The sequence below is a fragment of the Argopecten irradians genome, chromosome 15 (genome assembly GCF_041381155.1).
Source record: "Argopecten irradians isolate NY chromosome 15, Ai_NY, whole genome shotgun sequence".
Taxonomy (NCBI): Eukaryota; Metazoa; Mollusca; class Bivalvia; order Pectinida; family Pectinidae; genus Argopecten; species Argopecten irradians.
This window is the reverse complement of record NC_091148.1, coordinates 32,155,439-32,285,536: the sequence shown is the minus strand read 5'-3', so window position 1 is coordinate 32,285,536 and position 130,098 is coordinate 32,155,439. Positions and strand designations below refer to the sequence as shown.

Below are 130,098 nucleotides of genomic sequence, written 5' to 3'. Positions count from 1 at the left end.
ATTACCAAGTGTTGGCGCGCTGTTTATGCCTAAAATAGAAATAAATAAAGTGTATGATGCTGAACTCGGGAGACAAATCATGATATAACACGTGAGATAAATGGCAGAAGTTGTAATGAAGGTGATATTAACAAACAGAGCCGAATCCGGATAATCCGGAATTATATATAAACAATAATACTGACGTTACATGTATAAATGAGCTAGGTACCAGCCAGTAACTGATTTATTTACCTATTGCCATCAAATCTTATATCTTCCTTATATTTCAGCATTGGTCCAAATTTGATAAAGTAAGTAAAACAAACCAAGACAAAATTTACATATCGAAAACAGGTAATGGCGTTTTCGTAACCTCATGATTTAAAACAGTATTCATACCTACATTATGAGTATCACAGCTGATCAGTATGTCCCTTGTGTTCGGTTGTCATTCTCATGTCAATATTTAAGATCATGAAACGATATGTCAAACAATGTCATAGATCAACCATTACCCTTTAACCACTCATAAATTCACATATGTCGTTACCAGGGAAACGGGGTCACAGTTCATGCCCAAAGACAAAACTTTCTTCAAAAACAAGTGTGACAAATAGAATAATGAAGGAAATGTTTTACCATTGATAACTGAAGATTCATGTTGGTACAGTGTATTGAAGAAAACTTACCCGTAAAAACGAACATTTTATGTCAACTATTCCATCATTTGTGTTGTAATAATAGACTTACCGGTAAAAATGAAAGTAAGAGTCGATGTGGACAAGTCCACTATTCCATCATTTGTGTTGTAATAATAGATTTACCGGTAAAAATGAAAGCAAGAGTCGATGTGGACAAGTCCACTATTTCATCGTTTGTGCTGTAATAATAGACTAACTGTAAAAATGAAAGTAAGAGTCGATGTGGACAAGTCCACTATTCCATCGTTTGTGCTGTAATAATAGACTAACTGTAAAAATGAAAGTAAGAGTCGATGTGGACAAGTCCACTATTCCATCGTTTGTGCTGTAATAATAGACTAACTGTAAAAATGAAAGTAAGAGTCGATGTGGACAAGTCCACTATTCCATCGTTTGTGTTGTAATAATAGACTTACCGGTAAAAATGAAAGTAAGAGTCGATGTGGACGAGTCCCCTATTCCATCGTTTGTGCTGTAATAATAGACTTACCGGTAAAAATGAAAGTAAGAGTCGATGTGGACAAGTCCTCTATTCCATCGTTTGTGCTGTAATAATAGACTAACTGTAAAAATGAAAGTAAGAGTCGATGTGGACAAGTCCACTATTCCATCGTTTGTGCTGTAATAATAGACTAACTGTAAAAATGAAAGTAAGAGTCGATGTGGACGAGTCCACTAGTACATTGTATATGCTGTAATAATAGACATACCGGTAAAAATGAAAATAGGAGTCGATGTGGTCGAGTCCACTTTTCCATCATTTGTGTTGTTATAAGACTAACCAGTAAGAATTAAAGTGATAGTCGATGCGGACGAGTCCACTATCCCATCGTTTGTGTTGTTATAATAGACTTACCGGTAAAAATGAAAATAGGAGTCAATGTGGACGAGTCCACTATTCAATCATTTGTGTTGTAATAAGACTTACCAGTAAAAATGAAAGTAATAGACGATGCGGACGAGTCCACTATTCCATCGTTTGTGTTGTAATAATAGACTAACCAGTAAAAATGAAAGTAAGAATCGATGTGGACAAGTCCACTATTCAATCATTTGTGTTGTAATAATAGACTTACCGGTAAAAATGAAAGTAAGAGTCGATGTGGACGAGTCCACTAGTGCATTGTATGAGCTGTAATAATAGACTTACCGATAAAAATGACAGTAAGAGTCGATGTGGACGAGTGCACTAGTGCATTGTATGTGCTGTGATAATAGACTTACTGATAAAAATGACAGAAAGTGTCGATAAGGACGAGTCCAATAGTCCATTGTATGTGTTGTTATAATAGACTTACCGGTAAAAATGAAAGTAAGAGTCGATGTGGACGAGTGCACTAGTCCATTGTATGTGCTGTGATAATAGACTTACTGATAAAAATGACAGAAAGTGTCGATAAGGACGAGTCCACTAGTCCATTGTATGTGTTGTTATAATAGACTTACCGGTAAAAATGAAAGTAAGAGTCGATGTGGACGAGTGCACTAGTCCATTGTATGTGCTGTGATAATAGACTTACTGATAAAAATGACAGAAAGTGTCGATAAGGACGAGTCCAATAGTCCATTGTATGAGTTGTTATAATAGACTTACCGGTAAAAATGAAAGTCAGAGTCGATGTGGACGAGTCCACTAGTCCATTGTATGTGCTGTAATAATAGACTTACTGATAAAAATGAAAGTCAGAGTCGATGTGGTCGAGTCCCCTATTCCATCATTTGTGTTGTGATAATAGACTTACCTGTAAAATTGAAAGAAAGAGCCGATGTGGACGAGTCCCCTATTCCATCATTTGTGCTGTGATAATAGACTTACCTGTAAAATTGAAAGAAAGAGCCGATGTGGACGAGTCCCCTATTCCATCATTTTTGCTGTGATAATAGACTTACCTGTAAAATTGAAAGAAAGAGCCGATGTGGACGAGTCCCCTATTCCATCATTTGTGCTGTGATAATAGACTTACCGGTAAAAATGAAAGTCAGAGTCGATGTAGACGAGTCCACTATTCCATCATTTGCTCTGATTCTCACATCATACGTAGTGCTGGTTTTAGTAAGAAGGTACGTGTTCACAACAACTTCTCCGCCTACAGGAGTAAGAAAAACTAATCTTTACTCTCAATGGTTTCCCGCGTATTTTCTCTTTTTCATTCAAATGAAACCTTTTTCATTTGATTGAATTTGCCCTATGTTGCATTTGCTATGAACTTTGTGTTTGTATCAAGTGCAGTAAGTAATTGGCTAAAAAATATTTTGTATTTATTATGGGTCTTTTGATAATTGAAATAATTTTTTTTGAAAAAAAAACTGACTAGTGTGATAAGCTTGTATTGGCGCAAAACATCCGAGTAAAAAATTAACAAAATACTATTTTTTGTGGTGAATGAAAACTGAGTGCAGAAACGCAGGAAACCATCGTTCCAAGTACTGAAACCAAAACTTTAAAATGGTTATTGTCAACAAGTATGTCAACAACTATTTCTATTAGCTAAAGCTGGACTCGCTTACATTTAATTAAAATAATATTTATTTCAGCAAAATAGGTGATTCAATTTAGAAAATAGCAGTCTGAATCCAAATTTTTCGGTTAAAAGTAACTTTCATTCTTTGTTTCACTTTAGATACCTCTACGTCTACCTATCTACACATAAAACATTTGTTTCAGTTACGATTTATTTCATTCATCTGTTTCAAATTCATGTGTAAGGAAAAGGTAAAACAATCATTTATTGACACAATGTCCAAATTAAATCATTTTCAGCTTGAATTCAAAATGTTCACTTTAAAATTAACCTTACTGACTGATTCAATGTCCACTTACTAGATGCAACGGTGAACCAACAGCTGTGGCATCCAACTGACGAATATCCGACACTGCTGCCCTCAGGGTCCACAGCCTGAACGGTGTACACCACAGTACCGCGAGGGGTAGTCAGGGGCAGGGTGACATTCTCTATAAAACAACAGTAAATATCCGACACTGCTGCCCTCAGGGTCCACAGCCTGAACAGTGTACACCACAGTACCGCGAGGGGTAGTCAGGGGCAGGGTGACATTCTCTATAAAACAACAGTAAATATCCGACACTGCTGCCCTCAGGGTCCACAGCCTGAACAGTGTACACCACAGTACCGCGAGGGGTAGTCAGGGGCAGGGTGACATTCTCTATAAAACAACAGTAAATATCCGACACTGCTGCCCTCAGGGTCCACAGCCTGAACGGTGTACACCACAGTACCGCGAGGGGTAGTCAGGGGCAGGGTGACATTCTCTATAAAACAACAGTAAATATCCGACACTGCTGCCCTCAGGGTCCACAGCCTGAACAGTGTACACCACAGTACCGCGAGGGGTGGTCAGGGGCAGGGTGACATTCTCTATAAAACAACAGTAAATATCCGACACTGCTGCCCTCAGGGTCCACAGCCTGAACAGTGTACACCACAGTACCGCGAGGGGTAGTCAGGGGCAGGGTGACATTCTCTATAAAACAACAGTAAATATCCGACACTGCTGCCCTCAGGGTCCACAGCCTGAACAGTGTACACCACAGTACCGCGAGGGGTAGTCAGGGGCAGGGTGACATTCTCTATAAAACAACAGTAAATATCCGACACTGCTGCCCTCAGGGTCCACAGCCTGAACAGTGTACACCACAGTACCGCGAGGGGTAGTCAGGGGCAGGGTGACATTCTCTATAAAACAACAGTAAATATCCGACACTACTGCCCTCAGGGTCCACAGCCTGAACAGTGTACACCACAGTACCGCGAGGGGTGGTCAGGGGCAGGGTGACATTCTCTATAAAACAACAGTAAATATCCGACACTGCTGCCCTCAGGGTCCACAGCCTGAACAGTGTACACCACAGTACCGCGAGGGGTAGTCAGGGGCAGGGTGACATTCTCTATAAAACAACAGTAAATATCCGACACTACTGCCCTCAGGGTCCACAGCCTGAACAGTGTACACCACAGTACCGAGAGGGGTAGTCAGGGGCAGGGTGACATTCTCTATAAAACAACAGTAAATATCCGACACTGCTGCCCTCAGGGTCCACAGCCTGAACAGTGTACACCACAGTACCGCGAGGGGTAGTCAGGGGCAGGGTGACATTCTCTATAAAACAACAGTAAATATCCGACACTGCTGCCCTCAGGGTCCACAGCCTGAACAGTGTACACCACAGTACCGCGAGGGGTAGTCAGGGGCAGGGTGACATTCTCTATAAAACAACAGTAAATATCCGACACTACTGCCCTCAGGGTCCACAGCCTGAACAGTGTACACCACAGTACCGCGAGGGGTAGTCAGGGGCAGGGTGACATTCTCTATAAAACAACAGTAAATATCCGACACTACTGCCCTCAGGGTCCACAGCCTGAACAGTGTACACCACAGTACCGAGAGGGGTAGTCAGGGGCAGGGTGACATTCTCTATAAAACAACAGTAAATATCCGACACTGCTGCCCTCAGGGTCCACAGCCTGAACAGTGTACACCACAGTACCGCGAGGGGTAGTCAGGGGCAGGGTGACATTCTCTATAAAACAACAGTAAATATCCGACACTGCTGCCCTCAGGGTCCACAGCCTGAACAGTGTACACCACAGTACCGCGAGGGGTAGTCAGGGGCAGGGTGACATTCTCTATAAAACAACAGTAAATATCCGACACTGCTGCCCTCAGGGTCCACAGCCTGAACAGTGTACACCACAGTACCGCGAGGGGTAGTCAGGGGCAGGGTGACATTCTCTATAAAACAACAGTAAATATCCGACACTGCTGCCCTCAGGGTCCACAGCCTGAACGGTGTACACCACAGTACCGAGAGGGGTGGTCAGGGGCAGGGTGACATTCTCTATAAAACAACAGTAAATATCCGACACTACTGCCCTCAGGGTCCACAGCCTGAACGGTGTACACCACAGTACCGCGAGGGGTAGTCAGGGGCAGGGTGACATTCTCTATAAAACAACAGTAAATATCCGACACTACTGCCCTCAGGGATCCACAGCCTGAACGGTGTACACCAAAGTACCGAGAGGGGTGGTCAGGGGCAGGGTGACATTCTCTATAAAACAACAGTAAATATCCGACACTACTGCCCTCAGGGTCCACAGCCTGAACGGTGTACACCACAGTACCGAGAGGGGTGGTCAGGGGCAGGGTGACATTCTCTATAAAACAACAGTAAATATCCGACACTACTGCCCTCAGGGTCCACAGCCTGAACGGTGTACACCACAGTACCGAGAGGGGTAGTCAGGGGCAGGGTGACATTCTCTATAAAACAACAGTAAATATCCGACACTACTGCCCTCAGGGTCCACAGCCTGAACAGTGTACACCACAGTACCGAGAGGGGTAGTCAGGGGCAGGGTGACATTCTCTATAAAACAACAGTAAATATCCGACACTACTGCCCTCAGGGTCCACAGCCTGAACAGTGTACACCACAGTACCGAGAGGGGTAGTCAGGGGCAGGGTGACATTCTCTATAAAACAACAGTAAATATCCGACACTGCTGCCCTCAGGGTCCACAGCCTGAACGGTGTACACCACAGTACCGAGAGGGGTGGTCAGGGGCAGGGTGACATTCTCTATAAAACAACAGTAAATATCCGACACTACTGCCCTCAGGGTCCACAGCCTGAACAGTGTACACCACAGTACCGAGAGGGGTGGTCAGGGGCAGGGTGACATTCTCTATAAAACAACAGTAAATATCCGACACTACTGCCCTCAGGGTCCACAGCCTGAACGGTGTACACCACAGTACCGAGAGGGGTGGTCAGGGGCAGGGTGACATTCTCTATAAAACAACAGTAAATATCCGACACTACTGCCCTCAGGGTCCACAGCCTGAACGGTGTACACCACAGTACCGAGAGGGGTGGTCTGGGGCAGGGTGACATTCTCTATAAAACAACAGTAAATATCCGACACTACTGCCCTCATAGTCCAAAGCCTGAACGGTGTACACCACAGTACCGAGAGGGGTGGTCAGGGGCAGGGTGACATTCTCTATAAAACAACAGTAAATATCCGACACTACTGCCCTCAGGGTCCACAGCCTGAACGGTGTACACCACAGTACCGAGCTAGGGTCCAAGCCTACGTGACACGTACGAGGGGTGCAGGGCAGGGTGACATTCTCTATAAAACAACAGTAAATATCCGACACTGCTGCCCTCAGGGTCCACAGCCTGAACGGTGTACACCACAGTACCGAGAGGGGTGGTCAGGGGCAGGGTGACATTCTCTATAAAACAACAGTAAATATCCGACACTACTGCCCTCAGGGTCCACAGCCTGAACGGTGTGTACACCACAGTACCGAGAGGGGTGGTCAGGGGCAGGGTGACATTCTCTATAAAACAACAGTAAATATCCGACACTACTGCCCTCAGGGTCCACAGCCTGAACGGTGTACACCACAGTACCGAGAGGGGTGGTCAGGGGCAGGGTGACATTCTCTATAAAACAACAGTAAATATCCGACACTACTGCCCTCAGGGTCCACAGCCTGAACGGTGTACACCACAGTACCGAGAGGGGTGGTCAGGGGCAGGGTGACATTCTCTATAAAACAACAGTAAATATCCGACACTACTGCCCTCAGGGTCCACAGCCTGAACGGTGTACACCACAGTACCGAGAGGGGTGGTCAGGGGCAGGGTGACATTCTCTATAAAACAACAGTAAATATCCGACACTACTGCCCTCAGGGTCCACAGCCTGAACGGTGTACACCACAGTACCGAGAGGGGTGGTCAGGGGCAGGGTGACATTCTCTATAAAACAACAGTAAATATCCGACACTACTGCCCTCAGGGTCCACAGCCTGAACGGTGTACACCACAGTACCGAGAGGGGTGGGCAGGGGCAGGGTGACATTCTCTATAAAACAACAGTAAATATCCGACACTACTGCCCTCAGGGTCCACAGCCTGAACGGTGTACACCACAGTACCGAGAGGGGTGTCAGGGGCAGGGTGACATTCTCTATAAAACAACAGTAAATATCCGACACTACTGCCCTCAGGGTCCACAGCCTGAACGGTGTACACCACAGTACCGAGAGGGGTGGTCAGGGGCAGGGTGACATTCTCTATAAAACAACAGTAAATATCCGACACTGCTGCCCTCAGGGTCCACAGCCTGAACGGTGTACACCACAGTACCGAGAGGGGTGGTTAGGGGCAGGGTGACATTCTCTATAAAACAACAGTAAATATCCGACACTACTGCCCTCTGGATCCACAGCCTGAACGGTGTACACCAAAGTACCGAGAGGGGTGGTCAGGGGCAGGGTGACATTCTCTATAAAACAACAGTAAATATTCGATACTATTGCCCTAAGGGTCCACAACCTGAACGGTGTACACCACAGTACCGAGTGGGGTGGTCAGGGGCAGGGTGACATTTTCTAAAAAACAGGAGTAAATATCCGACATTACTGCCCTCAGGGTCCACAGCCTGAACGGTGTACACCACAGTACCGAGGGGGTGATCTGGGGCAGGGTGACATTCTCTATAAAACAACAGTAAATATCCGACACTACTGCCCTCATAGTCCACAGCCTGAACGGTGTACACCACAGTACCGAGAGGGGTGGTCAGGGGCAGGGTGACATTCTCTATAAAACAACAGTAAATATCCGACACTACTGCCCTCAGGGTCCACAGCCTGAACGGTGTACACCACAGTACCGAGAGGGGTGGTCAGGGGCAGGGTGACATTCTCTATAAAACAACAGTAAATATCCGACACTACTGCCCTCAGGGTCCACAGCCTGAACGGTGTACACCACAGTACCGAGAGGGGTGGTCAGGGGCAGGGTGACATTCTCTATAAAACAACAGTAAATATCCGACACTACTGCCCTCAGGGTCCACAGCCTGAACGGTGTACACCACAGTACCGAGAGGGGTGGTCAGGGGCAGGGTGACATTCTCTATAAAACAACAGTAAATATCCGACACTACTGCCCTCAGGGTCCACAGCCTGAACGGTGTACACCACAGTACCGAGAGAGGTAGTCAGGGGCAGGGTGACATTCTCTATAAAACAGGAGTAAATATCCGACACTACTGCCCTCAGGGTCCACAGCCTGAACGGTGTACACCACAGTACCGAGGGGGTGGTTAGGGGCAGGGTGACATTCTCTATAAAACAACAGTAAATATCCGACACTGCTGCCCTCAGGGTCCACAGCCTGAACGGTGTACACCACAGTACCGAGAGGGTGGACAGGGGCAGGGTGACATTCTCTATAAAACAACAGTAAATATCCGACACTACTGCCCTCAGGGTCCACAGCCTGAACGGTGTACACCACAGTACCGAGAGGGGTGGACAGGGGCAGGGTGACATTCTCTATAAAACAACAGTAAATATCCGACACTACTGCCCTCAGGGTCCACAGCCTGAACGGTGTACACCACAGTACCGAGAGGGGTGGTCAGGGGCAGGGTGACATTCTCTATAGAACAACAGTAAATATCCGACATTACTGCCCTCAGGGGTCCACAGCCTGAACGGTGTACACCACAGTACCGAGAGGGTGGTCAGGGGCAGGGTGACATTCTCTATAAAACAACAGTAAATATCCGACACTACTGCCCTCAGGGTCCACAGCCTGAACGGTGTACACCACAGTACCGAGAGGGGTGGTTAGGGGCAGGGTGACATTCTCTATAAAACAACAGTAAATATCCGACACTACTGCCCTCAGGGTCCACAGCCTGAACGGTGTACACCACAGTACCGAGAGGGGTGGACAGGGGCAGGGTGAAATTCTCTATAAAACAACAGTAAATATCCGACACTACTGCCCTCAGGGTCCACAGCCTGAACGGTGTACACCACAGTACCGAGAGGGGTGGTCAGGGGCAGGGTGACATTCTCTATAAAACAACAGTAAATATCCGACATTACTCCCCTCAGGGTCCACAGCCTGAACGGTGTACACCACAGTACCGAGAGGGGTTGTTAGGGGAAGGGTGACATTCTCTATAAAACAACAGTAAATATCCGACACTGCTGCCCTCAGGGTCCACAGCCTGAACGGTGTACACCACAGTACCGAGAGGGTCAGTTAGGGGAAGGGTGACATTCTCTATAAAACAACAGTAAATATCCGACACTACTGTCCTCATGGTCCACAGCCTGAACAATGTACACCACAGTACCGAGAGAGGTAGTCAGGGGCAGGGTGACTTTCTCTATAAAACAGGAGTAAATATCCGACACTACTGCTTCAGGGTCCACAGCTTGAACGATGTACACCACAGTACCGAGAGGGGTGGTTAGGGGCAGGGTGACATTCTCTATAAAACAACAGTAAATATCCGACACTGCTGCCCTCAGGGTCCACAGCCTGAACGGTGTACACCACAGTACCGAGGGGGTGGTCAGGGGCAGGGTGACATTCTCTATAAAACAACAGTAAATATCCGACACTACTGCCCTCAGGGTCCACAGCCTGAACGGTGTACACCACAGTACCGAGAGGGGTGGTCAGGGGCAGGGTGACATTCTCTATAAAACAACAGTAAATATCCGACACTATCTGCCCTCAGGGTCCACAGCCTGAACGGTGTACACCACAGTACCGAGAGGGGTGGTCAGGGGCAGGGTGACATTCTCTATAAAACAACAGTAAATATCCGACACTACTGCCCTCAGGGTCCACAGCCTGAACGGTGTACACCACAGTACCGAGAGGGGTGGTCAGGGGCAGGGTGACATTCTCTATAAAACAACAGTAAATATCCGACACTACTGCCCTCAGGGTCCACAGCCTGAACGGTGTACACCACAGTACCGAGAGGGGTGGTCAGGGGCAGGGTGACATTCTCTATAAAACAGGAGTAAATATCCGACACTACTGCCCTCAGGGTCCACAGCCTGAACGGTGTACACCACAGTACCGAAAGGGTCGGTTAGGGAAAGGGTGACATTCTCTATAAAACAACAGTAAATATCCGACACTACTGCCCTCAGGGTCCACAGCCTGAACGGTGTACACCACAGTACCGAGAGGGGTGGTCAGGGGCAGGGTGACATTCTCTATAAAACAACAGTAAATATCCGACACTACTGCCCTCAGGGTCCACAGCCTGAACGGTGTACACCACAGTACCGAGAGGGGTGGTTAGGGGCAGGGTGACATTCTCTATAAAACAACAGTAAATATCCGACACTACTGCCCTCAGGGTCCACAGCCTGAACGGTGTACACCACAGTACCGAGAGGGGTGGACAGGGGCAGGGTGACATTCTCTATAAAACAACAGTAAATATCCGACACTACTGCCCTCAGGGTCCACAGCCTGAACGGTGTACACCACAGTACCGAGAGGGTGGTTAGGGGCAGGGTGACATTCTCTATAAAACAACAGTAAATATCCGACACTACTGCCCTCAGGGTCCACAGCCTGAACGGTGTACACCACAGTACCGAGAGGGGTGGTCAGGGGCAGGGTGACATTCTCTATAAAACAACAGTAAATATCCGACACTACTGCCCTCAGGGTCCACAGCCTGAACGGTGTACACCACAGTACCGAGAGGGTGGTCAGGGGCAGGGTGACATTCTCTATAAAACAACAGTAAATATCCGACACTACTGCCCTCAGGGTCCACAGCCTGAACGGTGTACACCACAGTACCGAGAGGGGTGGTCAGGGGCAGGGTGACATTCTCTATAAAACAACAGTAAATATCCGACACTACTGCCCTCAGGGTCCACAGCCTGAACGGTGTACACCACAGTACCGAGAGAGGTAGTCAGGGACAGGGTGACATTCTCTATAAAACAACAGTAAATATCCGACACTACTGCTTCAGGGTCCACAGCTTGAACGGTGTACACCACAGTACCGAGAGGGGTGGTTAGGGGCAGGGTGACATTCTCTATAAAACAACAGTAAATATCCGACACTACTGCCCTCAGGGTCCACAGCCTGAACGGTGTACACCACAGTACCGAGAGGGGTGGTCAGGGGCAGGGTGACATTCTCTATAAAACAACAGTAAATATCCGACACTACTGCCCTCAGGGTCCACAGCCTGAACGGTGTACACCACAGTACCGAGAGGGGTGGTCAGGGGCAGGGTGACATTCTCTATAAAACAACAGTAAATATCCGACACTACTGCCCTCAGGGTCCACAGCCTGAACGGTGTACACCACAGTACCGAGAGGGTGGTTAGGGGCAGGGTGACATTCTCTATAAAACAACAGTAAATATCCGACACTGCTGCCCTCAGGGTCCACAGCCTGAACGGTGTACACCACAGTACCGAGAGGGGTGGTTAGGGGCAGGGTGACATTCTCTATAAGACAACATTCAATATCCGACACTACTGCCCTCAGGGTCCACAGCCTGAACGGTGTACACCACAGTACCGAGAGGGGTGGTCAGGGGCAGGGTGACATTCTCTATAAAACAACAGTAAATATCCGACACTACTGCCCTCAGGGTCCACAGCCTGAACGGTGTACACCACAGTACCGAGAGGGGGGGTCAGGGGCAGGTGACATTCTCTATAAAACAACAGTAAATATCCGACACTACTGCCCTCAGGGTCCACAGCCTGGGAACGGTGTACACCACAGTACCGAGAGGGGTGGTTAGGGGCAGGGTGACATTCTCTATAAAACAACAGTAAATATCCGACACTACTGCCCTCATGGTCCACAGCCTGAACGGTGTACACCACAGTACCGAGAGGGGTGGTCAGGGGCAGGGTGACATTCTCTATAAAACAACAGTAAATATCCGACACTACTGCCCTCAGGGTCCACAGCCTGAACGGTGTACACCACAGTACCGAGAGGGGTGGTCAGGGGCAGGGTGACATTCTCTATAAAACAGGAGTAAATATCCGACATTACTGCCCTCAGGGTCCACAGCCTGAACGGTGTACACCACAGTACCGAGGGGGTGATCTGGGGCAGGGTGACATTCTCTATAAAACAACAGTAAATATCCGACACTACTGCCCTCATAGTCCACAGCCTGAACGGTGTACACCACAGTACCGAGAGGGGTGGTCAGGGGCAGGGTGACATTCTCTATAAAACAACAGTAAATATCCGACACTACTGCCCTCAGGGTCCACAGCCTGAACGGTGTACACCACAGTACCGAGAGGGGTGGTCAGGGGCAGGGTGACATTCTCTATAAAACAACAGTAAATATCCGACACTACTGCCCTCAGGGTCCACAGCCTGAACGGTGTACACCACAGTACCGAGAGGGGTGGTCAGGGGCAGGGTGACATTCTCTATAAAACAACAGTAAATATCCGACACTACTGCCCTCAGGGTCCACAGCCTGAACGGTGTACACCACAGTACCGAGAGGGGTGGTTAGGGGCAGGGTGACATTCTCTATAAAACAACAGTAAATATCCGACACTACTGCCCCTCAGGGTCCACAGCCTGAACGGTGTACACCACAGTACCGAGAGGGGTGGTCAGGGGCAGGGTGACATTCTCTATAAAACAACAGTAAATATCCGACACTACTGCCCTCAGGGTCCACAGCCTGAACGGTGTACACCACAGTACCGAGAGGGAGGTGGCAGGGGCAGGGTGACATTCTCTATAAAACAACAGTAAATATCCGACACTACTGCCCTCAGGGTCCACAGCCTGAACGGTGTACACCACAGTACCGAGAGGGGTGGTTAGGGGCAGGTGACATTCTCTATAAAACAACAGTAAATATCCGACACTACTGCCCTCAGGGTCCACAGCCTGAACGGTGTACACCACAGTACCGAGGGGGTGGACAGGGGCAGGGTGAAATTCTCTATAAAACAACAGTAAATATCCGACACTACTGCCCTCAGGGTCCACAGCCTGAACGGTGTACACCACAGTACCGAGAGGGGTGGTCAGGGGCAGGGTGACATTCTCTATAGAACAACAGTAAATATCCGACATTACTCCCCTCAGGGTCCACAGCCTGAACGGTGTACACCACAGTACCGAGAGAGGTAGTCAGGGGCAGGGTGACTTTCTCTATAAAACAGGAGTAAATATCCGACACAACTGCTTCAGGGTCCACAGCTTAAACGGTGTACAACACAGTACCGAGAGGGGTGGTTAGGGGCAGGGTGACATTCTCTATAAAACAACAGTAAATATCCGACACTGCTGCCCTCAGGGTCCACAGCCTGAACGGTGTACACCACAGTACCAAGGGGGTGGACAGGGGCAGGGTGAAATTCCCTATAAAACAACAGTAAATATGCGACACTACTGCCCTCAGGGTCCACAGCCTGAACGGTGTACACCACAGTACCGAGAGGGGTGGTCAGGGGCAGGGTGACATTCTCTATAAAACAACAGTAAATATCCGACATTACTCCCCTCAGGGTCCACAGCCTGAACGGTGTACACCACAGTACCGATAGGGGTTGTTAGGGGAAGGGTGACATTCTCTATAAAACAACAGTAAATATCCGACACTGCTGCCCTCAGGGTCCACAGCCTGAACGGTGTACACCACAGTACCGAGAGGGGTGGTCAGGGGCAGGGTGACATTCTCTATAAAACAGGAGTAAATATCCGACACTACTGTCCTCATGGTCCACAGCCTGAACAATGTACACCACAGTACCGAGAGAGGTAGTCAGGGGCAGGGTGACTTTCTCTATAAAACAGGAGTAAATATCCGACACTACTGCTTCAGGGTCCACAGCTTGAACGATGTACACCACAGTACCGAGAGGGGTGGTTAGGGGCAGGGTGACATTCTCTATAAAACAACAGTAAATATCCGACACTGCTGCCCTCAGGGTCCACAGCCTGAACGGTGTACACCACAGTACCGAGGGGGTGGACAGGGGCAGGGTGAAATTCTCTATAAAACAACAGTAAATATCCGACACTACTGCCCTCAGGGTCCACAGCCTGAACGGTGTACACCACAGTACCGAGAGGGGTGGTCAGGGGCAGGGTGACATTCTCTATAGAACAACAGTAAATATCCGACATTACTCCCCTCAGGGTCCACAGCCTGAACGGTGTACACCACAGTACCGAGAGGGGTGGTCAGGGGCAGGGTGACATTCTCTATAAAACAACAGTAAATATCCGACACTACTGCCCTCAGGGTCCACAGCCTGAACGGTGTACACCACAGTACCGAGAGGGGTGGTCAGGGGCAGGGTGACATTCTCTATAAAACAACAGTAAATATCCGACACTACTGCCCTCAGGGTCCACAGCCTGAACGGTGTACACCACAGTACCGAAAGGGTCGGTTAGGGAAAGGGTGACATTCTCTATAAAACAACAGTAAATATCCGACACTACTGCCCTCAGGGTCCACAGCCTGAACGGTGTACACCACAGTACCGAGAGGGGTGGTCAGGGGCAGGGTGACATTCTCTATAAAACAACAGTAAATATCCGACACTACTGCCCTCAGGGTCCACAGCCTGAACGGTGTACACCACAGTACCGAGAGGGGTGGTCAGGGGCAGGGTGACATTCTCTATAAAACAACAGTAGATATCCGACACTACAGCCCTCAGGGTCCACAGCCTGAACGGTGTACACCACAGTACCGAGAGGGATGGACAGGGGCAGGGTGACATTCTCTATAAAACAACAGTAAATATCCGACACTACTGCCCTCAGGGTCCACAGCCTGAACGGTGTACACCACAGTACCGAAAGGGTCGGTTAGGGGAAGGGTGACATTCTCTATAAAACAACAGTAAATATCCGACACTACTGCCCTCATGGTCCACAGCCTGAACGGTGTACACCACAGTACCGAGAGGGGTGGTCAGGGGCAGGGTGACATTCTCTATAAAACAACAGTAAATAACCGACACTACTGTCCTCAGGGTCCACAGCCTGAACGGTGTACACCACAGTACCGAGAGGGGTGGTCAGGGGCAGGGTGACATTCTCTATAAAACAACAGTAAATATCCGACACTACTGCCCTCAGGGTCCACAGTATGAACGGTGTACACCACAGTACCGAGAGGGGTGGTCAGGGGCAGGATGACATTCTCTATAAAACAACAGTAAATATCCGACACTACTGCCCTCAGGGTCCACAGCCTGAACGGTGTACACCACAGTACCGAGAGGGATGGACAGGGGCAGGGTGACATTCTCTATAAAACAACAGTAAATATCCGACACTACTGCCCTCAGGGTCCACAGCCTGAACGGTGTACACCACAGTACCGAGAGGGGTGGTCAGGGGCAGGGTGACATTCTCTATAAAACAACAGTAAATATCCGACACTACTGCCCTCAGGGTCCACAGCCTGAACGGTGTACACCACAGTACCGAGGAGGGGTGGTTAGGGGCAGGGTGACATTCTCTATAAAACAACAGTAAATATCCGACACTACTGCCCTCAGGGTCCACAGCCTGAACGGTGTACACCACAGTACCGAGAGGGGGTGGTCAGGGGCAGGGTGAAATTTCTCTATAAAACAACAGTAAATATCCGACACTACTGCCCTCAGGGTCCACAGCCTGAACGGTGTACACCACAGTACCGAAAGGGTCGGTTAGGGGAAGGGTGACATTCTCTATAAAACAACAGTAAATATCCGACACTACTGCCCTCATGGTCCACAGCCTGAACGGTGTACACCACAGTACCGAGGAGGGTTGGTCAGGGGCCAGGGTGACTTTCTCTATAAAACAACAGTAAATATCCGACACTACTGCCCCTCAGGGTCCACAGCCTGAACGGTGTTACACCACAGTACCGAGAGGGGTGGGTCAGGGGCAGGGTGACATTCTCTATAAAACAACAGTAAATATCCGACAACTGCCCTCAGGGTCCACAGCCTGAACGGTGTACACCACAGTACCGAGAGGGTGGGTCAGGGGCAGGGTGACATTCTCTATAAAACAAACAGTAAATATCCGACACTACTGCCCTCAGGGTCCACAGCCTGAACGGTGTACACCACAGTACCGAGAGGGGTGGTCAGGGGCAGGGTGACATTCTCTATAAAACAACAGTAAATATCCGACACTACTGCCCTCAGGGTCCACAGCCTGAACGGTGTACACCACAGTACCGAGAGGGTGTGGTTAGGGGAAAGGGTGACATTCTCTATAAAACAACAGTAAATATCCGACACTACTGCCATCAGGGTCCACAGCCTGAACGGTGTACACCACAGTACCGAGAGGGTGGTTCAGGGGCAGGGTGACATTTCTCTATAAAACAACAGTAAATATCCGGACACTACTGCCCTCAGGGTCCACAGCCTGAACGGTGTACACCACAGTACCGAGAGGGGTGGTTAGGGGCAGGGTGACATTCTCTATAAAACAACAGTAAATATCCGACACTACTGCCCTCAGGGTCCACAGCCTGAACGGTTGTACACCACAGTACCGAGGGGGGTGGTCAGGGGCAGGGTGACATTCTCTATAAAACAACAGTAAATATCCGACACTACTGATCCCTCAGGGTCCACAGCCCTGAACGGTGTACACCACAGTACCGAGAGGGGTGGTCAGGGGCAGGGTGACATTCTCTATAAAACAACAGTAAATATCCGACACTTACTGCCCTCAGGGTCCCACAGCCTGAAACGGTGTACACCAACAGTACCGAGAGGGGTGGTCAGGGGCAGGGTGACATTCTCTATAAAACAACAGTAAATATCCGACACAACTGCCCTCAGGGTCCACAGCCTGAACGGTGTACACCACAGTACCGAGAGGGTGTGGTCAGGGGCAGGGTGACATTCTCTATAAAACAACAGTAAATATCCGACACTACTGCCCTCAGGGTCCACAGCCTGAACGGTGTACACCACAGTACCGAGAGGGGTGGTCAGGGGCAGGGTGACTTTCTCTATAAAACAACAGTAAATATCCGACACTACTGCCCCTCAGGGTCCACAGCCTGATACGGTGTACACCACAGTACCGAGAGGGGTGGTCAGGGGCAGGGTGACATTCTCTATAAAACAACAGTAAATATCCGACACTTTTACTGCCCTCAGGGTCCACAGCCTGAACGGTGTACACCACAGTACCGAAAGGGGTGGTTAGGGGCAGGGTGACATTCTCTCTATAAAACAACAGTAAATATCCGACACTACTGCCCTCAGGGTCCACAGCCTGAACGGTGTACACCACAGTACCGAGAGGGGTGGTCAGGGGGCAGGGGTGACATTCTCTATAAATACAACAGTAAATATCCGACACTACTCCCCTCAGGGTCCACAGCCTGAACGGTGTACACCACAGTACCGAGAGGGGTGGGTCAGGGGCAGGGTGACATTCTCTATAAAACAACAGTAAATATCCGACACTACTGCCCTCAGGGTCCACAGCCTGAACGTGAACGGTGTACACCACAGTACCGATTGAGGGGTCGGTCAGGGGCAGGGTGACATTCTCTATAAAACAACAGTAAATCTATCCGACACTACTGCTTCAGGGTCCACAGCTTGAACGGTGTACACCACAGTACCGAGAGGGATGGACAGGGGCAGGGTGACATTCTCTATAAAACAACAGTAAATATCCGACACTACTGCCCTCAGGGTCCACAGCCTGAACGGTGTACACTACACTACAGAGAGCGGTGGTTAGGGGCACGGTGACATTCTTTATAAGACAACATTCAATACCCGACACTACTGCCCTCAGGGTCCACAGCCTGAACGGTGTACACCACAGTACCGAGAGGGGTGGTCAGGGGCAGGGTGGACATTCTCTATAAAACAACAGTAAATATCCGACACTACTGCCCTCAGGGTCCACAGCCTGAACGGTGTACACCACAGTACCGAGAGGGGTGGTCAGGGGCAGGGTGACATTCTCTATAAAACAACAGTAAATATCCGACACTACTGCCCTCAGGGTCCACAGCCTGAACGGTGTACACCACACACTGTACCGAGAGGGATGGTCAGGGGCAGGGTGACATTCTCTATAAAAAATACAACAGTAAATATCCGACACTACTGCCCTCAGGGTCCACAGCCTGAAACGGCACGTACACCACAGTACCGAGAGGGGTGGTCAGGGGCAGGGTGACATTCTCTATAAAACAACAGTAAATATCCGACACTACTGCCCTCAGGGTCCACAGCCTGAACGGTGTACACCACAGTGGGGGGTTGTCATAGGGCAGACAAATCTCTAGAACAACAGTAAATATCCGACATTACTTCCCCTCCATGGTCCCACAGCCTGAACGTGTACACCACAGAACCGAAAGGGGTTGTCAGGGGAGGGTACATTCTCTATAAAACAACAGTAAATATCCGACACTACTTCCCCATGGGTCCACAGCTCATGGTCCACAGTACCAGAGGGGTGGTCAGGGGCAGGTGAACGGTGTACACCCTACAGTACTCCCCTCAGGTCCACACCTGAACGGTGTACAGGACAGGGATGGTTAGGGAAGGTGACATTCTCTATAAAACAACAGTAAATAATCCGACACTGACTGCCCTCATGGGTCCACAAACGCCTGAACGGTGTACACCACAGGTAACCGAGAGAGGTGGTCAGGGCAGGGTGACAGGGTCTATAAAACATGAGTAATTACCGACACTCACCAACTTGCCCACCAGGTTCCACATTCTCTGATAAAACAACGAAAGGGTCAGTTAAATAAAACCGACAAATATCTACACTACTGCTTCAGGGTCCCACAGCTTGAACGGTTTGTACACCACAGTACCGAGAGGGGTGGTCAGGGGCAGGGTGACATTCTCTATAAAACAACAGTAAACATATCCGACACTTACTGCCCTCAGGGTAACAAACACAGCCTGAACGGTGTACACCACAGTACCGAGGGGGTGGACAGGGGCATGGTGACATTCTCTATAAAACAACAGTAAATATCCGACACTACTGCCCTCAGGGTCCACAGCCTGAACGGTGTACACCACAGTACCGAGAGGGGGTGGTTAGGGTCAGGGTGACATTCTCTATAAGAACAACAGTAAATATCCGACAGTACTGCTCCCTCTCATGGGTCCACAGCCTGAACGGTGTACACCACACTACAGAAGAGGGGATGGTCAGGGGAAGGTTGACATTCTCTATAAAACAACAGTAACTATCCGACACTACTTGCCCTCAGGGTCCACAGCCTGAACGGTGTACACCACAGTTACCGAGAGGGAGTGGTCAGGGGCATGGTGACATTCTCTATAAAACAACAACAGTAACCGAGACTAGGAGGTCAGGGACAGCCTGATCATTCTGTAAACCACAGTACACAGAGAGGAGGTCAGGGGACTGGGTGACATTCTCTATAAAACAACAGTAAATAGAAGTCCGACAGCCTACTAAAACTACAGTACTCATAGAGGTCCACAGGATGAACGGTCTACACCAACAGTACCGGAGAGGGGAGGTCAGGGGCAGGGTGACATTCTCTATAAAACAACAGTACATAGACGACACTCACTGCCATTCTCAGGGTTCACAGCCAATGAACAGGGCGTGTACACCGACAGTACAAACGACTATTATGAGGGGGTGGACAGGGACAGGGTGACATTCTCTATAAAACAACAGTAAAGGGTAGGTTCAGGGACAGGGTGAAATTCTCTATAAAAACACAGTCCATAGTCCTGAGAGGTCAGGGCATGGTGATATTCTCTATGAAACAGACACAGCGGGTGGTCATGGGCACGTGTGACATTCTCTATAAAACAACAGTGACATAGAGGGGAGGTCAGGGGCTGGTGCCTCTTCAGGGTGAAAACACAACACAAGCCTGGGAGGTCAGCGGCCAGGTTGACAACAAAAACAGTACCGAGAGGGGAGGTCAGGGGGCAGGTTGACATTCTCTATAAAACAAAACAGTACATAGAGGGAGTGTTCAGGGGCAGGGTGAAATTCTCTTGAAAACTACACAGCCGGGAGGTCAGCGGCAGGTTTGACATTCTGTAAACAACAGTACATAGAGGGGATGTTCTGGGGGCGGGCCAGGGAGATATTCTCTATATAAACAAAAGTACAATAGAGGGGAGGGTCAGAGTTCAGGGTGTTATTCTCTGATGATTAGCAATAAGTTTATAGAGGGTATTTTGCAGGGATTTATTACTTTCTCATTGCTTGTAAACAACAACGCCGGAAGGTCAGCGGCAGTTTGAACATTCTCTAAGGATTAATAAATAAAAAAAACATGTAGGTTCAGGGGCAGTTTATATTAATTTAAACACCTGGTAACCGGGAGGTGAGAAAAAGGTTTGGCATATCTCTGAAAAAAGTGACAGTACATAGTGGGTGTTCCTCGGCCGCAGCTCAAATTCTCCGTCCGTACACTGTATCGCAGAGGGTATAGTCAGCGGCAGGTAGTACTTTCTAGTACAAAAACAACATTTACATAGGAGGGTATAGGGTCACTTTTCGCTATAGCAATAGTTTATAAGCGTTATTTTGCAAATTCTATTAGAGACTCATTGGTCGTACTTACAAGTCCTGACTAGGTTTACTTATTGAGGATGTATATCCATTGGCTGACAATGTAAAAGTTATATATGTATAGAAACCTGGTAGTATTATAGTCCTGACTAGGGGGGACTATTCTGAGTCTCGTGACACAGTTGACTGTTTCTGGCGTTGGCTGTTCTGCGCCGTCCGTACACTGTACTCGCCAAGGGTATAGGAGAGAGGTATGTATCTATAGTCCATGAATAGGGGACGTTGCTGTATATCACATAGGCTGATATACATGACAGAAAAGCTATAGAGAAAGTTAGTACTATAGTCCAGACTAGGGGACAGATTGACTGTATATCCCATAGGATGACATTTCACACGACAAAAGTTTATAGAGAGAGGTAGTACTATAGTCCAGACTAGGGGACGATTGGCTGTATATCACATAGGCTGAAAATACACAGACCAAAAGTATAGAGAGAGGTGAGTACTATAGTCAAGACTAGGGGACCGATTGGCTCTGTAATATCTCATAGGCTGGAAATACACGACAAAAGTATAGAGAGTGAGGTTGGTTACTATTAGTCTAGACTAGGGGTACGATTGGGATGTAAATCTCTTAGCTGAAATACACGACAAATTATCAGAGAGGTTGTTACTATAGGTCTAGAGCTAGGGACGATTGGCTGTATATCCCATAGGGCTGAAATACACGACAAAAGTATAGAGAAAGGGTCGTACTATAGTCACCAGACTAGGGGCACGAATTGGCTGTGTAATCACATAGGCCTGATAATACACGACAAAAGTATAGAGAGACGGTGGGGTACTATAGTCCAGACTTAGGAGGACGATTGGGCTTGTATATCACAATAGGCTTGAGAATACACGACAAAAGTATAGAGAAAGGTCCGTACTATAGTCCAGATAGGGGACGATTGGCTGTATATCACATTAGGCTGAACTACACGACAAAAGTATTGAGAGAGGTCGGTAGTATAGTCCAGACTAGGGGCGATTGGCTGTAATACTCCCATAGGCTGAAATAACACGACTATAAGTATAGAGAGGAGGGTGGGTACTATAGTCTCTTCTTAGACGTTTGGCTGTAGTATCCCATAGGATGAAATACACGACATAAAGTATAGAGAAGGATGTACTATAGTCACGACTAGGGGGACGATTGGGCTGTATATCACATAGGCTGAAATTACACGACAAAAAGTATAGAGAGAGGTCGTACTATAGTCCAGACTAGGGGACGATTGGCTGTATATTCACATAGGCTGAAATACACGACAAAAGTATAGAGAGAGATCGGATGTACTATAGTCCAGACTAGGGGACGATTGTGCTGTATATCCCATAGGCTGAAATACACGACTAAAGTATAGAGAGAGGTCGTACTATAGTCCAGGGACTAGGGGACGATTGGCTGTCTAAATCCCATAGGCTGAAATATACGACAAAAAGTATAGAGAAAGGTGGATCGTTGGTACTATATAGTCCCATGACTAGAGGATCGAATATGGCTCTATTAAGTATCAGATAGGCTGTACTATACTCGACAAAAGTATAGAGATTCTCATAGGTCGGAAATATACTATAGTCCAGACTAGGGGACGATATGGACTGTATATCACATAGGCTGAAATACACGACAAAAGTATAGAGACAAGAGGTGGTACTATAGTCCTGACTAGGGGGACGGATTGGCAAAGTATGGAGGACACAGTATCACAGACAAAAGTATGGAGGACACAGTATTACACGACAAAATCACAGACAAAAGTATGGAGGACACAGTATCACAGACAAAAGTATGGAGGACACAGTATCATAGACAAAAGTATGGAGGACACAGTATCACAGACAAAAGTATGGAGGACACAGTATCACAGACAAAAGTATGGAGGACACAGTATCACAGACAAAAGTATGGAGGACACAGTATCACAGACAAAAGTATGGAGGACACAGTATCACAGACAAAAGTATGGAGGACACAGTATCATAGACAAAAGTATGGAGGACACAGTATCACAGACAAAAGTATAGAGGACACAGTATCACAGACAAAAGTATGGAGGACACAGTATCACAGACAAAAGTATGGAGGACACAGTATCACAGACAAAAGTATGGAGGACACAGTATCACAGACAAAAGTATGGAGGACACAGTATCACAGACAAAAGTATGGAGGACACAGTATCATAGACAAAAGTATGGAGGACACAGTATCACAGACAAAAGTATGGAGGACACAGTATCACAGACAAAAGTATGGAGGACACAGTATCATAGACAAAAGTATGGAGGACACAGTATCACAGACAAAAGTATGGAGGACACAGTATCACAGACAAAAGTATGGAGGACACAGTATCACAGACAAAAGTATGGAGGACACAGTATCACAGACAAAAGTATGGAGGACACGGTATCATAGACAAAAGTATGGAGGACACAGTATCACAGACAAAAGTATGGAGGACACAGTATCACAGACAAAAGTATGGAGGACACAGTATCACAGACAAAAGTATGGAGGACACAGTATCACAGACAAAAGTATGGAGGACACAGTATCATAGACAAAAGTATGAAGGACAAAAGTATGGAGGAGACATTATCACAGACAAAAGTATGGAGGACACAGTATCACAGACAAAAGTATGGAGGACACAGTATCACAGACAAAAGTATGGAGGACACAGTATCACAGACAAAAGTATGGAGGACACAGTATCATAGACAAAAGTACAGAGGACAAAAGTATGGAGGACACAGTATCATAGACAAAAGTATGGAGGACACAGTATCACAGACAAAAGTATGGAGGACACGGTATCATAGACAAAAGTACGCAGGACAAAAGTATGGAGGACACAGTATCATAGACAAAAGTATGGAGGACACAGTATCATAGACAAAAGTATGGAGGACACAGTATCACAGACAAAAGTATGGAGGACACAGTATCATAGACAAAAGTATGAAGGACAAAAGTATGGAGGACACAGTATCACAGACAAAAGTATGGAGGACACAGTATCATAGACAAAAGTATGGAGGACACAGTATCACAGACAAAAGTATGGAGGACACAGTATCACAGACAAAAGTATGGAGGACACAGTATCACAGACAAAAGTATGGAGGACACAGTATCACAGACAAAAGTATGGAGGACACAGTATCATAGACAAAAGTATGGAGGACACAGTATCACAGACAAAAGTATGGAGGACACAGTATCACAGACAAAAGTATGGAGGACACAGTATCACAGACAAAAGTATGGAGGACACAGTATCACAGACAAAAGTATGGAGGACACAGTATCAAGACAACAAAAGTATGGAGGACACAGTATCACAGACAAAAGTATGGAGGACACAGTATCACAGACAAAAGTATGGAGGACACAGTATCACAGACAAAAGTATGGAGGACACAGTATCATATCAAGACAAAAGTATGGAGGACACAGTATCATAGACAAAAGTATGGAGGACACAGTATCATAGACAAAAGTATGGAGGACACAGTATCACAGACAAAAGTATGGAGGACACAGTATCACAGACAAAAGTATGGAGGACACAGTATCACAGACAAAAGTATGGAGGACACAGTATCACAGACAAAAGTATGGAGGACACAGTATCACAGACAAAAGTATGGAGGACACAGTATCACAGACAAAAGTATGGAGGACACAGTATCACAGACAAAAAGTATGGAGGACACGGTATCACAAACAAAAGTATGGAGTACACAGTATCACAGACAAAAGTATGGAGGACACAGTATCACAGACAAAAGTATGGAGGACACAGTATCACAGACAAAAGTATGGAGGACACAGTATCACAGACAAAAGTATGGAGGACACAGTATCACAGACAAAAGTATGGAGGACACAGTATCATAGACAAAAGTATGGAGGACTCAGTATCACAGTATCACAGACAAAAGTATGGAGGACACAGTATCACAGACAAAAGTATGGAGGACACAGTATCACAGACAAAAGTATGGAGGACACAGTATCACAGACAAAAAGTATGGAGGACACAGTATCACAGACAAAAGTATGGAGGACACAGTATCACAGACAAAAGTATGGAGGACACAGTATCAAGACAAAAGTATGGAGGACACAGTATCACAGACAAAAGTATGGAGGACACAGTATCATAGACAAAAGTATGGAGGACACAGTATCATAGACAAAAGTATGGAGGACACAGTATCATAGACAAAAGTATGGAGGACACAGTATCACAGACAAAAGTATGGAGGACACAGTATCACAGACAAAATGAGACAGTATCAAGACAAAAGTATGGAGGACACAGTATCACAGACAAAAGTATGGAGGACACAGTATCACAGACAAAAGTATGGAGGACACAGTATCACAGACAAAAGTATGAGGACACAGTATCACAGACAAAAGTATGGAGGACACAGTATCACAGACAAAAGTATGGAGGACACAGTATCACAGACAAAAGTATGGAGGACACAGTATCATAGACAAAAGTATGGAGGACACAGTATCACAGACAAAAGTATGGAGGACACAGTATCACAGACAAAAGTATGGAGGACACAGTATCACAGACAAAAGTATGGAGGACACAGTATCACAGACAAAAGTATGGAGGACACAGTATCACAGACAAAAGTATGGAGGACACAGTATCACAGACAAAAGTATGGAGGACACAGTATCACAGACAAAAGTATGGAGGACACAGTATCACAGACAAAAGTATGGAGGACACAGTATCACAGACAAAAGTATGGAGACACAGTATCACAGACAAAAGTATGGAGGACACAGTATCACAGACAAAAAGTATGGAGGACACAGTATCACAGACAAAAGTATGGAGGAGGACAAAAGTATGGAACACAGTATCACAGACAAAAGTATGGAGGACACAGTATCATAGACAAAAGTATGGAGGACACAGTATCACAGACAAAAGTATGGAGGACACAGTATCATAGACAAAAGTATGGAGGACACAGTATCACAGACAAAAGTATGGAGGACACAGTATCACAGACAAAAGTATGGAGGACACAGTATCACAGACAAAAGTATGGAGGACACAGTATCACAGACAAAAGTATGGAGGACACAGTATCACAGACAAAAGTATGGAGGACACAGTATCACAGACAAAAGTATGGAGGACACAGTATCACAGACAAAAGTATGGAGGACACAGTATCACAGACAAAAGTATGGAGGACAAAAGTATCAGTATCACAGACAAAAGTATGGAGGACACAGTATCACAGACAAAAGTATGGAGGACACAGTATCACAGACAAAAAAGTATGGAGGACACAGTATCACAGACAAAAGTATGGAGGACACAGTATCACAGACAAAAGTATGGAGGACACAGTATCATAGACAAAAGTATGGAGGACACAGTATCACAGACAAAAGTATGGAGGACACAGTATCACAGACAAAAGTATGGAGGACACAGTATCATAGACAAAAGTATGGAGGACACAGTATCATAGACAAAAGTATGGAGGACACAGTATCACAGACAAAAGTATAGAGGACACAGTATCACAGACAAAAGTATGGAGGACACAGTATCATAGACAAAAGTATGGAGGACACAGTATCACAGACAAAAGTATGGAGGACACAGTATCATAGACAAAAGTATGGAGGACACAGTATCACAGACAAAAAGTATGGAGGACACAGTATCACAGACAAAAGTATGGAGGACACAGTATCACAGACAAAAGTATGGAGGACACAGTATCACAGACAAAAGTATGGAGGACACAGTATCACAGACAAAAGTATGGAGGACACAGTATCACAGACAAAAGTATGGAGGACACAGTATCACAGACAAAAGTATGGAGGACACAGTATATCACAGTTCAAGACAAAAGTATGGAGGACACAGTATCACAGACAAAAGTATGGAGGACACAGTATCACAGACAAAAGTATGGAGGACACAGTATCACAGACAAAAGTATGGAGGACACAGTATCACAGACAAAAGTATGGAGGACACAGTATCACAGACAAAAGTATGGAGGACACAGTATCACAGACAAAAGTATGGAGGACACAGTATCACACACAAAAGTATGGAGGACACAGTATCACAGACAAAAGTATGGAGGACACAGTATCACAGACAAAAGTATGGAGGACACAGTATCACAGACAAAAGTATGGAGGACACAGTATCACAGACAAAAGTATGGAGGACACAGTATCACAGACAAAAGTATGGAGGACACAGTATCACAGACAAAAGTATGGAGGACACAGTATCACAGACAAAAGTATGGAGGAGACACAGTATCACAGACAAAAGTATGGAGGACACAGTATCACAGACAAAAGTATGGAGGACACAGTATCATAGACAAAAGTATGGAGGACACAGTATCACAGACAAAAGTATGGAGGACACAGTATCACAGACAAAAGTATGGAGGACACAGTATCACAGACAAAAGTATGGAGGACACAGTATCACAGACAAAAGTATGGAGGACACAGTATCACAGACAAAAGTATGGAGGACACAGTATCACAGACAAAAGTATGGAGGACACAGTATCATAGACAAAAGTATTGAGGACACAGTATCACAGACAAAAGTATGGAGGACAAAAGTATGGAGGACACAGTATCACAGACAAAAGTATGGAGGACACAGTATCACAGACAAAAGTATGGAGGACACAGTATCACAGACAAAAGTATGGAGGACACAGTATCACAGACAAAAGTATGGAGGACACAGTATCATAGACAAAAGTATGGAGGACACAGTATCACAGACAAAAGTATGGAGGACACAGTATCACAGACAAAAGTATGGAGGACACAGTATCACAGACAAAAGTATGGAGGACACAGTATCATAGACAAAAGTATGGAGGACACAGTATCACAGACAAAAGTATGGAGGACACAGTATCACAGAGAAAAGATATGGAGGACACAGTATCACAGACAAAAGTATGGAGGACACAGTATCACAGACAAAAGTATGGAGGACACAGTATCACAGACAAAAGTATGGAGGACACAGTATCATAGACAAAAGTATGGAGGACACAGTATCACAGACAAAAGTATGGAGGACACAGTATCACAGACAAAAGTATGGAGGACACAGTATCACAGACAAAAGTATGGAGGACACAGTATCACAGACAAAAGTATGGAGGACACAGTATCACAGACAAAAGTATGGAGGACACAGTATCACAGACAAAAGTATGGAGGACACAGTATCACAGACAAAAGTATGGAGGACACAGTATCACAGACAAAAGTATGGAGGACACAGTATCACAGACAAAAGTATGGAGGACACAGTATCACAGACAAAAGTATGGAGGACACAGTATCACAGACAAAAGTATGGAGGACACAGTATCACAGACAAAAGTATGGAGGACACAGTATCACAGACAAAAGTATGGAGGACACAGTATCACAGACAAAAGTATGGAGGACACAGTATCACAGACAAAAGTATGGAGGACACAGTATCACAGACAAAAGTATGGAGGACACAGTATCACAGACAAAAGTATGGAGGACACAGTATCACAGACAAAAGTATGGAGGACACAGTATCACAGACAAAAGTATGGAGGACACAGTATCACAGACAAAAGTATGGAGGACACAGTATCACAGACAAAAGTATGGAGGACACAGTATCACAGACAAAAGTATGGAGGACACAGTATCACAGACAAAAGTATGGAGGACACAGTATCATAGACAAAAGTATGGAGGACACAGTATCACAGACAAAAGTATGGAGGACACAGTATCAAGACAAAAGTATGGAGGACACAATCAGTAAAAGTATGGAGGACACAGTATCACAGACAAAAGTATGGAGGACACAGTATCACAGACAAAAAGTATGGAGGACACAGTATCACAGACAAAAGTATGGAGGACACAGTATCACAGACAAAAGTATGGAGGACACAGTATCACAGACAAAAGTATGGAGGACACAGTATCACAGACAAAAGTATGGAGGACACAGTATCACAGACAAAAGTATGGAGGACACAGTATCACAGACAAAAGTATGGAGGACACAGTATCATAGACAAAAGTATGGAGGACACAGTATCACAGACAAAAGTATGGAGGACACAGTATCACAGACAAAAGTATGGAGGACACAGTATCACAGACAAAAGTATGGAGGACACAGTATCATAGACAAAAGTATGAAGGACAAAAGTATGGAGGAGACATTATCACAGACAAAAGTATGGAGGACACAGTATCACAGACAAAAGTATGGAGGACACAGTATCACAGACAAAAGTATGGAGGACACAGTATCATAGACAAAAGTATGGAGGACACAGTATCACAGACAAAAGTATGGAGGACACAGTATCACAGACAAAAGTATGGAGGACACAGTATCACAGACAAAAGTATGGAGGACACAGGACAAAAGTATGGAGGACACAGTATCACAGACAAAAGTATGGAGGACACAGTATCACAAACAAAAGTATGGAGGACACAGTATCACAGACAAAAGTATGGAGGACACAGTATCACAGACAAAAGTATGGAGGACACAGTATCACAGACAAAAGTATGGAGGACACAGTATCACAGACAAAAGTATGGAGGACACAGTATCACAGACAAAAGTATGGAGGACACAGTATCATAGACAAAAGTATGGAGGACACAGTATCACAGACAAAAGTATGGAGGACACAGTATCACAGACAAAAGTATGGAGGACACAGTATCACAGACAAAAGTATGGAGGACACAGTATCAAAGACAAAAGTATGGAGGACACATTATCATAGACAAAAGTATGGAGGACACAGTATCACAGACAAAAGTATGGAGGACACAGTATCACAGACAAAAGTATGGAGGACACAGTATCACAGACAAAAGTATGGAGGACACAGTATCATAGACAAAAGTATGGAGGACACAGTATCATAGACAAAAGTATGGAGGACACAGTATCACAGACAAAAGTATGGAGGACACAGTATCATAGACAAAAGTATGAAGGACAAAAGTATGGAGGAGACATTATCACAGAGAAAAGTATGGAGGACACAGTATCATTGACAAAAGTATGGAGGACACAGTATCACAGACAAAACAAAAGTATGGAGGACACAGTATCACAGACAAAAGTATGGAGGACACAGTATCACAGACAAAAGTATGGAGGACACAGTATCACAGACAAAAGTATGGAGGACACAGTATCACAGACAAAAGTATGGAGGACACAGTATCACAGACAAAAGTATGGAGGACACAGTATCACAGACAAAAGTATGGAGGACACAGTATCACAGACAAAAGTATGGAGGACACAGTATCACAGACAAAAGTATGGAGGACACAGTATCACAGACAAAAGTATGGAGGACACAGTATCACAGACAAAAGTATGGAGGACACAGTATCACAGACAAAAGTATGGAGGACACAGTATCACAGACAAAAGTATGGAGGACACAGTATCACAGACAAAAGTATGGAGGACACAGTATCACAGACAAAAGTATGGAGGACACAGTATCACAGACAAAAGTATGGAGGACACAGTATCATAGACAAAAGTATGGAGGACACAGTATCACAGACAAAAGTATGGAGGACACAGTATCACAGACAAAAGTATGGAGGACACAGTATCATAGACAAAAGTATGGAGGACACAGTATCACAGACAAAAGTATGGAGGACACAGTATCACAGACAAAAGTATGGAGGACACAGTATCACAGACAAAAGTATGGAGGACACAGTATCACAGACAAAAGTATGGAGGACACAGTATCACAGACAAAAGTATGGAGGACACAGTATCACAGACAAAAGTATGGAGGACACAGTATCACAGACAAAAGTATGGAGGACACAGTATCATAGACAAAAGTATGGAGGACACAGTATCACAGACAAAAGTATGGAGGACACAGTATCACAGACAAAAGTATGAAGACAAAAGTATGGAGGACACAGTATCACAGACAAAAGTATGGAGGACACAGTATCATAGACAAAAGTATGGAGGACACAGTATCACAGACAAAAGTATGGAGGACACAGTATCAAGACAAAAGTATGGAGGACACAGTATCACAGACAAAAGTATGGAGGACACAGTATCACAGACAAAAGTATGGAGGAATACACACAGTATCATAGACAAAAGTATGGAGGACACAGTATCACAGACAAAAGTATGGAGGACACAGTATCACAGACAAAAGTATGGAGGACACAGTATCACAGACAAAAGTATGGAGGACACAGTATCACAGACAAAAGTATGGAGGACACAGTATCATAGACAAAAGTATGGAGGACACAGTATCACAGACAAAAGTATGGAGGACACAGTATCATAGACAAAAGTATGGAGGACACAGTATCACAGACAAAAGTATGGAGGACACAGTATCACAGACAAAAGTATGGAGGACACAGTATCATAGACAAAAGTATGGAGGACACAGTATCACAGACAAAAGTATGGAGGACACAGTATCACAGACAAAAGTATGGAGGACACAGTATCACAGACAAAAGTATGGAGGACACAGTATCACAGACAAAAGTATGGAGGACACAGTATCACAGACAAAAGTATGGAGGACACAGTATCATCAGACAAAAAGTATGGAGGACACGTATCAAGACAAAAGTATGGAGGACACAGTATCAAGACAAAAGTATGGAGGACACAGTATCAAGACAAAAGTATGGAGGACACAGTATCACAGACAAAAGTATGGAGGACACAGTATCACAGACAAAAGTATGGAGGACACAGTATCACAGACAAAAGTATGGAGGACACAGTATCATAGACAAAAGTATGGAGGACACAGTATCATAGACAAAAGTATGGAGGACACAGTATCATAGACAAAAGTATGGAGGACACAGTATCACAGACAAAAGTATGGAGGACACAGTATCACAGACAAAAGTATGGAGGACACAGTATCACAGACAAAAGTATGGAGGACACAGTATCACAGACAAAAGTATGGAGGACACAGTATCAAGACAAAATATGAGGACACAGTATCAAGACAAAAGTATGGAGGACACAGTATCACAGACAAAAGTATGGAGGACACAGTATCACAGACAAAAGTATGGAGGACACAGTATCACAGACAAAAGTATGGAGGACACAGTATCACAGACAAAAGTATGGAGGACACAGTATCACAGACAAAAGTATGGAGGACACAGTATCACAGACAAAAGTATGGAGGACACAGTATCACAGACAAAAGTATGGAGGACACAGTATCACAGACAAAAGTATGGAGGACACAGTATCATAGACAAAAGTATGGAGGACACAGTATCACAGACAAAAGTATGGAGGACACAGTATCACAGACAAAAGTATGGAGGACACAGTATCATAGACAAAAGTATGGAGGACACAGTATCACAGACAAAAGTATGGAGGACACAGTATCACAGACAAAAGTATGGAGGACACAGTATCACAGACAAAAGTATGGAGGACACAGTATCACAGACAAAAGTATGGAGGACACAGTATCACAGACAAAAGTATGGAGGACACAGTATCACAGACAAAAGTATGGAGGACACAGTATCACAGACAAAAGTATAGAGGACACAGTATCACAGACAAAAGTATGGAGGACACAGTATCACAGACAAAAGTATAGAGGACACAGTATCACAGACAAAAGTATGGAGGACACAGTATCACAGACAAAAGTATGGAGGACACAGTATCACAGACAAAAGTATGGAGGACACAGTATCATAGACAAAAGTATGGAGGACACAGTATCACAGACAAAAGTATGGAGGACACAGTATCACAGACAAAAGTATAGAGGACATGAAATACAGTATAGAGATCAGGTGGTACTAAAAGTAGTCCAGATCATAGACAAAAGTATGGAGGACACAGTATCACAGACAAAAGTATGAGAAAGGTCGTACTATAGTCCAGACTAGGGGACGATTGGCTGTATATCACATAGGCTGAAATACACGACAAAAGTATAGAGAGAGATCGTACTATAGTCCAGACTAGGGGACGATTGGCTTATATTCCATAGGCTGAAATATATTGGCTTATATCCATAGGCTGAAATACACGACAAAAGTATAGAGAAAGGTCGTACTATAGTCCAGACTAGGGGACGATTGGCTGTATATCACATAGGCTGAAATACACGACAAAAGTATAGAGAAAGGTCGTACTATAGTCCAGACTAGGGGACGATTGGCTGTATATCACATAGGCTGAAATACACGACAAAAGTATAGAGAAAGGTCGTACTATAGTCCAGACTAGGGGACGATTGGCTGTATATTCCATAGGCTGAAATACACGACAAAAGTATAGAGAGAAAGTCCAGTACTATAGTCCAGACTAGGGGACGATTGACTGTATATTCCATAGGCTGAAATACACGACAAAAGTATAGAGAAGGTCGTACTATAGTCCAGACTAGGGGACGATTGGCTGTATATCACCATAGGCTGAAATACACGACAAAAGTATAGAGAAAGGTCGTACTATAGTCCAGACTAGGGGACGATTGACTGTATATTCCATAGGCTGAAATACACGACAAAAGTATAGAGAGAGGTCGTACTATAGTCCAGACTAGGGGACGATTGGCTGTATATCTCATAGGCTGAAATACACGACAAAAGTATAGAGAAGAGGTGGTACTATAGTCCAGACTAGGGACGATTGGCTGTATATCACATAGGCTGAAATACACGACAAAAGTATAGAGAAAGATCGTACTATAGTCCAGACTAGGGGACGATTGGCTGTATATTCACCATAGGCTGAAATACACGACAAAAAGTATAGAGAGAGGTCGTACTATAGTCCAGACTAGGGGACGATTGGCTGTATATCCATAGGCTGAAATACACGACAAAAGTATAGAGAGAGAGGTGGTACTATAGTCCAGACTAGGGGACGATTGGCTGTATATCACCATAGGCTGAAATACACGACAAAAAGTATAGAGAGAGGTGGTACTATAGTCCAGACTAGGGGACGATTGGCTGTATAATCTCATAGGCTGAAATACACGACAAAAGTATAGAGAAAGGTCGTACTATAGTCCAGACTAGGGGACGATTGGCTGTATATCACATAGGCTGAAATACACGACAAAAGTATAGAGAGAGGCCGTACTATAGTCCAGACTAGGGGACGATTGGATGTATATCACATAGGCTGAAATACACGACAAAAGTATAGAGAGAGGTGGTACTATAGTCCCTAGACTAGGGGACGATTGGCTGTATATCACATAGGCTGAAATACACGACAAAAGTATAGAGAGAGGTCGTACTATAGTCCAGACTAGGGGACGATTGGCTGTATATCCCATAGGCTGAAATACACGACAAAAGTATAGAGAGAGGATCGTACTATAGTCCAGACTAGGGGACGATTGGCTGTATATCACATAGGCTGAAATACACGACAAAAGTATAGAGAGAGGTCGTACTATAGTCCAGACTAGGGGACGATTGGCTGTATATCACATAGGCTGAAATACACGACAAAAGTATAGAGAGAAAGGTCGTACTATAGTCCAGACTAGGGGACGATTGGCTGTATATCACATAGGCTGAAATACACGACAAAAGTATAGAGAAAGGTCGTACTATAGTCCAGACTAGGGGACGATTGGCTGTATATCACATAGGCTGAAATACACGACAAAAGTATAGAGAGAGGTGGTACTATAGTCCATGACTAGGGGACGATTGGCTGTATATCACATAGGCTGAAATACACGACAAAAGTATAGAGAGAGGTGGTACTATAGTCCAGACTAGGGGACGATTGGTGTATATCACATAGGCTGAAATACACGACAAAAGTATAGAGAGAGGTGGTACTATAGTCCAGACTAGGGGACGATTGGCTGTATATCACATAGGCTGAAATACACGACAAAAGTATAGAGAAAGGTCGTACTATAGTCCAGACTAGGGGACGATTGACTGTATATTCCATAGGCTGAAATACACGACAAAAGTATAGAGAGAGGTGGTACTATAGTCCAGACTAGGGGACGATTGACTGTATATTCCATAGGCTGAAATACACGACAAAAGTATAGAGAGAGGTGGTACTATAGTCCAGACTAGGGGACGATTGGCTGTATATCACATAGGCTGAAATACACGACAAAAGTATAGAGAAAGGTCGTACTATAGTCCAGACTAGGGGACGATTGACTGTATATTCCATAGGCTGAAATACACGACAAAAAAGTATAGAGAGAGGTCCTACAATAGTCCAGACTAGGGGACGATTGGCTGTATATCCCATAGGCTGAAATACACGACAAAAGTATAGAGAAAGGTGGTACTATAGTCCAGACTAGGGGACGATTGGCTGTATATCCCATAGGCTGAAATACACGACAAAAGTATAGAGAAAGGTCGTACTATAGTCCAGACTAGGGGACGATTGGCTGTATATCACATAGGCTGAAATACACGACAAAAGTATAGAGAGAGGTGGTACTATAGTCCAGACTAGGGGACGATTGGCTGTATATCACATAGGCTGAAATACACGACAAAAGTATAGAGAGAGGCCGTACTATAGTCCAGACTAGGGGACGATTGGCTGTATATCACATAGGCTGAAATACACGACAAAAGTATAGAGAAAGGTCGTACTATAGTCCTGAGAATAGGGGACGATTGGATGTATATCCCATAGGCTGAAATATACTTTAGGCCAGACTAGTGGACGATTGACTGTATATCTCATAGGCTGAAATACACGACAAAAGTATAGAGAGAGGTCGTACTATAGTCCAGACTAGGGGACGATTGGCTGTATATCACATAGGCTGAAATACACGACAAAAGTATAGAGAGAGGTCGTACTATAGTCCAGACTAGGGGACGATTGGCTGTATATCACATAGGCTGAAATACACGACAAAAGTATAGAGAGAGGTCGTACTATAGTCCAGACTAGGGGACGATTGGCTGTATATCACATAGGCTGAAATACACGACAAAAGTATAGAGAGAGGTGGTACTATAGTCCAGACTAGGGGACGATTGGCTGTATATCACATAGGCTGAAATACACGACAAAAGTATAGAGAGAGGTGGTACTATAGTCCAGACTAGGGGACGATTGGCTGTATATCACATAGGCTGAAATACACGACAAAAGTATAGAGAGAGGTCGTACTATAGTCCAGACTAGGGGACGATTGGCTGTATATCACATAGGCTGAAATACACGACAAAAGTATAGAGAGAGGTCGTACTATAGTCCAGACTAGGGGACGATTGGCTGTATATCCCATAGGCTGAAATACACGACAAAAGTATAGAGAGAGGTGGTACTATAGTCCAGACTAGGGGACGATTGGCTGTATATCACATAGGCTGAAATACACGACAAAAGTATAGAGAAAGGTCGTACTATAGTCCAGACTAGGGGACGATTGGCTGTATATCACATAGGCTGAAATACACGACAAAAGTATAGAGAGAGGTGGTACTATAGTCCCTACTTAGGGACGATTGGCTGTATATCACATAGGCTGAAATACACGACAAAAGTATAGAGAGAGGTCGTACTATAGTCCAGACTAGGGGACGATTGGCTGTAAATCTCATAGGCTGAAATACACGACAAAAGTATAGAGAGAGGTCGTATTATAGTCCAGACTAGTGGACGATTGGCTTTATAACACATAGGCTGAAATACACTAAAATTCACTGTTCCGTGGTAAAACTTATAGTATATAGGCATTCATGTAAATTGAAACATTTTGACCTTTCTATCAGAGTTAGTTCCCTTCGTGTCAATCCGTCTGTACTATAGTAACTCTGGTAGATAAGAAATAGGTAGGTGTAGTTAAATTAAGAAGAAGAAAAAATCAATCAATCGAGACAAAATTTTAACAAAAATAAATGAATGAAATAAAACATACATATTTTTTAGTTAGTTCAATTTAACAATATTTAACTGTATTTTCAACAAAGCAGACCAGGCACATTTCTTATTTGTTCATAAAAATGACACACCAAAACCAAACAAAAATATTAGATATTCCTCAACTAGCTATATGAAAAAAATGATCAAATTTAACTTACAAGTCGTTCCGGATATAAATTTTAGAAGAAATGGAGCTCCGGCAGGAGACGTGTTATTAATTGCGCATGTCACTGCATCACCGGAAGCATCCGACACAGTCACTTCGTACAGGAATGTTTCTATGGTGACGATCTCGGAGAGGTCACAAGATGCTGGTAAGTTACCAATGACAGGCGACTAAATAGACAAAGGATATCTTACTGAAGTTTGTAACATATACAGGAAAAGATTAACCGTTTGGTTATAATTTCACTTTCGTATAATTTTGAATACTTGCCTATGTTTAGTTTTGGTTGCCTTTTTGATATGCAGTTACTTTTTGTCTTATAATAATCATTTAGATTGTACCTTTGTTAACTAAACTAATTAATGACATCAATTGATTTGATATTCAATAAATACCCGTATCATGTTATCAATCCTACAACATTATTTGATATTTCACACAATTATATCCACATATACTTTTAGATATGTTCAGATGTTTGAGAGTATCTATCTGTGCCTACTAATAAGAACAATATGACATTCAATTTCATTACACATAAACACATAAAGTAAACAGACTTAATTTCGCGGTATCTTGCATCGATAATCACATGCGAGAATAAATAGGTTTACACTATATAGAAGACTCCAAGGAACAATTGCACGGCACTGGGATACCTAATTGTAAAACACATATCTGAAGTTTATGGAATGAACTCTCTACGTAAGGAGTTGGTTGAGACTTACATAGTTGATGACGTTGATCGTTAAAATCCGTTCGTTGCCTAAGTTACAGCGGTCATGGACTCTCATATCCACATAGATGGTACCGAATGTTAGAGGGCCAGTCGTGGTGACCTTACCTAAATAGAATAGCAGATCAGAAATTCAGAAAAAAACATCTCCCAAAGCTACATGAAAATACTGTAAATCGACTAATTTTGGCGTCCTATTATTTTGCGAAGTTAAAAAGGTGTCAGGCAGATGTACAATATATCCTTATGATTCTTAATCGCAAAATTAGATCACCACAAAAAAGTAGTTAGGTATGAAAACGCGACAATTAGTTGATTTTCAGCAATAGGTCAAATAAACAGGGATAGGGTCAAACATAATACATTTGTTTACACATCAGTACAGGGACAAAATAAGTCTAACCTATTACAGATGGGCCCAGTGTCATGAACATTTCTTCACTTTAAGGGATTCCTTAATTTAAATTTCTCTATAGGAAAGCATTACGGAAGTTAAGGAAAAAACTTGAGTTAAGGAGCATCCCTTAAAATCTGTAATGCTTTCTATGGAGAGTTTTAAATATAAACATACACTTTATTTCTTTTCTACATCGATTACGAAACAAGTTATATAACTTATGTAAATCACTCTCGATAGCCCGGATGTAAGCGCGCGAGGGGCCTTAGTGTGGTTTTGGTTTGTTTAGTTTTACGTCCTATTAACAGCTAGGGTCATGTAAGGACGTGCCATGTTTGTTGGTGGAGGAAAGCCGGAGTACCCGGAGAAAAACCACCGGTCAGCGGTCAGCGGTCAGTACCTGGCAACTGCCCCACATGCGAGGGGCCTTAGTGTGGGAGGAGTGCCCGGATAAAACCCACGTGATCGGGCAGGTGACCCCTAATCTTTTCACGTCCGTGCCAGGGATCGAACCCCAGCCGACTAGGTGTTTTTAGAGAGTTATATGTTCAAGTATTCCTTAAAGTTAAGGAATGTTCGTTAAACTGGGCCATGGTATATAAAGAATGAAAAGGATGTTAAATCTCTTCAGAAATATTCTATCATGCAAACATGTGTATAGAAATACATTTATCCTGTATAGTATAATAGGCCTATTACTTGACCGGGGCTTTCTTTCGAAACATTCAAATTAAAACACAAAAAAAAAAAAAAAAAAAAAAAAAAAAAAATATACGAACAAATTAGATAGTTAATACAAATATGCATTTATTTATACAGCAATAAAATATCAAACCACTACAGAACGTTACGAGAATTTTATATTGACCACCATCAGAAAAAGTTGTATTATGATTCAGATAATTTCCTTAGAAGGAATCGAAGGCTTACTTTCAAATGGAACCTTTTTTCAAAACCGTCATATTTTCAAGATTTAAATTTTTCATGTGACTGTAAGAAATCGAAGGCATACTTTCAGGACCAGCCTATTTTCGATTCAGACTCATTATCGAAATTTTAGAGTATAATAAATATTCCAATGGAACAAAAAGGTATAGGCTAGTAAGCACACATATACACCTTCGCACATTTTATGTCTGTTTCAGAAAGAATATAACTTTGTTACATGTAACATGATATATAAAAATCAAAACGTTAATACTAGAACATTTTAGTAAAATCGACGAAAAGCGGTGGATGTTTTTATTCACCAGTTATGGATAGTGCTTATATATATTGATATTATGAGTAAATACAAACTTCACTAATTATGTTAAAAAAAATTGTTTTATACAAATGTTTGATCCATTCTGAAAATTGACATGAATATCGGTGAACAGTTACGAACAATATTGTGCATAGGGTCAAAGCTGCAAAATTGCCACAAAGCCCATATTGTATGTCAGATTCATTTTTTGTATGTAACTTTGATTGACAATAGTTCAAACCCGAGCACACAGAGTTATTAACCCGAGCACAAGGACATATAAACCCGAGCACAAGGACATATAAACCCGAGCACACAGACATATAAACCCGAGCACACGGACATATAAACCCGAGCACACAGACATATAAACCCGAGCACACGGACATATAAACCCGAGCACACGGACATATTAACCCGAGCACAAGGACATATAAACCCGAGCACAAGGACATATAAACACACGAGCACAAGGACATATAAACCCGAGCACAAGGACATATAAACCCGAGCACAAGGACATATAAACCCGAGCACAAGGACATATAAACCCGAACAAGGACATATAAACCCGACACAAGAAGAACCCGAAACCGAGGGACATATAAACCCGACCACAAGACATATAAACCCGACACACAGACATATAAACCCGAGCACAAGGACATATTAACCCGAGCACAAGGACATATAAACCCGAGCACACGGACATATAAACCCGAGCACACGGACATATTAACCCGAGCACAAGGACATATAAACCCGAGCACAAGGACATATAAACCCGAGCACAAGGACATATAAACCCGAGCACAAGGACATATAAACCCGAGCACAAGGACATATAAACCCGAGCACACAGACATATAAACCCGAGCACAAGGACATATAAACCCGAGCACAAGGGACATATAAACCCGAGCACAAGGACATATAAACCCGAGCACACAGACATATAAACCCGAGCACAAGGACATATAAACCAACAAGAATATAAACCCGAGCACACAGGACATATAAACCCGAGCACACGGACATATAACCGACACAAGGACATATAAACCCGACCACACAGACATATAAACCCGAGTACACGGACATATAAACCCGAGCACAAGGACATATAAACCCGAGCACACGGACATATTAACCCGAGCACAAGGACATATAAACCCGAGCACAAGGCACATATAAACACAAGGACATATAAACCCGAGCACAAGGACATATAAACCCGAGCACAAGGACATATAAACCCGAGCACAAGGACATATAAACCCGAGCACAAGGACATATAAACCCGAGCACAAGGACATATAAACCCGAGCACAAGGACATATAAACCCGAGCACAAGGACATATAAACCCGAGCACACAGGACATATAAACCCGAGCACAAGGACATATAAACCCGAGCACAAGGACATATAAACCCGAGCACAAGGACATATAAACCCGAGCACAAGGACATATAAACCCGAGCACAAGGACATATAAACCCGAGCACAAGGACATATAACCCGAGCAAGGACATATAAACCCGAGCACAAGGACATATAAACCCGAGCACAAGGACATATAAACCCGAGCACAAGGACATATAAACCCGAGCACACGGACATATAAACCCGAGCACACAGACATATAAACCCGAGCACAAGGACATATAAACCCGAGCACAAGGACATATAAACCCGAGCACACAGGACATATAAACCCGAGCACACAGGACATATAAACCCGAGCACAAGGACATATAAACCCGAGCACACGGACATATAAACCCGAGCACAAGGACATATAAACCCGAGCACAAGGACATATAAACCCGAGCACAAGGACATATAAACCCGAGCACACAGGACATATATAAACCCGAGCACACAGACATATAAACCCGAGCACAAGGACATATAAACCCGAGCACAAGGACATATCAACCCGAGCACAAGGACATATAAACCCGAGCACAAGGACATATAAACCCGAGCACAAGGACATATAAACCCGAGCACAAGGACATATAAACCCGAGCACACAGGACATATAAACCCGAGCACAAGGACATATAAACCCGAGCACACGGACATATAAACCCGAGCACAAGGACATATAAACCCGACCCACACAGGACATATAAACCCGAGCACACGGACATATAAACCCGAGCACAAGGACATATAAACCCGAGCACAGGACATATAAACCCGAGCACAAGGACATATAAACCCGAGCACAAGACATATAACCCGAGCACACATATAAACCCGAGCACAAGGACATATAAACCCGAGCACACGGACATATAAACCCGAGCACAAGGACATATAAACCCGAGCACAAGGACATATAAACCCGAGCACACACAGGACATATAAACCCGAGCACAAGGACATATAAACCCGAGCACAAGGACATATAAACCCGAGCACAAGGACATATAAACCCGAGCACACAGACATATAAACCCGAGCACAGGACATATAAACCCGAGCACAAGGACATATAAACCCGAGCACACAGGACATATAAACCCGAGCACACAGGACATATAAACCCGAGCACAAAGACATATAAACCCGAGCACAAGGACATATTAACCCGAGCACAAGGACATATAAACCCGAGCACACGGACATATAAACCCGAGCACACAGACATATATAACCCGAGCACAAGGACATATAAACCCGAGCACAAGGACATATAAACCCGAGCACAAGACATATAAACCCGAGCACACAGACATATAAACCCGAGCACAAGGACATATAAACCCGAGCACAAGACATATAACCCAGCACAAGGACATATAAACCCGAGCACAAGGACATATAAACCCGAGCACACAGGACATATAAACCCGAGCACACAGACATATAAACCCGAGCACACGGACATATAAACCCGAGCACAAGGACATATAAACCCGAGCACAAGGACATATAAACCCGAGCACAAGGACATATAAACCCGAGCACACGGACATATAAACCCGAGCACACGGACATATTAACCCGAGCACACGGACATATTAACCCGAGCACACGACATATAACCCGGCACAAGGACATATAAACCCGAGCACAAGGACATATAAACCCGAGCACAAGGACATATAAACCCGAGCACACAGACATATAAACCCGAGCACACGGACATATAAACCCGAGCACAAGGACATATTAACCCGAACACAAGGACATATCAATCCGAGCACAAGGACATATCAACCCGAGCACACAGACATATAAACCCGAGCACACAGACATATAAACCCGAGCACACGGACATATAAACCCGAGCACACAGACATATAAACCCGAGCACAAAGACATATAAACCCGAGCACACGGACATATCAACCCGAGTACAAGGACATATCAACCCGAGCACAAGGACATATCAACCCGAGCACACAGACATATAAACCCGAGCACAAGGACATATTAACCCGAGCACAAGGACATATTAACCCGAGCACACGGACATATCAACCCGAGCACACGGACATATTAACCCGAGCACACGGACATATAAACCCGAGCACAAGGACATATTAACCCGAGCACACGGACATATAAACCCGAGCACAAGGACATATAAACCCGAATACACAGACATATAAACCCGAGCACACGGAAATATAAACCCGAGCACACAGACATATAAACCCGAGCACAAGGACATATAAACCCGAGCACACGGACATATCAACCCGAGCACACGGACATATAAACCCGAGTACACAGACATATAAACCCGAGCACAAGGACATATAAACCCGAGCACAAGGACATATAAACCCGAGCACACGGACATATAAACCCGAGCACAAGGACATATAAACCCGAGCACAAGGACATATAAACCCGAGCACACGGACATATAAACCCGAGCACAAGGACATATTAACCCGAGCACAAGGACATATAAACTTTTTAAATTTTGCAATGGTATGAACTCCCGCTTCATTTAACCTTAACGAGGAAAAAAGTTTTTCGTTCATAAACATTTTACAACATAAAGGAGTATATCCTACTTAAGGTAAGAGAAGGTAAGATCACAATGACAAGCGGTATGACGAAGGTAAAATATCTCACCGGTCGCTATATCCACAGCGACATTAGCCGTGGATGGAGTGATGCTCCGAAGGGTCAGTACCAGAGTGGACACATCTTCGACGTCCAAATCGGTGTACGAGATTGTGTACAACAACGACCCGACCGGGGTGTCGTCATAGGCATCTATGGACGCCGGCAGGTTAGTGAAGTCGGCTTTGTTTCCTGTCAGATTCAGTGTTGTCGTAAAAAGAATCAATGTTGTCGTATACAGAATCAATGTTTGTCGTAAAATGAATCAATTTTGTCGTAAAAAGAATAAATGTTGTCTTAAAAACATTTTTTAAGTAAAAACATAGTTTATCATTTTCTTTTTATATTTTTTTAGAAATTAACGTTGATATCCTCGCACAGGAGAAATATCATTCAACATACTTTCACCATACTTCATTACACATTTGTCTTATTGCTTCAATTGAATAATGTCACGGCGAAAATGCATTTACGGTCATACCATTTCTAACGGGTAAAGTTTTCGTTTAAAATAAAAGGAGTGAATTTTGTCGAAAAAAGATTGATGTTGTAAAAGGAAATGATGTTCTGCTGAAAGGAACTGATGTAAGTTGTCGTAAATAACATTGATGCATAAGTTTGTGTTCATTTAAATACCCGAACCAATTCAAAGCGTTTGATAAGATAAATCCGTTAAGTAATATAAATGATTTTTGTCCTATCTAAGTAAATGCATTTACTGCCATACCCTTCCCAATGCATTGTATGTATAAACCTGCTACAAGGTCCTTTCGTTTGAAGTCTTAGATCAGAGCCGCAATATTTCATATATGTCTTTACAACTAAAGCAATCCCGTTTGTTTTCATAATACACAGTGATCTGCCCTTGCAGAAATCACGTGTATCGATTGTAACGTCATCATTTTGTGGGTGCAGATTACACCGTAGAATATCCCTGAAAATGTGACGATACGCTCAGAAAAAAACATGACGTAACAAATGATATCTACACGCAAGGATAGATAACTCTGTGATATGCAAATGTATAAAAAAATTCATAGTGATTCGTATTGGTGAACTAGATACCTACCGTTACTTATATAATACTTAATGGCGTATATCCTGTTGTTGATATACGGAGTCGACAGCGAAAAGTTGTAGCCTTCCGCCACATCACCGATTGACACCACTATGTTCCGATCGTACGATCCGGAGCCGTAAGCTATGACTCCAGTACTTTCCGTGTACCTGTTGGCGAGAACGGTTTAAAGTTATATCCCTGGAATGTTAAGTTATCTCCCCGGAATGTCAAGTAATCTCCACGGAATGATGATGACGCTCCAGTTTATTCCCCTATCTTCATACAGCTAAATTTCTTTAATCAGGAGGGGAGGCTATACTAGACAGTGAGCAAAGATCAAGGTAGACGTGTTGAACAAAAATAACTCAATTTTATATGTTACATACAATTCTAATGGTTAGAAGTTTCCTGGTTATTTTTGCATCAGCTAAAAGAATTGAACGTCGAGTATCATGACGTAAGAACGTTTGCGCGAGAAATTTTAAAAGCGGCACAGTCATTGGTCACACTAAACCATTTTAAAAGCGACACAGTCATTGGTCATACTAAACCATTTTAAAAGCGGCACAGTCATTGGTCACACTAAACCATTTTAAAAGTGACACAGTCATTGGTCACACTAAACCATTTTAAAAGTGACACAGTCATTGGTCACACTAAACATTTTAAAAGTGACACAGTCATTGGTCACACTAAACCATTTTAAAAGTGACACATCATGTTAACCATTTAGGTCATTGCACAAACCATTTTAAATGACACATCATTGGTACAAAACATTTTAAAGTGACACAGTCATTGGTCACACTAAACCATTTTAAAAGTGACACAGTCATTGGTCACACTAAACCATTTTAAAAGTGACACAGTCATTGGTCACACTAAACCATTTTAAAAGTGACACAGTCATTGGTCACACTAAACCATTTTAAAAGTGACAGTCAGTCACTAAACATTTAAAGTGACACAGTCATTGGTCACACTAAACCATTTTAAAAGTGACACAGTCGTTGGTCACACTAAACCATTTTAAAAGTGACACAGTCATTGGTCACAACATTTTAAAAGGACACAGCATTGTCACCTAAACATTTAAAAGTGACACAGTCATTGGTCACACTAAACATTTAAATTTTAAAGTGACACAGTCATTGGTCACACTAAACCATTTTAAAAGTGACACAGTCATTGGTCACACTAAACAATTTTAAAAGTGACAGTCATTGGTCACACTAAACAATTTTAAAAGTGACAGTCATTGGTCTTACTAAACCATTTTAAAAGTGACACAGTCATTGGTCACACTAAACCATTTTAAAAGCGGCACAATCATTGGTCACACTAAACCATTTTAAAAGTGACACAGTCACTGGTCTTACTAAACCATTTTAAAAGCGGCACAGTCACTGGTCTTACTAAACCATTTTAAAAGCGACACAGTCGTTGGTCATACTAAACCATTTTAAATGCGGCACAGTCACTGGTCTTACTAAACCATTTTAAAAGCGGCACAGTCATTGGTCACACTAAACCATATGGTCACAAGTCTATTTTGCTTTCTTGTTAAAGTAAGTAAATTAATTAGTACCTTACTGAGTCAGGAGCATATTTTGCGTTTAAAAATGTATTTTTTTGTCTGAACCCAAACATATTGACACTCATATCTAAATGGAAATTCGTGTGAAAAACCATTCGAACTTGAAAAAAAAAAAAAAAAAAATTAAAAAAAAATATGAAGCGAACCGTGTGTCAGTTTTAATGCTAACTACAATCACAATCGAATACAAAAAGAAGAACGGTATGATTTTATAGATATAGAAAATAACTGATAAAAGAACTCTATCTATATAGAGCCTTAAACCTACCATCCAATGAAGTCTCCTGTCTGTAAATATACATCGGCTGGAAAATATATCGTCCAAGTGGTATCCCCTGGAAAAAACCAGCACATATAGTTGTAAACTCAGATTTGTATTACTTGATGTTACCATTTTTTAACTTCGTGGGGTTATAAAAGAAATTTTGTTTGCAAACTGTGGGAACGGCGTCCTGGATTCTCACAAAAGCTTTGCAAAATAGTGACATCAATACTCATAATTAAATTTTTGGACTAAAAATGACTGGCCTATCAGAAAGTCTGATTACGTATGAAAACAAAGAAAAAACAACATAATTGTAATGCTATGAGAATGTTATAAAAATGTTATAAGAAACACAGTATACAGAGACGTCCTGTATATAGGTGTAAACTAACAGTTAAAGATACTCCACCGCCGACAGAGCATAAATGATATTCATCATTTGAACAATAATTGGTGTTTAATCGTGTATATAATAGTCTAATTACCACAAAATAATCTATTTTGCCTTTGGTACATGCGCATTCAGTAGTTCATTTCATATAGGATATAGTAGTACAGAATTTTTTTCGGGATGCAATTAATTACAGTGGCGTAGCGCTCGTGCATGCTTGAGCATGCAAAATAATACTCTGACTAACATTTTTGTGCCATATGAAAAAACACGACATTTTCATTCACCTAACGCTGCAGAATATTGATGACGTATAAATATATGTGATATGACCGACTGTATGCCTAACATTACTTTGTGCATACGTCCTTAAATAACCCTGGCTGTTAATAGGACGTTAAACTAATCAAACCAACTTTTTGCATATATTTGAAAGACTTTCTAGTGAAGATTGGCCATGCCGGAAATTTATCAGAATAGCCTATATATATTCCGTCTTTGCATATTACAGAATTAGCTTCCGTGCGGGTAGGTATATCCATTGTGACGTCATTTTTGTGAGCTCAAGTCACGTCGATTTCTCCGAAAATTATGACGTTACGTTCGCAAACAAATGACGTCATAATCACTGCCTACACGCAAGTGCAGATAACTCTTTAAAATATGCAAATACAGAATATCCGGTTACCAAGTTGTTTTTATGTTTGAATCATGTCGAAGACAACATTAGACTTCTTCACCAAAATCTCTCGAGCAAATGTGGATTTTGAATCAGCAACATCGCATGAAAAGTTAGAAATATTCTGAAAAGCAAATTAATATTTTAAAATGATAGCAAAAACATCTAAAATTACACTTGCAACAAGTTTTTGACCTAAGTTACGATGATTTTTTTTCAATATTTGTTCATTTCCCGCCCCGTTAAAACGCGTGTTAATCCATGATTTCCGTTGTATTTCTCACCAAATAGTTAATTTTTTTTGTCGAGGATGAACAGGTTGTGGATTTAGAAAATAGTTGTTCTTGTTTTTTTTTTAATAGACATCTAAATAGACCAGAATGGGTAGAAAACTAAATATAATCTATAGGCCTAGTACGATTATATAGTGTAGACAATATAAAATCACCACTGTTCTAATTTTGTGTAGTATTTTTGCGTGGTTATCACCTAGATATTGTGACCTCAATTTAACTATTCGTATATACGTTAATAGTTATCATAGAGGTAAAATAGCTGCTACATTGTAATAATTTCACGCCAGCTTCTGGCTTTTTCATATTTTTAACTTAAAGTAAAATTAGAAGCTCAAACTTTTCAATGATGGTAATGGTGTAAAGTAAGTAACTTTTGTAACTGAAGAAAAATACTAAATCGTCTGCTCCCGTTTTTAATAGTGAAAAAAATACCATTTATCAGCGGTGGAGCATCTTTAAGGAGTGGCGACCTCGCACGTGGCGATGCTACTTAGTACATTCTGTGTTATACTGAGATACTGCTTAAAATCGTCGTTGATACCACCTCATTGTGGCTTTGAGTTGGCCGTTGAGGCTGTGAACTGTTACTTGCATGAGCTACGCTATAATAATTACATTATTAATATCTCTCCCTGCTTGGCATTCAGCAGAAAGAGAGACGACTAGTACAGGCGATGTCAGTATAAATCGCTGTGACCAGCTGGGATGAACTTCCCCTAGTCACTGTACCCAACTGGATGTGGGTAACTGTAGTTACGCTCTACAAAATTAGTGACGGTGATTTAGGTCAGATTTCGCAGGCCTCAGTTTACATATGTTTGTAGGGCAATGCTGACCGTGCTGTCAATTACATGTGTTTATAAGGAAGATCAAATAACTAAATTTTGAAGCGAGGCACTCAACTGTAGTAAGACAATGTGAAATATGAATCAAACTCTTGTGAAAAAAATACAAAACATAAAATAATCCACATCTTTTGCTCTAACAAATCATGATTATATAGATGATGCAGTGAATAGTCGGGCAAAGAAAAAAAAAGGTTAATTGCGTTCATTTTCCTTCCAAAAGGCCTTACATATCAAAACGATAATCAAGTTCTGCTTACGTTGTCCAGTTTTGACCATTGAAAGTATTTAAAAGCCCAATGAAATTTAGCGCAGTTCTAAAAATGAATTCGCCTAACTGTTTGAAAGCAAGGTTACGTATCAACACGGACATAGCCAGCCGGGAGGACGTTTTAGGATTCTTATACTAAAAAATATAAATTATAGTTCGCATGCAGAGCGATTTTGACGGCAAATTTCATTTTTTTCTGTTTCATAAAAAAATATATTAACACTATTTTTGCCGACTAAAACCTTCCTTTGCACGGCTATTCACTTAAATACGCGTACTCAACTTCGATATGCAAGGTATTCAGTACCCTCTCTGACAATTATCATAGGTATAACGATTTTTGTAGGTATTAAACCGATTTCTTAATTTAAATTAATTTATACCAGACTGGCCGGGTGTTAATGTCGTTGACATATTTCCGTTTCTTGACTTTCTTTTTTCAATGACGTCAGGATAATTCAGCAATGATGTCAATAGTTTCAACTTCATCGGGATATGAAAAACATTTTGCTTATAATTAATTTTTGAGATTACAATATAAAACAAAATAAATTGAAACGTATAATTTCATTGATTTTCAAATTTTATTTTTTATAAAAAAATGATTCGTACGACACGAATAAAAACCTTTAAAAATATCACAAATTACGCAAACTGAGGCATGCGAAATCTGACCTATAGTTATGTATAGCCTAATATCATTGGCTGAGCTAAAACCAACCGACCAATGAGATTAGGCTATACATAACTTTCAAGATAGTGGCAAAATGGCAGTCAACCTGACCCGGATAACTATTAACGCTGAAAAACGACATAAGGACCACGAGAGGGGGATTTGAACGAACCGTCAAACAAGTAAATACATTTGTTTTCACCTGTTGTTTGTTTATGTCAAAGCATGTTATTGTAGGCTGACGTGTTTTCAGTGTAGCGAATAGACATTTTCGTTTGCAAAAATGTTCTCGATCGTGTCCGACTAACGGAAATTCGTCAGTTTTTCAAGTTTCGAGGCTGTTTGTGAAAAAAGTAGACAAGTTCAGTAGGATTTCTTGTTATCATCGTGAAGTGTAACATCTTAACTTTCAATTAAGACCAAAGCCGTTGAGATATCTTGTCTGGATATTTTTTACAACACTATGAACTAAATTACCAATTTTGCGTCACGGAGGAGTTCCTTACCTTTCTCTATATATTAGTCTATAGTGGGTCTTTGACTTATCAGAGTGCTAAATACCTATGGTTGAGTACAATGCTAGTGCCTTTAGCGTCATGCTTCAATGTGCACAAGTTTCCACTATACCAAACAGACACTCCCTGATCATATCGCAGCAAACAAAACAAACGCATTTCACATAGCAAGGCATCTCATGTAGGGGAGGCCCTTCTAAAAATGACCTACTCTGTTATAGAACCTTACTCGTAATCAGCCCAACAGTATTTGTACCGAGGGTATTTGTACCGTGGGTATTTGTACCGTGGGTATCTTTACCGGGGTATTTGTAAAGGGGGTCTTTGTACCGGGATATTGGTACCGGGGTATTTGTACCGGGGGTATTTATCATAAGGAATATTTTACCCTTATGAAACTAAAGATTATTTGTAAACACATTGAACTTTCAAAAGTGTAATTTTATAGCTAAGGTATATTGTGTATATATATATTTACCTGTGTTTGTAACACATTTCATTTAGATATTTGATATTAGAAAAATGTGTCGGCTTATCAATTAGCCATCAATATATTTGAAGTCAATAAATCGTTCTGACCGACACGTATGAATTCAAAAGGGAGATTAACTTCCGGATGTTTCGGTCATCTTGAAATTGTTAATCAAAGGAAATCACACGTAATGTGTAGATTACTTAAGTGATAGCGGAACCTATCTTATTGTCATAGAATATGGTTTTTTTTACCCTTTGGCACCGTACGGCGGTCACCATTGTATTTGTGTCGGCTGTCAAAAGTTTAGCTGAAAAAGCCGGTTTACCTATGCTTAACACCTGAAGCCATGTAGTGCCTATATAAGTCGAGAGGGTTAACTGGTCATTACCAATAAACCTCTGAACCTTATTGATGGCTTGACTATTATTTCAGGTAAGAAATTCTATGTTATTGTATACATTTGTTTGTAACCTATTTTTACTATTATGATTACTTATTAACTGTATATCTTCAAATTGTCAATTATTCATTGATTTAATTATTATTTTTGTACGTAATAACACGATGCCATTAATCAGGTATTATGATTGTAAAATGTATTTCAAACTCAAAAGTAAATAATTGAAATTGATGTTAATTAATTTTATTATCATCCAAAGTTACTTATATGTTAGAAATCTATCTTAATTATGGAAGTCGATAATATAATTGTAATTAACCATCTTTGATAAGGTCCCGCAAAGCGGAGACCGCCATATTGTATTTAAACCTATTGAGTTACGTCTCTTTACATTGCACTGTGTAACGTTAACTTTACAGGTTAATTATAATGGTGTATCTTTGTAAATATGATCATTTTAATTATAATAATATCGGCATATGTTAATTATTGTAGGAATATAGATCATTAGGATTTAAATAATAAATCTTCTTGAACAGACATGATTATTTTGAGACAACAGCCGTGACCTCTTTGCTTTTAATACTTGTTGTAAATATGAAATTATTACATGTTGTAGTCATGGAATTATTAGCCATAACTAGGTTATTGTCTTTAGAATTAGCATATTTACTCATAAATCTTTCTGTATTTTATTATAATTAAGAGCATCGGTGATGTTGTCATCTTCGGAAGTAATGTCATTACATGCTCATTGCTATTGCTTTGATTATTTCATATTAAGAAATTATCTTGTTTTGCTAAAATCTGTAGTTGGTCAATTTATTGAATTACTTATAATTAAGATTTTAATATTGTTAATTTTCCCGTCGGCTCCTTTCACGCAAAGCGTATATTATGTACTCTACCGTAAAATAATTATTTTCCCCATTTTATGAGTATTTCCCCAAAACAAAAGAATTGTTTATTCAATATTGTAATCAGTTTATTATTTAGAAAATAACTTGTATTCGAACTACTACAATGTAAATTATGATTTATTAATTTCGATTGTATGTTTTGAATTATGAAACATCATTACCAATAAACCTCTGAACCTTATTGATGGCTTGACTATTATTTCAGAACCAACTACAGCTATATAGACCAACTACAACCGAACCACACAAAAAAAAAAAAACTACATAAAATATTTATACCGGATTTATTTGTGTCGGGTTATTTGTACCGGGCGTATTTTTACCGAGGCATTTGTACCGGGGTTTTTGTACCGGAGGTATTTGTACCGGGGATATTTGTACCGGGGGTATTTGTACCAGGGATATTTGTACCGGAGTATTTGTACCGGGGTATTTGTACCGGGGGTATTTGTACCAGAGATATTTGTACCGGGGGTATGTGTACCGGGGGTATTTGTACCAGGGATATTTGTACCGGGGGTATTTGTACCGGGGTATTTGTACCGGAGGGAATTGTACCGGGGGAACCAAATAGCCTGTCATTTACTTGAGGTTACATAATATTGTAATATACAACTTACTTATAGGCACGTAATAACGGTACTCTGTAATCAAGGTATACTCGTTGGCCGCCAGTGGCCTCCAAAACTGGAATTGTACATAGCCTGTGCCACGTGGGTAGAATTGGATTCTGTCGAGCAAGCCGCAACAGCCAGCATCCATACTAGTGTCTGCCGTTATAACTTGTTCTCCTGTAACGTAATATCAATGAAAATAATTTACTGCATTTTTTTCGTCACGTTTTTGGCGTCGGTGCTTGATAAAATGTCCACGCACAATCATCAGTCTCAGTTAAAGGACCAGACAGAAACAAATCATTACACTAACATATATTTATTTTCCCACCACCATCACCACTATCATCATCAAAAGTCTCAATGTAATGACCAGGCAGTTACAAAACTATTAGACTCATTTTTATCTATTTCACCAGTGAGAATATATGTCTTTTCCAAGGAGTTTATTTATCCAAAACATTTTGAATATACATGTATGTAGAATGTGAAATGATTGGCCTCTTTATAGCTTCGGGGAAATGCATTATGAAGTGCCTGTTAAAATGTCCAGAAGAAAGATGTAACGAACCTTTTGAAACAAACCAGTTCTTGTATCAAATATTCACGTTTTTTTTTTTTTGAAAATATTCAGTTTGAAATCATTCACATTTACATGGACATGCTATTAAAGTTGTATGGTCTATCACTTTCGCTCTTTTTGTCATAGTGAAAACTGTTTAAGAGTTATACATATTTTTCTCCGTCTGTCTGAGTTTTAAACTCTCTAATGTTACCAATTTTTATAAAGTTGCAGCACTGGAAGTATTTCTAATTATAAAAGTAAAAAATCTTTTTAACGTGTACACGTGAAAAATAGGCTCGAAAGATGCCGAATTATTCCGAACTCTTCCGATCATCGTCGCGACAATCTCGAAGTAACACGAGAGTTGTGAAACCAAGAGAAAATGTCAACATTTTTTTATACACAAAACATGTGGTCGACCTCAACAGACTGGATCTACAAAGAAAATAATGCTCGCACATTACAATATTTGATACACACAATATTTTACAGCAATGTGTTAAGTGGATGTTTCAAATACTCCTTCTATGGAGTCTGGACATATACCAGCATGATTTGCTCATATTAGCCAGAAGGAAAACGTAAACAAACATATGTGTGCTTACGCTAGTTACCTGATTCACCACGTGCAGGTCGTGTCGAACTTTAGTCACGTGATACGATTCGGAATCCGATAAAACCCGGGCCGTTTTCGTTTATTCGGAACAACCGGTTCGACCATTGGTTAAAGTCATTATTTCAAGTATAAATCCGGACGGACCTGCAGTTTTTGATACAGGCCTGTGAGGGCTTTGTCAAGGCTCGTCTGAAAACAATATAAAATCACCAGGTCCGTATTTAATTAATAAACGAACAACTAGGTCCAACCAGTCAAACCGTATAATCGAAAACGGCCCCGAAGTCACTGAACATGGCGGTGATTGAAGGCGCTTTATTCAAAACCAGGAATATATGATCCATTGATTTCGGCTCTCTTATAGGCCGACATATGCTTTTTGGGAGATAAATCATCAAGTTACATGTCAATGTTTAAATATCAAATGTTTAATTGACATATCGTTGCATTTGTAGCAATATAACTTTAACAACAACACACCAAAGACGGCCTCTCATATCCTGAGGATTAACTTCAATATACATGTTATATCGGAGTGTAGTCTACCTACACCAGGTGAGATGTTTTTTGCGCTATTCCGTCTTTGCATATTACAGAGTTACCTCCCTTGCGGGTAGGTATCCATTGTTACGTCATTACTTTGTGAGCGCAATTCACGCTCTTTTTGACGAAAGTACATTCTATGACGCTACGCTCTCAAACACATGAGATCATCAAATATCTATTCAAATCTAATCATGTGAAATGCCAAGCACTATTACGATACTATATCAGCCAATTAAATGCGATGTTACAAATGATGACGTCATTAGTTACGTTATGAGTCGATAACATAATTTAACAGCGAACGAAGATGTTCGTTACAGACAAGAATGCAATATACAGATCGCCATTTACAAATACCATATTGTAATGTAATATTCAACTATATAGACCGTTTGATGTGTTAGAAAATCCTTAAAAGTTATATATATATAGCCTACCTGTAGAGCTGGGTAGTGAGCCTAACACCAGTAGGTATGAAAGAATGTAATATTCAACTATATAGACCGTTTGATGTGTTAGAAAATCCTTAAAAGTTATAGATATAGCCTACCTGTAGAGCTTGGTAGTGAGGCTATGTAAGATGCTACATTGTTGGGTCCCATATTACAACCACAGTCTATAAACAAAAAGAAAAAAGAAAAAAATATGTAAATAAATATTTTGATATGTTTATCCTGAATGGCCATATTATCTGCTCTATATACAAATATAAGATTGTATGCATGTGATTGCGTGGGTATTAATCTATGTTGGGAAATCTGGTTTTTAAACAATGTAGGCATACATAATAGACACAGCTGAAGAAAATCTGATGGCAAAATACAATTTAGATTTCCATTTTATTCAAAATTTATTGATATGTTAATCTTTTTACATAGTAGTTTTATTTAAGCGGAAGCTTTATTTGTATTTTAGCAATAGTATTATTTTGCGGTGGTTTTATTTTAGCGGTAATCTTATTTTAGCGTTTTCGCGCTGTTTTTAAAGAGATAATGTATGTACAGCGCTAGGATTTGTATCAGGATAGTTCTGGTATTGACAAAAAAAAAAGATTTTCGCATCTGCGCTAAAATTTAAAATAAGTAAGTACTAAGAGAGTTATTAATTATATTTCGTTGTAGAGCTAAGATCGCTATGACATCAATTCACATAGGAAAAGCGATGTGGGCTTACATGATAACTCATATCAACAGATGTAGACAAATCTGCAGACAAATCGTAATAATTTGTGTAAATTAAACTTATTCATAAATTAATCATAATACAGTACTGGTGTACTAAAATATTTTCTGAATTAGAAATCTTGTGTTTCATTTTGTAAGTATTCTTAGGCGCACTACGTCCCGGAAGAAAACATTACATTTTATAATTGAACAATACTAACGTCAAACCATCTATATATAACGCCTGAGATAAAATCACAATACCAGAGAAATACCAAATTCCCTCTGTACATCTATGTTAACAGAGGAGGATTATTTCATTGTTTTCCCGCGTGGTATTCCGTCTTTGCATATTACAGAGTTAGCTCCCTTGCGGGTAGGTATCGATTGTTACGTCATTATTTTGTGAGCGCGATTCACGTCGTTTTCTCCGAAACGTATGACGTTACGCTCACAAACGCATGACATCACAATCAATACCTACCCGCAAGTGCAGATAACTCTGTAATATGCAAATTCGGAATAGTGATCGTCAACTACCGCGCGGTACCTAGGTAAATGGCCATAAGACAACATGCATTATTTAAATGAACAATTTATTTATCTATTTAAATTTTAAGGAGGTGTGTCATTTAGAACAAACTAATAACAAGAATATCAAGCTCAATTTACAGTTACATTTTAAAGATGCTCCACCGCTGACAAATGGTATGTTTTCACTATCAAAAACAGGAACAGACGATTTAGTATTTTTCTTCAGTTACAAAAGTTACTTACTTTACACCATTACCACCATTAAAAAGTTTGAGTTTCTAATTTTATTTCAAGTTAAAAATATGAAAAATAATTAATTGCATCCCGAAAAAATTCCGTGGCACTAAATCCTATATGGAATGAAGTACTGATTGCACATGCACCAAAGTCGAAATCACTTATTTTATATTATTTTTGTATTAATTAGGCATATATATACACGATTAAACACCAATCATTGTTCAAATGACGAATATCATTTATGCTCTGTCGGCGGTGGAGCATCTTTCAACATTTATGACCGTTTTGGGTATGATATATGCCACTTTATATTAGAATAAAACAAAGCAAAAGGTACTTACATATCTTATCCATATAACAGAAGATAACGAACACAAAGAGCAGCATGCTGGAGTGATGAGTAGCGCCTGTTTTGTTTTTGTGAAGCATTGAATCAAAGTAGACGTTGATCTTATTTGTACTCGTCTGATACCAAACTAGGGACACATAACCAATCAAAGGTCAACTCTATCGAACAATCATACATGTTATAAGGAATAACGTTATTTGTTCCGGTTTTTTTTACCCTTTTTTCCAATACTAACATTGACTTTACTTTTTACAATTCTGATTTACATAGCAGTATGTGAAACTCAGAGTATACAATATGTTACACGTTTATATTTGAATATCAGGGGGCTTTAAAGCGAACGATATCCGGTGAATGGGGTAATGTATTTACAGTGTAAGTCGGCCTCGTTTGGGGATATGTGTACACGTGATCGACACAAAGTTGATACGACAAACACTCGGAATACAACTTATCAAATGATACAAATGAAGGTCGCTTACTGCTATTTGGTAGTCAAGTACTATTTTCAAATAATAATTCGGAACAATTCATATGTGTACAACATTTTATAAAAGGCAGCAACAGGTTTTGTTCATGAACAATGATACACATGAAGACAGCTCTGATGAACAATGATACACATGAAGGTCGCCCTGATGAACAATGATACACATGAAGGTCGCTCTGATGAACAATGATACACATGAAGACAGCTCTGATGAACAATGATACACATGAAGGTCGCCCTGATGAACAATGATACACATGAAGGTCGCCCTGATGAACAATGATACACATGAAGGTCGTTCTGATGAACAATGATACACATGAAGACAGCTCTGATGAACAATGATACACATGAAGGTCGCTCTGATGAACAATGATACACATGAAGGTCGCTCTGATGAACAAATGATACACATGAAGGTCGTTCTGATGAACAATGATAAACATGAAGGTCGACCTGATGAACAATGATACACATGAAGGTCGCCCTGATGAACAATGACATACATGAAGGTCGACCTGATGAACAATGATACACATGAAGGTCGCTCTGATGAACAATGATACACATGAAGGTCGCTCTGATGAACAATGATACACATGAAGGTCGCTCTGATGAACAATGATACACATAAAGACAGCTCTGATGAACAATGATACACATGAAGGTCGCCCTGATGAACAATGATACACATGAAGGTCTCCCTGATGAACAAATGATACACATGAAGGTCGTTCTGATGAACAATGATACACATGAAGACAGCTCTGATGAACAATGATACACATGAAGGTCGCTCTGATGAACAATGATACACATGAAGGTCGTCCTGATGAACAAATGATACACATGAAGGTCGTTCTGATGAACAAGGATAAACATGAAGGTCGACCTGATGAACAATGATACACATGAAGGTCGCCCTGATGAACAATGGTACACATGAAGGTCGTTCTGATGAACGATGATACACATGAAGGTCGTTCTGATGAACGATGATACACATGAAGGTCGCCCTGATGAACAGTGATACACATGAAGGTCGTTCTGATGAACGATGATACACATGAAGGTCGCTCTGATGAACGATGATACACATGAAGGTCGCACTGATGAACAATGATACACATGAAGGTCGCTCTGATGAACAATGATACACATGAAGGTCGCACTGATGAACAATGATACACATAAAGGTCGCTCTGATGAACAATGATACACATGAAGGTCGCTCTGATGAACGATGATACACATGAAGGTCGCACTGATGAACAATGATTCACATGAAGGTCGTTCTGATGAACGATGATACACATGAAGGTCACCCTGATGAACACTGATACACATGAAGGTCGCCCTGATGAACAATGATAAACATGAAGGTCATTCTGATGAATAAATGATACACATGAAGGTCGCTCTGATGAACAATGATACACATGAAGGTCGCTCTGATAAACGATGATACACATGAAGATAGCTCTGATGAACAATGATACACATGAAGGTCATTCTGATGAACAATGATACACATGAAGGTCGCTCTGATGAACAATGATACACATGAAGATAGCTCTGATGAACAATGATAAACATGAAGGTAGCTCTGATGAACAATGATACACATGAAGGTCGCTCTGATGAACAATGATACACATGAAGGTCGCCCTGATGAACAATGATACACATGAAGGTCGCCCTGATGAACAATGATACTCGTGAAGGTCGCCCTGATGAATGATGATACACATGAAGGTCGTTCTGATGAACGATGATACACATGAAGGTCGTTCTGATGAACGATGATACACATGAAGGTCGCTCTGATGAACAAAGATACACATGAAGGTCATTCTGATGAACGATGATACACATGTAGGTCGATCTGATGAACAATGATACACATGAAGACAGCTCTGATGAACAATGATACACATGAAGGTCGCCCTGATGAACAATGATACACATGAAGGTCGCCCTGATGAACAATGATAAACATGAAGGTCGCACTGATGAACAATGATAAACATGAAGGTCGCTCTGATAAACGATGATACACATGAAGATAGCTCTGATGAACAATGATAAACATGAAGGTCGCTCTGATAAACGATGATACACATGAAGATAGCTCTGATGAACAATGATACACATGAAGGTTGTTCTGATGAACAATGATACACATGAAGGTCGCTCTGATGAACAATGATACACATGAGGGTCGCTCTGATGAACAATGATACACATGAGGGTCGCTCTGATGAACAATGATACACATGAGGGTCGCTCTGATGAACAATGATACACATGAAGACAGCTCTGATGAACGATGATACACATGAAGGTCGTTTTGATGAACAATGATACACATGATGGTCGTTCTGATGAACGATGATACACATGAAGGTAGCCCTGATGAACAACGATACACATAAAGGTCGTTCTAATGAACGATGATACACATGAAGGTAGCCCTGATGAACAATGATACACATGAAGGTCGTTCTGATGAACAATGATACACATGAAGGTAGCCCTGATGAACAATGAAATACATGAAGGTCGTTCTGATGAACGATGATAAACATGAAGGTCGCTCTGATGAACAATGATACACATGAAGGTCGTTCTGATGAACGATGATACACATGACGGTAGCCCTGATGAACAATGATACACATGAAGGTCGTTCTGATGAACGATGATACACATGAAGTTCGCTCTGATGAACAATGATACACATAAAGGTCGTTCTGATGAACGATGATACACATGAAGGTCGCTCTGATGAACAATTGATACACATGAAGGTCGTTCTGATGAACAAATGATACACATGATGGTCGCTCTGATGAACAATGATACAAATGAAGGTCGCACTGATGAACAATGATACACATGAAGGTCGTTCTGATGAACGATGACACACATGAAGGTCGTTCTGATGAACGATGATACACATGAAGGTCGCTCTGATGAACAATGATACACATGAAGGTCGTTCTGATGAACGATGATACACATGAAGGTCGCTCTGATGAACAATGATAAATATGAAAGTCGCTCTGATGAACAATGATACACATGAAGGTCGCTCTGATGAACAATGATACACATGAAGGTCGCACTGATGAACAATGATACACATGAAGGTCGTTCTGATGAACGATGATACACATGAAGATAACTCTGATGAACAATGATACACATGATGGTCACTCTGATGAATAATGATACACATGAAGGTCGCACTGATGAACAATGATACACATGAAGGTCGCTCTGATGAACAATGATATACATGAAGGTCGCCCTGATGAACAATGATATACATGAAGGTCGCTCTGATGAAAAATGATACACATGAAGACAGCTCTAATGAACAATGATACACATGAAGGTCATTCTGATGAACAATGATACACATGAAGGTCGTTCTGATGAACGATGATATACATGAAGGTCGACTTGATGAACAATGATACACATGAAGGTCGACTTGATGAACAATGATACACATGAAGGTCGACTTGATGAACAATGATACACATGAAGCTCGCTCTGATGAACAATGATATACATGAAGGTCACTTTGATTAACAATGATACACATGAAGGTCGCTCTGATGAACAATGATATACATGAAGGTCGTTCTGATGAACAATGATACACGTGAAGGTCGCTCAGATGAACAATGATACACATGAAGGTCGCCGTGATGAACAATGATACACATGAATGTCGCTATTATGAACAATAATAACCATGAAGGTCACTCTGATGAACAATGATACAAATGAAGGTCGTCCTGATGAACAATGATACATATGGAGGTCGCACTGATGAACAATGATACACATGGAGGTCGCACTGATAAACAATGGTACACATGAAGGTCGCTCTGATGAACAATGATACACATGAAGGTCGCCCTGATGAAGAATAATAACCATGAAGGTCGCACTGATGAACAATGCTATAGGTCGCTCTGATGAACAATGACATACATGAAGGTCGACCTGATGAACAATGATACACATTAAGGTCGTCGTGATGAACAAAGATACACATGAAGGTCGCTCTGATAAACAATGATACACATGAAGTTCGCTCTGATGAACAATAATAACCATGAAGATCGCTCTGATGAACAATGATACACATGAAGACAGCTCAGATGAACAATGATACACATGAAGGTCACTCTGATGAACAATGATAAACATGAAGACAGCTCAGATGAACAATGATACACATGAAGGTCACTCTGATGAACAATGATACACATGAAGGTCGCTCTGATGAACAATGATAAACATGAAGACAGCTCAGATGAACAATGATACACATGAAGGTCACTCTGATGAACAATGATACACATGAAGGTCGTCCTGATGAACAATGATAAACATGAAGACAGCTCAGATGAACAATGATACACATGAAGGTGGCACTGATGAACAATGATACACATGAAGGTCGCCCTGATGAACAATGATACACATGAAGGTCGCTCTGATGAACAATGATATACATGAAGTTCGCTCTGATGAACAATAATAACCATGAAGATCGCCCTGATGAACGATGATACACATGAAGGTCGCTCTGATGAACAATGAACACATGAACGTCGCTCTGATGAAATATGATACACATGAAGATAGCTCTAATCAACAATGATACTCATGAAGGTCGCCGTGATGAACAATTATAGCCATGGATGTAGCCCTGATGAACAATGATAAACATGAAGATAGCTCTGATGTACAATGATATACATGAAGGTTGCTGTGATGAAAAATGATACACATGAATGTCGCTATGATGAACAATGAACACATGAAGGTCGCTCCGATGAACAATAATACACATGAAGATAGCTCTGATGAACAATGATAAACACATGAAGGTCGATAACTCTGATGAACAATGATACACATGAAGGTCGCTCTGATGAACAATGATACACATGAAGGTCGCTCTGATGAACAATGATACACATGAAGATAGCTCTGATGAACAATGATAAACATGAAGATAGCTCTGATGAACAATGATACACATGAAGTCGCTCTGATGAACAATGATACACATGAAGGTCGCTCTGATGAACAATGATACACATGAAGATCGCTCTGATGAACAATGATAACATGAAGGTCGCTCTGATGAACAATGATACACATGAAGGTCGTCTCTGATGAACAATGAACACATGAAGATGAACAATGATACACATGAAGGTCGCCTGTGAACAATGATACACATGAAGGTCGCTCTGATGAACAATGATACACATGAAGGTCGCTCTGATGAACAATGATACACATGAAGGTCGCCTGATATGAACAATGAAGGTCGCTCTGATGAACATGAACACATGAAGGTCGCTCTGATGAACAATGATACACATGAAGTCGCCTGATGAACAATGATACACATGAAGGTCGCTCTGATGAACAATGATACACATGAAGGTCGCCCTGATGAACAATGATACACATGAAGGTCGCTCTGATGAACAATGATACACATGAAGGTCGCTGATGAACATGATACACATGAAGGTCGCCTGATGAACAATGATACACATGAAGGTCGCTCTGATGAACAATGATACACATGAAGGTCGCTCTGATGAACAATGATACACATGAAGGTCGCTCTGATGAACAATGATACACATGAAGGTCGCTCTGATGAACAATGATACACATGAAGGTCGCTCTGATGAACAATGATACACATGAAGGTCGCTCTGATGAACAATGAACACATGAAGGTCGCTCTGATGAACAATAATACACATGAAGATCGCTCTGATGAACAATGATACACATGAAGGTCGCACTGATGAACAATGATACACATGAAGGTCGCCCTGATGAACAATGATACACATGAAGGTCGCTCTGATGAACAATGATACACATGAAGGTCGCTCTGATGAACAATGATACACATGAAGGTCGCTCTGATGAACAATGATACACATGAAGGTCGCTCTGATGAACAATGATACACATGAAGGTCACTCTGATGAACAATGATACACATGAAGGTCGCTCTGATGAACAATGATACACATGAAGGTCGCTCTGATGAACAATGATACACATGAAGGTCGCTCTGATGAACAATGATACACATGAAGGTCGCCCTGATGAACAATGATACACATGAAGGTCGCCCTGATGAACAATGATAACCATGAAGGTCGCTCTGATGAACAATGATACACATGAAGGTCGCTCTGATGAACAATGATACACATGAAGGTCGCTCTGATGAACAATGATACACATGAAGGTCGCTCTGATGAACAATGATACACATGAAGGTCGCTCTGATGAACAATGATACACATGAAGGTCGCTCTGATGAACAATGATACACATGAAGGTCGTCCTGATGAACAATGATACACATGAAGGTCGCCCTGATGAACAATGATACACATGAAGGTCGCTCTGATGAACAATGATACACATGAAGGTCGCTCTGATGAACAATGATACACATGAAGGTCGCTCTGATGAACAATGATACACATGAAGGTCGCTATGATGAACAATGAACACATGAAGGTCGCCCTGATGAACAATGATACACATGAAGGTCGCTCTGATGAACAATGATACACATGAGGTCGCCTGATGAACAATGATATACATGAAGGTCGCCCTGATGAACAATGATATACATGAAGGTCGCTCTGATGAACAATGATACACATGAAGGTCGCACTGATGAACAATGATACACATGAAGGTCGCACTGATGAACAATGATACACATGAAGGTCGCTCTGATGAACAATGATACACATGAAGGTCGAACAATGATACACATGAAGGTCGCTCTGATGAACAATGATACACATGAAGGTCGCTCTGATGAACAATGATACACATGAAGGTCGCTCTGATGAACAATGATACACATGAAGGTCGCTCTGATGAACAATGATACACATGAAGGTCGCCCTGATGAACAATGATACACATGAAGGTCGCCCTGATGAACAATGATACACATGAAGGTCGCCCTGATGAACAATGATACACATGAAGGTCGCTCTGATGAACAATGATACACATGAAGGTCGCCCTGATGAACAATGATACACATGAAGGTCGCTCTGATGAACAATGATACACATGAAGGTCGCTCTGATGAACAATGATACACATGAAGGTCGCTCTGATGAACAATGATACACATGAAGGTCGCTCTGATGAACAATGATACACATGAAGGTCGCTCTGATGAACAATGATACACATGAAGGTCGCTCTGATGAACAATGATACACATGAAGGTCGCTCTGATGAACAATGATACACATGAAGGTCGCTCTGATGAACAATGATACACATGAAGGTCGCCCTGATGAACAATGATACACATGAAGGTCGCTCTGATAACAAATGAGTACACATGAAGGTCGCTCTGAAACAATGATACACATGAAGGTCGCTCTGAGAACAATGATACACATGAAGGTCGCTCTGATGAACAATATACACATGAAGGTCCTCTGATGAACAATGATAAACATGAAGTGCCTGATGAAAATGATACACATGAAGGTCGCTCTGATGACAATGATCACAAGAAGTCGCCCTCATAACAATGATACATGAATGTCGCTCTGATAAACAATGATACACATGAATGTCGCTCTGATGAACAATGATATACATGAAAGTCGCTCTGATGAACAATTATACACATGAAGGTCGCTATAATGAACAATGAACATATTAAGGTCGCCCTGTTGAAGAATGATACACATGAAGGTCGCCCTGATGAAAAATGATACACATGAGGTTCGCACTGATGAACAATGATACACATGAAGGTCACTCTGATGAACAATGATAAACATGAAGATAGCTCTGATGAACAATGATACACATGAAGGTCGCCCTGATGAAAAATGATACACATGAAGGTCGCACTGATGAACAATGATACACATGAAGGTCGCCCTGATGAACAATGATACACATGAAGGTCGCCCTGATGAACAATGATACACATGAAGGTCGCCCTGATGAACAATGATATACATGAAGGTCGCTCTGATGAACAATGATACACATGAAGGTCACTCTGATGAACAATGATACACATGAAGGTCACTCTGATGAACAATGATTAACATGAAGGTGGCACTGATGAACAATAATAATCAAGAAGGTCGCACTGATGAACAATGATACACATGAGGGTCGCTCTGATGAACAATAATAAACATGAAGGTCGCCCTGATGAGAAATGATACACATGAGGGTCGCTCTGATGAATAATGATACACATGAAGGTCGCCCTGATGTACAATGATACACATGAAGGTCGCCCTGATGAACAAAGATACACATGAAGGTCGCCCTGATGAACAATGATATACATGAAGGTCGCCCTGATGAACAATGATACACATGAAGGTCACTCTGATGAACAATGATTAACATGAAGGTGGCACTGATGAACAATAATAATCAAGAAGGTCGCACTGATGAACAATGATACACATGAGGGTCGCTCTGATGAACAATAATAAACATGAAGGTCGCCCTGATGAGAAATGATACACATGAGGGTCGCTCTGATGAATAATGATACACATGAAGGTCGCCCTGATGTACAATGATACACATGAAGGTTTCCCTGATTAACAATGTCTTTCTTATAAGTGGCATATGCACTTGATCGGAAAGTTTCGGCAAATACAATCATTTTTACTTTTTTAATTGCAAAATACGATTAAAGAATTTGTTCATGAGATGGTATTATTACAAATATACATTTTGATTATTTCTAAGATTGCCTTCTGAATGTCATTTTGTTTGAATTACTTATGGACTTTTAGGTTAAATCTGTCACATAAAAGCCATTAAATTCTTAATTGATTAAAGCGTACACTGGGGAAATTTAATCCTTTTTATATTTTCACCGTTCACTTCAAATCATTTTGCATACCTTTCAACTTTATAAAAATTGATATGGATCATGACTAGTCATATGACTTAATTCGATATATACTTTAACTCGTAAGAGGTCCTGCGTTTTTGTTAATTTGTTTTTTCATATTTATTTTGCATAATGTTTTTAACTTCTGAACACCGATCCTTTATTTTTATTCGTGATTGTCTGATTGTCTGAAGATGTATAGTTTGTAATTTTACAGGTCTTATACCAGCAGGTTTAAAAAAAATGGGCTGAAATACTGAAAAAATCCCAATTTTTTTTCAGAAATCGAAAGAAAACTTCATATCTGGAATTTTGGTTTAATAAAGCAGTTTTTTCTGTGTGTTTAATGAGCAAATGTGAAACGCCATTATATATATGTATCATGTATTTTGTATCGTATGTGAACACTCTTGTTTCATTATGGGCTGAATCTATGAGCTATTTCTATTCCTTCGTCATGTATACTGTGGTTTTCCCCTTCATCCAATAATTAATCGGATTGTATGTATAATGGGTTTTAGTCCATTATAAATATTTTTAGTTTATTATGAGTAATTTCTGTCTCGTTTCATTAAAAATGAACGCCTATAATGTTTTGTTCAGAACGTTCTTAAAAAGGGAGTTCTTTTGGAAAAGTAAGAGCATAAATATTGCATAATGTATATATGTCTTGATTTAAATGCATATTTATTTATATAAATATACAATTTTTGTCATGTCCTATGAGTTTCTTGTAGAAGTAGTCCATATAATATATTTATAATTGTCTTGGGTATATAAATATAATATTGTAGTGTGATATCTCTAAAAATGTTATTCTGTATTTTGAATTCCGTGAAGTATATACGAAAGGTATCTTTTTAATTGTTCATATGGATTTTCTCATTAAATTTTATCATATTACATCGGTACTTATAGGTAACAGAGAGGAGAGGTCATGTCTACTATAACACTATGTATACACAGGTATTATGAATGTGTTATGTACTCGTAACGTTAAATGACAAAATGTTTACTTATGTATACAACAACTTTTTAGTAGGACATGTACGTGGGATACTGAGAAAACCCAACACGGTCAGTTCTTCATTAAATCGAAAGTGACGTCAATTCCCCTTGTGCCAATTGACCTTTTCGTTGAAAAAATATGTATTTCATAAAAATCAGAGTTTGAACATTCCGCAATGGCCGAACACCTATTCGATGAATACATGGTTTAATACTATGCATTTGATAAATCGATGATACATTTCTATTCGAGGAATACGAGGATTCGACTACTAGCAGTTCGAGTTATCCGGATTTTGTTATAGCCTAGCTACTTTTTCGTAGCGACTTTATTTGGCGTTTTCAAGCCTCGCTACTTTTTCGTGGCGACTTTATTTGGCGTTTTCAAGCCTAGCTACCTTTTTCATGGCGACTTCATTTGGCGTTTTCAAGTGTAGGTACTTTTTCGTGGCGACTTCGTTTAGTGTTTGCAGGAACTAGCTACTTTTTCGTGGCGGCTTTATTTGTGCGTTTTCAAGCCTAGCTACTTTATCGTGGCGACTTCATTTGCCGTTTTCTAGCCTAATTATTTTTTCGTGGTGACTTCATTTGTCGTTTTCAAGCGTAGCTACCTTTTTCATGGCGACTTCATTTTGCGTTTTCAAGTCTAGGTACTTTTTCGTGGCAACTTCGTTTAGTGTTTGCAGGCCTAGCTACTTTTTCGTGGCGACTTTATTTGTGCGTTTTCAAGCCTAGCTACTTTATCGTGGCGACTTCATTTGACGTTTTCTAGCCTAATTATTTTTTCGTGGCGACTACATTTGACGTTTTCAAGTCTAGCTACTTTTCGTGGCGACATCGTTTGGTTTTTTTAAGCCTAACTACTTTTTCTTGGCGACTTCGTTTGGTGTTTTCAAGCGTAATTACGTTCTCATGAATACTACATTTGGCGTTTTCAAGCCTAGCTGCTTTTTCGTGGCTATTTAATTTGCGTTGTAAAGTTATAGGGGTGATTATCATATATTCTTGACACCTTTTTTGCAGCGATGCAGTTTCGCGATTTTTACTTGTCTGCGAAAAACACGAAATTCAATTGCGCACGAAGATAAGATATATAGTAGTGATATACTTTCCATGACGTTTCACGTATATGTTTTAATATATGTTGATTGGAAAGTATGGTTATCTCCTACAGAGCATAGATGATATTCATCATTTGAACATTAATTGGTGTTTAATCGTCTATATATATGACTAGTTAACATAAAAAATAATATAAAATAATTTATTTCGCCTTTGTTGCACGCGCAATCAGTACTTCATTCCATATAGGATATTGTGAGAGGGATTTTTTTCGGGATGCAATTAATTATTTTTCATATTTCTAACTAGAAGTAAGATTAGAAGCTCAAACTTTTCAATGGTGGTAATGGTGTAAAATAAGAAACTTTTGTAACTGAATAAAAATACTAAATCGTCTGCATTTGTTTTTGATAGCGAAAAAATACCATTTGTCAGCGGTGGAGCATCTTTAACCAATGGATATTTATGTGTGACGTTTAGATGACTATACTATGATACTTGATGATTTATCTGATGAAAGTTACAGTGTACATGTAGTCATAGAAACAACACAAACATATCCACCGATTGTGTAATAATATCATTATGATTTATATAACATACTTTTTCGCAAACTTTTGCCTTTTTGTTAAACATTTATTTTATTTTGGCTATTGTGCGATGTATGAATCTACCTCGACTATTTGTTGATATCAAATATCAACAGTTTGCTTCGTTGTATGGCGCGTTAGAAGTCATGAAACGGAAGTCTATGGAACTGTACGGCTGTGACGACATAGCTTGTATTTAACTGGAGATTGTTCTTTAATGACCAGTGTACTTTAGAAGAACACAAGATCAAAGCCGTTTGTGTGTATGACCTACATTACGAGACGATAATACAGACCAAACAAAATCAGTTGGTGTGGACTATGGGAACTTTTACTTCGATAGCATGGTCTTTTATTTTGAAATAGGAAAACCAGTTTTCGTTGAAACTAAGCCCCCAAGATCATGAAACGGTCTTAAGTCTAAACAAGTTAAAACACTTTATTCTAAGACCGTGTCATGATCCATGTGCCAGATATGTTAAGCAATGGTATATATATATATATATATATATATTTACATATGCCTCTATATAGTCAACGGGAGGGGAGTTGCGTTTGAATTAGCGTGTATGAATACAAACCAAGAGTTAAAGGTGGTATGAACGTAATTGGATATAGACATATTCTACATATAGCATAATAGCGTTCATACCACCTTTAACGCAATCAAAACACTGTTTAATCTCTATATAAATATTTATTATCCAGTAACGGGCGCTAGTTATCGTTGATAAACGGTTTCCTGGTCTACCTTAACTTTAAAGCAGCGATCAATGAGTAAGTGATGTAAATATAAGCATTGAACTTTATTTTATGGCATATATGGTTTATATAGATGCAAATTACGAATTGTCGTGGGTAATTTAGTTTTATTTCAGGTCAACTTCACGTTAGAAACTTTTGCATGTGCATCATACATTATAAATTTCCTGCAAATATCTCACATATAGACCTTAGATGCCATAAAAAGATACATAAATGCCTAAACTAATAATCATTTCTGAGTTACGTATCATTTAGGATGACTACAATGCGTACCTTTCCCAATCACCAACTTAAATATCTATTTAACCGTCCCATTTTACCACTAAATACTTTTTTGGATTGAGTTATTTTATTTCTGAAAAATATGCTTTCATGTGTATTTTGATCTGCCATCGAAAGAACGTACTATTTAGGTAATTATCACGGTATTTATGTATCTTCGTTAACAACAGATCTATTGGGTATCTCATTTGTGGTGGATTCAATGTCGATTCATAGTACACTGTATATCTGCACCTCAAACGTAATGCAAATTTCACAACAAATCAGTTTACTGATGAGCTCGTACGTTTGGAGAACATTTCTTCCAAAACAACATATATACTCCGTCTTTGAATGTTTAAGAGTCATGGAGATGTGTTTTTTGTGACGCCAGGTTTAACGTCATATTCTCAATAGAACATGTCGTTTATTTTACTTATAACATGATGACTGAACGAAACTCTGTAATATGCGAAGATGGAAAATATAACGTTAAGTAAGCTTGATAAACTCCTACCGAAATGTTATTAGAGTTAATCACACCCAAACCTATTTTGCAATTAGTGACGAAAACTATAACGGTTACTAGATGGCTTTATAATTGATGACATTAGTGGATAATGCAAAACGATCATTCAGTATGCAACATACAAGAACACCGTCTTGTATTTTTTTTTTATTAAGGGACGATTCATCGAAGCAATTTTGCACACATATCTACGATGGAATCACAAAACAAGTGTCTTATGTAAGTGTATCAAAACTATTGACACATTCCACTCATCATCAGTGATAGTCAGTGCAATTTAAATAGTAGGTGTAATATGTTCTCTGTACACATACCTGAGCTTTCTGTAAAATACACAAATATATAGGAGAATATAAGACTCTTTCATATACGTGTATGTAGGATAGGGTATTCCACCCGAGGGGTCACAAAATGTGGTGAAACCCGAGGCTTGCCGAGGGAGGGTGGAATAGCCCTATCCTACATACACACATAATGAAAGAGTCTTTTTCTCTCATATCCTTACGAAATATAAGCTTAAAATGTCTTTCAGTCGTCCATTTTCTTCAATTTTTTAATTCCTTTATTGGTGTTTTTACGAAAAATACTTTTGATATTCTGAAATGCTATGTAAGATAGATTTATCTTACATAGCTGTCTTACATGGGCAAACTCTATACAACATGGCGAGGTTTGAGAGAAAAACACTTCTCACACAAGATCCTTAATCTATACAGTAAATAAAGTAAGAGCACTATGAGAAGTTCCAGACACCAGTTACTTATTATTGAACTGGCGATAAGTGTTACGCATCCCTATCAATGTGGTATTGTGGTAAGCGAGTAATAGTTTTTATCGCACGCACTGACTACGTAGTGGAAACTAGCAGGCAGATCACAATGATATCAACTACTCAAACTGTCCTTAGAACACGGCATTTTCCTTTATAAATCAGAATGGCGAAACACTCTCTGACGTAATTGTCCCTTTACGTAACATTTTATTGTGTTAATTGTTGTAAGTACATTGATGTCAACAATGTGGCTGGAATGTGCATTCCTGGTCCTCACAGTCACAAACTATATTCCCTGAAACATAAAAAAGACGGATATGAAAAACAATATCAATGTGAATCAATGGATTAACTTTGCATGATCAGTTATTATGTATTAATTGCTATTTGATTATTTTTTAAATTATATCTAACCATAATTGTGTAATTTTAGTGAAAAATGTTAATTAGATTATATATTTTTATAAAAAAAATAAAGTTACCACATTTATGGCATTAATATCAACAAAATAATATTTGATGCAATTCTAATTCAATCACTACCTGGTTCGATACTGTTAAGCAGTTATTTTTGCATCAACTTAATTTTGTCGGTTTTTTGTTGATATTCATGTGTTTTCCATGTTTGTATTTTCTAAGTGCATCATAATTGGTACTGTTTGTTAAATCACTTGTTAATATTTGTTGTAATACATACGGCGCTATCTCCCATTTGTTCATCCATGGTTCCCAGTTGTACTGTTGAGTAAGAGGAGCAGGTGCCTCATGGATAACAGCTGGTGAGATAATTAAAAATACTAATTACTAAAAACCTCAATGAAAAAAGCTCTCAGATTATGTTGATAACTTAATAGTAACTTATAATATTTGATGATCTTTCGTAATATGAAGAAAGGTAATTGCATTTAATGGAAGTCTTGGAATTAACAAAGCATCAGATGTCAATCTAATTTACCAATTAAATCAATCTTTAACAAAATAAAGAATATGCATGATAAATTTATACTTTTTTCAAATTTGAAAGCTGTAAAGTGATGACCATCGATTTTAATAACATATATAATTTATAGACCTTTGCTGAAGTCCAGGACAGTATAACATCATATGAGCCGAAACAAAGCTTCTTAATTTTTTATTTTTGAAATGTAGTTTCTTTCACATATATCAAAAACATTCTCTATTTTGCATATAAGTGACAAGAAAAACGTTCGCCATATGACGCCACCCGGAAGAACTAAGCCTTTGGCCAATGAAATCAACAAAGGAATATTAACTCTATGTTTTTAAAAATAGAAACACCAAGTTGAAATGCTTTACATCGAACTCCACGTGACCATATTTTAGCTTTGTCTCCGCCATAAGTGCTAATTTGCTGCATTTATTTACAAAACGTTTGATAAATCTTTCTTATGTTGAATCAGACACTTTTTTTCAGGACGATTTTCATTCGCAAAAACAAAAAAGACAAAAATGGGAGAATTGCGAGAAATAGAAAAGAGAAATAACATGAATAATACAGTGTTAAGACTTACGTGCTACTTGAATTCTCTCGACTTTTCTTTTTCGCTTCGGTAAACATGATCGCAAATTCTCGATAAATCTTAAGCATCGCTCTTTTGGCTTAAATCTAGGAGGAGCTGCTTTTTCCGAAGAAAACACAACCGTTTTTGGCTTTGGTATTTGTTTCGCTTCTTTCCTTGATTTTCTCCATGTCTTCCATCTACCACGACATGCATTAACACCCTCAAGAATTCTGGATTGAAAAGTTTGCCATCCATGTTTCACGGGATCAAATCTGAAGACGAAAGAAAACGTTTTGATAAATATTGTTTTACTCTTAGTAATGATATATGTATACTAAACTCGCATGTACGGCAACTTCCTTCCAATTCAATTTTACAATTTTAGTAAAGCAATGGTTATACTTCACAATGACAGCGATGAGGACCTCACATTAATTGGCTTATTTTGTGTGTGAGCTAAAATTATAGACGTATTTCTAAATAGAACAACCCATACGATTTCGTCACATCAGAAGTTTAAAAAAAAAATCAATATAATTTTCGTAACTAGAATATGGTTGAATATATATATATTTTTTTTTTAATTAATTCGCGATCTTTTTTCCAGGAACATCAATATTGTTCCGCGAATACGTCAGTTTGTTTTATTTACAGTGATTCTGAATCATGACCTACATGATAAGTAAATAAATGAAATGAGACTTACATTTGGGACCATTTTTTTGGTGTACATGCGTAACCATAGCGACGGTACCGATACACCATCAAGACACTCAGGATGAGGAGAAGGATCACAGCTACAATACATGCGCAGACCAGCAGGATATGTTCGGGATGGTTAAAGAAGTTGTCCTCGAGGGCAGGACTGACCAATATGTAGGCCCAACAGTATGTATAGTGACCACTTGATACAACCTGAAATTAGAGAAAAAATCACTTTTCTAGTGACCGCATCAGCACGTGCGTAGCATGAGAGGATTTGTTGAGCACGTGAGTTACGCAGTGTATAGTATCTAAAAAATAAAAGAGGGTTTGTAATTGAAATAGGGATTGGATTTCGCTTTTATGTTAACCATGCTTGTATGGAGCAATTCCTTTAAGAATATATTCTATGGGGCGCGTTAGCACGTTAGCGCCCCATATTGAATATTTCTTAGAGGAATTGCTCCATACACGCGCCCCATATTGAATATATTCTTAGAGGAATTGCTCCATACACGCGGCCCATAGAATATATTCTTAGAGGAATTGCTCCATACACGCGCCCCATATTGAATATATTCTTAGAGGAATTGCTCCATACACGCGCCCCATATTGAATATATTCTTAGAGGAATTGCTCCATACACGCGCCCCATATTGAATATATTCTTAGAGGAATTGCTCCATACACGCGCCCCATATTGAATATATTCTTAGAGGAATTGCTCCATACACGCGCCCCATATTGAATATATTCTTAGAGGAATTGCTCCATACACGCGCCCCATAGAATATATTCTTAAAATAATTGCTCCATACATGCGCCCCATATTGAATATATTCTTAGAGGTATTGTTCCATACACGCGCCCCATATTGAATATATTCTTAGAGGAATTGCTCCATACACGCGCCCCATAGAATATATTCTTAGAGGAATTGCTTCATACACGCGCCCCATAGAATATATTCTTAGAGGAATTGCTCCATACACGCGCCCCAAATTGAATATATTCATAGAGGAATTGCTCCATACACGCGCCCCATAGAACATATTCTGAGAAGAATTGCTCCATACACGCGCCCCATTGAATATATTCTTTGAGGAATTGCTTCATACACTCGCCCCATATTGAATATATTCTTAGAGGAATTGCTCCATACACGCGCCCCATATTGAATATATTCTTAGAGGAATCGCTCCATACACGCGCCCCATAGAATATATTCTTAGAGGAATTGCTCCATACACGCGCCCCATAGAATATATTCTTAGAGGAATTGCTCCATACACGCGCCCCATAAAATATATTCTTAGAGGAATGGCTCCATACAAGCATGGTTAACATAAAAGCGAAATCCAATCCCTATATTTACACTTACACGACTTTTTATTTAAAATTCATGCAATAAAATCGTCATTTGAAAGTGACGTGATTATTCAACAAAAGTCGGTCAAAAGTGGGAGGATCTTACTCAATTGAACAGCGAATTATGACTCTTCACGTAAGATAGAATTATTCATCCGCGACGACAAAAACGTTCAATATTTTAGTGTAAAATAAGCATGACAAACAAATTAAATTTCAGAGAAAATTTTATTTAATAAGATCAGAACTTTAAAAAGATATTCAATTTTGCTAAAAGTTAATATATAGCGTAATAACTTAAAGTATATGTACTCGGCCATATGTTTGAACTCGGTGACCGTTGTTGTGCAGCGAAGCTGACGCACGCTTACACAAAGGAGTTTTCCGAAGTTGTAAAAACACCAGTGTTCAAGTAGCTCAATGTGTTTGAGATTTTCGTCTGACTTGACGATATTACATCCTTGGGAGCCATGTGCTTATATAATCTACGCTTATATCCATCGCCATCGATAGATGGAACAACTTCACTTGTGTTCGATGGATACAATGTATTTGTGGTGACGCACAACTGTCAATACGTGGATTACTAGCGGTGTATGTTTTATAATACTGTACACACGATTGAATTCTCAAAGAACAAAGACAAGAGGATATGTTTATAACTGACCTCTGTCAGAGGGTCTCACGCCTGTCCACCCCAAAGTCTCGATCGTAGGACGAACACAGACACAGAGGTAATGTTTACATTTGACATACATCATTTTTAACAAAACTGAAAGCACTGTACGTCGCCCCGGTCGGTTTTTCCCGTTTCTTTATACATTGGTAATTTTAAAAAAATGTTTGTATCATATATAAATTTAATACATATATATATTGTTTACATTTTTCTAAAATTCTATGAAAAACAACAATATACACGTAATGTTGTGTCAAAATGTAAACAAAGCCATGTGTTTCTTTTTTTAAATAGCCCCTTTACGTTGCATAGAATATTTTCATACGCAAGTTCAAAGTTCAATGTTACCATGCAGTTATGGTAAACAAAATCGGCTAGTACTTGCGTATAGTGAACAAGCCTAGCAAGTGTAAATAAAATAAAACGGTCCCATGTGTCCTACGAATCAATATGATAATTTTCTTATAACAAAATAGGTTTTGATTTCTGTATTCTTCCTACTAAGAGGAGGTTCGGGGTTTTTATTCATTCGTTGTAGCTGCATCCATTGTCATTTTGGAAGGGTCTCCTTTGTATAGAGAGTGTAAGCGAGTTATGTTATGTGATTAGGGACACAGCGAAATCATCAAGTAAACTAGCATTAAGTTTCTATAATTCAATTTTGCTTGTTACGAGTAATTTCATTGGCTTAAAAATTTACTTTATCAGCCCATAAAGGAAAAAATGTCGTCGCCGTTTGTAACGTTTCTTCTGATTGGCTGAGATGACGGCGTAATGATTTCATAGACAAAAGAGTCCCAAAATGAATTTTGAATATTGAAGAGATTATCTTTAGTAAATTGAATTATAAGGATTAATTTGAATATATTTTTTATGTTATGGAGATATAACACAAAAATCTGAGTGTACTCTCATCATAAACCGCTTCGCGGTTTATTTAGAGTACACTCAGATTTTTGTGTTATATCTCCATAACATAAAAAAATCTACTCAAGTTAATCCTTAAATATCAATTAAAGTTTAGGTTTTACATGAACAAATCCTACAGACAATGACGTACATGCAATGACTTTAAATAAAAATACTATCAATAGGTCAAATTATAGTATAAGTGTCACCGAACAACAATATAGAAACAGAGAAAACATATAAAATTAAGCGCAAAAAAATATGAAAAAAAAACGTTTTTTCTGAAATAACACAAGTATTTTACCTGTACTCGTACAGACAGTGTGGTGTAGTTGTAAAACACAGCGACAGATTTGGCGAGATATATCCAGCCGTCATCTTTGATATCAAAGTACTGAAGGTCCCCATCGATCAGGGAATACTGGATATCACTGTATGTGACGTCTATATCAACAGCCGACACAGAGAGTACACTCGCCCTTATCTGAAGAGGAGAACAGTACCAGGGGACATCATTTGTAAGTCTTTGTTGTAAAGATATGATAAAACATGCTTCAATTCCATTATTTTAAAGTGTTTATAAATTCATTTTTTTTTTCTTTTTTGGATTTCAAACGCTTCATTGAAGTATCATTATATCTTATATATACAAAAATGTTGTTGACGGACATTTGTTTCATTTGATAATTTTATAAGATTTTAATGCAATCTTGGTTTTTTTTTATTTAGTACATCACATGATAATTACTAGGAATGCGATTGGATAACAGCCAAGGTTTATTTTGCGACAGTTCCCTGTCCTTCTTGACTACCTGATACTATACAGGACTACGGGAACTATACCAAAGTGTACTCATACCCCGGGAATGAGCACGCGACCAAATGTATGACATTATAATGAATGTCGTGTGACGTACTAAATCTATTATGGCCCTTTCCATTTCAAGCAGTTCTCCTATAGTGTTGTCTGGCGTGATATAGTCCCCGAGTCGAAAAAATCTCACCAGACAACACTACAGGAGAACTGTTCCCTCTTTATAGGGACATAAAATAATAATATTCGGTGATTTTCGCGAGGATGGATGTTTCCTAGTTTTGCGGTACATTACTGAGGTCACAGAAAATCCATCCGAAAAATAATTGATAAACAATATGTTCTCCCATAGCCATATCGTGAGATTTTGATTCACTAAAATTTAACACTTTGATTGTTTGTTTAAATCTAATTGTTTAACGCGCGAAAACAACCGGCTATATAGCACATCTGGTAAAAAGTTCAGCCGTATACCATTATCAATGTTCTTCCATATTAACCTTGGTCGAAACGACATAAACAAATAGGCGACACCCTGACAAAATACTTACTGGGTAGTCATTAGGTATGTTGGCCTCGTACGTATCAGAGGTGAAATATGGTCTGTTATCATTACTATCCGTAAAGGTCACTTGTATGATAGTTGATGCTGATAGTCCGCCATTATCGGTTACTGTGATCGTCAAATTGACCTCTTCCGGCATTCGACCATCGTCAATATCATATCTCACAGCAAACTGCAATGCACCGGAAGTTGGGTTGATGGTGAAGCGTTTCCAGGGGTCACCGGAAGTTATTGAATAGGTCAAGGAGTCACCTGCATCAGGATCGGTGACGATGAAGTTCGCGTTAGGCGTTGGAAGGGTATAGCCGATCTGAAACCATAGCAACGACACTCTAAATAACAATCCGTGTTAACGGCATAACTTATACATATATTGACAAAAGGCTGTGTGTGGTCTCATGGAGATTTTTAACATAACTGTGTCATGTCTCGTTAAGTGTCAACCCTTCAGCTAAACGCCATATGAGGATATGCATTATTAATAGGAATAGAAGCATAAATCTACCTATACAGAGTTACCTCCCCTCTGGTTAGACATTCAGTGTAACGTCATCATTTTGTGAGCTAAACTCGCGTAGCTATCTCTGAAAGTATGACGTTATGTTCGCAAATACATGACATCACAATCAATATTTATCCCCAAAGGCAGATAACTACGAATACATGCAAAAGCAGAATAGCCTAGTTATTAAAGCTACGGCGACAAATTGTCTCCAGAGGAGAAAAAGAAAGTTAAGACAGATATCAGCTGTAAATTTACTGCAAGGTCAGTTACGAGGGGACACTTACCAAATGTATATATGTCAATATATGGAAATGAAAAATGTATATATACAGAGAAGTCATATAATACAAAAGGTTAACATATCAATAAAGTGTTTTGATTACATACGTTATGATTTTCGCTTGTGGAAAGGTAAAATATTTCATTGGAAATGGTGGGTGCTTCATTTTTGTCGATGACATTGATGATCAAGTTCAAAGGGCCCGATGTTAAGGTCCCATCGTCCACTGTGTATCCGATGTCGTACTGGGTAATTCCTGACTCGAAATCGAGGCTTTGAATCATTGTTAGCTGGTTTGCTGAAATGGACATTTTTCATATATACTGTATATATATAGAATCTGAAAGGAGTGCAAATGTCGATAGATTAGGAAAACAAGTTACATAAACGAGCAAACGATTAACCAGTGGATGCTAATAAAGATGAATTTCTCCATTTACTCACTGTCGGTATCAAACCGGAACTTGGACGCAGCAGACGATGGTGAGTAAGTTATGACGTAATTCAATACGTCATCAGCGTTAGGTTCAGTGACGTCTAACGTAAAAATCACGGTTCCTATGGCATCGGATTCCAGTAAGTTCAGCGTCAGAGGCAAATTATTGATAACGGGTTGGTTATTCGACCCTGAAAGAAATCAACAAGGTCATGTCAAGGTCACACTCAGTAGGGGAGATGCAGATCTTTGATATTAATTTTATTATCTAAGGTCTTTATTTACATTAATAGTGCAGAAAAAAAATTGTCATTTTTTCGGTGCGATTGATTCCAACGAGACTTATGTTTGATACAAAAGGAAAAACATTCAAATCAATTATTCAACATTGTCACAAAAGCAAATAAGAAGACAACTTAATTTTAGCCAACAATGACGCTTCTGTTAGTCTCAATTGCAAGAATAAGCAAACTGAAAAATACCATTGATTTACAAATCCATTTCATATCATATGCTGTTTACTTAACTACTAACGCTGCACGTACATATAAATAAAATGATATTTTGGTGTTTTTGCCTTTTAAACTATATCACTAGTATATGTAACAAGTTTAACGCCACCCAGTGAATAAAACAGTACCAGCGTTTCCGTGATTCCACAGTACCTGAAATGATGATAGAGAGCGGCATTGTGGTAGCTGTAAGAGAGCCGTCATTCACTCTAATGTTGAGTTGATAAACAACACGATCCGTGGTAAGTAAAGCATTGTCGGACAATATCACTTGTCCGGCTACAACAATGGAGACATTGGTTATATATTACGAAAATTAAAAAGAAAACAGCTTATATTGATATTATCTGAACTAACTAACCTGAAAATATTTTCGTGGTCTCCACGATGGTGAATCAAAGAGCAATTACCATTTTTTGAAAAATGAAATTAATCGGTTTAGGTTTTTAGTGTAGGATTCACATGAATCAGACTTTAGAAAACGTTACAGATGTCTACATGTAATTTATTAATCATAATAATGAGCTCAATCTTCTTCAAGATAACAATAAGGCGGTTTATGCCAAGAGTATATTTTATGTTTTGTATCTCTATGAAATAAAATGACATCCTTCTCACTCTATACACGTGTACTCATCACGTTACAATCGTCGAAGTAAATGGAATAACTAGCAAATATATTTTTTACTGATGTACTATTTGGTAGACTATTTTTCATAACTTACTATCTGCCATTCTGAACCAACAGCCCCCGCCACAGCCGTCAAAGGAAAACGTTAGGTCATTGGTTTCATTGTCAGCTGCCAGGACGGTGTACACCACTGTCCCAATCTGTGTTGTCGTTGCTATGGTTATAGACGCTGCAAATACAACCAAACGTCACTTCATATACCGATACGCCACAGTGAAGGGCAAACTATCTTTAAATGATTAGCATGAGTGATTATGAGGAGAAACGAAGGCTGTGACGTGGAAATAGTGTTAAGCGTTTAAAGGTATATTAAAGTTTCGGTTGACATACATGCATTAGGCTACCTATACATATATAATGTGAACGTTTGTATTGATTTGTATGTAATCATATGTATGTTATACATCAATGTTTTATTATTTCAAATAACTTGAATACTAGTATATGTTTTATTAGCCTAACGTCCTATTAACAGCCACGGGCATATTAATACATGCCAGGTTTGTTTTGAATATATATTTATCGTATAATTTGCCTGATATCCAGTGATTTCGCCCGTGTAATGTGTTTGCGTATGCCACACGGAGATATGACCTGGAGCGATTTTCATTGGCTGGAAATTCATTGTGACGTTAGACAGAAACAATAAAATGGCGTCATGAAAAATAACGTGACGTGAGGATTACGATAACGGCGGGACACAATAGCGACCTCTGCTGGATTTTCGGAATACATTTTGACGTAAAATTCTTTGTTATGTAAGTATTTGTTGTTATGTGATAAAAATATCTTAAATGTGTTCATTTCATATGAAATTTTATGAAACTCGTCTCGAAGTTATAATTTGTGCTCGACAAGGCTCGCAAAAATAAATCCTTCTTAGACTCGTTTCATAAAACCTCATATGAAATGAACACTCATGTAAGATCCTATATTTATAGTATGTGTTATATCTTCATCAAAAAAACTATCTATTCAAATTCATCCATTTAATTCAATGTAAACATGCACAAATCTTAAAGTTGTATGGTCTATAACTTTCGCTCTTTTTGTCATAGTGAAAACTGTTTAAGTGTTATACATATTTTTCTCCGTCTGTCTGAGTTTTAAACTTTCTAATTTTACTACTTTTTATAAAGTTGCAGCCCTAGAAGTATTATTAATTATAAAAGTAAAATCGTTTTAACGTGTACACGTGAAAAGTAGGCTCGAAAGATGCCGAATCATTCCGAATTCTTCCGAACATCGTCGTGTCAATTTCGAAGTAAAACAAGAGTTGTGAAACCAATAGAAAATGTCAACAATTTTTTCATAAACAAAACATGTGGTCGGCCTCGGCAGACTGGATCTACAAAGAAAGTAATACTCGCACATTACAATATTTGATACACACAATATTTACTGCAATGTGTAAATTGGATGTTTCAAATGCTCAATCTGTGGACATATACCAGCATGATTTGCTCATAGTAGCCAGAAGGAAACGTAAACAAACTCATGTGCGCTTACGCTAGTTACCTGGCTCACCAAGTGCAGGTCTTGTCGAACGTCAGTCACGTGATACGATTCGAAATCCGACAAAACTCGAAGCCACTGAACATTGTGGTGATTGAAGGCGCTTTATTCAAAACCAGGAATATATGATTCCTAGATTTCGGCTCTCTTATAGGCCGACATATGCTTTTAGGGAGCTAAATCATCAAGTTACATGTCAATGTTTAAATATCAAATGTTTAAGTTACATATCGTTACAGTGAAAGTAGCAGCAATATAACTTTAAAGATGCTCCACCGCTGACAAATGGTATTTTTTCATTATCAAAAACAGGAGCAGACGATTTAGTATTTTTCTTCAGTTACAAAAGTTACTTACTTTACACCATTACCACCGTTAAAAAGTATGAGCTTCTAATTTTAGTTCAAGTTAAAAATATGAAAAATGATTAATTGCATCCCGATAAATTTCCGTAGCACTATATCCTATATGGAATGAACTACTGATTGCGCATGCACCAAAGGCGAAATAAAATAGCATACATTAGGCTTAGAAGATTCAACAAAGCACTGTGAAGTGGCAATATAAATACGATATATACCAAATACGTGATGACAATCATTCAATCTTACGGATATAGAGTACCAATGAAAGCCTACCTGGAATGTTAAGGAATACAGGTGCAGTGTTGGGTAGGATGTTAATGTCGAATTGGCCCGACGTAATATCTTTAGTATCTGTACAGTTGATGATCATAGTATACTGACTTGTGATCGTGTGGTCAAGGTTGGGCATTACATTACTGTACACGCCATAATCTATATAAAACACAAGGGTACGCAGTAAATCTGTCTATTCCAAATTTGCATATTACAGAGTTATCTGCACTTGCGGGTAGGTATTGAATGTGACGCCATGTGTTTGGGAGCGTAACGTCATACGTTTCGGAGAAAACGACGTGAATTGCGCTCACAAAATAATGGCGTAACAATCGATACCTACCCGCAAGGGAGCTAACTCTTAAATATTCAAAGACGGAATAAAACAATTGAAAGACAACGAACACTACGTGCTATTCCGAATTTGCATACTACAGAGTTATCTGCACTTGCGGGTACGTAATGATTGTGACGTTATGTGTTTGCGAGCGTAACGTCATATGTTTCAGAGAAAACGACGTGAATTGCGCTCACAAAATAATAACGTAACAATCGATACCTATCCGCAAGGGAGCTAACTCTGTAATATGCAAAGACGGAATAGTCATTGGCATGCATACGCTTCAAACACAATATGTTTTCAAAGTAAATTATCCTGTCAAAGTGAAATAGCTGAGTTAGTTTGCGATCCCAATTTTGGTTCTATTCTTGCTGCAAATTTTGCTGAATATCTTTTCATAATGCACGAGATATCGATATTGAGTACAATTTGCAGTAAGAATAGGGTCAAAATAGGGTCGAACATGTTATTAGCTTTGAAAAAATAACGTGTTTTCAAATTTTGTGTTGAATTCGACCATAGATCAGGTTATTTTTTAATAACCAGTTTTATTTTATTTCTATTTTTGGAAGAAAATATATAAAAATAGAAACATATTCTTCGACTCTCCTTGGTACGATGTACACCAATAATAGTAACCTTTTTGCATGCAGATTATATTCATACAGTGTACGAATATTAAAAAGATGCTATCAAGAGGGGGATAAAATACAGCCTGTTTTTTTTTCGCGATATTTATTTAAAACGAACGAATACAGTTTTAGCGGTTTCCCATTTTGCGAACTAACTTTCAGGGTATATGTCATTCAACCAATTCTCAATAACGCGCGGATCATTTTTCCGCGATATGAGACAAATGACATCACAAAAATATTATCCCCGAGGACATAACCAGCTACACAGTAGTAAAAAATAAAATAAAATGTCTCACTTGTCGTTCCAGTGATGAGGTTTACGTGGAAGGGAGCGTTTGGAGAAGTTGATGATGACGTACAGGTAACAATGTCACCCGAGGGGTCAGACACGAGAAGTGTGTATAGAAGTGTTTCCAGGGTTACCGTCTCCGACAAGTCGACAGCGGCCGGTAGGTTAGCGATAACTGGGGGCTGTTCAAAGAACAATAACATTTTTTTCTAAAAAAGTACGAAAAAAAAATATAAAAAACACACATACACAAAATATCTAGTGACGTCAAGATAACGTCGAGTTTTCGCGCCATTTTATTTTTCTTCAGAAATTCAGAAAAAGAATATGTCAATCAGAATGTCGGATTTAGGGAGAAAACAAATAAAAATTAATTATTCTCGAATGGATGATAAATAAATCATAAACATGTTTTTCATTTCCAATTAATAAAGTAATTAATTTGAACATCACTCTATCGTGCTGATGACCTACCTTGTTGATGATGTTTATTGTTAGTGTTTGAATGTCGGAAAGTCCGCATGGGTCTGTCACGGTCAGGGTCAAGGTCACCGTACCGACGTATAATTGGCTAGCTGTGGTCACATGACCTGTGTAAAATAAGTAAATGTCTCGAAAATGATGTAAAAGTAGATGAATTTAATTAAAATATAAATGAGGATACGTGGAACACATTAACAATATTGTTTTTATTCTAAAAAAATATGCTTTGTGTAGCAATAAAATTCATATTCTGACATAAAAAGAACAAAATAATACCTGTGTTGAGATCGATGGCTATAGCTTGAGTGCCACCTTGCGGTTCATATTGTGAAACAGACAAAACAAGAGACGACAACTCCGCAGTATTGCTGTCGTTAAATGTAACAGTAAAGAGAGAAAAGCCGAGGACTGTGTCGTCATATACGTCTACACTGGCGGGTAGGTTGGTAAATGTGGGAGCAGATCCTAAAATGTAATAGTCATATACACAGTAATGATAAACAATGCATCAATCACAAATTATTATATTAATGTAGCAGGGTTATATTTCATAATTGTTTAAATATGTCATATATTGTCATGTTATATTTCAAGGTGTGTGTATCTTTAAAGTAGTATTGAGTTTTGTATGGAGTGCGCCCTTTTAATGGTTTTGAATATAGGTATGAGAGGAATGTGAGTAAGTATGTCAGATGACTTGGGACGGACATGACCATTGGACAGTTTAAACTTATGTTGCATGCTTTTAATCTTCTTCTAAATTTCTACGCACTTCTATTCTGGCACCTGAGCTATATGCACCACACATATTCCTCCAGAGTATATTCAGGGAAATTTAGAAGATCTGTAATTGTGCCAGGTATTCACATAATATCTTAAGAGGCTGTAATCGCCCATTCTGGAAATCTCCGCACGATGTGTGGGGGGTTTTAAATCAGAATAAAGGAAAAACAAAAGAAAACGTGGTTTTGTGGTTCATGACAAGTGAACCCAATCGACCCCTGTAACATTAATATGCATATTCTAACACTTAATACTTACATTTGAATAAAGATATTATATGAGTTTCTGCATGGTATGCTTAGCTTTAATTTGCTAGTAAATGTAGACTGAATAAAATCATAACTAATTAATTGATCAAAACATGTATAGATGATTATTATAAGATATGATATTATAAGATATGTTAACATTATGGTAAGAACAAATTCACGGCAGAATAATCTACCCAACACTTTAAATCATTAATTTGAACTTTTACATACCGTCCGTCACTGTATATTGAATGGCGTACGTCCGATCGTTCGTCAAGGCTACGCCAACAGTGTAACTATAGCCAATCACGTGATCCGAAGACCATGGCACAACAATCGTACCGTCTGCTTCTGTACTTCCGGTTTTATATGGTATAATGTCGAATGACTCACTATACCTACCGAAAATGACGTCAGTTTAGTCTTGGTAAGTGAACTAACATTTAATCACCTGTTTTCACATATTGTTTTTGATTTTCATCTCAATATGAACAAACCACTATTACGAAATTTAAAATTTACTAAATCATTCTTCGTCTGGGCTTATATGGTACAATCACTTTGCCACACATATTACCACTTCCGCTCGGTCTAAATAACATTATAATAGCAACATATTGCCTTTTGTGAACAATCGAAAAATACATTCCTTACTAATTCTGATTAGATTAAACTAAACGTTTTATCTCTTTTGATTGCTTAAGACTCCTTGCACTCTTTAACCTGATTGGGTAGAAAGGAATACGTACCAGCCAATGCTGTCCCCCGTTTGAACAGATATTTCGTCAGGAATTGCCACTGTTTCGTTAACGTCGACTTAAATGAGATTTAAATGCTTTGTTGTCAAATCGATACATTAACGCTAACATACGAATGCACTTTTTAGTAAAATACGTTTCCATTGATGTAACTGACAAAAAGATAAATGAAACACAAGTAATATAAAATTAACTGTAAACTTAAACTTGTCAAGACTACGATAATGCCTAATGCTGATTTTGAGAGACGAACGACGCGCGGGTTTTAAATAAAAAATATTACACAAATAATAAAAACCATCAATTGGAAACCATCGCAGTTTGCTTATCTCATAAATTATTGACTTCAACATTCGTTATCATCTCAACGTCGCGTCTGATTAGATGATACAATGGCGTAGCGATACCTTACAGAAAAGAAACCTCTAAGAAATTTGGAATTTTTCTGGTATTAATTGAATTGTAAAGAATAACATAAATATCGTTGGTAATTATAAAGCTGTAACACACAGACAACGTGTACTCACACCCTGAACCGTATCACAGCTTACTTAGATTACGATTCCATTTAATCCGTAAAGATACTACACCACTTGAAAATGGTATTTTTATCTATCAAAAAACAGGAGCAGATATTTTTTTCTTCGGATACAAAAGTTTACATCATTACTGCCAATGCGCATGCACCAAACGCAAATGATATTATATTTATTTTTGTATTAATTAGACACATATATACACTATCAAAATCAGTCATTGTTCAAATGATGAGTACAATTTATGCTCTGTCTACAGTGGAGCATCTTTAAAGGATACACAATAAACTTAGTAAACTCACTGGAGGCAACAGAATGGCGATACTCCCCCATCAAAACATACTGGGTCAGCGTCACAGGACGCCATATCTGGAACTGTATGTTTCCTGTACTCTTGGGATAAAATTCTACATCCGACAGGACTCCACAGCATGATGACGACAGACTTGATGACGTCACTATATACTGTGTTACTGAAAGCAGAAATGACTAAAAAATAATGAAATGGATAGATAAATCGTTTTGTTTTCTTTTGATATACCGGTATGTTCTTAATATGTTGCGTTATATACCAGTTATATCACATGATATTAACATACACAAAGTATCTATTTTACAACCTTTGTCTTCTTGACATATGTGTCAAAATTCTTCACAGGCATGCTTACATTACGGGATGGATCGTGATATATCTTACTTATACCAAACATTTATTTTGTCCTATTTGCCTAAATGACATACACTGTAATCACGGTTTGTGTTATTTACCGTACATTATATCACCACAGGCGAATTTCGTGGTTATCATGGTAACTTGGTTTAATCACATGTGTTTACCGTAAGAAATATCTAGGTTGTCGATCTTCTCCGAAACGGTAGAAGGCCCTACAGTGCAGACAGCCTCTGAAATAACATCAAAAGAGTTTTAACTTGCAATGTACATGTTGTATTACTAACTTGGATGGATTGCTGACAACTAGAATAACATTATATTTCTGTAGTGTATACTCAGGCAAATTATATTCAGATCAGTTTGACATGAAATTCATCTAAAGTACCTGAAATTGAGGACAATTTCACAAATGAAGAAATCTTAATTCAGATTCAAATTAATCGTTTTCTATATTTTCAGTGTCAATTAAGGTGAAAGTTTTCCTGAAAATTCCAATTCCTGACATGATTTGACTTTTATGTTCTTTTGACCAGAAATTGACATTCATCTACATTGTACCTGAATAATTTTTGCATTTATACATTTTTGTGGGTGACAAACTATTACTAGAAAGCGTTAGTCTGTTTTTGATTATGTTATCTTTGAAGTGAAATTTGTTTTCTTATACAATAAAATTTCATGTTTTGGTAATATTACGTGTTTTGTTGTACGTGTCTGCCATCTTGGATCCTAAACGAAAGTAGTGTTTCTGGAGATGGGTTCACATTTGAAATTTTTCATCTCTAAAATTGTACTTAAAAGACTGCACTTTTATGTGGAGTGTTTCAACAGAAATATTGTCTGTGTTATAATGACATTTCCCGCCTATTTTACATTTGTATCAGGACCAGACTGCTCAATCGGTATATTATACGGCTAGTATCTGGATATCCCGGGTTTGAACGCCGGTCGGGCATTTTTTCCACTCTTGCTACAAATTTATGTTATACAACGCATATTCAAGAAGCACCCGGTAGATAACGGAGATGTTCAGACGATCGTCACTGATGCATAACGACCTCCTCAGGTAAGTAATTCGTCAAATATCGATCAGGTCACGTGATTTAAGATTACAGGTGTGTTAGCACGAGCTGTCACTGTAAGACATATGGAGTAAGATACATGTATACCGGGATTCAAACGTTACCTGAGCCACATTCGGGATCTGTGGGTTCGGCCAGTCTTCTACAGTCACTGGACATTAGGCTTTATTTTGCTATATGTATCATGTATTTTCCCTTTTATTCGTCCTATCGTTATTTTCCAAGTTGTATTTCATCCATATGACAATTGATCTGTTGTTTACTTTGTCAAATTATGTAGAATTGTTATAAGATATCATTAATAATCGACAGACTAAAGTTTCAGATAACTCAAAGCGGACAATGAAAGCTCGAGTATGTAGAAGTGTGGATAATCATTAACTTCATAAAAAATGAGTCAACGGGCAATTATTAAAATTATGCCATTTATATGACAGTTACGTTCCTTTCTGTGTGAAATAATTCATCAAATTTGATATTGTGTTTCCATGTAATAATGGAACACTGACGTATACTTATGTCCCTTGACTGTATATTGGTGTCACAAAGAGAGCTGAATACACCAACATATACTTCATTTTGACCGTAGTACATTTACCAAAAAATCATGAAACACACATCATGTTGAAGTCGCCAGAAACTTATTCGTTTAGTGGTATGAAACAGTCTATATACATATATATCCGCTTTGGGTAGAGATGGGTTGATTTTAAAAAAAAGGTAGATTAAACAGATATTGTCAAAAGATTTAAATCTACAGGAATTATTAAAATGTCAACAATCAGTGTTGATACCAATATGGTTTTTTTTGGTTTTTTTTTTTTAACTTTTTATCAGTCCAAACTTTCTTTGAAGCAAAAAAAGACAATGAAATACGAAATGTACCAAATGAAGAAAGTCTGTATTAGAACAGCCTAGCTACCATTAATTAAACAACGTCAGATAATACAAATGGTATGTGTGATGGGATTACTGAGTGATATCATTTGTTCCGGCAGTCAAAGCGATTTCTTACCATTATAAAAAAAATCAGAGAATGTCGAGTAAACCCGACGATATCGTGTCGTCAGAATTTAGATAATGACGTTGCGCATTGATTTGGAAAAATAATCCCTCGAAAGGTCAATGGAATCATACATTAATCATACGTTAAAACGTATTGTATTCTATCATGTCCAATGTAGTCCGAAAAAATCATTATACGCATTGATGTCACTATTTTTTCCTTCATCTGAAAATTACAGCTTGCTTTGTGAAGATTTTCTATGTGGATTCACACCGTTTGTGTTTTTATACTCGGATGGCATTAAAAAATAGTGACATCGACACTTAGATAAATCTAGTTTGTGAAGACAAAGAGATCAGTCGCCGAAGATTCTCACCCCATACATAACATTGTTATATGACATCGGTGATATCTACAAAATGCGTTTCAAGGAAAAATCATTAGATTAGAACGCAACTTGTATAATTTTCCGTTCCAATCTGAAATTAATAATGAGATACTGACATTCCAAGCAGTCTAAAAAGGAAATATTTTTCATAAAAATGTTTATCATTTTTATTTTATTTGTTTTTTTTCTAAATAATTTAATATTTCATATTTGTCTGTGACTAACCGACCTACCTGTTGTATATAACAGCTCGGCGACGATGGCGATCAGAATGTAAGTCTCCATTTTGTCCTTTCAAACCCAACCATAATCCTGCAGTGGTCAACGTTTTCCATGTGTTGTATGTCCACACTATTAAGGTCAGTGGTGATCAAGGTCAAGGTCATTGCTTAACGTCTTTTGTATACCGAACTTATTAGTACACGTGTACTAAACGTTAGAAATCACTAGGTCAATGGGTGGTCATTTCCGGTGGTTAAGAAATATGAGTTTAGTTGTGATGTGGTTAAAAAACCCTGAATGTTTGTCTTCCTTACGACAAAGAAATCGCTGTGAAAACAAACAGACAAATCAATCCCATTTATAACCAGTCTATGGTACCATTTATCACCATTTCATGATTTGTTTGCACCACCGGAAGTATACGTTAGGAGGTAACGTACAGACCATCTTGTGAACGTATATCCGGTGTTTATAATTCGTTGATGACGTCCAATCACGTTTTTACTTCGATATTACTCCGATATTTGTTAACAGTGCGTTTAAATGGTTGTATAACTATTCAGTACCAGTTAGAGAGTGTATGAGTAACGGACATCGTTGTTGACAAACAACAGGCCATTGTGATTTAAACGAGAAAATTTTCAAATTATTCGATTTGATGCCATTTTGTGTGCTTCAACAAAATTTAATGTTTTAATGTACACACAAAGAAAGCCATCCTCGATACCCAATATGTCATAGCAAACCTGAAGACAGATTAGAAAGAAAAGACTGACCAATATTACAGGCCGGCAGAGATTGGAGATTACAGAGAGTGAGGCTTACCTTAAAACATTGTACTCTTTTTCAACTCATTTGATATACAGCTACAGTGTATGTGCCAAAACTATTCGTAATTAATAATATTTTCCTATATATTTTATGTATTCGACTTTTTTCTTTTTCTTGATCTCATCTATTGACAGATTTGAACCAAAGGTAGACTTTTAGAGAATTGTCTACACTGTCAGCTTATAATATTTATATAATTTTCCTTTATGTACGTCTTGGAAAAGCCGTTTATCATCATCAAGCAAAACTTTTTCGTTGCCGTTTTGGTTAGAACAAAGAAGGAAATGACGTCATAAATTTGAATTGGTGCACAAAAATAATTATATTTTGAAAACGAAACATCGGAAATGTTTCAACCGGAAATGTTTATGGAAATATTATCTGCTGACAGTATAGATTTTTATATAATTGTTTTTATAAATTTTCTAAAAGTATGCCTTTGATTAAAATCCATCAATAGATCAGATAAAAAAATGCAAAAAAAATGTAAAAATACGTAGTGTATATAGGGAAAAAAGAACAATTACGAATACTTTTGGCATCCAAAGATTTTACTATCTGCACAAACGTTAGCATATACGGAACCTTAGGGACTCTTTGACGGATAAATTGTGACCATTTCAACCCCACGTTGAAACGTAATATTATTCTATATCATACCACAAGTCACTTAAATCTCTAAAGACGCTTGGAATTTACTGAATGGTCTCCAAGAAATATGTTCTAATCTTTTAACTTGGGGTATTATATATGAGCATATTACACAGTTGTCTGCCCATGCGTAAGGAAAGGTACTGGTTGTTACGTCATATTTTGTATGAGAGCAACGTCATAGTTTTCAGGGAAAAACTACGAAATGTTCACTCCAAAGTTGTAAGGTCACAACCAATACCTACCCCAAGGGAGATTACTCTATCATACTCTTTAAAGCAAATACATGCTGATAATAATGACAAATGATAACTAAGAATGGCAAAGAAGAATGAGATTAAATGTATTGGTAAAAATCTGACTGTTTGTAAAACACTAAATGTATATTGTGATAATTTTACATTGATCGGACAACACAAATAACTTTGATCATTGACAAGATGAATTTCAATCTTTCAATAAGATCAGACACTTAAAGTTATATGCGCCTTATTTTTATACTCACAAATCAAGATAAGCTTTCAATATGTTATTCATCACCAAAAGTTATTAACATTTTGAAAATTACAGTACTTTCAATGCATTGGTTTTAATTTTACAAATACAAATAAGGGCAGAAAATAATTTTTAGCAGAACTGCCAAAAATCATTGTACATTGTATGTACATCTACAGTGAAGCGAACTGAGTACCTACGGTCAGACCATGAAGCCAAATTGTTGTCTACAATTTCATTTCACATTTGTACAGTGTTATTAGTAATTTTTAAGTTATTTCTGAAGGGAAGTTCCCATCTAATCATTCATATGGTATAAAAAACAGCAATTTACAGTACATAATTTCTGTATTGTAACTAACGTTTATAAGGCATCTGAAACCATTTAAAGGATTTTCATTGCTTAATTCATCAAACCTGAGGGTTTTCAATAGATCAATGTAGAAAAATTAACATACCAAAATTTTCCTCTAGTTACGGCAAATATAACTTTAAATAAAAATATCCTAGTTAAAGAAAAAGAGTATTTTAACAATACGTTTTTTATCTCTATACTACACAGGCAATATGTCTTCAGGTAAATTCAGGTCAATTTCAGGTGATTTTTTTCAGGTCAAATTGACCTGAAAAGAGCAAAAAAGTCATTTCACGTCAAAATCTTGAACTGAAATTGACCTGAAATTGATTTGAATTTACCTGAATTTCACATGAAGAATTTTTCAGGTCAATTTCAGGTGAAATTGACCTGAATTCATGTGAAGAATTTGACCTGAATTCACATGAAAATTTTTTCAGGTGAAATTGACCTGAATTCCTTTGAAAAAAGTCATGGGCTTTAGAGGTTTCCATATGAAAATCGGATCTATTCTTGCTGAACTGCATGTACTGGTGCAAGACACAGAAGCAATAGTGCAGATGGCGATTTTTCCTCTCTGCAGTCTAATTTTTTAAAAAGTATGTCATGGTTGGTTTGATCTCATTCCACACAGCAGGTCTATAAGAGAAATCAAACACAAAAGTGGTATTTAATAGAATACATTTTATTTTCACATGTAGATTTTGTATTAATAGCTGGTACCATTAAGTGATCAAAAATGATCAAAATTATTCAATCACAAAGACACAATTAAATCACATTTACGTCAATATCACCAAAACTACACAAATGTCGCATTTACGTCAATATCACCGAAATTACACACAAATCAATTTACTTCAATAAAATGATAATCTCAAACGGTATTAACAATCTGTCATTGTACATTGTATATGTGTATCTATATCACTGTCATGAACTTTCACTTAAAGTTAAAAAAATAGTGACATCAATGCTGAAATAAATCTGACATAATGTTTGGCTGTGAAAATAGAGAAATATGGCTCGTATTTGACAACTATTCGATCTTAAGTAAGCATTATTCTCAATAGTGTTTTGGGGTTATGAAGTCATGAAGCGAAGCATCTACATATGTATGAAAATGAATGTCCGTTCTTTTTTTGTCTATAGCTTCATAACCTCAAAAAATATTGAGAATATAATGCTTATAATTTAATTCAGATAACTCATTTCGGTACTTATAAGGCATAAATTTCCGTGATTTTACTTACTTTTACAATAAAACAAATTGAGTTGTGGCGCAGTGATATCTTTTTCAATAATTCAGTTTGGCCAATGACTGTGCCACTTTTAAAATTCTCTGCGAAATTTGTTTTGTTATATGACATCATAATTCTTGACGTACAATTCTTTCGGTCTATAGCAAAATAAACTTAATGATCTAACCAATAGAAATGAGTGTAACATCTGGAATTAAATGACATATAGATAACTTCATACCAATATAATTCTGACATAAAAAAGTGTTATTACATGTGTTACGAAAGCTATATGACATGTATATCTGACACTGCTTACATGAGCAATTATAGGTATGTGATAAATATGGATACAATATTGATATTGCTTAGCTCATATATTTCTTCAATCCAAAAGGGTTTAACATGGCAATTATAACTTAGTACATACATCAAAATACAAATGCATTCACTCATAAACAAGTTCATTGTAAAAATGACATCCAATATACATGTTTCATTTGTATAAAACATTTTTTCAAATACTAAAATTGACTTTTTAATTGGCCAAAGTTCTTTCATTAAAGTAATTTAGGAGAAAGACAAATAATAATAAATTACATAATAATACATATGCGAGTTACACTTATTTCTGTTGCAAACAAAACTTGTTTCCATACCCTTATAAGATTAAACCAGAGGAATATTGGCGCCCTCCAAAGAATGATCTATGTCTGACGAACTTCTCTGCTTTTCAAACTTTAACTGCATAATATATTTAAAATTTGAGACAGATCGCTTCAGTATTTTCTGAGAAATAGCGGTAACAAAATTCAACCATTAAAATCCAAGATGGCGAACAGTCTGCCATCTTGGTCACCAATCGGTTCCAAAATGCAATATGCACAACTATTGCCATAGGGAAATCTGCTCATTAAATTTGAGACTTACTAAGAAAAAAACGGTAACAAACTTCAATCATCAAAATCCAAGATGGCGTACGTCCTGTCGGTCATCTTGTTCACCTACGATCAGTCCTAAAATGCAATATTCACAACTAGCTAGGGCCTTAGGAAAACCCACATATGAAATTTGAGAACAATCCCTTCAGTACTATCTGAGAAATAGCCGTAACAAACTTTAACTATCAAAATCCAAGATAGCTGCCTGGCGGCCATCTTGTTCACCGATCGTTTCCAAAATGCAATATGCGCAACTAGGGCCCTAGGAAAACCTACATGTGAAATTTTAGAACAATCCATTCAGTAATTTCTGAGTCTAAGAAATAGCGGTAACAAGATTTTTTTATGGACGGAAAGACAGTCGATGGACCACGGATGAAAACCGATTTGAATAGCCCACCATCTGATGATGGAGGGCTAAAATTATTGATATACCAATGCTAAATATCAATAAATTAGTTCATACCTATACATTCACACATTATAAATAATTTCATTCTTACAATAAATTAGCTCACAAATCATACACATTTACAACACAGAATAAATTTAACAACAACTGTTTGAGAACAGCAAAGCTAGCCTCTAGAATTTTGTTGATATAATTTAGGTTAGGTTCCACTATATTCAAAACAACTGTATTAATCAACATTGGCTGTGACTGACAACATTTTTATAACACTTGCACAAAAATCTTAACCCAGCTACTTTGGTACATTGGGCCGCTTAAAATTCTCAAAATCCAGCATAACAAAACATGAAACATCTTAATGAAATATGAAACATCTGACTAGCCCTTATATATATATATATATAGTGTATATATTTATATATGACGTGATGCTACCCAAATTGGAAGGCTACCCAAAATAGAACACTTTTAAAACATGCCATAATGTGATACAGAATTTTTAATTTACACTAGCAACATGAGATCCAAGAGGGATCTTGGCGCCCACCAAAGAATGATCTACGTCTGACAATGGCAAGAGGGATCTTTTCTCTGTTGTTCAAACTTGACCTACATATTACTACATATGAACTTTTAGAAAGATCCTTTGAGTACTTTCTGAGATATATAACAGTAACAAACTTCAATTATCAAAATCCAAGATGGCTACCTGTAGGCCATTTTGTTGACCGATCGGTCCCAAAATGCAATATCCACAACTAGACCCCTTGGGAACCTGCACATGAAATTTGTGATAGATTCATTAAGTACTTTCTGAGAAATAGCTGTAACAAACTTCAAAATTCAAGATGGTGGCCTGTCGTCCATCTTGTTGACTAAAATGCAATATGCATAACCAGGGATCTAGGGGAACCTGCACATGATATTTGAGACATATCCCTTCATTGCTTTCTGGGAAATAGCGGTAACATACTTCACTTCTCAAAATCCAAGATGGTGGCCTGTCGGCCATCTTGTTCTCGGATCGGTCCCATAATACAATATGCACAATTAGGGCCCTAGGGAAACCTACATGTGAAATTTGAGAAGAATCCCTTCTGTGCTTTCTGAGATAAAGTGGTAACAAACTTTAACTATCAAAATAAATATATACACTTTTGAGTATGACAAGTAACATAAAAAGATCATGAAATTAAAACTGAATGACTCTATTTGTAGAATGTCAAGAAAATGATCTGGATTCAAGCACATGCTAGAATTTTTTTCAATCATCTTCAATTTGAGTAGCATCACGTTATAAAGAGTCAGAAAGAGAGTGCAATAGGAATGAAAAGTATTTGTGCAAATGTAATGATGAATGATTACATTGCATTAAGATACCTTTCAATCCTATTGCATTCTCTCTCTGCCAGTTTCGTCCACTTTCCTGGGTCTGGGTTTGCTTCTAGAGTCTCCATGAATTCTTGAAATCCTTTCCAAAAATCTGAAGTTTCCTCTTGAGGGCTTTTGGTAAACATTTTCTTTTCATGGCAGTAGCATCTCTGCAATAGAAAAGAAATATTCAGAAAAAACATCATAATTCATATATTGCTTAGCAGGGGAATACCTTAACCTGAATTTGGTGGTGAGCCTTCAACATAAAGACTTAAAAGGGGACAATATTATAACAGTCATTGTGGATCAGGTTGATTGCTGACAAACAGGTAGCTCAATATTGGGGATAATCTTTTGAAGTGTTCAGAGGATCAATGCCAAGTTTGAACCCCACTCTTTTCGTGCATTATTCTACACCATCTACACTTAAGTGTAAGTTGTTTGTTTACTGTGCAATTTTAATTTTTTTTTTAAAAATTCACAAATTTTTGTTTTGCTGGCTAAGTAAAATTGCACAGTAAACAAACAACTTGTTTGTAACTTTGTTTTGTTTTTTCATTAAAGACCACAACTTTGATTTCCCTATGGAAAAACAATAGGCCCAGAGGGCCTGTATCGCTCACCTGGTTTGTAATGTCAAGTCATGTTCTGAATACAGGTTCATTGTTTCTTTTCTGAAGGAATTTGAATATTTACCTCTTATTTCCCTATTGGGCCCCGCCCCTCCTGCCCCCCCCCCGGGGGGGGGGGGGGGGGGGTCAGAGGCAAAATTTATACAAGTTCTGTTCCCCTTCCCCGAAGGATGTTTGTCGCCAAATTTGGTTACAATCCATGCAGAACTCTAGGACAAGTAGCGATTTATAGGATTTACCTCAATTTCCCCTATTGGGCCCCGCCCCTCCTTCCCCAAGGGTCAGAGCCAAAATTTATACAAGTTCTGTTCCCCTTCCCCCAAGGATGTTTGTGGCCAAATTTGGTTACAATCCATGCAGAACTCTAGGACAAGTAGCGATTTATAGGATTTACCTCTATTTCCCCTATTGGGCCCCGCCCCTCCTGCCCCCAGGGGGTCAGAGCCAAAATTTATACAAGTTCTTTCCCCCTTCCCCCAAGGATGTTTGTGGCCAAATTTGGTTACAATCCATGCAGAACTCTAGGACAAGTAGCGATTTATAGGATTTACCTCTATTTCCCCTATTGGGCCCCGCCCCTCCTGCCCCCAGGGGGTCAGAGCCAAAATTTATACAAGTTCTGTTCCCCCTTCCCCCAAGGCTGTTTGTGGCCAAATACATCTATGGTTACAATCCATGCAGAACTCTAGGACAAGTAGCGATTTATAGGATTTACCTCTATTTCCCCTATTGGGCCCCGCCCCTCCTGCCCCCGGGGGGTCAGAGCCAAAATTTATACAAGTTCTGTTCCCCTTCCCTCAAGGATGTTTCTGGCCAAATTTGGTTACAATCCATGCAGAACTCTAGGACAAGTAGCGTTTTATAGAATTTACCTTTATTTTCCCTATTGGGCCGCGCCCCTCCTGCCCCCGGTGGGGTCAGAGCCAAAATTTATAAATGTTGACGGACGACGCGCCATGACATAAGCTCACCGGTCCTTCTGGCCAGGTGAGCTAAAAACCTTTTGGAAATAATGAAAAACAAAAGTATAAGTATGCATCAATGAACTAAATAAGGGCAGGGCAGCCTCAAATTTCAGGCTGTTTTATTTGCTTTTTGCAAGTAGATACATGTACATCAGAATATCAAGTGAAAGAAATATGTATGCACTTACTTATTTATCAAGTGTTTTTTTTATCAAAGACAACTGTAAAAAGGATATAATGATTGTGTAAAATTGTTTTGGTGGAAAATATGGGCACACAGTTCTTACTAATAATCTTGTTGATATACTTATACACTTCACATCATCATGCTAAAATGAATAATTTCATATAACAAAACTGCAATTGAATACAGATATTTAATTATAAGTAAAAAGATATTTTAACAAGTACAAATCACAATATGTTCACATGGAAATCATCAGAAGAATTTTTTTTATTACAGCACAAATATTTATTCTCACATATGTACATGGTAGAACACAGTATTCCATCCTACGTTTTCGTGGTTTCTGAGGTGTACATGTACGATCCACTACATTCAAATGAACTCTCAGAGGTAATGTGTATGTTTTATTGTTAGAATTGACAGTGAAAAGTATTCACAAATACAATGTACATGTAACAAAACCGTCAAATGAAAAGTGAAAAGTTGTCACTATCTAGCCCTTAGTATACCGGTACAGGTAAATCAACTTAGGCGCCTCATGATCAGTCCCATATTGTGAAAATATTGCTGCCGGTTTGCCCAAGTTAATTTTACAAAGAAAGGTATAGTAACATTACCTAGACAGTTCTGGTTTTCAGAGTAGACAGGTTCCGGATTATGCAGGTTTTGGGTACTATAGTTTATTAAGAAATTTGCCGGGACCAAACAAATTAATCGGTATAGACAAGTTTCCGGTTTATACAGGGTTCGGTTTAGACAAGTTTTACTGTAGTTAGAGAATACCTATCTTATTACACTAATTTTTTGCTTTAATTGAAGCTTTTCAAATAGAATCATCTAAATACATGATAATTGTTTAAAAGACATATTTAACTTTCATAAACATATATCAGTATATGACAAATGAAATTGTAAAATTATTATACTGTCTATTTTCAATACATACTATAATTGTGTGTCTGATTTTGTTTCATTTCAGCATGAAATGCTGCTTGCTAAAGTTGATGTTTATCATAATGAAGATGATGGCAACAGGAGGTAAGAATTGTTCAGTTATCCAATATAACCATACAGATGTAATGTAATCAAATTTGTCATATAATAGCTGAATAGAATACTTTATAACAACCATGATTTTATGTTTCAGGTGTCTTGTTAGTTCTGAACGGAGTCAATTGATTCAATTAAAGAACTGTCAACTTTTAGAATTACCTGAAAGTGTACCTGTTTATCGCTTTTTATCAGGACAGAGAGTTCCGCTTGAAAATGAGGTAAATATGTCAGTTGATATCTATCTTAATGAATCAGATGATGCATTATAATATATTAAGCTCAATGCTAGCTTAACAAATTAATACCAATTTTCTAAAAAAAAAACTGCTAAAAATAGGGTTAAATATTGGTACCTAAAAAATGTTGGACATTATCTAATTGGTGAACAACTATAAATAGAAGGTTGTTAATTATATTTATTTATTAAATACAACAACAAACACAAAATGAAGGTATTGGCCACGGTGTTTATTTTCAAAGGGGCGTCAATAACTGCCCATACCATGCCAGAGGGCGTCAATAACGGCCCATGCAAACAAGAGGGCGTCAATAACGGCCCGTGCAAACAAGAGGGCGTCAATAACGGCCCGTGCAAACAAGAGGGCGTCAATCACTGCCCATACAAGACAAGAGGGCGTCAATAACGGCCCGTGCAAACAAGAGGGCGTCAATCACTGCCCATACAAGACAAGAGGGCGTCAATCACTGCCCATACAAGACAAGAGGGCGTCAATAACTGCCCATGTAATCAAGAGGGCGTCAATCACTGCCCATGTAATCAAGAGGGCGTCAATCACTGCCCATACAAAACAAGAATCAAAATGGGGCGTCATTAACTGCCCCATTGGCATGAATACAATAGATCAAATCAAATAAGCATAAAGTGCAATTAATCAAATCAAATAATACAAGTTCACTGAGAATTGAATACAAGAGTTTTTTTACTTATGCAAATAGGTTTGCTGATCAAGGAGTAACCAATGATGAACAGATTTTGTGAATTTCACTTAAATGTGTATCAATTATAATTTAATTCTTCCTTAATGTTAGCGAAGTCCTGCCACTTCTTGCCAATTTGCTTAATGATATTACAAATCTAAAGACGCAAATACTAGCCTTTTCTGGGATAAATAACTCAAATACAAACCAAGTAATGTCACATGTGATTGCACAACAAAGACCGGAATTTAGTAAGTCGAAATCACTGATCACAAATTTAAAGTCCACCACAAATTGACTGCAACGCGCGAACCATCCCTGCACTGTCATTGCCATGATCTGCAAAAAGAAAGAGAAAACTACGGCAGAAACAATACCTAGTAAAGCGGTGAGGTGGGAGGGTTTTCAATATTCACCGCGACGGAAATGGAAGTATCAAAGGGAAGCAACTCTGGTACTCTGTTAGATATTAACCACACACAGTGGATATAAAGGGAGATAACTCGAGAAAATAAATAAACCATAACGTACCCAAGCAAACTCAGTGTTGTTTCTTAAATAAACCAAGTTATTCTATATTCATGAATAACTTGTATTATTAAATACAACAACAAACACAAAATGAAGGTATTGGCCACGGTGTTTATTTTCAAAGGGGCGTCAATAACTGCCCATACCATGCCAGAGGGCGTCAATAACGGCCCATGCAAACAAGAGGGCGTCAATAACGGCCCGTGCAAACAAGAGGGCGTCAATAACGGCCCGTGCAAACAAGAGGGCGTCAATCACTGCCCATACAAGACAAGAGGGCGTCAATAACGGCCCGTGCAAACAAGAGGGCGTCAATCACTGCCCATACAAGACAAGAGGGCGTCAATCACTGCCCATACAAGACAAGAGGGCGTCAATAACTGCCCATGTAATCAAGAGGGCGTCAATCACTGCCCATGTAATCAAGAGGGCGTCAATCACTGCCCATACAAAACAAGAATCAAAATGGGGCGTCATTAACTGCCCCATTGGCATGAATACAATAGATCAAATCAAATAAGCATAAAGTGCAATTAATCAAATCAAATAATACAAGTTCACTGAGAATTGAATACAAGAGTTTTTTTACTTATGCAAATAGGTTTGCTGATCAAGGAGTAACCAATGATGAACAGATTTTGTGAATTTCACTTAAATGTGTATCAATTATAATTTAATTCTTCCTTAATGTTAGCGAAGTCCTGCCAAATGGCACACATAATTAATAAATTATGTGTGCCACCGCCACAAATAATAAATACCAATATATGCAGTGGGGAACGAAGCTAACAAAGTATCAATAACCGTGTTTTTATTTATATCCTGTCCCCCTCGAATACCATTTTTTTTTTTTTTTTTTTTTTTTTTTTTTTTTGAATTTTCTATACCACCTTGAATCAATTTAAGAAAAATATTATTGTCAATGTTACTTCAATGAACCTTATCATTGTTGAATAGTTCGACTCTATCGACTTTTATATCGGTATTTTATGTAGCCACCACCTAAATTAAATCCAACACAAGAGTTGCCACGGCTCTGTCAGCTCTTATACATGCACGATTGGCAGCAGAAACGTTCTCAGAACCTCTCCAAGTGCCTCGAGGTAACATCTGAGACCATACTATAAGTGTATTAGGCAGTGTTTATATAAGATAACTATGTCCCTACAGATCTGCTCCCCTAGAACCAGAGGACCAACCTTGATGATGACATTAGCCCCACAATGGATTAAGAGCATAGATGGTTCCCCTAAAACAATGACCATGTCCAATACTTGTGTGACAACAGAATCCCTTTCATACCGCTTTTGACCTCTCCACCATATAGAACAAATCTTGTGTTGATGACCAAGATGTCTGCCACCTATACGACTAGTGGTGTGAAATGATGCACGCTTCGCAAGTGAAGAGCCTACAATCTAAACTCTACGTACTGGATTCCCTGAAATCTTAAGGCTAAAATTAGCCCATTAGTGAGTATAAGAGAACAATGATAAAATTAAGAGCAAGGGGAGCCAATGCTCTGTATTTATAGTAACTGGATAAGTAATTAAAATTTATAAACGAATATGAAGCATGCAAGACTCAGGTAACCTGCTATATCGCTTGAAAGTAATGTACCTCCAACGCCGTAAGAGCTGAATATCTCTCTCAGATAAACCCCCTGCTCACTGCCTCTGTGGCTACTCCTATCTTAAATGAATGTGTTTTGTATCTCTTTTCCTCTAATCCTGTGATTTTTTTTTTTTTTTTTAATACTGCTGCAAACAGATAATCTTGATAAATAAGAATGATCAAAATGACAGAAGACTGGACATGGGTTCCTGTGCCTAACAGCAAGATACTACTCATAGGCATGGTATACTGGGCAATATTTCCTTGCCATTCGAGGAATACACACTGTACAACTGATCCTGCTTGATCAATTTTTGAGTAACGAAGATTTATTTCTAGTGAATGATCTATAGAAATATCCTTTAGGGCGAAGACACTATCTACCATGTCTTTCTTTGTAACAGCTAATTCACTTACCCTAAGAAACCAAAAAATCGCTATTAGGAAAGCTGATTAGAACAATTTAGACTCGTAACTTAGTAGAAATACAAACAATAGGTACAACCCTTAGATCTTTGAAAGTATATCAGAGGTGATAGGTGCCCTATGATCATGTACAGACTTCTGTTTTTTCATACTGGAAATAAGCTTTTTAACAAGAAATTAGACAGAAGTTCCTCGCTCGACCCCTACAGAACTTTTCACATAAAAATTCAAGCCTGCTATGTAGGTGGCCATAGTGGCAGTGGACATACCTTTATCTGCCATGTACAGGATAAAGTTCAATATTTGACTCAGGGGAGGGGGCCAAATGTTTTACAGGTTAGTGTCCTCAATATATATTTAAACCACAAAGTTCATACAGACTTGGCCATGCAAAATTAAAAGAGTTTTCCAGGACATTTTCATTTTACCAAGAATAATTTTTATCCCTGTCTAAGTAAAAATGATAATGTTTGCTTTTCACTTTTTTAATTGACTGTTTATTGTTTGAGACCATTAGCAACTGTGTTGGTGGGGTGGTAATGTCAGTAGGCTTGTTACATTCAGAACATACAGACGATTATGGTATTTTTGACAATTCGTTCTCAGAACATTAGTCTGAGCCTTCAGCACATCTAGTTTATAATGCCTTCACATCGATCCTGTCACATATGATGTCACGAAAAATGTCTTTAATTACGTTTAGAGTCTTGTCCAGGAATCTTAGAGCAGATTCATCCATGTTTTTACCCAATTTAGAAAGGTCCTTAAATGCATCACATAGTATCTTTCATCTCATTCCCTAACATGAGGGTTTATCCCACATATACATATAAGACACAAGCATTACAAGACCCTAACAGTACTGTACAGTGTACACATATGATATGGCCGATTTCATAACAGGGGAGATAATCGCTCTAAAAATTAACCATAGATACCACACCATAATTGTTATATAACCATGGTTTATGTAGATCTACGTTATATATCTTAAAAGTAAATATTGAAATAAAACACCATTGTAGGCTATCTTTTTTTTATATATATATATGAAACATAATCTTAATTTTTAGGTTTATTTGTGTAAATTCAAGGACATTATTTGATTTTTCTGATTTTTAAGGAGACAGCAAATTCCAGTAGTTTTCCAGAACCTTTTCGAACCTTGAAACCAGATCTATACGCCTCCGTTGTATTATGAGATGGAATTCTAAGAATGTAACCCTAAAAAATAGATAAGCCATGCCAACTTGAAGGCAACTGAAATACAAACTAATGTTTGCCAAACAAAGCACCACAACCTAAATTCATGTTCCCAGCACTGTCTGTGAAAAGCTCTAAATCTTTGCTAGACATTCAAGTTTGGTAAAAAAAAAAAAAAATTTTTTTGAAAAGTACCATTAAATTACTAAGAATTTGAGTCATACACCAATGTCATCTTTCACTGATGCAGTCAAGCGAATAAAATGATGTGATCTTGAAACTCCAGCTAACAACCCATACAACCTCCTAGAAAAGGCGCTGGACTGGAGACGAAAATTATGTTGCCCTGTCTGAGTTTGGTTAGCCTGATTATTTGGAGAAACCATGCGCTGATTGTTCATGTTACCTTGATCTCGAACACCCTGAACTTGATCTCTAAAACAAGATATTTGGGGTGAGCACCATTACATTGCATACAATTATGGAGGTATCCACAATCTGACCTTTGACATACTCCTTTGAAATTAAATTCATAGCGACCGCCCCTTATTGTACCAATATTTACTGTTTGTTGTGATGTGTCCCTTGACCCTGAGGTTGTGAGACATGTTAACCACAATTCTCCGTCATCAACGGCCCATGGCCTATCAGGCTGTTGTGCCTGGCGAAGGCGAAATTGTTCATCATAAATTTTTCAGCCTAAACCTCTAAAAGATTTTGCTGCCAGTCTAATGATAGACATATAATAAAAAATACATATATATAATTTTTTTTTTTTTTTTTTTTTTTTTTTTTTTTTTTTTGGGGGGGTGGGGGGGGTGGCCTTAACACCAAGTTCCCATTAAGGAAGGTCACCATCTGAGAACAAGAAATCCTGATTAGTTACTAAAAGGTTACCCAGGTATACATACTTTGATCCCCAGATTTTTTTTTTTTTTTTTTTTTTTTTTTTTTTTTTCTCGAAATAGATGGGAGACATGCATGGGCCCCTACAGTATCGATCACTGACACTGGATAATGGGGAAGGGGTAGTACCTGCAGATGTCATATCTATCATGGAAGGTCCCTGTAGGGGCTGTACAGCATCGGTGACCATGACACTCGGGTTCGGGGTAGCAGTTTGCTCCTCCACGATGGGCTCAACAGGGGCTGACTTGAACTCCTGGCCTGAGATCCCCGCCTCACTGCACAGGCGTATGGACTGTTTGACTTTCTTTTTGCACTAGGCATCACAGCATTACATGTAGGTTCTCAAAAAACACAAATGAAATAATTAATAGCATATCATGATGTAATGAAATTTGATGATGTACAATTGCCCCTGAACGTATTATGTTACATGACTTATATATTTTTTAATCAACAATCTATTTTTGAACCTATAAATTAAGTCAGAATATGAGATCAGCTAAATAAATTATAACATAATTTACCATTTAATCGCAAGACAATAAGGAACCCTCATTTTAAACGAGAGATCCCCACGTCATAAACAGGAGTAATTAGCTTTACATTGCAAAACGGGATAATGATCAGGAGAATTCCCGACCTCCAATTAAATCCACCCATAGCATGTGTTCGGGTCTGATTCACAATCAAAGCCTTGCGAAAATACGTTGCTCCGTTTCAATCGTTAAAGGTTTGCACTATGTATTTAATATATTATGAATAGTAATTCATGATTGTCGTAATGAAGAATTAAAATTCGCAAACAACGATAGCATCTAACGTATGAAAAACGTGGGCGCCATCACTCGTCAGAGAATTAATGAAATTGATGCAAGTTTACAATAGACGAATTGCAGCGCCCTTTGTACGCTACAATCGTGAAATATCGAAAACACATACAAAATACCGTCATTACAACAATTCAGCACGATGACAACACGGGAAGATGTACGATGATTGAAAATTGATGCTGGCATAATTCTGAACACGTCTTTTTCAATATTCACCGCGACGGAAATGGAAGTATCAAAGGGAAGCAACTCTGGTACTCTGTTAGATATTAACCACACACAGTGGATATAAAGGGAGATAACTCGAGAAAATAAATAAACCATAACGTACCCAAGCAAACTCAGTGTTGTTTCTTAAATAAACCAAGTTATTCTATATTCATGAATAACTTGTATTATGTAAGAAATACTTCATAAAAAGTTAACCGTGGCAGCCAATCAGATTGCGTACAGAGTTTATACCACGTGTGGTATAAACAGATTGTTAATCAACAGCTGCATCGTTTATCTGATAGCCTGAGAGTTGAATAACAACGCCTATTGTGGTTGAAAAGTGCTTAATGTTGCGGTTACTAGTCAAGATATTAGATCGTATATTTTACAACACTGTAATATAACATGAGAAGGTATCTGCATATATTTCAGAGGAGAAAGATAAACATCGATAGAAATAAGCTATGTTTGTCCAAAATGAGGTTTTTCATGAAGTTCATTTCACCACTTTCGTATTTTTGTTTTGTTTTACCAAACACTACCGTTCTTAAAACATAATCGTCACCTCCTAAGAATTTTTATTGTATGTGCATATGACATACTGTGGTGTCTACCGTCTCCGTCCAATAAAAAAATGAAATTATAACCATTAATCTATGAAAAGCTTATATTCACTACCAATATACAGCTATTTACTTGACATTGACAATGACAAACGTATCATTATAAGTTAAGAATATTATTGATCCTTGAATTGACGTTGACAATTATGAACGTATCATTATAAAAATATTTTAAAGAATATTATTGATCCGTACTTAGGTTCTCTGTCATAGGTATACAGTAAAAAGTGGTTTAAGTACATGTCTGACTCAAGTGTAGAACAGTAGATAAAAACTCGATTAGCAATAGCGTTACACGATATATATCTGCAAGGGTAAGTTTGTTTGATTAATGAATGTCCTATTAAAAGCCAGAGGCATGTAGAACGGCCTCCCATGTAATGCGATGTGTTCCGTGTATGAGGTGCGTGGTACGTGTATTGGGAAACTGGTATATATCCTGTATAGTGGAACCCTTGCCCTTTTTTATAGTGCTTTATCACTGAAACATACAACCAAAGACACCAAAAAAGTACACATCCCAACCTGGTCACATTATACTGACAACCAGTCGCCCAATTCTATAAATGATGAGCTTTAAACAGGAGCAGAAAACCACCACTTTTACAGATTTTGGTGTGTCTCGGCAAAAGGACAGAACCCAGAGCCTTCCTCACAGGGGCGAGCGCTCAACAAAAGGCGGTGTCAATGGAGACGCTAAGGAGAAAGTCGCCTTTTACGATCATACAATAAGGGCAGTAGGTAGAATTCTTACGCCTAAAGGGTAAATTGCTTATATGAAGTGAACGGACAGACTGGATTGCCCGATGTCCGTGTAATGTGACAAGGACCTCGTCAATTGGCCTTGCAGGTAGGGCTTTAGAATTGTATCTGCTGTCCCTATTGCATGTTTTCTTCTTCCTAACTCGGTTTATTCTTCCAAACGTCTCCCATCGCCTCACTTTCGGCCTTCTGTTAAGCGCTTCACCTGTAAGTAGGCTCTAGGTTCTGTCCCCTGGCTGAGATACCCCAAAGTATATAAAAATGGTAGTGTCTGCTCCGGTTTAGCGCTTGGCATAAAGGGAAAGGGACGACTTGTTTGCCAGTTGTCAGTTTAATGTGACCGGAGGGGTGTGTGGCTTTTGTTTGTTAAATTAATTAACGTAATATCAACAGCCAAGGTCATGTTAGGACTGCCGCCCATGTTTACGGAGAGAAGCGTGTATGAAGTGCGATGTGTGTGTTTTGGGAGACTGCCGTATGTTGTGTCGTCTTGTAGAATGGAACTCTTGCCGTTTTTATAGTGCTATATCACCTAAGCGTGCCGCCAAAGACACCAGAAAACACACCCCATCCGGTCACTTTATACTGACAACATGCGAACCAGGAGCAAAACTATCACTTTTATAGACTTTTGCGTGTCTCGGACAGGAGGAAGAACCAAGAGCCTACCTCACTAGGGCGAGCGCTCCCCAAAAGGCCAAAAGAGAGGCGTTAGGGTGAATAAAGTCAGTTAGGAAGAAGTTACATTCCACTTATATAATACAAAACATAACACGAATACAATGCACGCTGGCTGTTAATGGGACGTATATTTTTTTTCAAACAATCCGTTTGGTTCTAGGCAAGTGTTTAGAAAATAGTAAAATACTAGTTGATTAAGAAATGATGAAATTAAGCAGAATGTTTGATTACAAGGGTTGTTCTCTGACTGAATATCTACCTTTTGTAGTATTTACTGTTTGTATGTTGTTTACATGATAACCCACGACAATAATCGGATTAAATGATCTGACATTCAATTAGGGGTCACATTACGGTGACGTTTCAAATTAGCCAATCAAATTGCTGCATGCAGAATCCTGAAGAGAATTTCAGAGCACGAAATATTTAGCTACGACTGTTAGAATGGTCATATCGTCCAAAGAGCACTGCAATGCTTAATTTATATCTATACTGGGACGCAATGTCATTTCAAGTGATGTAGCTAGGTTAAGGAAATGGATTTGATCTGATGTACATGTAGTATAAAGATCATAGCGTGACGTGAACCATTATGGGATGTTGTCAGTTAAGATATGTATTTAAATCAGATTGGACAATCCTCTCCTCTGCCCTTTTAGTCCCTACCTTCTAAGTTATAGGCAATATTCTAATTTACTTACGGATCCAGAGTTGATTTCCTTTTTGTGGCATCACAAAGATCGTGTCGGTGAGACAATTACAATGTCTGGTTTTGTTGTTGTAGGTTACTGCTCTAGGAATGACTTTGCTTGAGCAGACAGCAAGACACGAAACCAATGTGGCATGTTCAATGATTAACATCGAAGGTCCACATAACTGTCCAACATTTACTGCATCTTCAGACCAGATGATAGCTGTATTTGTTGTCCCTTCAACTGTTGTATACACTAACGCATAAAGAAAATTGCAAATCATTAAAAAATATGCAAAAATGAAATTTGTCAACTTCCTTGTTTTGACTCATTGAAAGGTTAATACTCAATCCCTCAGACACACTATTTGTTTTAACTTTAGGGAAATGCTTGACTGATTTGAACCTTGTCAGCATAACGTGACCGAATGAGGTGTCCTTTGCGGAATGCATCTGCGATATAGCTCTACAAGAGATCCCAGAGGGGATCTTGGTGCCCACCAAAGATGATATATGTCTAACAATTGGAAGAGGGATTTGTTCACTACTTTTCAAACTTCAACTTTCAAATTAAAAATGATGGTCTGTCGGCAATCTTGTTGAATGGTCCCATTTTTTATCTGTTTTATTATTTTACATCCTATTTACAGCCATAGTCATGCAAGGGCGCCACGGCCATCCATGTATGCAGTGTGTAGCGTGTGTGGAGTTCTACTTAAAATAGCACGGTAACAAACCTCGTCTATTAAAATCGAAGATGGCATCCTGTCGGTCATCTTTTTGACCGATCGGTCCCATAATAATAGTAGACTAAAATGTTGCTCTTTTTAAAACTGGCATAAAAATAAGAGATTAGTGGGCGTGATTGTTTGTCCCGTCACAATATTTTCCAGTATTTCACAGACATCCAGACATATCTTACATTTACGTCCTAACACAAGTAACAACCATGGCCATGTAAAGACGGCCTACCTTGTATGAAGTGTTAAGCGTGTATAAATGTGGGTTGCGTGTTATGGGAGTCTGCGATATATTAAGGTTGTGTCTTCATGTAAAGCGGAACTCTTTCCCTTTTAAAGTGTTATATCACTGAAGCATGACACGAGACGAGAAAATTTGCATGTTCTGCGATAATTACTGAATAATTTTCTAACGTATCATGTTCAAATCAGCAGTAAATCAGCCTGACAGCTAAATCGTGAATGTACTATGTATGGTTTGGGACCTTTTTTGCCCTAAATCCATCGATTATTCAGGTCACCTGACCATAGGTCATGGTGACGTATTACAAAAGTCTTGTCGTCCGTTAACATTTCCTTATGAACGCTATAACTTGAGTAAATATAAACGAAATGAAAATTTGTATGTAGACTAACATTGGAAAGGTCTCGGACGAGCTCGGAAACTAGCTTGCATTTTGATTCAACATTAACTTGCTGAGTTATTTCCCTTTGCATTAATAAATATTATTGGACCTTGTCAACCCGATCACTTTAGTAAATATAAACCGAGCATAATGAATCTGTATGTAAGCTAACATTGGAAAGATCTCAAACGAATTCGAAAATCAGCTTGATCCGACAATAACTAACGGAGTTATTGCCCTTTGCACTTATGATTATTGGACCTTGTGCATACAATAACTTTAATAAATATACACTCAGCTTAATGAAACTTTAAAATTAGACTGAAATTGGAAAGATCTCGGACAAGTTCGAAAATCGACCAGATTAGATTGATACTTACGGAGAGATTGCCCTTTGTAATAAAAACTATTGAATCTTGTGAACATGATAATTTGAGTAAATATTCACCGAGCTTAATGAAACTTTGTATGTAGATTATATGGCCCTGCAGGTAGGGCGTTAGAATTGTACCTGCTGCCCCTATTGCATGATCGTAAAAGGCGACTAAACTTAGGATCTTATCTTTTCTGTTCTTCCTAACTGACTTTATCTTTCCTAATGCCTCCCTTGGCACCGCCTCACTTTTGGCCTTGAGTTGAGCGTTCGCCCCTGTGAGGAAGGCTCTGGGTTCTGTCCCCTGGCCGAGACACACCAAAGTCTATAAAAGTGGTAGTTTCTACTCCTGCTTAGCGCTCAGCATAAAGGGAGTGGGACGACTGGTTCGCCCGTTGTCAGTATAATGTGACCGGGTGGGGTGTGTTGCTTGGTGTCTTCGGCGGCATGCTTCAGTGATATAGCACTAAAAAAGGGCAACAGTTCCACTATGCAAGAAGACACAACACGAACATACCACAGTCTCTCAAAACACGCACCTCGCACTTCACACACGCTACACACTGCATACATGGGAGGCCGTCCTTACATGACCCTGGCTGTTAATAGGACGTTAAAATAATCAAACAAACAAACAAACAAGTATGTAGATTATCATTAGAAAGATCTCGGACGAGTTGAAAATCAGCTTGATTCAATTGTAATTGACGGAGTTATTGCCCTATGCACTTATAATTATTGAATCCTGTGAAGATAACTTGAGAAAATATGCAACGAGCTCAATAAAATTATTATGTAGATTAACATTGGAAAGATCTCGGACGAGTTTGAAAATCAGCTTGATTCAATTGTAACTGAGGGATTGTTTGCCCTTCGCACTTATAATTATTGAATCTTGTGAACATGATAACTTTAGTAAATATGATCCGAGCTTAATGAAACTTTGCATATAGACTATATAGCCAACATTGGAAAGATCTTGAACAAGTTTGAAACTAAGCTTGATTCGACTCTAACTGATATACGGAGATATTGTCCTTTGCAATAAAATCATTGAACCTTGTGAACACGATAATGTGAGTTAATATGCACAAAACTTGAAACTTGCATATTGACTTATTATATGTATGTTCCTATATCAAGAACAAAAGACATCAGTTAGCTAGTAAATTACATAACTAATGTATATTAAATATCAGTTGACCGTTAAGGACCATTGACCTCTTGTTTTAAGTATTAAAAAATGAAATTGTTATATTTGAAATATCTAGTACAGGCCTGATTTATTTGTAAGAAAGTTTTTTTTTTATTATTTTGTAACATTTAGTTGCCATGTTAGCCATCCAAATTATACCTGAATTAACTGAAACTGAAAATTTAGCCATTTTTTTTTTTTTGTTTTTTTCCCCAATTGTTTATCTGCAACAAAAATAACAATTGTTAAGAATTGTTTAAGGATCCGCTCTATGGTTTCTATATATAAACTTAGCCAAAAAATGGCCAAAATTGTGGATGGTTACTATAGCAACTACAGGTGCAATGATAGATAACTATTTTACTGATTTTAAAAAACATAATTATAACCGCAACATACCACTGGACCAAAACACATTTGGTCATGTAAGAACAGCCTCCGATGTATGCGATATGTAGCGTGTATATTACAAGTGTGGTGTGTGGTTTGTAAGACTGAGTTATATCCATGTAGTCTTGTAGAAGGAAATCTTCCCTTTTTAGACTTCTATATCACTGAAGTATGTAAGAATCTAAACAACATTCACTAATAATGAGCGAACCGCTCTCACCACTGTATTTATGCCGGATGCTTAACAAGTGCAGAAACCTCCATTTCCACATAAAATTTTAATAATAAAAACTAGATTTGATCGCGATCAAAACACGGGATTTCCACCTATGTAATGATATAAGTAATGTTAGCGAACAGACGATTGCTTGAACGAACGGGCGATCTCACTCAATATTAATCAGAAAGCGTTTCTTACGAAAGTAGTCTGGTCCAACCGAAAAACAGATTTAGGGGAATCAAGATTTCATAGAGAGGTGAATATATAGGAGCCTGCTGATTGGATATATTCAAGGTACACCAGTTAATGGTTAATGTGTGGGTCGGCCAATACATGTAGATGTAAAATTTGTAAAGAATTTTGATAACTTCATTTAACCTGAATAGTAGCAAACGTTAACACGGTCCTCTATGGGAATTTATTTGGTTCTGTGATCTCAAAACGGCCGGGTAGTTTCTCAAAATAGCACCGGTTGTGTTTGAACATCCGGTGTCACAGGTGACGGCTCTGCCACACACATAAAAGGTTTTTAAACCTGTCAGTTATTGTGTTTGTGCATTACTTTTATTGTTTGTTTGTTCAAATGTACGTCCTATTAACAGCTAGGGTCACGTAAGGACGGCCTCCCATGTATGCGGTGTAGCTACACATGTACGTGTATTTACGCAAACATGTGTACATTGTTCATATATACGTGTACATGTAGAACTTAAAACATCTCGAAAAGTATTCAAAACTAAATGAAGAAAGACCTTCGAAACGGCCCGTGTGTATATATAAGATTGAGCCCAGGACAGAATTTTAACCCGGCCGCTGTTGGATTGTTTGATTCTGAATTTCAAAATCAAAAATGTTTTCTGACAGGTAATTATTCCTTGATAACCGTGATATGAATTTGGAAATTCCGATTGAGATTTAGGTTCAAAATATCAATTTTGATAATGAATAGGTAAAAACATTAGAATTTCAGGTTTTTTTAAAGTGCAAAAATTCTCCATTTCTTATAAAGATCTTGAACCAATGCGGAATAACACGTACGATTAGAGTTTTAGTATTAGATACCGATTATCTCCCTTTGGCCACATGCCACATCATGTAATCACAACTCAAAATCGCTGAAAGTTCTATACCTCCGCCACTTTGAATCATATGACATTGAAATTGGTCATTTTATGTATCTGAAAGCATGAATTTTCACATCCAATTCAAAACATTTCACCTTTGAATTTTCATGAATTACGCTAAAATTTACGTTAAAAAATGAACGAAACGCCATATTCGGAGGTCTATATTTCCGCCATTTTCAAATTCATGTCTTTGAAATTAAAAACCTGTAAAGACAATAGGCTAAAGCTAACATTTACAAAAATTCAACACTCTACATGAGATGATAAAGGCCCTACGAGCTCACAAATAACGGAAAAAAAATAAGAAAATGAAACAAATTGCCATATTTGGAGAGCTATATTTCCGCCATTTTTCTATATAACCCCTTAAAAATAAATAACTTTTGAAGACAAAAGTTCATACAACATAGGTATGAAAAATCAACACTGTACATACAGGTTTAAAGGCGCTGAAACGTCTCGTGCAAGGACAAATATAAAACTAAAATTTCGATTTTCGATGTCCTATATCTCCGCCATTTTGAATCTTATGACCTTGAACTTGGTCATTTTATGTGTCTGAAAGCATGATCTTTCACATCCAATTCAAAACATTTCACCTTTGAATTTTCATGAATTACGCTAAAATTTAACGTTAAAAAATGAACGAAACGCCATATTCGGAGGTCTATATTTCCGCCATTTTCAAATTCATGTCTTTGAAATTAAAAACCTGTACAGACAATAGGCTAAAGCTTACATTTACAAAAAATCAACACCCTACATGAGACGATAAAGGCCCTACGAGCTCACAAATAACGGACAAAAATAAGAAAATGAAACAAATTGCCATATTTGGAGAGCTATATTTTCCGCCATTTTTCTATATAACCCCTTAAAAATAAATAACTTTTGAAGACAAAAGTTCATACAACATAGGTATGAAAAATCAACACTGTACATACAGGTTTAAAGGCGCTGAAACGTCTCGTGCAAGGACAAATATAAACTAAAAATTCGATTTTCGATGTCCTATATCTCCGCCATTTTGAATCTTATGACCTTGAACTTGGTCATTTTATGTGTCTGAAAGCATGATCTTTCACATCCAATTCAAAACATTTCACCTTTGAATTTTCATGAATTACGCTAAAATTTACGTTAAAAAATGAACGAAACGCCATATTCGGAGGTCTATATTTCCGCCATTTTCGAATTCATGTCTTTGAAATTAAAAACCTGTACAGACAATAGGCTAAAGCTAACATTTACAAAAAATCAACACCCTACATGAGACGATAAAGGCCCTACGAGCTCACAAACAACGGACAAAAATAAGAAAAAGAAACAAATTGCCATATTTGGAGAGCTATATTTTCGCCATTTTTCTATATAACTTCTTTAAAATAAATAACTTTTGAAGACAAAAGTTCATACAACATAGGTATGAAAAATCAACACTGTACATACAGGTTTAAAGGCGCTGAAACGTCTCGGGCAAGGACAAATATAAACTAAAAATTCGATTTTTGATGTCCTATATCTCCGCCATTTTTGATCATATGACCTTGAAATAGGTCATTTTATGTTCCTGAGAACATGGTCTTTCATATGCGCCCTTCATTACATTTCTACGGTAAAGTTCATATTTGACCTTTGTTTGACCTCATTTGACCCTCTAGCGAACTCATGACCTAGACATAATCTCTGATAACATGTAATGAGAAAAAAAAACTTTCAATATCGCGATCTACCTGAATAACTAAACATGGACGATGTACAGCGTATAGTTATGAAGTTATGAGCATTTAAACTTCGTTCGAAAAAAGTAGTTTTTTATGTCTGTGACCTTGACCTTGACCTTTATCGTACAAAATCGAACGTACGTTTCAAGCACTCATGTACCTACATAACGTGTCCAAATTTGAACGTCGTACCTTGTTCCGTTCTTGAGAAAAAGTGTTAAGAAGGTTTCGTGGAAATAATAAGAATAATAAGAAAAAACAGAACAATAACAATAGGGATTTCCATCCTGAATGGAAATCCCTAATAATACAAACTTACCGCTTACTTCGTCTTATGACATATATTAATTTACAAAAGGTGTGGTTCATGTTAATCATATACAATTTGTCAAAAAGATAAAAAATAAATCCCAGTTCGAAATCCATATTATTCTAATTAGTTGGTTTCTTATGTTTACCTAATATGATTAACGTACATATTTCAATACTTATATTTGCTCTTCAGTAGGTAATTGATTAAATTGCTATGGCTTGCAGTCTAGCTCAAACGTTTTAATTTTGAGATCACGCATACTTGAGAAAATCCTACTCAATATTGTTTCTACACATGTCTGCATCACATCCATTAACGAGCTTTTTTTGTTGCATTCGGGATCTATTCAGTCTAAGTAACAAGTGATCAAGTATAACTATAAATGTATGTGAGAATAGTAAAACTAAAAAAAAATAACAGCAGTTAACAATAAAAAAACTGTAATTTTGTATTTTTGACTGAGATTCCTGGTAACAGAAACAAATAAAAAATTGAAGGTCCGCAAAACAAAAAAGGCACAACTAGGGCACTAATATGATATATACAGAAAGTTTCATGGAACTGCGATGACCGAATAATTGTTTGTTTGTTTGATTTACTGATAGTCTAATAAAAGGAAGCAACAACATTATAACAATAATGGCTTTAATGGATACCACTTCCAGAGTACATCTATTAACTGTACCAGACCTGTATCTAGAAGGTTGTTAATTATATTCCTTCTTATAGATCTAGTCATGCCATTTTTCATTTTAATATATTTCCATTTGCTCGGGACTGACACTATATAACCTTACCAAACAAAAAGGGAATTTATGAGATCATAACTCCCGTTAATGCGCGTTATTCAATTTGTCTGCAATCATGGGAGAATTATAGGACCATAAATCCCGCAAGAAGGCAATTTAATGCTTAATTAGTAGATTTGCAAATATTGCTATTGCATTCCATTTCAATTTGTTGATTAATAATTTGAATACAAATGTTTGTTGGTTTGGTTTTTTTTTTCAAATGATAGAGTCATTCAAAGTTCATGGAAAGGATCTGCCATTGTTTCAGTTCCTCTTAACATCTTTATTGATGATCTTTCCGCAGACCAATCTAGACGGTGGTCACCTCTCCATGCTGTACAGATGCAAATAGCTGGCCTCAGCCTTGAGGAAAAGAGAAAAAGTGCAAATACCCATTTCATATCTGCTTCTGACAAAGTTGGAATTTTAGATCAGATGGTACCAATTTGTTCAGCTGGTGTACATCTCTTCATTATATATAGTCATAAAAAATGTTGAATGTCTATTGTAAGTTTGTAGTTTATGAAAACATGACTGTTTTCTTGTCTTTTGAAAACTCAAATATCTTTTTTATAGAGTGTATGAGAAAGTGGTGTTTTAAGTGTTTTGACAGCTGGTGTAGCCTTAAAATTGTGTTTAAATTTCAGGAATGGAGTGCACATGTTTGATGCTTCAATGATGAGACCTGTACTTGTTATTTCACATATTTCATCAATCATAGCAGATTATCAAATGATGAGCTATGTGTGCAACCACAGTGGGCCGTCTGCTAAAAAGTTTTGTCCAAAGTGCATGGTATGAATTAAGTTAAAAATTTATAAGCATTTTGTGGGAATTCATTGAATTACTTTTACATAAAGAATAAACATAGAGTTACTAGTCTATATATCCTGCCAACAAAGGGAAACGGGTTTTTTTTAATAAGTTTGTATTTTACATGAAGAAATATGACAGTTTTCTTGAGCATAGAAAAATATCAATGTTTTTTATGGTAATACTTATTATGTCTTTTCATTCATAGGCTGACAAAACAGATCCGATAAAGAAATGGGAAATGAGGACACCTCAATCAACAAGAAGACTAATAGAGAGGATGGGTCTTATGCAACATCCAAAGCAAATGCAAACCGATACAGGGATTAAAGCGTACAAAAACACTCTTTGGGATTACCTAAACCCTCATAGGTATCAATTTTTAAATAATTATGTTAAATTGTTCCATACTAAATATTACACATGTAAACTTAACTGCACATCTAATCCAACATCATGAGATATTCCTAATCGAATCATCAATATAAGGTCTAAATGAAAGTTGATTCCTGTGATTTTGTTGAGATTATGTATTCATACCAGCATGCGTTTATATATAATTACTATCAGTGTGTATTCTGAAAATGTTCTCCATTAGTATTACAAGACACAAGTAAATATTTATTGTTGCATGAATGTAGACATTTAATTAACATATTTTTTGCCATAAAAAGTTGTAAAATTATAATTAAGAGCAAGTGTTGCAAGTAACACAAGGTATAAAAGAGGTTAATTAAGAATACATATTTTATAGATGCATGCACATATTAGTAAGTTATTTACAGACCTAGCTCGATTTAAATGTGAATATAAACGGTAGAATTCAAGTGAAGTGGAATTCTTATTTTACAGAGACACGCCTATTGGACTTCTGCATTTTATGTATCTGGGGCTAGCAAAACACCTTATACAGGTACATATATATTTAAAGATGCTCTACCACTGACCGATTATAAACAATTTGTTTTACTTTTGTTGTCTGCTCGGATTCACACAGTTTGCAAACACAATTTCTTATACCCTGATGAAATTAAAAATATATAAAGTAAGTAACTTTTGCTACTGTAGAAAAGAATCTTCTGCTTGTTTTAATAGATAAAACTTAATTTTATCTATTCCCCTTGTCTGGGGTGTTGCATCTTTAAATCAATGACTTTCATTTAAGCATTGGTTGTCATATTTTTGACATGCATTGGTGTGTAACATACATTGGGTGTTCTAGCACAGTCAATGGTGCGCGTTAAGAAAAAATAAGCTATCTATAATTCTACATTGATGATTGATATTTAAACAATTTAATTTGTAATTTTGACTGATCAATGAATAACTCATGTTATTTCATTTCTAGTATTGCTATGAAAACCTGACTTCAGAGAAAAAGCAAATGCTTGCTTTACACTTGGAAAGCATTGACCAGTCACAGTTTGAATACAAAGTGACTGCTCAATCTATGTTCAAATATAGGGACAGTCGTCAAGGCAAAGACTTCAAATTATATGTAAGTTTTCTACATATTTTTATATGAAGAATTGTTTATAAGCTAAAATTTTGATTCCCCTAGGGCCCTAGTTGTGCATATTGCATTTTGGAACTGATCGGTCAACAAGATGGCTGCCAGGCACCATTCTTAAATTTTGATCCTAAAAGTTTGTTACGGCTATTTCTCAGAAAGTACTGAAGCGATCTATTTCAAATTTTACATATAGTATGTAATCAAATTTTGAAAAGCAGAGATCCCTCTCTCCATTGTCAGACATAGGACCCTAGTTGTGCATATTGCATTTTGGGACGGATCGGACTACGAGATGGTCGCCAGGCAGCCATCTTGGATGTAGATAGTAAAAGTTTGTTAAAATTCACAATGTTAGATTAAGGTATCAATCTGCATACATCAGACATTTTTTTAAATTTCAGCTTCAGTTAGCTTCATTCAATTTTGGATATGTTAGAGCAGAGCAGAAACATATACAGGCCCTTACAAAACTTGCCTTGGTAAGCTATACACATTTTTACTCTGTAAATGGGAATTAAATTAAAACTATGGAAATTTGAATGAATAAACTATGCAAATAATAAGTGGTACAGTGTATTACGTATATATAGGATCTTACTTGAGTGTTCATTTCATATGAGATTTTATGAAAGAAGACTAAGAATTTTATTTTTTATTTTTGCGAGCCTTGGCGAGCAAAAATTAAAACTTCGAGACGAGTTTCATAAAATCTCATATGAAATGAACACAAATTTAAGATACTCCCTGTCATATAACTACAACTACCTACATAACAAAGAATTTCATGTCAAAATGTATTCTGAAAATCCAGCAAATGACGCCATATTGCCCCGCTGTCCTCGTAATCCTGACGTCATTTTATTGTTTCTGTCTGACGTCACAATGAATTTCCAACCAATGAAAATCGCTCCAGGTCATATTACACTAGTGACATATGCAAAAATATTACATGGGCGAAATCACTGGATACATGTATCAGGCGGATTATGTGATATAATCAAGTATGAATGGTGCAGAGTGATTTTTTTATTTGACAAAAGTGAAAACTTGCTCAATTAAATCTTCTAATGCAGCGATCATTGTCTCGAAAAAAGTTCTGACATTCTTATATTACAGCCTGCTTGTCTACATCTTCTTTGAATAGGAAAAGAAGTTTATTTAGGTTCATATTGCTCGTGAAGGCTAGGTCAGTCACGGATTACAGGTCATATCATTTTCAATTTTTTCAGGTATCTAGACACATGCAGAACATGACAGGAAACATATCAGAAGAAGTTACAGCATACCTCAACTTCATAAAAGAAAATATTCCTGCACTGGCACGCAAAAGTAAAGCTCACCTTGGTGTACATTTGGTAATTAGTTTTGTTTTGCAGTTGAATATTTAAATGTTTCTTGGAATCACTTGTGAGATCAAGAGCAGGAACTCAGATTAAAATAAATGTCTCCGAGAAGAAATAAACTACTAGTACTTGATAACATCATATACATTTAAACGTACGATTCCATTGATTTTCCAATGGATTATTTTTTCCAAATCAATACTGTGACATCATGATAATGTTGGGGTTTCGTGCCATTCTCAAATTTGCTCTTCATATTAGTATGAAGAAAAAGAATCTGCCAATCAGACAGTCAGATTTCGTATGAAAACAAATAAGAAATTAATTATTTGACAATAAAAACAATTTCTTCTCAGTCTTTCTGGTGGTTTTTATAGAGAGGTTTGACTAATGTTTTATGCCATTATATACATAAGTAAAACATGTTAAAATTATATTTGAAGGAAGATGACATTGAATTCCATGGCCATCCTTTACATTATATTGAGGACCAATTTGAAAAAAACCACCGCACAATACGGACAGGAATTCAGCACCAGAATGGTCATGCTAAGTCACGGGACACGGCTAGTCAGTTTGCCAAGTATGAAGTTATTTCTCATCTTGCAACTGGAGGTTACATGAAACATGGTTAGTTAATTATTCTATTGTTGATATAAATTTTCTTGAAATTACCAGGGGGAAAGCAGTGAAGGAAATTAACTGTCCTTGCAGATATTTTCAATTTGAATTTAAATTTCTGTAGAGAAATAATTATATTATTATATGATTAAGAAAAGAAGCATATGGGAGTAGTGCCATAAACCAGTTAAAGAACATTAATGTTCATCTTTTGACTTCATTTTAGGTCACATGAAACAAAATAGGAAATAAAAAATCACTCAAACTTGGTTAGAACTGTAATAACTTGAAATGGTACCTGAACATTATTACTAAGTTCATAACAAATTTATGTTCTAGGCATTCTCCTGGAAAAAACGTCATCGCTGAAGGAGAAAGTGTATCTGTTCAGAAATTCTTGGGACTCACAACTAAGACTGATGAAGACATCCGTCAAAGGAACCCATTACGGTCCATGGTTAGGCAGCAAAACGGAAAACCAGTCGTAAGATAATTTCATGATCTATGCTAATATCATTTTTAGCTCACCTGTCCCAAAGGACCAGAGAGTGCATATCATGGCGTGGCATCCGTCGTCCGTCTGTCAACATTTCCTTTAAATCGCTACTAGTCATAGAGTTCTACATGGATTGTAATGAAATATGGCCTGGAACATCCTTGGGGGAAGGGGAACAGAGTTTGTACAAATTCTGGCTCTGACCCACTGCGGGCAGGAGGGGTGGGGCCCAAAGTAGAACTAGAGGTAAAGCCTTTACATTGCTACTAGTTATAGAGTTCGAAAAGGAATATAACCAAATTTGACCAGGAAAATGGAATGTAGCCAGAATCATCCTCTGTGGAAGAGGAACACATTTTCTGTAAATTTTGGCTCTGCCCCTTGGAGCAGAAAAAGGGGGGGGGGGCAATAGGGAAATTAGAGATAAATCTCTCTCAGAAAAGAAAATATTATCCGATGTACATTTGTATTCAGACATTACTTGGCGTTACAAAGCATATGAGTGATACAGGCCCTCTGGGCCTCATGTTATGAATGTGTTAAACCAGTTGTGGCATTACTTTTGAATGTGGACTTATTTATTTGTTTAAATAGATTGTGTTGTATTTATCATATTACAGAACAAATTAATGGACCCAATTTTCCAGCTTGATGCCATGCAAGTGATTATAGCATGCAATGGAGATAGTGAAGTGACAGAAAATACCAGAATTTTCTACTATTGCCAAGTTCTTCCAGCAAACGGAATTAGTGCCAGGATAAAAGATTTCATTGTATACAGAATTATTGATGAGGTACATGTAATGTACATGTATTATGGAATATTCCGTCTTTGCAAGTTTCAGTAATGTGCGCTTTAGGGTATAGGTATCCATTGTGACGTCATTATTTTGTGGGTGCAATTCATGTTGTGATTTCAGAAAAGTATATTGTAGCAAACACATAATGTCACATTCAATACCTACTCGCAAAGGCACATAAATCTGTTATATGCAAATACAGAATAGCTTCATTTTTTTCAGATATACCTTAACATAAAACTTCTTTCTTTGATTTGGATAAAATATTTAGTCAAATGTTGCCAGAATTATCTGTAATGAGATGGGCATTGAATCCTATCAAGAAATTCCCATGGCCTTAAGGGTGGTGTCAAAAGGGGTTGTTTAGGCTAAGGGGTGGTGTCAAAAGGGGTTGTTTAGGCTAAGGGGTGGTGTCAAAAGGGGTTGTTTAGGCTAAATCCTCTGAAATTCTGGAAATGATAGAGTCAAATATTCTTCATAGATAGAAAGGTCTAAAGGTGATTTACATGAAATGAGTCAAACATGGTTAGAATTTTATTTCGAATGAGATAGAATCTTTCACATTTCTCGCTCATGCGAAATGACTAAAATTTAAAAAAAAAATTTCTTCTGAATTCATAGGTTTTAGATGTGAAGGAAGCAAATACTCTTCATATATTAAATAGTCAAGTTTGCAAAATCACTGACTGATTTCAAGAGCCTGATGGGCCAATATGTAGTGTTTATATTTCTTTGTTTCATTCTGCATCCGAACTCAGGTGGCCGTTAAGGCCCATGGTCCTATTGTTTAATCGTGTTTAACCATCAGCTCATTAAGACATTGACTTAACAAGGTTTAACTGCATGTTAGAACTGTGAATGAGATTTTCAGTAATAATAACGATAATAGAATAACTATTAATTTATTGAGGTGGCATTCAGTGTGTTTAGCATGTATATTTCTTATGGCCCTGATTAAACAGGAACAAATTGATGTAAAATTAACAAAATGCATAAAAATGCTATGGACACAAATGAAACTACGTTAATAGTACATAGAAGTATTGTGCAGATACAAGTTACATTTCGGACAATACTCTTTGGGTATGTTTTGTACTAAAAACAATAAATTAAATGGTATAAAGATCATGATAGGAACTGTTCAACATATAAGTATGTATAGGTATAACCTGATAACAAGGCCTATACATGCCTTTGTGTTAAAAAGTACAATGTGTATTATTTTAATAACTTATGTTACTTTATTACTTATTATTTTTTAAACAAGATTTGATATTATATATATGCAATATTATTCATTTCAGATACATATAGGACAACTGTGGAAGTTGGTAGAAGTGTTTGCTGACAGGAAATTTTATCGTGCAGCATCTTTGAGAGTCTGCAAGGTAACAGGTGACAGACAACAGAAATTGGAGCTACAGCACAACTCAGTTTGGGTACCTGTTGCTGACTTACTCGAGCCTATCCATGCAATCCATGACTGCCACAGAGAACACTGTTCTGTTACGGAACAGCAACATGACCTTATTATGGAACAGGAAGTTGTCCAGTCCAACTCTAAAAGAATTGTCCATCATCATCTTTTTTCCTTGTGAACAGATTCCGACTGACACACCAGAGGGATAAATATTGAAGACATTGGAATATTTCAGGTTCAAGAGCTGTTCAAGTTTACATATTATAAACATGTGCCAAAATTTTCAGAATGTTATAAATCTTATATATAACAAATTCCTGTTCCATAATTATGTATATTACACTTTAACAACAATCTGATTAATAGGTAACTGCAGGGTTGTCTCTAAATTCTTACCAATTAATTATCTGCTCTGCTAATACCCCTTATCAATGAAAGTTTATTCCAAAGTAGTAATTTAGGATTAGTAGCATTATTATATTACGTATTTTTTGTAACAGAATGAGTGTTTGGTTGTAACCTAGTACTTTTATGACTATTTTTATGCTATGGTGTGTTAAAAAGGAGTTTATAATTGTTAAGATGTCTTGAATAGCAGATGTTTGTTCTGTACCATCTTTCATATTTCTTGTCGCGTATGGTTATAACATATCACTATTGAACCATTGAACTAATTGACCATTCACTGATTTTTCAATTAATATATTTCATGTTTCCTTCTTTGGTTTCTTTATATATACTTAAATGTATATGTGCTTTTCCATATTATTCTATGTATAGCTCCGATATGTACCCTCATACTAACTTTTGTTTATAGATAAAGTAAGATAGGGTTTGAGGTGTCAATTATATACATTGGTTTATTCAATTTTCAGAACCATTTTATCTAAATAAGTGTACTTTGGCTTTTTTGAAATTACCTCCTCTTGCTATTTGGTTTGGCATGATAATTGACGAAAATACCTTACTGAGAAATCATCATTTCTCAATGACTATATTAGTAACCAGATATGTGGTTTTGTTTTTCTCGTCATGTTCAAGACAGTGGTATTTGGATTTTGGATAAACTTTTGAATACAATATATACAATTCCGTCTTTGCATATTACAGAGTTAGCTTCCTTGGGGGTAGGTATCGATTGTTAAGTCATTATTTTGTGCGCGCAATTCACGTCGTTTTCTCCGAAACGTATGACGTTACGCTCGCAAAAACATGACGTCACAATCAATACCTACCCACAAGAGCAGATAACTCTGTAATATGCAAATTCGGAATATATGGTGCAATGTCAATATTCTCATCCAAATAAAAGAAATAAAGATAACGTCTTTAATTCATGCAAAATATTGTGTCATGTCAATTCTTAAACAAAGAAATCAATATTTTGAGTAAAGGAGAATTTTTCAGGTGAAATTCACATGAAGCTTTTTTTCAGGTGAAATTGACCTGAAATCTAAATGGGTTTCACATGGAGAATTTTTCAGGTGAAATTGACCTGAAGCTTTTTTCAGGTCAATTTGACCTGAAATTGACCTGAATTTAACATGAAAAAAATTTCAGGTGAAATTGACCTGAAATTGACATGAAGATTTTGACCTGAATTCACATGAAGATTTTTTCAGGTCAATTCAGGTGAAATTGACCTGAAGAAATCTTCATGTGAAATTGACCTCAATTCAGGTGAAATTGACCTGAAGAAATCTTCATGTGAAATTGACCTCAATTTCAGGTCAATTTCAGGTGAATTTCAGGTCAATTTCAGGTCAAGATTTTTTCAGGTCAAATTTACCTTAAGACATATTGCCTGTGTAACAATGAAAACAATGATTTCTTGGCAATACAAAAAATATATCAACTAGCAAATTGTTGAATTAATATTATAATAGTAAACATAGGAACATTTTAAGGATCTGCTCATTTGAAAGTCTTTTTTTCTACAATAGATTTTTGTAAAAAGGAATTAATACCAAAATTGAAAATTGAATGAAGATAATATAGCGGTGTGCTTAAATTTGAGCTTTTATGAATAAAAGATAGATATTTGACGCACTTCAGGACCTCCAAATTGGTCATTTCTTAAAAATCGTGTATTACAAAAATATCTACAAACAAGAGAGGGGTTCCTTAACACCAATACTTTCATTACAATATTAACGAGGTATGCGAAAAAATCCTGAATTTACATAAATATCATGCTAGACCAACATTTTTTATAAAAATATATTCCGTCTTTGCATATGACAGAGTTATCACCCTTGCTGAGAGGTATCGATTGTTACGTCATTATTTTGTGCGCGCAATTCACGTCGTTTACTCCGAAAACTATTACGTTACGCTCGCAAACAAATGACGTCACAATCAATACCTACCCACATGGGCAGATAACTCTGTAATATGCAAATACAGAATATTATGCATCAAATCAAGCACTGTACTTACTCTAAACGTGGATATTCGCAATATGAATGTATACAACTTTCAAGGTGTTGTTATTCTCGCGATAGATACACTTTTACACTATTAACAACTTGTTCATTCATGTACAAAATATTACGCGCGGCGGACTTTCGCGATCAAGCGGCCTTCGTGTAAATAGTGTTAATTCTTCACTCGCGAAAACTTCCATATTTAGAGTAAATAACAAGGTTCTTATAAACAAGAGAATTATGAAATCAACCAGGTAAACAGTTTAGAGTAAGGATTTGTATATATAAATATATGATATATAAACTTTATTTATTTTACATCGATTCCGTAACAAATTAAATATATTATCATATCACTTTCGATGGCTCGGATGAAAGAGTGGAAGGAAACCTGAGTGCCAAGAGAAAACCCATGTGGTCTGGTGTGTAACCGCTGATCTTCTCATGCCCATGCCGAGGATCTAACTCCGGTACGCTATATGAAAGGCGAGTGGCTTAACCATTGCACACCCGATTTGTATATTCTCTATAATGACCAAAATAATATGAATATTTGACCCAATTGGATAAAATTAGACTCAAAGTACACTTAGCCAGACCCAACTCGCCAATTCACGATCACTGTAGTCAGACGGGACAAACATTTGCTGAAGCATCAATCCAGTGATCCCACATAAGAAGAGGCCCATGAATCTTAACGGTCACCTGAGTTTAGATATGACAATTTAACAAATAATGCTCATAAATGTGTTTTCCCTATATAAACTGTAGTAAATGTGACTCCCTCCCCAGGGAAAAAAATCTTGGAGAGGGCCTTAAGACCATTCAATCTTTGAAGAGTATTCGGTTCCATCAAATGTGTGAATTTAAAAGAAGATTTTTGAAATTTAAGCCATTTTAACCTTTTTGGTGCCGCCCATCTGGCCTCTGGGGGTCAGCCGGAACCCATATGGATATGAGTTAAAAGTGCTATCTCAAACTATTAATTCAAACCATGTTTGAGTCATTTCCTATGGAAATAGAACAAATACTACTTATAAATGTGTTTTCCTATATAAACTACAGTAAAATTCACCTCCTCCCCAGGGGAAATCTAAGACCCAAAAGCAATGAAATTCACAGTTTGTATAGAGCACTTTGAAACTTTTCAATATATGAAGAGTATTTGATTCTACCACATCTCCATGTGGAGAAGAAGAATTTTGAAATTTTAGACATTTTGACCCCTTTGGCCCATCCCATAGCCCCTTGGGGGACCATGAATACCTATGAAGGTTTGTGTAAAATTTCATTTAATTTGCTACAGCAATTTTGTAGAAGAAATCGAAAATGTAAATTGTACACGAACACACGACGCACGACGCATGACAAAAGGCAAATAGAATAGGTCACACTTCGTCTCAGGTGACCTAAAAAGAAATGCTAAGAAGATTATCGCCATTTAACAAAGAAAACCTTCAGTTATGAGAGAGGAGGGGCTTGACCTACCACTTGTGTACAACTTTCTCTCCTACTGCCAAGTCACTGTCCATCTACATATAACACTACACTGACCAGTAACAAACTCACTTAACACGAAATAGTCTCTTTCGTGCACGCGTGTTTAACGCTGTAGTTCGTTTTAGGCGTCGAATACTTGCACTGAAAAAAGTAAATATCATAATGGAATCTTTGACATGTACTACCACTTTTAACTTTATTATGCTGACCTAGCTATCAACCAATCAAATGCGTCGTTACAAACGGGGATATCATTTTTTCCGTTATGGACTGATACTAAGCCTTTTTATTTTTAAGAAGCAAAATCATGTTATCAATCATTTACTCTGAAACAAGTAAACAAATAAGATTAATAAAATATTAATTGCACTGAAAACAAATCAAACGAGATTAAATCATCATAGATTAATTTGAAATGAGTTAAAAGACAAATCCTGGTAGCGCAAGCGGTTTCCTCGACACCTAACAGATTACCGATTTTTATCCAAATTTTGAAATATATACAATTTCTTGTTGTTAATTCTCTTGGTAGGAGACAATTGAGGCATCATAAATGAGAGACTGTCTCGTTGTCCTCCTTCAGGTACTACTGGTGGATGTAGATGATTGACTTGGGATATCATGAGGGACAACATATAAAGCAAAAAGCTCCCGCTAGTCTCGCAATCCCAAAACGAGATTCAGTCGGATAAATTTCGTATGTGAATTTGGAGCCAGTTATGGGCGAGCACAAAACGATAAACAAACCAGTCAAAAACACGGAATAATTTGCTTTTCGCATAACGACATCCTTAAGAATAGCGGTTTGTTATTCTATCAGCTTTAAACCAATCAATTTTCCGATGTTCAAATGTACCATACAGTGCTTCTCCGCTATTTATGATGTGCGTGATTCTATCAGCCAATGGGATGCTTTATATATTTAGGTAACGCTCGTTTTGAAATAACAAAACTGAAATTCTAATGGAACCAAACTCTCTTTCGACTGGTCTTGTTCAATGACAAGAGTTTAGTGAATTCGAGACTTGGTTCTCCTGTAGCCATGGAGGTTAGAAATAATCGATCAAGAAGGAAATATTGCTACAAAACGGCTACAAGATCATTCAGTTGTAAATAAAATAATAGGAGGCCAATACAAATGAATCTGTTGTTGTTCGATAAATAAATAGATTAAATGCACAGAGGCCCCGATAATTTAAATAAAGAAAGATTAAACTAAGTGTATAAAAATACATTGTATAACCACAGACAGTATAATTAAATACTTTCATATATTTCAATATAAATAAATAGATTTTATTGATAACACATAAAAAACCCACTATTTTGCAATAATAATATAATAATTTGTAAAAGCAGCAAAATCATTTACATATATTATATATAAACTGAATGATCTGCAAGAAAATAGTAATTTATGTATATTATAACTTATTTAACAGTGACTAAATCAAATGATGACAAAGATAACATTTTGTTTATACTTATAAATTAACTATACTAGCCCGTGTTAGTAACCACGTGTTAGGCAACTCTACAAGAACATGTAATAAAGGATCCACTGGGCAAATTCACAGTCTGCAAATCATTCATTCATACCCCGATGAAAAGTTTAAGCATGACGTAAATTCCTTAAATCAATTTTTGACTGTTTATCAAAACAAGTTTACAGTTCCATTACTAATTACAGTCAGTGTGTCTATAGTGACGACACGTTCAGCGTCATTTCAGCATTTGTTTATATACGATTACATCAGAAAAAATATCCAATCAGAATGCTATTATTTGCATATACACGACAACAAAAACAATGTTATAATAATGAAGTTACTCACAAACAAATCACTTTAAACACCAAAGGGCAGATAACTCTATAGAACGCATTCACGGAATTCTCGAATTGGTGAATACTAACGCCATATGTAGATATATAGATATGATGACAGTGTGATATGTTAATGTCGTATGGTTAAACACTGTCAACGTGATCAATCACGCTTGAATTACCGCATCAATCAACCTTAAAATACCCTTCGGCTACCCCAAACGCGCTGACGTTGTACTCAAACGTCTATTCATCACCCGGCGCCTGGTACATGTGTGTGTGAAAGGCTTTTCGGTAGACTTGCTTAATTAAGATCGACTTTCATCCATCGGGACCGATTTTATTATATTGATAAGAGATACTCCAGGGCCGACAAAGCATAAACGATACACATCATTTAAATATTAATTGGGGTTTATCGTGTATGTATATGTTTAACACAAACAAAAATATTTAATTATTGATTTTGCTTTTGGTGCATACTCAATCAGTACTTCATTCCATATAGGGCATAGTACTAGTGTCACAGATTTTTTTCGAGACGCAATTAGTCATTTTCATTTTTTTTTTATCTTGAAGTAAAATTAGAAGCTCAAACTTTTCAATGGTGGTAATGGTGTAAAGTAAGCAACTTTTGTTTCTGAATAAAATAAACAAATCGCCAGCTCCCGTTTTTGACAGAGAAATGTACCATTTTTCGGTGGTGGAGCATCTTTAAAATGCAACTTAAACGTCATGAACTGATCGTGGAAAATCTTTATCCTAGAAAACTGTGATATTTCTAAGGACAATTTATAACAATTCATTTTTCATGTGATGGTGGACATTTAAATATTCATACCTCTAAGAAAACAAATCGATAATGGCGCGAAAACCCAACATTATCGTGACGTCACCAAAATTAGTAATAAGCACTGATATCATTACTTCTAATTACATCTGGTTTTAGAAACAAAAATCTGTCAAATAACAATGTTGTTTTCAAAATACTGTCATAATCAAATAATCGTAGAAAATATAATAATCAAAGTACTGAAAGTACTACTACGGTAAAACTTCTGGATGATAGGAGTTGATTCGAGTGTTAAAGATTGATAAGTCAATGGTTATATTATCAGTATAACTGCAAATTGGAAAACGATCCAAAGAAGACAGGGCTTAAACAAAGGCTGAAAAACTTATACAAGTAATTGTTTTTTATTTGGTCGTAATAATTTATCATATTGATTTATTTTCTCACATTTTGTACAGGTCCAGTTAAGGCCCGTTCACACAGTAGATCAAGGATGAGAAACCTTGTTTCATAAAGCAAATATCATTGTGTGAACTAGCTTATTCCTCTGTAGCATAATCCTTCTGCCAGGAAGGTAAACCACATTTTAGAAT

At 38.5% G+C, this 130,098-nt stretch overlaps 3 protein-coding genes and 1 long non-coding RNA gene across 4 annotated transcripts; 1 reads left to right on the top strand and 3 right to left on the bottom strand.

Moving 5' to 3' along the window:
* Nucleotides 1–36,455: 36,455 nt before the first annotated feature.
* Nucleotides 36,456–56,929, bottom strand: LOC138308785 (uncharacterized). Its single transcript, XM_069249799.1, has 9 exons — nucleotides 56,846–56,929; nucleotides 55,118–55,183; nucleotides 52,847–53,017; nucleotides 46,765–46,831; nucleotides 44,909–45,066; nucleotides 43,849–44,031; nucleotides 38,095–38,210; nucleotides 37,359–37,536; nucleotides 36,456–36,565 (listed from the first exon to the last, which is right to left on the bottom strand). The coding sequence occupies exons 1-9, from the start codon at nucleotides 56,889–56,891 to the stop codon at nucleotides 36,456–36,458; spliced, it is 1,095 nt and encodes a 364-aa protein (XP_069105900.1). The 5' UTR covers nucleotides 56,892–56,929.
* A 13,717-nt stretch (nucleotides 56,930–70,646) lies between these two features.
* LOC138309466 (cadherin EGF LAG seven-pass G-type receptor 2-like) lies at nucleotides 70,647–89,990 on the bottom strand. The gene is made up of 19 exons (XM_069250667.1): nucleotides 89,909–89,990; nucleotides 87,364–87,429; nucleotides 86,829–86,999; nucleotides 85,982–86,048; nucleotides 85,464–85,630; nucleotides 84,475–84,663; nucleotides 84,190–84,305; nucleotides 83,723–83,897; nucleotides 82,452–82,610; nucleotides 80,333–80,467; nucleotides 79,761–79,886; nucleotides 79,104–79,286; nucleotides 78,767–78,957; nucleotides 77,861–78,184; nucleotides 76,800–76,979; nucleotides 73,543–73,751; nucleotides 72,846–73,108; nucleotides 72,011–72,089; nucleotides 70,647–71,608 (listed from the first exon to the last, which is right to left on the bottom strand). The coding sequence occupies exons 1-19, from the start codon at nucleotides 89,958–89,960 to the stop codon at nucleotides 71,593–71,595; spliced, it is 2,868 nt and encodes a 955-aa protein (XP_069106768.1). The 5' UTR covers nucleotides 89,961–89,990; the 3' UTR covers nucleotides 70,647–71,592.
* Nucleotides 89,991–99,481: 9,491 nt separating this feature from the next.
* LOC138308456 (uncharacterized) lies at nucleotides 99,482–105,878 on the bottom strand. The gene is made up of 2 exons (XR_011206134.1): nucleotides 105,596–105,878; nucleotides 99,482–104,997 (listed from the first exon to the last, which is right to left on the bottom strand). It is a non-coding gene; the product is annotated as an uncharacterized lncRNA (long non-coding RNA).
* A 9,925-nt stretch (nucleotides 105,879–115,803) lies between these two features.
* Nucleotides 115,804–120,733, top strand: LOC138308784 (uncharacterized). Its single transcript, XM_069249798.1, has 10 exons — nucleotides 115,804–115,856; nucleotides 116,183–116,412; nucleotides 116,611–116,750; nucleotides 116,977–117,140; nucleotides 117,621–117,681; nucleotides 118,117–118,266; nucleotides 118,683–118,760; nucleotides 119,511–119,636; nucleotides 120,068–120,254; nucleotides 120,585–120,733. The coding sequence occupies exons 1-10, from the start codon at nucleotides 115,804–115,806 to the stop codon at nucleotides 120,731–120,733; spliced, it is 1,338 nt and encodes a 445-aa protein (XP_069105899.1).
* Nucleotides 120,734–130,098: the final 9,365 nt, after the last annotated feature.

What these genes read in the sequence shown, in the direction of transcription:
- LOC138309466 (XM_069250667.1), bottom strand. Translation starts at nt 89,960, where the DNA reads ATGGAGACTTACATTCTGATCGCCATCGTCGCCGAGCTGTTATATACA. An exon ending in ACATACCTAATGACTACCCA is followed by an intron (nt 76,980 to 77,860) that starts GTAAGTATTTTG and finishes TCTCCTCTTCAG; the next exon opens with ATAAGGGCGAGTGTACTCTC. An exon ending in CCAAAAAAATGGTCCCAAAT is followed by an intron (nt 73,109 to 73,542) that starts GTAAGTCTCATT and finishes TTTCGTCTTCAG; the next exon opens with ATTTGATCCCGTGAAACATG.
- LOC138308784 (XM_069249798.1), top strand. Translation starts at nt 115,804, where the DNA reads ATGGCTTTAATGGATACCACTTCCAGAGTACATCTATTAACTGTACCA. An exon ending in GCAAAGACTTCAAATTATAT is followed by an intron (nt 118,267 to 118,682) that starts GTAAGTTTTCTA and finishes TTTAAATTTCAG; the next exon opens with CTTCAGTTAGCTTCATTCAA. An exon ending in CCCTTACAAAACTTGCCTTG is followed by an intron (nt 118,761 to 119,510) that starts GTAAGCTATACA and finishes CAATTTTTTCAG; the next exon opens with GTATCTAGACACATGCAGAA.
- LOC138308785 (XM_069249799.1), bottom strand. Translation starts at nt 56,891, where the DNA reads ATGCTGCTCTTTGTGTTCGTTATCTTCTGTTATATGGATAAGATAT. An exon ending in CTCACTACCAAGCTCTACAG is followed by an intron (nt 53,018 to 55,117) that starts GTAGGCTATATC and finishes ATTACGTTACAG; the next exon opens with GAGAACAAGTTATAACGGCA. An exon ending in ATTTATATCCGGAACGACTT is followed by an intron (nt 36,566 to 37,358) that starts GTAAGTTAAATT and finishes CGTGTATTTCAG; the next exon opens with CCTATGGGATATACAGCCAA.